Consider the following 125,635-nt stretch of genomic DNA (forward strand, 5'->3'; position numbering starts at 1 on the left):
ATTTTACGCAAGACGTGATTAATATCCTCTACCTGTCCTGGGCAGAAAGGGCAGATATTGTCAGGAATGATGTTTCTGTTGTGAACGAGATGCCTTGTAGCAAGTGTATCTTGTGAAGCTAACCAGAGGAAAAGTTTGGTTTGATGAGGCGTGTGAGTAGTCCAAATCCAAGTGAAAGATTGGTTTTCCCGTCTATTTCGTTTGGCAAGTGAATTTTTTGGATGTTTATTTAAAACTTTACTGTAACTTACTGTAGATGTTTTTTAAATAATTTTTGAATTGTGTTTTTTTTTTTGAAATATTTTGAAGTATATAGTTTAAAAATTTTGAAAAGTTTTTTGAGGTTACTGTAACTAAAATTTTTAAAAAACTTGTAACAGACAAACTTGGTAAAAAACTTGTCTTCCAAACAAGGCCAAATTTGGCTCTCTCCATAGTTGAAAAAAATTCTAGCATAACATCTAATAAATCCTCATGGTACGAGCATACGCGCAACAAGAAGTCTTTTATTTTTTATTTTCCAAAAAAAAAAAAAAAGATCTGGAAAGACAGGAACAGTCCCAATAAATGGGTACGCCAAAGCCAGGCTTGGTGGGATTGGTACGTTATTGGTCCTGGTACGCAGTCGTGTTATGTACATTACGGGTGCTGGACTAAATTACCTACTAGTGGTTTAATCTTCTTCTAGCTAATTTACATTGCAAAATATCTGCAAGTTAAAATTCACTGACTATTCCCAGCTTCCTTTCCTATTCAGCCAGTTAACGTAGAAATAGTTATAATTGTAGCGGGCCGGCGACCAGCAGCGTCGTCGGGAAGCAAATTGATTCATTTGACAAGAATTGATATCTCACAAAAAGTTGTGTATGAGAGTAGCGATCTATAAGAAATCCTGTATATTAATATGACCTAAGGTTTTGAAAGTTTCCCTCAACATATAGTTTCGTGGAAAAAAAAAGACTCATCCCTTTTTTCTATTAGCTTTTCTTCTCCATGCTTCAATTTTCTCAATATCTACCGTTGATAAGAGACGAGACATAAAAATTAGTTAATGAAAACCCATTAAAACAAAAGTCCCAGGCAAACGGCAAAAAATAGAATGAAAAAATAAACAAATTTTTAAGAAAAGGGCTTTTTTTTTAATTTTTAAAAAAAAGGAGAGGAAGAGGAGGGGAATAAATGTAAAAACCGAGGTACCTCACCTCCCATCTCAGCGGACAAAACCCGGTACTTAAAAAGAAGGTGGGGAATTGTTTTATTTGTGGTGTTTTCTGTTATTGCTAGATATGAACGGGGTACATTAAATTATTTATTAAGATAGCCGGAAGCACCTATCATATCAAACTCAAGATTAAGAAAGATTTGTATAGATATTAACGAGGTAAATATGTTCCAAACCTCATAAAAAAGAGCTCTTTGTGACGACCCATTGGGTATAGGACCAAAAGGGCAGCTCTAAAATCTCCCCTAAACCATGATCACTCAAGAGGAACTAAAGTAACTAACGACAATAATACCTAAAGATACAAAAATTTCCTGAACAAAATATCTTCCTCAGTTGATTTCTAGAAATTTAAGAACAACGTGCGACGTAAATCAGCAATAGCATTTACTTCCACGGGAACATTTAGAGGCCAACTATAGACTCACACAACACATGTGGTTGGAAGTAAAAAGGCCGGAGAAAATAGCAAATTCAACTCTTGGGACGTGAACCAAGCGAGGATTCAAGGCCAGTACCTTGGACAAACGAAACAAAGGCAAATTAACAAACATCTAACGTGCACGCACCTGTAGCATCTGATCACAAAAATCGTGTTTGCATATGAAATCTTATGATGAAAATTGAGAGTGGGAAAATTGTACTATAAAAGTGTAATCAACTAACAGAAGAAAGTAGATTTCCCGTGGCCTCTTTTAATTTGATGAAATTGCTAGAAGAAATATTGGTAAGAGTTACGCAGCACTAAAAAGAACAAAAGCACTGCTAATTTAATAGTAGCGGTACACAACCGAAACATGCAACGGCAAAAGCCTGGCGTCAATATCCGAAGACCTACTGTTAAAAATAAATAAATACAACCCATGCGGCGTGCTAATCAAAAGAGTCTTCAGCCATCTCATCCATGCTGAAATCGTACAAGGCGCTAGATTAAAGGATTAAGATTTGGACAAATCTTCCAATCCAGCCAAATTAAAAGCAGTAGTATAAAAACATGGATGAATCTCAGAATTAAACTATGAACAAAGCTCAATCGATATGAAAGTTTTGAACTTTATCAGCATACCAACGTAAGCTAATTTAATGGAGACTGAGAGAGAGAGCATACATTACATTACGCGGTAACTTACAAGTCTGCTGTTGGACCATAAATCCCACCAACTAATGCGACAAACAAAATCGAGAATGTTAATTTATTTATTAGCAAGTGTCTTTTGCGTTTGTCTGATCGATCTGCATGTATGGCCGTCGGTTCTTTGTCCATTATCTGGGCAAAGGGCAGGCTAACTTCTCGAGAATCTACGCATTCTTTATTGCAATTTGCACTGCAGGCGTCATTTGACAGGCACCCTCAGAAAAGAATAACAACGAGATGATTTGTACAGGGAATGATGCCGATGATGATGATGCTGTCTCGTGGGCTAATCTCAATCATAGACACATTCTTTATTTGTTTAATGTCGTAATCCTGTACACAATTATTTTTTGGTCCCTGATTGTGATTGCACAACTAAATAACATGCGTTCTGGGGACTTGAGATTTATCTCTACAAAACATGATTTGCTTCCCTGGAAAAATAGTTAATTTAAAAAATAAAAAATAAAAAACCAGAAGAAGAAAATTAGCGCGGCCAATTGGAGATGAAGTTCAAGTAAGGTTATGAGATGCTCGATCGAAATAACTATTAATCCTCAAAGAATTTTGTGTTGCTTCCGCATGACAAACGATAAATAACAGAAGAAGAAAACCATTACCACCTATAATAAAAGACAGAAAAATACATAAAGAAAAAGATCTTTGGCGACATGGTTAACGCTCAAAGGTACAAGGGATGATTTAATTAGGTCTCTCTACATGACGCGCAGGAAGTGTCTTTCAAGTGCACGAGAGACCTAACCAAACCAAAGCAAAGCAAAGAGTATACAGATTAAACGTCATTCAAGGCAAGCGATCTGGGGGAAGGGAGAAGGTGATAGGAACTGTAGGTCTTGGAAAAGCTGCATCTTGGATGAATCTCATCGCAGTCCATTTCCACCAACACCTTGACGAAATGATCAACATCACAAGGAAGTTCGAGAGGGCCATCATTAGTGTAACCATACTCTGATTCAGCTTCTTCAAGCAACATCTTGAGAAGAGGATGGTTTAAACACTCAGTTTTGATCACGAACCTTTGTTTCTGGGCTCCAACGTACACCGAAAAGCAGCCCTCAGGTGCAACTCGACGGTTTTTAGCACGCTTTGGATCCGCTTCTCGGGTTGAAGCTGCAGCAGAACCTGTCCACGACTTGCTCTTAAGCTTGGCTGCATGTCGACGTCTTGATGACCCAATACCACCGAAAGACCTGCATCGCTCCCAAGTCTTGAGGATGAGGCCCTTCTTTCCCTTCGCCTCAATCAAATCCATTTCTTGAACAACAAGATCAATGATATTTTGCTGCAAACTGGCTTAACTAGTAGTACAAGAACAATATAAGCCTCAGTCCTCAGTCTTATACTACCCTCTGTCGTAAACCAAATTAAACATAACCTTCATCCTTGGCCTCATGGTGTTACTCATGGTCTCATGAAAACTGGGGCAACTTAGGCTGAAACATGCACACCAAGTTGAGTGATCGGCAAAAAGGGAGTTGTAGTTGTACAAGTAAGAATATACACTGGGCCACTGGGATCAACTATCAAAGAAAGTAACTGGGAGAAAATTTTAGATGAAACGAGAATCACAAGAACTCCAGAAGATAATACGATAAAAAGGGGAAGAAAACAGTAAAGAACCTCACGGGGTAAGCTCTTACTTGCGTTGCGTCTGCTATAGGTTAACACACACCACTCAGGATTATACGTGGTCCTTATATAGTATAGAATTCACAACCAGAGATACAAAAATTATGAATGGTTCTTGCAAGTTATCCTACTTGTCAACTCTTGAATGACCTCTTCCATTGAATTATTGCCCCTCTTATTTATCCTTACAATGACGCGAAGAGGCCAGCTTCTCTGAATTAAGAAACTGAGGAAGCGGACAAATTAATAGAAGTATCAGTACCTTTCTAGTTGTAGTTTTCAAATTTTTTTCCACGTTCATTTAACTAATCACATAGTTAATAGTGCAACCAGGAACACTACTAGTGCTTACAATCAATTAAAGTGATGGGAAGATTAAAATTACCAATTTGAGCCACCAGCCTATCCTATCATATCCTAAATGCTGTCTGGCAAATTAAGCTGGAAAATTCCATTAATCCTATGATGCAAGGGTTGACTAATTAACAAGTTTGTGGAAGACTTTTATTCTTTGTATGTGATGATTACCGGAAGGCCAATACTAATTAGCCAGGAAAAAGCAAAAATAACCCTCAACAAAACTAATATATAACTCCACATACTTAACATTAAATTTTTTTTTTCTTAACAGAGAAAGAATGGAATTTTAAAAGCAAGGAAGGGGTAAGGAGATTAGAACCAAAAACATCGAAGTTCTGCATAACTAAAAGAAACAGCGATCGAATTACAATTCTTGACGTCAGAGTTGAAGTTTAACGACCAAATCTTTTTTTTTTTTTCAATCTTTTATTCAGTTGCCTTCATTTTCATCTCTTTGATTTTTCTACTATCAGATTATTCTGTTTCATATATTATCTCGTTATCCGCAACAAGTGTTTCAAATAAGGGTTGTATTGCATGGACTACAGCTTGCGAAAAGTAAACTCTTAAAATTGTCAACTACCTGACTCATACCATTTAATTGACCAAATATTTTCTCTCTTTCTCTATCTATATGTTTGTTTCCTTTACCCTAATGTTTTCTCTTGTTTTAATTTTGGTTGCCAACGGATTGGCATTCACTCGCAAGCATCTTTTCATAATTTGTTACCATGGAAGGATTGTTATTCATCCGTGATCTGTGCATGCCCCAGCTGCTGCCACAGTAAATCTGTAACCAGAGTATTAATTACCAGAAACCAGGCTGGTGTCTCCCAGGGCAGGAGTAAGTGAAAGTCTGTGAATTATTCTGGTCCAGAGCATATTATTTCCAGCAGCCGAATGAAGATATAGCATCTATTTGCGTAATGAAACAAAATGCAGTCTGCTTCCAAATTGACCACATAGTTTTGACATTAGATTCATTCGTATTTCCTCCTTTAGTTCTGTGAAAAGACATTTTATTTTCTCCTTTAGTTTATAAAATATCATCAAGCGCCATCCTATCCTAGTTTGACAAACATTGAAAGTTACACTTTTTTTCTACTAACATCGGTCTCCAAACAGTTCATGTATCTTGATGTTCTAAAGTGCCTTTAGAACTTGCTATATCCCACCTAATCACATGATATTTTACAAACAGGATTAGAAATAATAATCAATTAACTTTTTCTTTCCCATCATTCATGGTTGAATACAAAACCGATATTTTATTTATGGATGAACAATAATACAATAAGGTCGAATTTTTTTATTTTTATTTTTTTAGAAAAAGGCATATCAGACATAACAATAATGTTATGTACTACCGTGAAAGTTAAAGGCAAGGCCTGCCTGCCACTAGTATGATCTACTTGTTTTACGTGATAAAAGTGCATCATAACCCAAAACCTAGTTAATCAAAAAATTTCCCCATCAACTATCGCTGGAGAAAATTAAATCAGAGAATTGACACATATGAATTTGACCTAAATCGAATTAGGTTGAGGAACTCACCAGCTGCAATATGCCACCGATCATTGATGTGTTGACGTTGATACACAGTACTCCCACAAGTAGAGGTGATCAGATCCTGGAACGAAAGACCTGACTTAATTACACCTCCCCCGCTTGTCACCACTGGATCAAATGACCATTCATTGGCCGTTGATAAGATTGCTTGTCACGGTGATCGCAATTAAGAACTGATTCGAGTAATTAATTAGTTACGGTTCATCTGGAACCAATTGTATTGCAAACTATTACTCTAAACTGAATGGCTGGTGATATTGCAGAGCAAAAATTAGGATCCAGACCAAAATTCTGTTCATGAGGCAACTTTGCCCTTACTTAAAGTTTTGCAAATAAATTTCAATTTTTTGGGGGTCTCAAATGAAACTCTCCTAAATTTTTTAATTCCTCCTCCTGGTTTCACCAATTTATCAATCAATCATCCCTTGTCTATTCTCTACCCCACAATGTTTTACCATCTTCATTCTCCTTACCCCCAAACAACTAAGCCACTAACACCCCAACTAGCAACTCAAGCACCTAATCAAAACCCAAAAGAACCTCGTGATTTGATTCTTCCTCTCGCACCTACTGGTGACTCTGTCAACATCCTCCAATACTGTAGATCACTTCTGTTTCTTTTCTCATCTTCTGGAATTAAAATCAATGATCATGAAGAAAGAACAAATAAATGGGTTTTAGAAGACATCTATTTTTTTCCCCCAAGTATTTAATCACCCTTTTATTTGTTGAACTTTTTATATTATTTGGTTGGAAAAAGAGTCAAAGGGGAAGTTTGTCAATTTCAATTAGGGAAGATTAAGCTTTTGTTGAATTTTTTAGGTGAAACTGGGTTGGAGGTTAATGTTTGCGGCAATGATAGCGGCTTTATTGTTGTGGTGATCATGATGATCAAGAATCTACAAAATTTTTTTAGTTGGGAACAAGAAAAGGAAAAAAAGGTTTGTCATGGGTTATGGAGGATTTAGTTGAAGTAATAATTCTTAATATAAAGAAGGGCAAATTGTCTCATAAAGTGAAATTTGCTCTGATCCTATTTTTTGCTCTAGGAGTGCATCTGCCAAACTGAACATATAAATTCGACTCGCAGCTCTTAATTAGAAGATTTTTTTTTTTACTTTTATTTGGGTAAGTTAAATGTCCCAAATCCTATACCTTTTACTTACACTCCTTCCCCAGGATCACCCAACCTATCCTTTCCCCCACTCTTAGAGGATTTTTTTTTTAAGTGTAAATGAAAGGTCTTGAACACAGGCTTCTCATTTACACTTTCTTCCCTCTATACCACTCAATACATCCCTCCCCCACTCTTAGAAGATTTTGATGCACAATTCTTATGAATTATAGATGATTTATTTTTAAAGCTGGATCCTTAAATTATTGAACACCATCTCAAGTTTTCCAGAATTATATGCAGCTTCCCAAACTCTTATTATACGTATCTTTTACCCCTCTCCTTGTTAATATCCCGGCGACTCCCCAAAAAAAGGTTAATATCATGGTGAATATTACTAGTGTTTTAGGCATACTCTATATGCATGCTTAATTTAAAAAATGCATATTTTTGTTTGTGTTGAAAATTATATATATATATATATATAGTATATTACAATAGGTAATTAAATTAAAAATATCTTGGTAGAGGATGAAATGGAAGTCTGCGATTTTAAAACTTAAAAAAAATTCATGGAAAGGATGGAGCGAAGTTTAAAGTTTTAAAATTCAAGTGAAATAATAATAAATATGGGATCATACAAAATAACAACAATTGTTAGCACTGCAAGCATGCTCTCCATTTATATATATGCATGTAGTATAGATTTATAGTCTTATAAATATGATTAATTTTTGTTACACTGACAATATAAAAAAGCTTACTCTAAATAGGACAAAAGAAATTATGTGACATAATCGAAACCTACTAGTATAGAACAAGTTGTATACTGAAAATGTATAAAAGGCTTACTCAAATTGATAAAGATACCCTCATTCATTACCAGGCTAACGATACTACTCTCCTTCCAGTTCCTAACTTCTCGTACTCCTTGGTAGCCATCGACTTTCTCAACCAGTCCCTCTTGTAAAAATCTATACGAAATTTCTAAATCTCTGAACAACCAAAATTTTCCTCACCTTACTTTACTTTCTTTCCTTTTTTATTGATGCCCTTACAACCATAAGGGTTTTGAAGCTCACTTGTCACGTGACAATCTTTTTATCTTTTCCATTCTTTCTATGTTTACAGCCAAAAATCAAATATATGTGAGACTAAATGTATTACAAATGGGTCATTCTATTGCAAAAGTTTAATGCTTAAGGAAGTTTTGCCCGTCGGATTTCTCGATCCTCTTCCGCCTGAAGAACGTCTTGCCATGCAACAACAACAAGAAGCTGCTGCTGCCCCAACTAGTCATCATCATCATCCTCATAATGGGCGCCGTACTGTTTATCCTTTGATGTCTCCTCTTGATCATCCGGCGAAGGAGGAGCCATTGGCTTTGGTGCACGTGGATGATGATCACAACAAGGCTTCCATTGTTGGTCCCGTATTTCGGAATGAAAGGAGGACCAGTAGTTGCGTTAAGCAGTTTTGGAAAGCTGGTGATTGTTATGATGCCAACATTTCTGCTTCAGAAACCTGTACCATACTACTTAATAACTAATAATGGATGGAAGTTTTGGATGTATTTCCTATTGGCTTTTCATTCATTTGATAAGAATTCACATCTTAAGAGTTACAAACAAGATTTACTCACCTCTAATTAAGAGTAGTGAACCAGATTAACTGAAGGACGAATGAGGGCGTTGGACCGGGCTTAGTTTAAATTGTTAAATTTCAGTTTTCTTTTTGTACATTCCCTGTAGCCATTCTGACAAATTTAGTGTCCTCTAATTTAAAACAGCACTAACGACCATATAGTTACCTGTGAAAGGGATTTATTGGAGCAGCTATGGGTAACCTCTAGTACTGCAGACGTCAAGAGCTTTCTTCATTTACTTTTGTCCTTCCGGTTAGACATTTACAGCATTTTTTTCGGTAGGTTAAATTTCAAGTCTCTTTCAGACAGAAATACTTTTACAGCTAAAAAACTTTGATTATAGAACTAAATGAATTCAATGGCTAATACATCTATGGCGAAGTCTATCTGTTTATGTGCTTCTAAGCTGCAAGCTTTGCAGTATGAAAAAGATAGAAACAAGTCACTGGAAAACAAATCAAGTCTTTAATTTGAAATATGATTTTGCTGGATAAGACAGGATGTTTGTAGTTGAGCAAGGGGCATCATGAAGGAATTCTCAAAGAGAATCATCTGTGGGTACTGTGCTTGTTAATATGTTATTAGAAACTTGAGGAAACAATTATGGAAAAGCTTGAAGCTTCCTAGAGACCTGTCTACAACTGTCATTTGAGCATTTTTGTGTGATTGAAACAACTATTGAACTTTTCTATTTAGATTCAGGAGGTGGCGCAAAAGCTTAAAGAAATAAATAGAGAGACTGAAGAAGAAATGGGTAAACGAGATTTAAGAGAAGAGGCTTTGAGGAACAAAGCAATGGTGTGTACAACTATTATTTTCTTCTTGGTACTTTGATGTTTTTGTTCTTTCTCAGCTTCCGTGTTAGGTAGCCTGTAGATTGTGTATGAAACTTTAATTTCTCCGTTGCAGGTTGCTGCTGACGTCATTGAGGAGTTACGCAATAAAATAAATCTTTTAGAAAGAACGAGAGCAGTTTTTTTATTCAATCAGACCGCCAGCTGAATGATGGAGTTTTTTTTTTTTTTTTTCTCATACACTAATTATTAAGTCTGCAGCTTAAGCGTAACAAATACTAGCAAAAAGCCTAGAGATTTATTGTGTGGAAAGAAGCTGAAAAGGCACAGACCGGAGTTCAAAAATTAGGGTCATGGGTAATCTAGGACCAGTTTGTTCCATTCGTTTGAACCTAGTCATAGACCTTTGTCACAAGTTACGAACTCTACTTGTAGAAGTATGAATGAGAGAAGATTGAGAGTTTTCTGGTGTCGTCTCTTTATCTAGAATTAAGCTATAAAGTGTTCTCATTTTAGTCAGAAATTAAGCTATAAATATTTTTACAAGATAAAAGCTCGCGTACTCATCAGTAAATTACAAAAGCTCGTGTAGTCATCATTCAACAGCAATCATGCTGAATGTTGCCCATGGTACAGTACACATTCCTCTCAACTGTGCTGTGCCAGATGTAATTGTTTCAGTGCAGTATGTTGCACACGCATTCGGCTGTATCGTATATGACTACTTGCATAGTAATGGGTGTGGCATGATCTTGAATTATTCAATCAGAGAAGGTTTTCTGTAAGTTTGATTTGGAAAATTCCGAATGACAGTTGTTCCAGTTAGTACATAAACCTTTTTTAAAAAAAAAAACCCATGCAGTCAATTTATTTTATCATTTCGCCAATTTCTTGAACTCATGAAGCAATCTATATTTTACTATGATTACCCGACACAAGTCGACACCTGTTTTCTTTTATAGTAAAGCCGTAGATAAGCGGAGGTGAGGTGAGATTTTATAGCTGGTATCTAGGGGTGCTGTTCTTGTGGGGTTGTGGGAGGAGATGGACGATGGTACGGTATCCAGGTTCTTGGGTCTCCAAGATTAAATTTTGGTGGTACTGGTGGTGGGGGAGGAGGAAATCGAGGATAATTAGGTATCCAAGTTCTAGGATCTCCAGGATAAGATGCAGGTGGAGGAAGCAGGGGAGGTGCTTGAGGGAAGGGAGGAAGAGGAGGGAATGTGAAGGACGGTGGTGATGGAGGAGGTCTAGGATATGGTACTTGAGGGAAAGGCCACGATGGAAACGGAGGTAAATATGGTAATGGCGGCAGGGGAGGAAGAGATGGTAATGGTGGCAGGGGAGGGAAGGGGAATGACGGAAATGGGGGCAATTGAGGCAAAGGTGGAAACTGGGGCAAAGGGGGCCATGGAATGCTCCCATAGTAGGGAGGAAAATAAGGCAAGAAAAACTTGGAGGAATTGAAAGAGTATGGCAATCTCATCTTTTTATTCCCACATAAGGTGACATTCCTTGTAAATGGCCTATAACTGAGAGCACTCAGGCTGTATATACATTGATTGTTCTGTTTTGATTTGATTGTGATCTCATTAGTTGTTCTCCTAAGCCCCGGAGCGCTGCAAGCCGGAGATAAACTCCCTTTCAAGCTTGCTTCACAGAATGATTGAATATCCGGGTGTCCAGTGCAGTCAATTCCCTCCACGGATGGTATGTCCAGGTTGTAAATTCCATGTCTATTCGTAGTTCTGTTGACTGAGAAGGTTATCTGTTCGGTTGTTCCGGGCGAGATTGCTCTGAATTTGCACTGAATATGCACTTGGGCACCTAACAAAATGTAATCGGGGTGTAAAAATTAGAATCACAACTTTCCAGAGGGCAAAGGGCAAGATTAGACTCTCTATATTCGACGAGTTGTTTGTTTAAAACTTTAATTTGAGGAGTAAAATAGCTTACCTGGCAAGAAGTAGCTGCGCCGTGAGAAGGTGTTATCGTAACATGCATCACAGAAAACTGAACCTTGTACGGTGATATGGGAGGTGGGCTGTAGGGGTTGAGCTAGCAGGACAAGGGGAGGCTGGACGCATAAAGTTGCAAGAAGAAGAAGGAGAAGAAAGAGAAACATTTTGTCATCCACGGAAGCAAACATGGTAGCAAATGGCATGTTGGGAACAGAAGCTTCTATTGATCATTTCTCGTAATGGCTGCTTGGTAGTACTTGTAGCCCATCAAAACCATCTGAATCATTTTCAATATACATTATACCAAAAAAAAAGGAAGAAGAAGAAAGAAATTTCTGTATGCATATAATTGAGCCCGTGAATAGTTTGGCGGGAGGACCAACTGTGTATTTTAATTCCAAGTTGGAAACAGTTTAGGGCGTACGTTTATGATTTAACAATGCAAACCAACGCATGTGAACTGATTGAAGTAACCTTCTGGCGGATGGTGGGGATTGTAAGGCTAGAATCATGAGAAGCATAGAAGAGCATGAATAATATTCACGGGCCGTATGGAGGATGGCACGATGGGAGGGAGGGATCTCAGTTGTGGGTCGCAAGGATGAAGCAGAAGAAGGTTAAATTCCCAGCTGTCGATGATCGAAACATGTGTCAAGTCAACATATGCTTTTATGAAGACATATCTCCTGATCAGATCAGTTGCCTGTATTTTGTACTTCACAGTCACGGGTTGCCATCACGAAGCATTTACACTCCTTATAACACTTGCTGAGGGAATGATAAAGGAAAACTCTGAAGACGCGATGAAAAGTAAAAAGTGTTTGTAGTCAAGAATAATAATAATAATATTGTCTTGTTTCGATTGTTTTGTTGTCTCGTAAACCTTGCGAAGCATGCCATGCCATGCCAAAATATGAATCATTATTTTACTGAGAAATTTCTAATTTTGTGATGAAATTTAAAAAAATTCTACAAAAGGGGTGATTTTGGCAATGAATTCCGTCCGGGGGTCTTCGCATTCGTGAAATGCGAGCTCAGTAGAGCTCGCATTCGCGAAATGCGAGCTCTACTTATTGAGCTCGCATTCCGCAAATGCGAGCTCTAATAAGTGCATGCACGTATTTTTTTTTTTTTTTTGGTATTTTACTTCCTTGCCTTAAGTTGCCTGCAGATGTTTGTTTTACAAATATATGGTATACTAAATATATAGTATGCACATTAATTTCTTTGGATTGCTTAAGGGTATATTGTTAATAATAGGGGGTTTAACCATAAATTATAACAATTATGAAGTAATATATATTAGAAAATTAACACAATTATGAATTTTTTTTTTGTAAAATTCAAATTTAATTACTAAGAAATGAAATAGGCAGTAAGCATTTACAAACGGAAAACAAAATCCTACAACAACTCTAGGACTCTACACCTTATTAAAAAAAAAAACCAGTTCTCTATACCTCAGAGAAGCTAAACAATCCTACAAATAAACTGCAAAATAAATCACAATAACGCAAATTATGTTAAGCTAATAAATACTGCTGTGCAACAAAATTTTTGTCTTTGTCCCGCGTGAAACTACAAAGTCAAGAAATCTGCCTAAACATTTTGTTAGCATTTTTCCAAAAGCAGAAGATCATATGCCGCAGGTTATACAAGCTCCAAAAACCGACTCCTTTGTAGAATTCCTTTTTTTCCATCATAAACTAAGAATTCACCCCTGCCTGCTGTCATACCACATATGCCGCGACAAATTTCTAATTTTGTGATGAATTTTAAAAAAATTCTACAAAAGGGGTGATTGTGGCGAGCTAATCACATTCTTATTTTGCTCAACAGAGATGCATCAATTTTTTTGCTAATTTTTTTTCGGAGGCAGAGATTTATATTTTTGTATTAAAACAAAATGTTTAAAGATGTCGCATGCGCGTTCCCATTCCTTAAAAAAAAAAAAAAAATTTCTTCGGAGGTCTGCTATTGAGCTCGCATTCGCGAAATGCGAGCTCAATAAGTTGAGCTCGCATTTAAAGACACTAAGTATAATGTAATTTTTTTTGCTTTTTTTTGGGAGCTAGAGAATTTTTTCAAGAAAATAGTAAGAGCTAAATGCGAGGTCCTAAATGTTTTTTTTTTTAAATTTTTCAAATATCTCGCATTTGATAAATTTGACCTCCAAAAATTGTATTTAATTTTTGTGTTAGATTTCGCATTTATAAGTATGGCTTTCAGAAAAATAAATTCAAACTTGGTAGAAAAAAAATTGAAAATGAAATTTACGAGCTCAAAAAAAATGTACAATTAAATGTAAATGTTGTTTGTTTTGTAGAATTTGCCTTTACTAAAATGCTATCGGTAGTAAAATCTTATTTTAAAATCTCAACTAAAATCTTATATTTTGGAGAAATGTTAGAGAAATTTTATTTAAAAATCTGTAATTAGAAGAGGAATAAAATTTTTTTATTTTAAAACTTGCACGTGCCTAAAGTCATCAAATATGTGCTCTAAAGAAAAATCATATTCACAACAATCTTTTTAATATAATTTACTATACATGCATATTTCTTTTATATTAAAAAAAATTGGTAATTTTACGGTTGAAAATACGTTATTTTATTATAATACATTTAAATGGTGGAAAAAGAACACATGCATCGTTCTTTCTATTTCATAGATCAATGTAAAAATAGAATGAAATTATTAACATGTAAGGTGTTGACTATATTTTATGAATAAAATACTAACTTTTGATCTTTTTTTCTGAAATAAATTTATTTATCAAATTCTAATTTTCCTTTGTTATTAATGAATCGTATTTATTTTGTTGACACCGATGAATATTAGTTATAAGAATCTAATAATTAATAGTCATTAATATCTGTTACAATTTTTTTATTGTAATTTTAGAAATTCCATAACGCAATGCTATTTAAAAAAATTATATAAGTTATTTTTATGAAGTGCATGTTATTTGTTTGGTAGTTGAAAAGGAAAAGAAAAAAATTAAATCAAATATCTAGCGATTAAATCTTGCGTGTTTTACCTTTTACAATTGATGCGAATGTAGATATTTTTAGATGAAGATCACCGGTTACTGAACATTTCACATACTGAAGTTGCTTTTCATACTCTTAATTTAAGTATCGTTTTACGCGAAAGTCGACATTTGTAGATGAAGACTCCCGGTTACTAAGTACAAAAACATTTGGAGTAGAATAACCCTTTTTTGTTTTGGTGTATATATAATAAAATTCCCTCTAAGAATAATCATGAGAAAAGTATGACACTTATTGACCATATTAATTTCTTAACTTATAAAATCAGAGAAAAAGAAGAATTTTCATCAAATGTGCAAAATGTAGTCATAAATTTGTCCACTTTACTAGATATACTTTCCTATAGATGTAAAAATTATAATCACATAAAAATCATTTCCCAAATTCAATGAGAAAAGAAGTTTCAAAACTATATATATTTATTTCAAAAGGATAAGTGAAAAAAATTTATTTATTTATTATGGTTAATAACATATATATGTATAAGGTTTTGGAAAAATTTTGGCAAAGTCTCCCCTTAAAAGTGGACTAAAACTCCCTGCCACCAACCACAAGAAATACAATTTCAGCACAACAATTATATGAAACACAACTAAAACCACAAGTACCACACATATTTCTCCCCCCACACTTAAATTACACATTGTCCTCAATGTGTAGGGAAGAAATGAAACAAAAGAAGAAAAGAAAAGAAAGAAGTTTTCCCCAAGTCAATGGCTGAGATCCTTATCAGCCACTATTCACGAACCACTGTCAAAATACAAGTGCCTACCAAATAAAAAACAGAAAAAATAAAATGAAGTTAAACATCTTAAGTTCCACAAGTTAAGATAATTAGGCAAGCAAATCCACCAACTAAAGATAGCTTCTGTAGTGCGCCATGTCAATCATCCCCCTCGGCATCATCGTCATCCTCTGCATCACGATTGGTTGGTGGATGAATGCCCAAATGATCTTCAATTCGGCTTAGACGATTCCTAACGTCAGCAAACTGGAATGCAAAGTCTTCGATATGGTCAAAGAGTCGCTGCCAATTAGTCTGCGGTGGAGGAGGAGGTGGTGCTGCAGTAGATGGTCCAGCTTCATCCCGACCATGTCTAGCCTTCTGTCTCCGCTCCTGAACAGGGCGTGGAATGCCAATACCAAGGCGGCGAAGAGTAGTGATAGTCATCTCAGCCCGTGGTGGAACAATCTCCCCTATAAATGGGCTAAAACTCCCTGTCCAACAAACCTAATTACTGTCATTTCAAATTGCACAAGACGTATTAAAGTACTTTAAATCCATCAATTCACCTTCAAATAAATCCATTTAATTTCATTAACGCCTTCGTGGTTTTGAAAAGCTTTAACAAACTATACTATTTCATTGTTTGGACGTCCATAAAATGTAGTTGTTAACTAAAACTTAATACCGAATGACAACTATGACCCGCCTACAAATTGCAAAAGAGAGTTGATTGACATGCGAATTGGAAGAATATGTTTCATTTTTTGGGCTCCACATCCATATAGCTATACAAGATTTATGTTCATATACGTGTGCTATTTTCATCATCAACAGAATAAGATTTTTTTGGCTATATCCAAAGGCCACTTGACAGCATTATCCGTTATTTCCCTAACCTCGACATGCATATACTGTAAATATAGACTACAATATTAGATATAACTTTAAATCCATCGATTCGACTTAAAATAAATCCGTTAACGTGTTCTAACGCCCTCTTCTACATCCAGAAGGTTGCCCTCACAAAGAACACTCTACAAAAAATTCGACAGAGTCTCCCCTATAAATGGGCTAAAACTCCATGTCAAACAATCCAAATATCCATGAAATTCAAAAGCTCCAATCTATAAACTACATACTGTCAATAAAATTTCTAAACTCCAATTGCAAAACATACAATGTCCAATGTAGATAGTGATTCGACCAAAAATAACAGCTGCGAAATAGATTTTAAAAACAAAAACTGAAAAGTAGGCACTTGCCACCCAAATTTGGTACATAACCCTTGCCCCCACATTGAGTATTATAGACTTTGTCTACTATGTGCTTAGCATTTTAGACAATTATTTTGTACATTAAAATAGTCAGAGATGATTAATTATTATCATTTTAAATTACACAAGACATATTAAAGTACTAATTATTGTAATTATTATCATTTCAAATTATACAGCGCGTATTAAAGTACTAATTATTGTAAATGGCTTTTATAACTACATTAGTGAAAAATAAGTATTTGTCAAATATATTTATATACACTTGTTAAAGTACGACAATAGTGTCTAAATGTATATAAAAAATAATTAAATGGCATGCTAAGACTGTTAAAGCAATGGAAATGCATCCAACACAACTTCAAAAAACGCGCATCAAATTTTAGGTCACGCTCACATATATTGTAATTTTAGCAAAATTTATTTTTCCATTTTAGTTCAAGGCCCTTATTTTTCTAAAATCTTCTCTACGAACACAACTCTAATGTACGATTTACCCATAGCTGTCCTAGAGAAATTCGTTTCTCATTTGCATCTCATGTTTAATTCCCTTAATTAGAATCCATTTTCTATTTTAAATGGAACTTGCCCCTTTTTTCCTTTTTTTTTGTTTTATCTTCTTCAACACAAAAAAATAGACTTTTTTTAAAACGTTATTTCAAGTTCGTCCAATGTTAGAATATTTAGTCATTTCCTATGCCTTATCGGAAAAAAAAAATGAACAACAACCCGTTCGTAGTACCACTACCTCTCTATCCGCCGTAAACAATAAAATGAGACTAGCACCACTTTTCTTTTTAGAGTTACATGTACAGAAAAGAAATTAATCCTAAATTTCATTCTAATTTTAAAAAAATTTTAAAAAATAGTTGAAACAATTAAATGAACTTTTTCCTTAAAAGGGGTTTTAGCTTTAAACTATTTTGCAATATTTGTCAAAAAACTATTTCCTTCTTTTTCCAGCTCCACTGTCCACACGGGCACAATTACCGTAACTACAACAAATTGGAAACAGAAAAATTGCAACAATTCGAACAATGTAACGTAAATCCTCAAATCCACCACAAAAATTACAAAAATAAGCACAACCTACATCAAATTTAAACCCAAATTTCACAACAAATCTGAACTTCCCTTTGGATTCAAGTATTCAAATATTAATTAAACTTAAAATGTGAAGCATTGCAAATGGAAAGGGCTCACCTTTATGCTGTTTGGCACTTGAAGTGGGACGGCAATGCTGGCAAATGTTGGGTCGGCAATGGGGCGGCAGTGGGTGGGCAAAGTCGCAAATGGGTCGCCAATCAGTGGGTGTAGAAGCCCGTCTATGGCTGCAATCTGGATGGCTTGCTTCAGCGAGGCAGAAACTTCAGATTTGCGTGGCTTCCGGCGGAGCAGAACAACAGAGATGGTGGCGCCGCTCCTCCAATTTCTGCCGTCCGGCGTTAATAGCAGCACAAAACAGGACACATGGTGGCCAGCTCTTTGGATGCTTCGATGTGCAGAACCCAGCTCAGTTTTTTTCAATTGCGAGGCAGCTATGGCAGGAGTTTGCTGGCCGGCTCGGTTTTCTTTGTTTTGCTGTGAAATAATCCAAGAAATGCGTTCTGCAATTGTCTTGACTGAGTCAAAAGTCTTGTGGTCACTGAGCTCGCATTTCCGAAATGCGAGCTCGATGAGCTCGCATTCCGGAAATGCGAACACCCTATTTCAAGAACACTACCCAAAAAACACCCCACTTGTAGAACACTTTTTTTTTTTCGCCATAAAGTAAGAATTCTCCCTTATTTTACTACTACAATACTAAAAAGCCAATAGGAGGATGGATACTCGTACTCTGGGTGGACTACACCTAAAATTTAGCCGATTCGATGCATGAGTTTTAGCCAACATGATTGATGCAATAATTCATGCAAATGATCAACTTTTACTGCATGCAATAGTTTTGGAAGACGATGGGCATCTCCGGATTGTCATTTCATCCGCAAGCACTCTTCACTCTTCAGTACTCTCTGACTCTGGGTTGAGTTTATCTTAACACTGCGTGGCCTCAGCATCTTTTCTTGGCTACGATAAGTCATTTGGTTATCTCAACTGTTTCTAAGTTGCTTCTTCTGTAATCCATAACTGGGGAGGGGAATATCGATCACTCGCTGCTAAGGGTTGGGTGAATTCTTAGTTTGTGATGAAAAAAAAAAAGAATTCTACAACGAGGGCGTTTCCTGGAGGGGTTTCTGTAAATGGGGGGTCTTCGCATTTTGAGAATGCGAGCTCAGTGAGCTCGCATTCTCAAAATGCGAGCTCAATTGGAGCTCGCATTTCGGAAATGCGAGCTCAGTGAGCTCGCATTTTCAGAATGCGAGCTCACTGAGCTCCCACTACCCAGCGCCAAGACCCCATTTCAATTTCAGTATGTCAAATGTTGTGTAACCGGTGATTTTTATCTAAAAATATCTACATTCGCATCAATTGTAAAAGGTAAAACACGCAAGATTTAATCGCTAGATATTTGATTTCTTTTCCTTTTCAACTACCAAACAAATAACATGCACCTCATAAAAATAACTTATATAATTTTTAATTAGCATTGCGTTATGGAATTTCTAAAATTACAATAAAAAAATTGTAACAGATATTAATGACTATTAATTATTAGATTCTTATAACTAATATTCATCGTTGTCAACAAATAAATACGATTCATTAATAACAAAGGAAAATTAGAATTTGATAAATAAACTTATTTCACAAAAAAGGATCAAAAGTTAGTATTTTATTCATAAAATATAGTCAACACCTTACATGTTAATAATTTCATTCTATTTTTACATTGATCTAATTTATTTCCACCATTTAAATGTATTATAATAAAATAACGTATTTCATAAATTTTTTTTAAGGAATGCAAACGCACATGTGACATCTTAAAACATTTTGTTTTAGTACAAAAATATAAATCTCTGCCTCCAAAAAAAAAAAAGAAAAAAAATTTGCATCTCTGTAATGCGAGCAACAGAGCTCGCATTTCAGGAATGCGAGCTCTGTTGAGAGCTCGCATTCGTGAAATGCGAACTCTCCTGAGCTCGCATTTCACGAATGCGAAGACCCCCCGACAGAATTCCTCGCCACAATCACTGAGCTCGCATTTCACGAATGCGAAGACCCCCCGACAGAATTCCTCGCCACAATCACCCCTTTTGTAGAATTTTTTTAAAATCCATCACAAACTTAGAAATTTCTCCGTCATTCTGAGATCAATTTCGAAGGCAAACAAGGCGCGCGGCAAATCTTCTTGATAGATAACAAATCGCTTTGGCTCTTTCCTTTTTTCGACTATATCACGAATTGACCTTCAAACGAGATGTGATTCCTGAGTAAGATCATTGAAACTTTGACGCGCATTCTGTAAGCTAGATCGACGACGGTGAAGGCTACAGCAGCATGGAGCCTGGTTCGACTTCGATCGTCAAATGTCAATACCCCTTTTGATAAGACGACCCCCTTTTAAAAGCCTGACATGTTTCCATATGGAAGGAAGCTGGCTGAGTTTCTCATTTCTCTCTGCAATCACACATCAAGAAGTTTCGCTGGCTTAAAGCTGTGTGCACTACTAATCTTCCATTCAGAAGAAAAAAAAAGAAAAAAAGGGTTGTGTGCACTAACATAACATCATCATACTCGGTGCGATAATAAATGTAGTAGTTTCTAAGATAAATAACATGCAACGATACATTTAAAGTTTGTTACTCGTTGAGAATTACGTTTCACCATCAACTCTATCCATCCAATGAATGCAAAAATTAGAAAGCAGCTAGAGCAAAGGTCCAGGACCAGCATTTACGCTGGATTTTTGGATGTTCCTTTCCATAAGAATAAGAATCATAGCTTGTGTTATTTACGATTTAGTTGGGAATGAATTGTTCTCAATCTAAATGAAAGAAAAAATTTTACGATAAATTGCTTGAAAATTGACAATTCTAAGGCGGAGGAGTATGATGAAATAAAAAATTCAAAGAGGAGATTATTGATAGCTGGGTCATGCATATTAGAGACACCGCCGTTCATATTATAGTTTGATCCTAACTGGAAACTGGAAGACGTGATGCATCATTGTAAGGCTAATCATCAATCAACGTGCAAACATTCTTACAAAAGTCTTGTTCAAAATAATTTTGAGAAGACAACTCAAAATCTGCAACAAAAATAACAAGGAGGAGTGTTGGAATATCAATGCAATTTCGACTGCAAATTTCTAATTTTAGAATAGTTCAATTTGATCTGTAAAGTTTAGTTATTGGCTGATTATTACAGTTGTTCCGTCATTTATAGTCTTCTTACTAGTTCAATTATCTTTGATTTTTTTTCAGTATTTTTGTTAAGCTTGTTCATTAGGAGATGCTTTTGTTAAGATTGTTTATCAGGAGATGCTTGCGTTTAATTTGTGAGGAGGGCAGATGATCAATAAAAATATATATATATATATATATATATATTATAAGAATCTCAGCCCCTCCGGGACGTTCCAGTCTAGCGACAGGCCCAATGGGATGGCAAACAAAAGAGTTTCGGAGAGCGTGTAGCGAGGTACAAAGCCCTTTGGGCTGTATTGAGTGGAGCAAACCCGCATCTCCTGGCTCAGGAATTCTTGACGCGAGATCTTTTCTTGGGCCGTTGCACAACGGTTGATCGAAACTACCTTTCAAATTGTTCAGCCCACAGGTCTCTCTTAACCCATTCCAAATCCAGTGTTGCTTATTAATTATATCATTCTCTTTGAACCCACAACGATGTTCGACCACCCAATTGACCATGAAACTTTGTAAATTTGCACTAGGGATTATCATCGTTCGACTTCTCTCTCAAATAAGAAAATAATTATTCCATTTTCTTATGTTATCTGACGTGGATCAGTAATATCAAGGTCTTAATATTGTTGTGACAGTTAACGTAAGGTTAGTTGAGGTAGGAGCTTTGATGCCCTGTCTTCGACAAGTCATTTATAACATTTATTTTCAAATTAGAGGAAAAGTATAATACATACATAGATATATCCATTGTACGATATTGGGTTGAACGAAAAAAGAGTTCATTTGACCAACCAAAGAGGCAGAAGTCTGCGGCACAGATACTTTACATATTCTACAGTATTTTTGTAAAAAAGTAAAAAAAAAAAAAAGAGGAATGTATTACGCATTACCAAGATTCAAAATGACAAAAATGTAGTGTACCATACGTAACAAAGAAAAGAAAAGGAGATCGATGGTTTCATTGAACTCTTAAACTCTATACAATGGAGGAGTCGAGTACATTTACTTGCTAAAAAACAGGTGAGCATAAACTCGATGGAGAATTAGTCTTGGGGAAAAAAAAAAAGGAAACCCGCTGGGCAGATGGGTTCAAAATGGAGGAATCCAATTGGCCTATAACAAAATAAAAGCGCAAACCAATTTGTAGTCCTCTCCCTGCTCTGCCCCGTTCCTTGTTAAACCGTGCATGTGTATGGGATAGAAATTCATCAATTAATACTTGCTAGTTAGCAGTAGATGAAGATGAGAGACGTAAATACTAGCAGTATTGATTAATTATATATGCATACATATATATATATAAATTTTTTTTTTTAAAGCCAAAGAGCTCCGGCTTCTTTGAGGAGGGGGACCAATGTCCCATTGATATGGGAAGCCATGACCCTGTCCATGGCACCCACGAGCTTCCCTCCGATGAACACCACCGGAACAGGCGGCGAGTTCCCAAGGAGCCTGATGAGAGCCCTCTCGATTTCTTTGCCCCTGGGGTCTTGATCCAGCTCGTAAACAGTCGGGTTCACTCCCATCCCGCAAAACAGCCTCTTGACTGCATGGCACATGCAGCAAGTGCTCATGCTGAATATCACCACCGCACTCCCCGATGCCAGCCTCACCACCCTCTCCAACGGGTCCGCTCCTCCCATGCTGATGCCGTGCCTCACCCCCGCCGCCGGTGGTGCAGCTGCATAGTAGCCCCACGACTCGGCCGCCGCCTCCTGGTAATGCATTCTTCTCGATTTTGATTACGTATCACGCTTCGATCTGAAGGACCTACGTGTTGTACGACAATTAGCAAGTTAACGTGAATACAGTAAGGGTGAGATTTGAGAAAGAGTTCTCTTGTAAGCAGAAGCAGTACGATGAAGTTTTTAAGGCGGGGATCGAATTCTATTGTGGATGCTGCGATATATATATATATGTGTATGTATGTATATAAGGTGTGAGGAAGAGATGGAGAATGGAGGACGGTGGATGGTGTGTTTATATAGGAGTGAGTGAAGTGCCCGTATTTGTAGTACAGAAGAAGAAGTAGAGTATTGAAGTAGTGAATACTGGAATAGTAGCAGTGTAGCATTCGGCTTTAAGGATTCATTTTCATTATTAATATTAGGAGGAGTAATACTGGAACACCGGCATTTTGGTACATGTGCTGGGAGAGGGAGGGCCGGGGGAGGGGGTTTGTCTGATGTTGTCGCAACGCGTGCTCAGGGAAATCGACCTACGTAGTCTTTTGCTCTAAAAGGATAGGGCAAAAAATTTGTACGCACATTTCTTTGACCTTTTGTTGCAGTACATACTCCTTCAGTAGAGTAGACAACACAGAGACAACGGGTCTGAAAATGAACTTTTCTTTTGCCTTCATTTACTAAGCAGAAGCTGGAAAAGCCGAAAAGGTGGCAGCAGCTGAAGGCGGCGACATGGGATACGTCTACTCTCTCTAGAGGATTAAAACTCCCCACCCCACCCCTTCCCAAAAAAAAAGAATGAAGAAGCACTAGGAAGCACTGGTACGTACGTCGGGGTAAGGGCTTTTTTTTTTTTAAAAAAATTATAACGTTAATATTTTTATAATCTAATTTATCTTATCCTACGAGAAGAGGGAGTCTAAAAAGATTATGTAAAGACTAATAAACATATAGATTTAATTAGACCAAAAAAATATTTTATCACTTTTTTTACATTTTTTCAGAGTATATAAGATTTGAATTTCCGATCTACAGTTCAAAAATGGACTTAACCTCTTTTTGATGTTCACTGAACCAAAAATTATGTAAAGACTAATAAATATATACATTTGATCAGATCAAAAAGATATTTTGATACTTCGTTTGTATTTTTTTAATACAAATGAGATTTAAACTTCCGACCTAACCTACAGTTAAAATATGGACTTAACCAACTCCTTGGCTAGGGACTTATTTGGTTCCGGGGACTTTGTACAAGAGTGATTTTTTAGAGGCTAGGGAGACATGAAAGCAGGCTTTTTCAGTGAAACCTACACGGCTGCTGCGAGGTATGTTAGTTCGTTTAAAGAAAGAAAGAAAAAGAGAAAGATAGAGAGAGGTGAAGAACAAAGAGAGGGGAATGGAATGACTCGGATTTTTTTTTTCTTTTTTAAAATAGACGGCTGTCTCTGTCCTTGTTGTCGGGGCTTTGCTCTGCTGTTGTGGGCAGCACTATTAATTAATAAATACTAGTACTCCTAGTATTATTGCTTCCTATCGCATTTTGCTTTATGACGTGACCTTAATAGGACGCTGCCCTTCCCCGAACCCACCCCCTGCCCCCTCCGGCCCTCCCCTACCCCAGTCGTTTCTGTATTAATTAACTTTGATGCTTTAATCTAGATAAACAATTAAGACTATGGTGCAACGTTCTTAAAGATATGGTAGTTACTAACTAGTCTAACTTAATTGCTAGCATGTGCGTGTGTGTGTGTGCATGTGCGTGTTTGTTTTTTTCTATTAATCTTCATTTTGACTGTGATTATGTTAAAATTAGCAAGGCCATGCCAATACTAAAGATTGCTAGCAGATTGGGATTTGGGTTCTGATTTTCTTGGTATGTGGAAATTGACTGAGTCAGTTTTCGCTCTAATTTTCATTTCCACACTTAGTATAGACTATAGAGGCGAGTAGTTTATCATCAGTGAATACAGTGTAGAGATGTTTGCGGAACATCAGACGATAGTTAGTTAAGTCAGTCAGAAACAAGTAACTATATATACATGGTTAGGCACCACCATTTTTCGTAGAGATGCTCAATTCATTGGTACATGCTGAATTTATTAGAACATGTAACGCATCTAAATCGACAGTGACGATCCTTAATATGTTTCTACACACACACATATATATATATATGGGATATCAATAGTTTTCGTCTGTTTACTCTTTAACCTTTTAATTATTGTAAAAATTTATGTGGATAACCTTTTGCTTCTCTCGACGGAGGAGATGTAATGCCACAATGCATCATGTTGGAATAATGAGGACTGGAGAGAAAGACGGTCCATTGTTCTGTTCTTTCGACAAATTCATCAAAGAACACAGTGTAATATTACGATAACACTACTATAACGACATCCCTCTAGCATTATAGTAATATTTTGTCTTAAGTACTAGTAGTATCAGTTTTTTTATTTTTTTTGGGGGGGGGGGGGGGGGCGGGGTTGTGTATGTGTGTGTGGTAAGTGGTAAGGATCAAGGCTTTTAGTGAGTGAGTTGCTAGTCCGAAGTTGTTTTTGGGCAAATAAGGTACTCACACGGCTAAAAGTAGAAAAAAAAGGTGGTGGGCAAAAATTGGCCGTGATTAAGGCTTTGGAGCATATATATGCACGATGTTGTACTCACTTCTACGGGTCACGATGTTGTACTCACTTCTACGGGTGTAAATTAACATAATTCTTTTTTAGACTCGCGAATAGTTCGATTAAAGGTTCGACTCGAGCTCATAGTTGGTCGAGATCAAATTACTTGATAAAGTAATTGAGTTGAGTTCAAATCGAAAAAATCAAAATTCAAGTACTCGTCAAGCTTTTATCAAGTAGCGCATTTATAAGTAGAAAAAAAAATCAAAACTCAAATGCTCGTCGAGTTTTATTAAATAGTATATTTATAAGTTAAAAAAATCAAAATTCAAGTACTCGTTGAATTTTATCAAATAGTGTATTTATAATATACTGGTTTTTAATTATTTATTATAAAATTATGAAATTTAGTGAAAAACTAGTTTGAAAACTTAATTGAGCTAGATTAAGCTCGTTTGAGCTCAATTACACTCGATTGAGTGCGATTTGATTGAGTTCAACTAAGATATAAATATATATATATATATATATATATATATATATATATATATATATATATATATATATGTCCAAATTTGAATTTAAACTCAACGAGTTTGGGCTCGAACACGAACATTCTTATTCAAGTATACGAGTGGTGAACAAATCCAACCGGACTCAACTCGATAACAAATCTACTTGATATATTAATGATGTCATTCCATGAGGACGTAGTGAGCACGCACCCGAGCGCACAGTGGCAGCCGTGACTCCTGATGTCACTAACGAGTTTGGGAATGAGTTTTAACTTAAAAACGAAGTGCAAATTATGAAATTGTTACATACTCGTGGTAGTAATGAACGTTGGAGTAATATCGCGCGAGCGACATGCAGGCAGCAAAAGTGAATCCTTTTACCCTTTTGGCAGAGGCAATAAACGAAGAGTAAACCAGCCCCTCCCCTCATGAGTATCATAACATTTTTTTGCCGCAGCATATATAACAAAAGTGTTGACTGCTGATAGAAAAAGAAAAAAGAGCAAAGAATGGGCAAAACATAAAGAGCAAGAGCAGTAGAAGGAATTAATGGGCATGTCCACCTAAAGAAGCGACAATGGGTGGGCAGTTCCAAGGAGAAAAAAGGGAGTTGCGCGTGCACATGACTGAAGCATTGGCAGTCGGGCGGCGGGCCGGTGGGGGAGCGTAAGTACGGATGCGGCGAAAACCGGCGAAAGCATGGGGACCCATTTCCTTCTTCCTCCGACCGCAAACTAATCTTCCCTCACTTTTTTGTCCCTGGAGCTGGGATCATCATTTCTTATTCCTTTCTTTCTTTTTAATTCTAATCTTCCATCGTGATCATAATCTAATTTGACTGCCACCTGCAGGCATCAGCATGCACGCATCACATCTCTCTCTCTCTCTCTCTCTCTCTCTCCCGAGTGTTGACCGACGAACAGCTTACCCAAAAGAAAGAAAGCAAGAAAGAAAGAAGGACATGAATCCCTTTAAAGCATGTGATCTTGTAAATCTGATGTCATGCTCCCAATCCTCCCATGTTTCTGATTCTCTTGCAGGCAAGGATTTATTTACTCGTACTGTTTTATTTCTTCTTTTCTCTCATCCTCTTTTCTTTTGTCGTACGTTACCATGCGGCCTCTTCTTTATTGTTTGCTTTCACTTTCGTTTTGGGCTTTGTTGTTTCTTTTTGGGGTAGCCATTGTCCCTCGTCAACAAAAGCTAAGGTCTCATCCACCCACATGCCATTGGGCGTCTATCTTAAATAACTACTTTTTCACACAAGCACAGATCGATTGTGGATCCGTAATTGGGCTGGCCAAGTATCGCGCTTCCCTTGCCATTTCATCTTTGCCCCTGGCTCCGCCGGCATTTTGTTCATCTTGACGTCTTACTAACTTAGATATTTTTCTTCTAATTAGGGATTTATCTTTTCTATACTGTTCATGTAAACACTGACAGATTCAAATATATATATATATATATATTACATCATCTTAGTTTAAATTTATATATCAAACTTAATTTACATGTGTGTTATGCGTAGATGAACCCCGTTGGCATAATTTGTGTTCTTCTAATTATCATATATGGTTGATTGTTCTTTTTCTTGGAAGCTTCTAAATCTGATGGTTTTCGGTGCTGAATGCAGGTATGTTTGATGTTTTAGCCCATATTGAAAAAGATGTTACAGGCCTATTTACTTGGATTAATGAGAGTGATGGTAAGCTGATTGCGAATCCGCAGATGGTTAAGTTGCATTCATTTGATCCCGAGGCAGGGACTGCGATGTAGCATCAGTTTGAATAGAACCTTAATTTGTTGAAAGTTCTGCAGATAAGTCTGAGGTTTATTCTCTTCAAATGCAGATACACTTTGGTATCATACAAGAATGATAAATGGGACGAGCCATGAAGTTTTTTTTTTTTTTTTTTTTTTTGACACAGGGGTGTCCGGTCAATTCTTACGGGGCCCGACTACTCCCCTGCGACCCGAGCCCGGCGCCCCAACCCGATCAAGGCACGATAAGTGTACAGGCGTCCCCATAGCACAGTTTTGAACCCGGGACCTGAAGGTCCCAAGGGAATGCTGCTACCATGTGGCTAAACCCGTGGGGGCTGAGCCATGAAGTTCAAGGTTGTGTTGTTTGAGTCCTCGTTTTTATGCAATTGCGAACTAATAGTTGTTGTGATTTGATTCACATTTTGTTAGACAGTGATGCAATTTGCGAAAGAACGCAATGCAAATTGAATTTCACCGTAGTATAAAGAAAATTCTACACATACCATTTATTTATAAGATAAATACAAACCAAAAGATTAGTTCACTTCCTGATGTCTAAAAATTCACATATACGTATCTATCGTTTAGTTACATCATGTTTTTAAAATTATTTTTTGATAGATGGATTCGTCGTCCAGACATAATCTCAGTCGGCACCTCCTAGCATTGCGTTTCATATGGATTTCAGATGAAATCGTGTTTTCCCTACATGAAAATTTTTTCATTTACATCCATTTAAGAATTAAACAACGTGAGACGCTCCAAGTTTACTATCTCTATAATCTCATTCCAAATCTACCCTTGTGTCATCTCATTCTTTAGTACAAAAACATGAGTATATTGACAGCAAAAATAAAAGGCATGAAGGTTTAATTCTAATAAGACAAAATATAACATGTTTTTTAAATATAAAGAGTTAATGAGGTTTTTGCAAGTTATAAAATGTTATTTTCTTTATTATAAAGTGTTTTTAGTTAATTTAAAAAGTATTATAAATAGTTTACTTTTTTTTTTTTTGAATTTCTAATTTTGTCATCCAAGTAAACAACTGAAAAATAGAAATACACAAAATGTTAAAAATTACATATAAACTTTTCCTTTTAAAATAAACTGCAAGATTTTATTGATAGAGAACTGAAGCATTTACATAGTAACAGAGGCTACCTATACATCAATGAAGCTTTACAAATATTTACAGCCCAAAAATGTATACAACTCATCAAAATCTATCAAAGCCCTTATGGGCCAAGCTTTCCTGAGTCCTTTGGCACACTTCCATGAAGCACCAATATATTGGGTAATGGGTGGTATCAATAATCTAACCTACTATAGCCACAGTTTGTACGTGTTCTCAAATTGGTACAAAAAGTTAGATTCTTGTACAATATCTCAAATTATTTTTATTAGTATTTTATAATTTTAAATATTTCCATATTTCTTACCAAACCAATGACACAAGAATTATCAAAAGGTCTTTCGACCACATTTTTAACTTTAAATTTCTATTAAAGAACCACACTGACCAAGTTTACTTAAAAAATAAAATTGGCATGTTACAATAATTAAGAGATCATAAGAAGAGGGTAAATCTGGTATTATCTTTCCAAGATATACACAAAAAAATTACCCTCAGAAGGGGGAGGGAGGGGGGTGCGGCAATGGTGGTTATGGGTGGTAGTATTAATTTTTAAAAAGTACTCTAAAAACATTTTAATTTTAAAAGGTACCCCAAAAAATATTTCAAAAATCCCTCTAAAAATTACAAAAAACATCTACAAGTAAAAATTTTTCATATATACCTGCTGCTGCAATAAAATATTTCAAAATACCCCCAAAAATAGTTAAACCAAACATACCCGAAATTTGTAGTAAAAAAAGATTTGGTATATTTTGTTTCTTATTTATTTGTAACCTATAATGGATTTATTAATTTAATTTTGATTTTTTACTATTGACTGTTATTTTAACGAGAAAAATAACGTTGAAACTTTAACCCAAGCCATGGGAAAGTTATGCATTAAAGCATCAAACCATAGAAAGGTAAGTGTCAATTTACCCTTTTTTTTAAGACTAGTTCCAACAATAACAAAAACAAGGTCATGATCCGAAAAGTGCATCAACCAGGAGGCATTGCATAGACTCTGTGCAAACAATACAACAAAAAATTTCCTAACTATGGGACAAAAACGTGTTAGATCCCTAGCTATATCCGATTACAATAAGAAGAAATGCACACAAAAATAAACTTTTTTTTTTGGGGTGGGGAACCAAAATAGTGAAGAAGAAGGAAGAAGGGAGCAAGAGTCTTGCTTTGGTTTAAGAATTACTATCTCCTCCTGCCCATGGAGGTAGGATTGCCATCAAAAAGTTCTTCAATTAAGGCCTCAATGTCTTCGGGCTGATACTTAATGTACTTCTCAACTTGCTTGGAACTATCTAAATACTGTCTAAACTTGCCTAAGAAAGAGCGGTAAGCGGGTATAACCACCGCGGCCACGGAGAGTCTTAGCTCCGTACGAAGCTGGTCGTCGCTAACCACCCACGTACTCTGTAACTTGTGTATCTCCTCCAACATTGTATTGAAATTCTTGAACCTCTCCTTCAACGTTGGCTTGTTCACTTTCCCGTTAACTATCAACCCCTCGTGGCTCAAGCTGTGCAATAATCTCACCCACGATTCCCTTTGGTAGTTCTTGTGAAACTGCCGCACGACAGTTGATCTTCTCCTACACCAATTGTCGCCCATCACTTGGTGAATCTCAGTGGACCCCTTCGCCTTCTGCAGTATGTACCTCCCATTATTCATCAAGAATATGTAACGCAAAGAAGGGTCCTTGTACAGCAACGACTTGGCTTCCAGATTCGCGTCCAAAAGATCCATAACTGTCACTACCTGCACCGAGAACCGGGTCGTACTCGCCTCGTGTTCCAAATTGTGCGGGCTGCTCTCCCCCTCGCTTTCTTCATGTTTTGTATATTTAGCCGGACGCGAATCACATAAAGAATGATTTTGATCCAATCCTGCTTGCTTTTCAAAGATTTTCTCCAGCGTGCCTTTGTACTCGCATGCATACTTGAGATAATTCAGCACGTAACGAGTAAGCGGGTGCACTGCCCCACCTGGGACCGCAGTCTTGGCGACGTCGTTCTTGATGGAATTCTCCAAATCCAGAAATATGTTGATGGCTGCCTCGCCAAGGCGGCCAGCAGCGGCGGAGACCTCTGACCTCAATTCGTGCTCGCAGCAATCATCGTCGGTGATTATGGAGGGTATGAGATCGAGAAGCGTCTCGTACATGTCGAGGAATTTGAAGAGCTTCTCTGCGGAGCGCTTGGTGAGTGACACCGCCCCGGCGAAATCAAGAAACTGAATCACCACGGCCCGAGCCAAATTGCTGAAGATGCTGGTGGAAAGGGAAGGATGGTGGGCGAAAACGGTCTCTCCCAGCTGTTTTTCCGCGGGGAAGAGTAACTTGGAGCAATGCTTGACGATGGTTAGCCACCTCTTGATCTCTGTTTCGAGAGATTCCCAAGACATCCTCAAAACGTCGTCCATGTTCAACTTGTCGTATTCGAGCTTCTTCAATTGCTGGTTGAAAATGCTCCTTCTGGAGATGGAGTACACCTGACAGCACTCCTTCTCGTATCCTGCTGATATCATCGCCGATGCAATTCGATTCATTTTGGTGACGGTGTCCGGGGAATACCCTGGAAAATCGTCCTCCCCATCATTATGATCACCGTTCATGGAGGAGGACTGACGATGATGATCCGATGAGTCCTTGTCCTTGGAACTGAAAGAAGAGTTTTTGGCGATCCGCTGCTGGTGGTGATGGTGGGTGTTAGGATTGACGGAATCGGGAGGAGGAGGAAGCTTAGAATCTTCCAGCAAAAAACGCATTTCTTCCTCGAGGAAGGCCATTGCCTTCTGCAAAACGAAGCTGGTTCTGTTCAATGTTTCGGAGGGTGGGAACTCGCTGAAGGCGTTGGTTAGCTTGGACAGGCGCATCACGGCTTCGATGAAGAAGGCGTCTTCCTCCGTCATTTTCTTGACCCTCTTTCTAGCAGTTTCGCCTGAATGGGAGTAGTAGTTGTCAATTCTTGATTCTATGATCTTGGAGAATGCCTCCACCGTATGAGGAACCTCCGGGGGATTGGACTTGTCGTCATCGGCAAGAGAGTCGGCGTACCTATTGATATCCTCAGAGACTTGTTCAACGTCCTCCTGGCCGTTACTAATAATACTAGAAGTGCATTCTCCAGAAGCAGCGCCGGAATGCGGGCTAAAACTTGATTTCTGATCGGGGCACGAAACATCGCCCTGTGAGGCAGACTGCTGGGGACGTGTAGGACTAGAAGAAGCAGTAATACTACTACAAGTAGAACCAGTTTCGACAGAGCTGGTGAATTTTTCAGGAGGAGGTTGGTTTCTATTATTCTCCTCTGTTGTTGGCTGCATTTTTTTGTCAAAAAAAAAATATATTAAAAATTTATGGATTGATGAAATTCTGTTAAAATGTTGCTTGAAATGGCGGGATTATCATTATGGGAAATAAAAGCAGTAGCTGGTTATTTAGTTGGAATGGCGGAAAGAGGAGAGGAAGCAAGATTGGAATGGGAGGAGCAGCGGGTGACAGTTTTACGTTTACGGGGCGGAGGCTCTTGTTTTTTGATGACGTCTGATGCTGGAGGGAGCAGTGTGTGTTTTTTTGTGGTCTGAACTCTTGAAAGTCTTTTGGGAAGTTGTTGGAAGTGGTTTGTTTTTATTTTGTTTGTTTTTTTTCGGAAGGTGGAAGGTGGTAGTTGACCGTTGACCCCGCTTGCCAGGCTGCTTGCTTGTGTTGTTTATGCTTCCCACGATCGATCTTTCATGCGTCTCTGAAATATTTTTTTTTTTTTTTTTTACTCTTTTATTTTTTTTTTTTTTTGGATCCGGTCATAGGTATCGGTCTGGTGCACCATTTTCTGCTACCACGATATTTTTAGCACTAAATTTACTCAATTGTCCAGTAGTAGCAGTGCTTCATTCTTTAAAAATTCAACCTTTTTTGTCCATTTGCCTTTCTCCCCTCGGTTCAAGCAACACCGCACGACCATTGGGCAGCCTAGCATGATTCATTTAGCAGGCGGCCATTGGATATTGTGGCTGTTTGAAGGCCTTCGCTGTGGAGTTTGTGCAGTAGCCCTTGGGCCGAAGATAGATTTGGTCCGGTCACAGATGGGCTCCTAGTGGTGAGCTTGGTGGTCTTAGTTGGTTAACGCCGGGGTTGTTTGGAGAATATCTGCAGTAGGGGGTGGGCAAAATTATCCGCTAACCCGAAAACTCGTTATATCCGATCCGATCCAAAAATTAGGATACCTAATTTGTATTATTTGATCGGATCAAAAAGGGTCGAGTACCAGCTAAGATACCGCTCCGCATATATATTTTTTATTTTTATTTTTATTTTTATACACATATTATAAAATAATAATTTAGAGCTAAATAAGTAATTTTATTGAAAAAATTGCATTACAAATATGAGAAACTATAATTTATTTACAAGATTCATTTGTAGAGGTCATGATCTTATGTTTTATAGAAAAGAATTTAATTAATATAGAACATATATTTTAAAAAATGTGCTACTTATTTCAAACTTTTATTGATTTTAAATTCTTTTAATTTTTTTCTTTATCTTATTTTCTCTTCACATGCTTGTTTCATGGTGGGAGACTTTTTTGAGAAATTTTTTTTTTATTGAATTTTAGATGAATGTGTAAAATAAAAAATTAAATTGGTATAAATTATTTTTAAAAAAAATTAAATGATAAATGGGGTGGAACGGATGCCCGTTGATCTGACTCTATTTCAACACGTACCCTATAACCAGGTATCCACTAATATGCGGGGCGGATAAGGGTCAGAAAATGGCTGATCCGCAAGGTACAGATCGAATCAACCAAATGGTGGATGGAACGGGTACCCGATCCACGTTCACCCCTAATCTGCTGGAGCAACCTTCAAAGCGTTGCGCACTACAGTCAAATCATCGAATGTGTAAATGTGGAAGCGGAGGACCCGAGCAATAACTAGTTTGCAGTTGCAGCTAATTTAGCTCCGATTGATTGTTGAGTCTTTATTTTCATCCTTCCAAAAAAAAAATGGTAAGGAAAAGGAAAGTGCAGTATATAAAATTAAGGGAAAATCTTATTAGTATATAAAATTACAACATTTAAGGATTTGTATTTATCATTTAGCCGTATCGTGTTTTCCAAGTCATGAGAATTCAAAATTAGATTTCAGTAACAATCATCATAGGAATAGGAAGCAGGATAGGATGAGCAATACATTTGAATCGGGTGGGCAAAAACAAAAAAGTGGGTGGGTTTGATTCATGATCGTATTACTGAAAAGAGGAGCCACCCGCGGCTTCAGCTAGCGGCTGCGACCATCGATGGACATGCGGAGCTTGGCATGCGGGTCAGTCAAGAATTTTGTTACTCCAGTAATTAAAAAGTCAAACAACCGCCGCGAATGTGATGTAGTTGACATGGAAGAGGCAGTTGCAGTGGCACCCGCGCAAAAATCTATTGTAATGGTCAAAATTAAGTATAAAAGGAAAAAAAGTTTGGTGAGCTCGTTACATAACTTTGACGCCTTCCATTCTTTTTATTTTTTGTTTAAATCTATCCAAAGTCAAATATTAAAGCACTCCACGTCGTTGGATTTGTTTCGCTTGAAAGTTCTACTACTACTAAGTAATCTAGAAGAACACACGTCTTACTTTAGTGACGCGCCACGCACCACCGCAGTGCAATGTTTTTAAGTTTGGACTGAAAAGTGAGCCGGAGACTCTTGTGATTTACGGTTCGACCGATTCAATTTCGTTTTAAAGATTTAACAATTATTTATTTATTTTAATATTTAAAATTTTAAATAAAAGGAAAGTATTTATTTTAGAAGATAAAAATTTAATAATAAACAACAGACTCTTATCAGATTTGACCAAGGATTTTTTTGGATTATTTATTAAATCGGATAAAAAATATGACTAAATCGTGGTTCGATCGTTAAAACCAATCGATTCAGTCTGACTTTCAAGATACTGCCGTTGTGTCGTGATGATGCTTTTTATCACATATTAACCAAAGCAAAGCATGCGGAGATCCAATTGAAGTTCTACGGTTGTCTTAGAAAAAGCTTCAAACGTTACAAAAAGGGTGATATATATACATAGCTATGTAAAGTGAGTTCCGTAACTTTTTGTAGATTGGCGCCCGCTATTTTGGTCGTTGATTACTACCAGCGTTACCTTGTTCCATTATGTGAATCGACCAGTGTTGGCTATGGGAGTTCCAAACTGAAGATTCTTTTCACATATTTGTTTTTTTTTTGTTAGAAATTATTTTCAGATAATTGGGGGGCTGGGAATTTTTGATGAAAAACCACACCCCAGTCTGCGTGCGATTATATTTTTCACTTCTTGGATAAAATTAGATGCACCTAGTGAATGTCATGACCTTGGAGTCTCAATCTTCCAACAGTTCTTTACATAATCATTGTAAAAATTACACGTGTAAGACTGACCATGTGATCACGGACAAGTTTTAATAAAATTGAGGGTGTTTGGATAAGCATTATTTGGCTCCAGATTATTTGTTTGCATCATAAATATAATTTTTAACACACTTTTTATTTTTTTAATTATCTTTTTGTTTACATATATCACATCATAAAAAATACTACAATAATTATTTCAAATAATCTACTATCCACCATGGTTCAAATTTTAGTTGGAAGGTTTGGGAATAGAAGAGTGGGGAAGGTAAAAAAAAAAAGAAAAAAGAACCCAATATTTAAAAAATATTATGTTTCCAATCAAATTTTTATTTGCCTTTCTGGAATGCGTATTAGGGCGCAGATCAATTAAGGTTTGCAGACAAGTTTTTGAATAGATTAGAAAGAGCAATTAATAAACCACATGATCATTATATGCTAGTTCTAATCTAATCATTCGATGTGGAGAAAAGGCACATGGTTGTTGATAGGATCAAGAGTTTTAAATCAATTTTCTCAACCCAATCAATCGACCATATGCATTATATCGTTTCGGTTAGCTTTGTCATTTGAGAGTGAAACAGGTATGACTGTTACTTTTGGCCATTTTTGAATGGAGCATTTGCCATTAGCCGTCAAAGCACACATTTGCACACCAAGAAGAAATACATGTGCATGCAGCGGTGCCAGTACATGTAACATCTCATTATCTGTGTGTTCATCTTGAAGCAGGAATTCAGAAATTTCTTCTTCTTCTTCTTTAAGAATTTGATTATTCGTCATTTTCTTTTCTCCCCAGAAAGAAGGTAGTAGCATCACTTTCTCTTAGCGGAGATGCAAGAAAGATGAGCGTGGATCAATGGATCCCATTAAAGAATATAAAGCAGCACACCTTAATGTCGTTGCGCCTTTTTTTTTTTTTTTTTGTGGGTTTTTTCGTAGATGATTATGATAAAGTTGCGTACACGGTCACCCGGCTTCTTCATGCAATTTGGCACAGTTCGAGCCGTTGGGGATTCCAAAAAACAAAACCCAGGCTAAACAACTTTGCTACCGTCTTTCGGAAGAAAAACAAAAGGAAGAGGGGGAAAAAAATTGATCCCAACTGCTTTTATCTACGCGGGCTAAATCAACATGCATCCAGTTGACGTATACACAAAGAAGATTATCACTGTAAAACAAGAATCTGTACATTGAAATCCTTCCGATCAAATGAAATCATGAATGCTTCTGGATGCTGTGTACTTATTACGAAGAGGAAGAAAAGACACTGAACATCAATGGTAGATCCTGCGTACGGTTTGACATGATGAACAGGGTCAAATACCATGTATCAAAAGTTATACTATTAGATTGTTTGATGATGACACGTTTTCAACAGGATTCCTGGGGTTAATTTCTTTTGAAAAGATTCTATCTTGATCGTGTAATCAATGAGTAGAATACTAGAGAAACAAAGGAAATTGATCAGATTTGCCTTCAAAAAGGCTAGATACACCAGTTGCTAAAAGCATGGGATTATGATTCTTCATCTTAATAATTGGCCAAAAGAATGATAAAATGAATGTGTATGCACGGCAAGAGAGAAGGTATCTAGAACCCTAGATGTCTTTGCATTTACAGTTTAAAACATTAATGGCAAAAAATTATTTGTTTGCATTACCAACACAATTTTTAGCATAACTTTTTATATTTTCAATCACTTTTTTATCTCACATATATCATCATATAATAAAAGGTGTTATAGCAATTATTTCAAATAATCTTCTATCCAAACACTTTAATTATTATTTTGTCCTATTTTATTTACAGCCAAAATTAAAAGGATACGAGAAAAAGGCAGTAGACCCAAAGAAGAATGGAAAGAGGAAGAAAGAAACTTAGCTTGATTATATATATATATATATATATATTTTGCGAATGCCCTATGAATTGGTTTAATTATTTTCTTGGTTTCGTGACTTATGTGGTGGGGTTGGGGTGGTACGTTCAACCTGAGAAGACAAATAGAGAACAGGGGTTCTCAGTTTCACAAAATGTTTTTTAAAACACGCTTTTCAACCTCTTTCCAACTAGAAATCGACCATTTTCCAGTTGTGTTTTTTGTACGTTCCGCCAGTCCACCATTTTGACACGTAACCCTCATTTGTCACATAAAATTTACTCGAAAACATATACTGTTAGCGCGGAGCTAGCATGGAAATTTAGTGGTGGGCAAAGTTAATGTGTGAAATTTTACTAATTACAAACTAATAAATTACAAACCAAAAATTATGTTTATAATTAATCTACAATTTAGAAACAAAATAAATATCTCTCAAATCTCAAATTCCTAATAAGGGATTCTTCCACTTCTCCTCTCACTAACAAATTTTCTCAAGATTTTTGTTAAAATGAAATAAAAAATGAGCAATACTTATGAGTTCCAATGTGTAATGAAAAAGGTTAAAACAAGCTTTTCAAATAAGTTTTGTGTACCATGAATGAGCACATTAGAAATAGACAAATAAGAAACACAAATGCAATTTGAGTCTCTCTTCTTTTTTTTTTTTTTTTTTTTGTGTTTAGACGAGATGGTGTCATTTATTTTAAGTGTTGTTAAATTTGGATACAGAGACATATATAAAATGTATACTAAGATTTTAGATTTTGTTAAAGGTTAGTAAAGGCAATTTCATTTAAGTGTGGGAGGAAACCTACAATTTTGCATGCATATGTGAAGATTTTGGTGGAAGCAATGATTTAATATTTAGATTTTGTTGAAGAGAGTGGGGTGCAATTTTATTGAAGTGTGAGGGTCTACAATTTTAAATGTAGATATGGAAAATTTGGTGGGGTCAATGTCCCCACTTTGTCTCCATCTCACTAAATAAGAATACCAACTTTATCAAACATACCAAAAATAAATAAATAAATAAATCACACACTTGTATACTATGATTTTCAAATCCAATCTAGCAATTTTAAGTACTTACTCCTCCTCAAATCAATAAATGCCTTACCTTTTTTTTTTTTTTTAAAAATGGAAGGTTATGAATCCAAAATCTTCTATTTACAATTTCTCTCATTTTACCACCCAACCTAAACTTCCCCCAATAAATGCCTTACTTATTTTCACTCATCCCAAAAATGTCTTCTACTAAATAAATTATATTACCTATCTTTTTTACCCTCTGTCAAAATGATACTTAAATTCTTTTGTAAGGAAACTAAAAAGTAAAATCCCCAAACCATTATAATTATTTTTTCATATCATGTATAAAAGAATAAAAATGCACAACATTTTTGTTAATGTATGAGACGAATTCGAATCCTCTCACTTATACTCATGATACATGAATGCACCACCCATGATATTTTTCTATTTAACCATTGGACTGCTGTATACAACATAATTCACTCACTGCGGGTCAGCCAATTCATTTATTATTAAATATTTTTGGGCCTCATTGCGTCTTTGCTTCTTCACATGCTTAAACTCGAGAGCATTTCAAGTTTAAACGGCAGTAGCAAAGCCCAAATATTACTGTCTGGGAAATTATTTGCTGACTACAGTAACGGAAAAGGAATTAGCTGCCGATTACCTAGTTACCGAAGTCGGATCACAGGACCAAAGCAGAGTGAAAATCTCAAAACAGTTACTTACTCCATTGCTCTCTTGGTGCAAATGCTAACAATTGTCACTTAGGACAAGGACCCGCACAAGGTACAGATAGAGTATTTGACACGCACTATTCTTCCCGTGGAGTGATTTTCTGATTCTATACCAGATTAATGAATTTGCATTAAATAATACTGTAGTACATTCATTGCGTTTAGACCTTAAAACCCAAACCAAGTACATTTTTCTATTTTGCTAAGTAAGTGGCAGAGGGATAGAATTCTGGTCAAAGAAGTCCCTGCCTTCTGTGTGTGCGTGTTTAATGAATGTGTGACTGTGTGCAAATTGTAGTAATATTACAGTCGGTGAAGGAAGTATATAAACCATTTCTTACGTCTCTTTTGGAGAACGGAGACTAGAGAGAGAGAGAGAGAGGGGTGGCCGAAGAAAGACAGACAGGGAGGCTCAACTGTGAATGTTAGTTCTGGTATTAGTAATTCAAAAGCTGAAGACAAAGCCGGCTACAGCTCTGTCACAACAACTACAACGCTACCAATTATCTTCAGACTTTTTGTTCCCTTCACCCAAAGCAATCCAAAGGGGGGCCTTTCTCATTATACTTTCCTCCTCCTCTTCTTGCTCTTTAATTTTTGTCTAGTACTAGTTTTCTCTCTTCCTGCCTCTTCAGTGGCCTTGTCCTAAATATCTTTCATTAACATATTTGTTTCCACTAGATTGGGATTTGATTTGATATTCTCAATCTTCCTACAAAAGGGGTTGACTGTTTCTGTCTGATACGAGGGGAATGGGCTCATTAATATAAGAAGCTGATTGATTTGGATTACATCAGATAGAATAGAATTAAGGATATAATAGCTCAGAAAGATTTGATCTTTGGGGAGGTTGGATAAATGGGTTGTTTTCCTTGTTTTGATTCAAGAGAGGAGGAAAAGCTGAATCCTCAGAATGACAGAGATGGTCCTAAAGAAGTCCACCCAGCTATCCCCTCTAACTTCTCCAGATTATCTTCTGGTAACACTGACTCTGGTTATTTATATGTGTTCCTACTATGTGCACTGTTCTTTGATCTGATCTAGATGCTATTGTGCTTCCTGTAATTTCTCCATTTCAGCTAATTATCTTACTTTGATTGACTTGTTTCCGACAGATTTATATGTATTACCGTTTGTCTATACATACATATATATATGTGTGTGTGTGTGCGTGTGTATATATATATATATATATATATATATATATATATATATATATATATCCCAAGCTGTGGTTTAAAAAGATGCTTTCTTTCTCTTTTTCCAGTCTAAAGTCGGATCTTAATTGGATTTATAGTTGTTCGATTTGATTGATTTGGGGGAAGACATAATCTTGATTGTTGAAATGATTGATTTGGGTGTCTTCTTCAGTTGGGCTGCCATAGAAGCTCAATCTTGAAAACCTAGCTTTCACTCACGAGTTGTAAAGGTTCTTTTTGGGATAATTTGTTCATGCCAACTTTTATTAGGTCCTCGTGACAAGTGCCTATGGCCTCGCATAATACCAGATTTCGGATATTTTGCTTTCATAAGTTCTTAGAATTACATAATAGTTTGTCATGATGGTGCAGGAGCTGATAGACTCAAAACAAGAAGCAACGTTGGGTCGAGAAAAGAGTCATCAGGGCTAAAGGATATGCCTGATGTGCAGATTGCTGCACAAACATTCACTTTTCGTGAGCTTGCTGCTGCAACAAACAATTTCAGGCAAGAGTCTTTCTTAGGTGAAGGAGGATTTGGACGAGTATATAAAGGGCAGCTTCCGTCGGGTCAGGTGTAATTTGTTGTTCCTTTTAATTGTAATGCATTTCCACACTGATATGGAACTGAAAGTTCTCACAGCCAACCATCGTCTTAGTTAATCTACGATGGAAAATATGGAGCACTTTGTAGGTCCATCACTTCAGTTTATTGGAGTAACTTTCTACTTGTCTTTGCATACTCCCCAAGAAATTTCCAACTAATGATATAGCACACAGGTTGCCCGTAGTATACTAGTTTAACTGGGATCAAGTGCCATCCATTGCTGACCTTTAAATATGAGTTTTCAGACTGTTACACAGCAGTATTTGAGTTCAACATTTGATGCATTGATTGTTGAATCAAATGTCAGGACCTAAAATCCTACTAGTTTTCATATTCTCAGTGATGTTTTTAAAATGGCAATATTGATTTTATTAGAAATGCTGCTACCGAAATGTTTTTGGCTGCTTTTCAAGTTTATTATTGTTAATTAATTGGATTACTGGATTGGACAGGTTGTTGCAGTTAAGCAATTGGATAGAAATGGGCTTCAGGGTAACCGGGAATTTTTGGTTGAGGTTCTTATGCTCAGTCTTTTACATCATTCTAACCTTGTAAATTTAATCGGTTACTGTGCTGATGGGGACCAGAGGCTACTTGTCTATGAGTTCATGCCCTTGGGATCATTGGAAGATCATCTTCATGGTATCATTTGAGGCATTCTTGTTCATTATCTTGTCAATTGTTTGCAGTTTAGTTATTGAATGTTCAGCAAGAAGTCCATTCCATATTTAAATTGAATTTACATGTTTACTGAAACTTACAAACTGGATAAACTTTCTTAAGGGAGGCTTGATGACAGTGTAAGTTTTGTTTAGAAAGTTAATTGGGTTTTTTTTTTTTTTTTAACTTAAACTAACTTTTATGTTGATTTCTTTTTCTTTACAATAATGCCGTTTATAAGGAAAAATAAAATGCAGAACTAATGAAGCCTCAAGGACAGAGCATAGGCTCAAACTTGGTTATTCTAAGTATGGGGGTCAATGTTCGTTTCAGAAATAGGGGAAAGGTGGGGTTGGGGGCATATAAGTGGCATAGTATGGTGAATGGATGGTTTGGTGTTTTGAATGGTGGTGACTGGTATTGTATCATGTTATGGCTTTACTCCACATTCTGTTTGAGTTTCATGAAGAGCTTCCTTGTTCGGATGGTACTGCCTCAAGTATTAATGCATTTGTTCACTTAGTAAGAGTGGGTTCCTCAGCTGATCACAATGTTAAGGGATCTTGTGCTTTGTGCGTTAATTGCATTCCTGAAACTCTGTCTCTCTCTTTTCCTGCATGTGGTTACATTCAGGCTACGAGAGTTTCAGTTAAATGATTTCAAGCCTTATCACTTCACCCAATGCTGTAAGTGAGGATTAACATTGTCAACAACTATCAACAGGCTGAAAATGTTGAGCACAGGCATGAAATTTATTTGTACCACCAAATGAATTCACGCCTTGCATGTGAAAATGACTCACTGTTGTGATTCTCTTAATTGTAGTTTAATAACTTAGACTTCTTTGTGGGAAGCCAAAACGAAAGTCATGCCATTTAGTTGATTTATGTTTGTGTTAAGCGTTCAGTAGAGCATTCCTCTTTCTTAATCTTTGAACGAATTTTGGGTTGTTAGACTCTTATATCAGTTTTACAATGGGGGGAACAAATTTTGCATTTAACAAATCTTAATGTGTGCTTATACTTTGAACAAATTTTGCTCTCAATCTTAATGTGTGTGCCTATGATTTTTCTCCACAAGTACAGCTGTTATTGCCAGTGTATTACGGTTGTCATAATTATAGCTGTGAATAATGTGCTAATTTTCAATGTCATTTAGTACTCCTTTGTTGGGTTTACGTTAGAATACTATTCTGGTAGCTATCACTTAACATCAACTTTGGATAATGTGCTAATTTCAATGTCATTCAGTACTTCTTCGTTGGGTTTATGTTAGAGTACTGTTCTGGTAGCTATCACACAACATAATCTGTTGCATCCTCGTAAACCATTTTAACAATTCTTTTCCAGATCTTCCACCTGATAAAGAACCATTAGATTGGAATACAAGAATGAAGATAGCAGCAGGTGCGGCCAGAGGTTTGGAGTATCTTCATGACAAGGCAAATCCTCCTGTCATTTATAGGGATTTCAAGTCATCTAACATATTACTGGATGAAGGGTTTGTTCCAAAGGTTTCAGACTTTGGGCTGGCAAAACTTGGTCCTACTGGAGACAAGTCGCATGTCTCCACAAGGGTCATGGGAACTTATGGTTATTGTGCTCCTGAGTATGCTATGACTGGGCAATTGACGGTGAAATCTGATGTCTACAGTTTTGGGGTTGTCTTCCTGGAACTTATCACTGGACGTAAAGCAATCGACAGCACCCTACCTCACGGAGAGCAAAATCTCGTCACCTGGGTAATGACACTTGTACATAGTATATGCTTGGGTTAATGTGTCTTAATATAACCTGCGCAATGAATCCAATGTTGGTGTCTTTTAATGCAGGCTCGGCCTTTATTCAATGACCGGAGAAAGTTTGCCAGGTTAGCAGATCCTCGGCTACAGGGTCAGTATCCAATGCGAGGACTTTATCAGGCTCTGGCAGTAGCATCCATGTGTATCCAGGAACAGGCTGCTGCCCGTCCTCTCATAGGGGATGTGGTAACTGCACTCTCTTATCTTGCAAATCAGGCATATGATCCCAGTGCAGCTCCTGGACTGGGTTACAGGTTTACCAATGATAAAGACGAGAAGAGAAACAAAGACGAGAGAGGTGGAAGAATCACAAGAAATGAAGAGGGTGGAGGATCTGGACGCAAGTGGGATTTGGAAGGATCCGAAAAGGAGGACTCTCCTAGAGAAACTGCAAGGATGCTAAATAGGGATTTGGACAGGGAAAGAGCTGTTGCGGAGGCAAAGATGTGGGGTGAAAATTGGCGGGAAAAAAGGCGTCAAAATGCTCAAGGCAGTTTTGATGGAAATAACGGGTAGAGTAGCCTGCTTGTATATTGATGAAAGGCCTCATCTTCCACCTCGGCCTGAATTTCCAGTTTGCAGTGCCAAGGGAGAGAAGAACCCTGGATGCTAAATAACCTCTTCCGACGGGAGTGAGCTTCTGGATACAATGGGGGAAGGACGGGGCGGACGTTTTTATTTATTTACTTTTCCCCCCTCCTTGTATTACCCTCTTTTTGTTTTTTTCTTTTCTTTTTCTTTTCTCTTTTCAGAACAAAAGAAGAAGAGTTGAGTGTACATTTACAGGAAAGTAGAGCAAGCAGAAGAGCAGGACGTATATAAACAAAATTTTGGAGTAAAGCACGTCGTGAGTTGCACTCTTCTGCTGGCTTTTCGTAGGCTCGTGATAAACAAAACATTCTTCTACTGTCTGTAATCAGCTAGCCTTCTTCTGTAGCAATGTTACTACAAAAGTAACCGAACCACTACACTAGGGTCGATTGAGTTACCTATGCATTCGGGAAGGACCCCTTCTTGAAAGACTGCTGCATCTTATTCTTACAGCAGATGAAACTTCTAGCTTTCCAGTCCGCTTTTCATAGATGAAAAGCAAACTTAAAGCTAGAGAATGGAGAAAGATCTTGCTTCTGAGTTATAACATCTTTGGTTGTTGTATGCGTGTCTCGAACGCTAAAAGGTAGGAAGCAAAACTAAATGATTTTTTTTTTTTTTGGGGTGTCGTCTGAAATTGGCAGGGGAAGTTGTTTGCGGGTGTTGTAGCTAGGGATGGCAACGGGGCGGGGTTGGGGCGGGGGACCCCTCCCCCATCCCCCGTCCCGCTGCCTACAAACTCCCCTCGCCCCTGCCCCCGCCCTGTCCCCCGCCTCCCAATCCCCCCGCCCCGCCCCGCCCCGCTTCCTCCGCAGGGCCACCTGCGGGGTTAATAAAATTTTCCTTGCTGGGTTAATAAAATTTTATTATAGTTAAATTAAATTTTAATAAATAATCAAGTACTAAAATATTAACACATCATCAAGTTATTATTCATTTTAAAACTCATAAAAACAATTAAACAAAAGTTATTTGAATACAATCCAACATGATGAAATAAATACAACTAAAATAGTTAAGTTTTCACTTTTGGTACAAATACAATCACTAATTCATTATTGTGTTTGTGCTTTTTTTTTGAGAAAAAAGTGTTATTCTATTAAGTGTAATTAGAAATTTAGTATAAATGTATTAGTAAATTTAGTATAACTAATAATTAATAAATTCTATTAGTAGACATGTCTAATTATTCGTATAATTGATAATATCAATTATATTACATACACTAATATACATTATATAATACATCTAACTAATAATATCATTATCATAAGTTTATAACTAATTAAATTACATATTATATATAATTATATATATATAAATTTTTTTTTTGCGGGTGGCGGGGCGGGGGTATACTCCCCCGTCCCCCGCCCCGTTTCTAAACGCGGGGGGGGGGGGGGGGGGAATTCCCTCCCGCCTCCGCCCCATCCCCGCCCCCATTGCCATCCCTAGTTGTAGCGTACGATTCAATGGTAAACCTTTCTGGTTCAAAATGGTGGCAAATTAAATGGTAGTGGTTTATCGTTTTGCTTTGTAACATTCCACGCCTCCCTGCTGCTGGGGCGTAATCCCTCATGATTTATAAATACATACTTAAAAACACTTTGGGATAATTTTTTTTAAAAAATATTGTAGTACTTTTTTGATGTGATGTATGTGAGATAAAAATATAATTAGAAAATTTGTTGATAATACATGTAAGTAAGTTAGTGCGTGTAAATAAAGTGAAATCCAAACACGAACTGCAATGAGTTTGAAAGGCAGTCAAAACTCTCTGACTGCTGAAATTCTTTAAAAAGTAGATTTATGGAGATTGACGCCACGGAAATTGCGTTGTCGAGATTAATTTTCTTTCAAAAAGTTTTTAGCAAGTCAAGAGTTCTACTTACAAAGTTCAAGCTTCAGATCCAGGACTGATAATATTTGTATTCATACACGATAGTATTTTGCTACTCCAAAATCAATTTCGCTTGCTACGACTGCTGATTAAGGGTAGAACGGTTCCAATTAAGTCCTTCAAAATGGAAATTGTGTTTCAAGTAAACCCTTCTGTCCTTCAAAAAAAAAAAAACTTCCACCACTTCGTATTTGGTCAATAATGTTTGACTAAACTTTAATGATGGTAAATTAGAATTCTTGTCAGAACTTTGAAGCATTTAACTTCTTGCATAAAGTAGCCAAGAAGGATAAATATCAAAAAAGGATTGTACTTTAGTTCTTCTGATTAAAATATCATTATTATTATTATTTTTTTTTTATCAATTTTGTCTCGTCTAGGCAAAGCACTATTTTGTCATTCATTTAGGCAAGAAGTTAATTGCTATAGACTCCTCAAAAAAAAAAAAAAGGTAAGATTTCACTGTACAACTTAAACAAATGTTATTTTGAGGGAAGGCTTATTTGAAATCATGAAATTTCTAGCTAGTTTGGATGGTCTAATTGGATCCTATACATTTTTAGGGGCTGAATCGATATTTTGGCTAATTTTGAATGGCCATATCTAAATTCACCCATAAAGTTTCGTTGAACCCGCCAAAAAAAAAAAAAAAAAAAAACATTTCCAATGATTTGGTTTGGTAGAAGTAATATTCATTTTCTTTTTTTTTTTGGTCAATGGTAGAAGTAGTATTCGGGTTTCATATTTATATGGCAGAACTTACAACAGAGAGAGAGCGAGAGGGACGGGAAAGGAAGAGAAATAAAAGCGGGAGGGATACAAAATGGACAGCTGAATGAATCATCCATCATATCATATCTAAGCTGCAGAACAAACAACCAATGCAGGAGAATCGAGGTGCACTTGGGCTTGGCTGCTGCAGGGTTCATCTGCCACTGCCGAAACAGTTTCTTCATCCTTCTTTTCATCTTCATTTTCATCAGCATCAGCATCAGCAGTAGAGTTGACGTCGCAATTGCTACTTGTTTGAGAATCAAGTGGATGCACGTCAGAGTTGCACAACATTACTATGTTGATTACGTGCTCTGGTACTTTTTTCTCAGCCACAAGGGGCTTGGGCTTTCGATAGATGACGTACAACATCATTTGAAGGACTCCTAGAAAGAACCCCATAATATTTGGAACCTAATTGAACGCCAACAATTTCAGTCATGAAGATCAATTAATTCAGATGCTTGTCTACCTTTTTTTTTTTTTTCTTTGTAAAAATAAAAACTTGACAGAAAGAGAGAGATTGGTCCACTGGCTTTTCTTTTTTCAGTTGTATTACTCACCGTAACACACACATCCGCTTTGAGGAATCCATAGAAAAACCACATGACTGCACTCAATGTAAGGGTTGCAGACAAGGCGACCGGCATAAATTCAGCATTGCGAGTTCGGACTACTTGAGACTGTAGAAGATGAATATATATATATATGAGCATTATCAGATAATGAATGTTTTAAAAAAATAATAATAAAACAGCTTCTGACCGGCCGCCTCCCTTTTACGTGATTACAAATAGATCCGTTCCTTTGCAAAATTTAGTAAAAGTACAACAAACAAATTAAGGGCTATTTGTATTTTTCAACATGCATGTTCCTAATTAGTTACCATTTCTTACTCACCACAATGCTGAGAGGTGCTGCAAAAACAGACACAGAGAAAGCAACACAAATCCATCCAACAACCATGATACGAACTGATACTTCCTTCAGCGCAAAGTTTGTGACCACAAAAATTGCGCAGATTAACCCCACGTTCAGCATACCTACTAGCTTGATCGTATGTTTCTGCAGTTTAAACGACCAAAAAAAAAAAAAAATTTCGTCAGCATACATATCTTTTATTGGTTGGAGCAGTAGAACATCAAAAGGATGATGGTATATATATTGCGCTTAAATGTTTACCCTGGCCTGTTTTGAGGCGTAAAGAATATAAAACAAGATGTAAAGGGTCTCGATAATGCATCCCACTGAGTTGATGGTGATGAGAAGAGTTGCAGGTTTAAGGAGTGCGTAGTACATCCAGAGCATGGCGGAGGAAAGTGCTACCACATACGGTAGCGACTCATATCCCATCGTTGATTTTTCTCTGTAGATCCGATAGAACGTCGGCCTACCCAAATAACAATTCATGAAGCCAACCCATATCATTTATATTCATAAACACCACATAATTAATCAAGGGGTTTAACATCGATATTTAAAACTTACAACGGGCCAAGGTATGCGATGATGGAAACCAAGTTGCCTATACGAGACAAGCAAAGAAAAAAAATTAGAACGCCAGAAGTACGAGAGAGAAAAAGAGTGGAAAAAGGGACGGTAAATATGATCGACCTAAGACCCCGAAGGCAAACACCCAACGGTGGTGGTCAGAGCCAAACGAAGCCATCTTCTTAAAAAGGAAAAAGAAGTTACTAAATAGTCTCCCTCCCTCTTTTGTGAAGTGTGAATGAGCAGGGTTTCTTGAGAAACCCTCTTTTCGAGTGTTTCTGCTCAATCAACTCGAGGCATGCAGATTAAGGTTGAAGGCGAGCGAAATGAGAGTATTTATACAGGGGAGTTTGGAGTGGAAGGAGGAAGAGAGCTTGTGGGAGTTGAACTCATCCTCCTTGCATGACAAGTGGTACCATATTAGGTGGCGTACAACATAATCATTTGACATACGGTTTTGGGGTGGGGGGTGTTTGGGGGGGGGGGGGAGAGGGGTACGGTGCCACTTCACTTCCCTTGATGCCAAAAACACATCCAAAACAAAAAGAAAGAGAAAAGATAATCTGTGCAAATTCAAAATGTAATTAATGACTAATTTATTTTCCTTGATACATTTTCTTTTGTTGCGTAATTTGAGAGTAGATGCGTCAAAATGGGTAACTTGGACGAGTTTGGGTTGGATAAAATGGGTAATAGGTATAAGTGAGTCAATCCATTTATACCCATTTAATTAGATGGGTATAAATGGGTAAATCAAAAATGAATTGGGTTGGTTTGCTACCTATATTTGCTACCCATTTAATTAGATGGATATAAATGGGTAATTCAAGAAATGAATTGGGTTGGTTTGCCACCTATATTTGATAGTATGATAGAATACGTAAACGGTCGGCTTAATGATTAGTCATCACATCATGATATTTATGATGCATGCATGCACAGCATTAGTGCAATATAGGAACATTGTGAGCAAACAGCTAATGACAATTCAATTGAAGGCCCAAGCTACACACACACCTCTCCGGCTTTTGGTTCAAGATTCTGTCTCAGGTGTGAATTAGGTAGCAGCATGCAGACAATGAGAGAAGCCATGTTTTGTGCAATCGAAAACAGAATCAAATTAGTTTGGTTATGGGGCTTTGGGTGCCACGCAACCTGAAGCCGCTGCAGGGCATGGGCATGAACTTTGCCCATTTTGCTTTTACGTTACTCGGAATAATAATATAATATCATCACCCTTTTTAAAAATAAAAAGCCGCCTCAAATCACGTGACCTATTCGACGTTTAATTCTTTCAGCCGTTTCTAAAGCAAACCTCAAACTCATCATCATATGCACCAGAAGACACGCCCTCCACAAATCCTCGATTGTCTGCTTCCTAATTTGTCCTGTAATGCCACCGCTACCTACCTGAGCTCCTGATTTCTTCCTTTCCTCATTATCGGCTCATTTACTGCAGCTGCTGCTGCATTGTTTAGTAATAGAGTTTGTTACGCCATCCGGTGATGTTGTACTGATCAACAAGAATTTCTAAATGCGTCTGCGGTTCTCTTTCCTGAATTTCTTCCTAAGTCTAAGTGAAGCCGAGCCAGGATTGATGATCATCAGCTACTGTTTAATTAGAGCATGCGAACCGGGACAAAAAAAAAATAAAAAATCGAAGAGTCCACAACAACGATTTTGTCATTTCTGTTTGTTACGTGAAATTTGGATGCTAGGTGGCTGTCCCCAGACGATTTTGGTGCACCTACGTGGACTCCGAACTTCTATTTAACTCGTCCGTTTGTTTGTTAGTTCGAAATGTAAGCCACCACCTAGTCCATAATCCATATCCCATATCCCATATCCCATATCCCATATCATGTGTGTTTGGCGGCAATCAATCAATCAATCAATGTTCCAGATATGCATGCATGTATGATAAGATAAGCAGCTGTTGGCACCCTTAGCTAATTAAGACACATTAATTGGCAGATTTTTCACATTTCACGTCTGATTAAATTTGGCTTTTTGGTGAATTTCACATTTTCACATCGTGCACGTACAATTAATTATAGCGAAAGAAACTGCTCCAGCAGTACTCCACTGGAAAAAAAATATATAAATATATTGTTGATCATGATCAATGTCTAATCGAAAGAGTGATTAATTAAAATTTTCGCCCAATGATTAATCATCTGTGGATGTGGATTAAAACGTGAAGCATCAATTCTTTGCTAAAGATGATCGTGAGTTTCGTACCAAGATATTATGCTTCCTTAATTACCGCACTAGGCCAATGTGATTCACTGGTTGGTTACTGTTTGGAGCAGGTAAGCTACAGCTGCCTTTTCAATTGATCATCATAATGGTCGCGGTACAGAAGAAGGGGATAATCATTTAGGAGGATTTCCTAATCGACATTAGTGTTGATGCCAAAGTGGTGGCGATTGCATTTGTCAATGTCATGCCAATAATTGAGCTCATGATTGAGCTGAGTTGCATGATTGGCATCACAATGCCAGCGGCTGATACTTGTTAAACCTGGGCCTTTTCAGTTGAACTTGATTTCTCAGCGGCAAGGACGTGGAGGTGGGGCCCTAAACAATAATGTAACACTGAACAAGTGGCTTCTCCACAAAAAAATCTTAGAGCCAAGAAAATTTTACCTTCCTCGTAAAAAAAAAAAAAAGAATGAATGAATGAACGAACGAACGAACGAACGAACGAACGAACGAACAAGAGGGAGGGAGGAAGGGAGAAGACAGGCAATTAGTCTAGAAGAGGCAATTAGACAGGCAATTTTCCCTTCCTTTGTGTTGTGAGTTGCCGTGATAATATGCATCAAGTGATTGACAGTGTCCGGAAATTGGGGATATGATTCTCCTCTCATATTATTGCCACAGATGGAGACCAGTTGGGATGCGGACAACAATGAGGAATTTTAGGGAATTACGTTTGTGTGATCAAATTATATTGATCAGGGAAAACGCTTTGGATGCCATTACCGCAACTCTTTGCTTGCGTGCAACAAAAATAGCCCCCGATAGTATACAGATAGATACCCCCAACCCTCCGCTCCGCTCCGCTCCTTTAAAAGTAAATTGAATTTCGTCCCGGCCTTTGACGTCCTTAGTATGGAAATACTCTATTCAATGTGCTTCCGTTTCATGATGGGAAGGGATTGGAATACTTAATTATAAGCATTTTTTTTTCCTTCCTCTTCCTGTTTTTGGTGGCTGCAAAGTTTAAACTAAGTCTATTAATATCTTACGGCAATTGTTTTGGTGCAATGCACAGTTGGATCGGAGGAGGCATGCATATATAGATATGTGGTGTGCCCTCACAAGTAATTGATCGATGTTACTCAAAAGGAGTGGAAAAACGCCGCTATCAGGATGATCTTCCACTTTAATGTTCCAGAACAAGTATCGAGAGTTGCTAATCTAATGGAACCGCAAAATGTGGGAAACCAACGTGGACATCCATCCGATCAGCTAGCCGATCATTACCTTCTTCTCCATGGGCAACTGAAAGCATTAGTACTGGAAGAAAATTGAAAATTAAAACAAGGGATCGTGAAAATCCCAAGTTCGAACAATTTAGCCCGCCCTAGCACCACTACTATCCAGCTTAATTACACGTTGTTTACATGAAAAAATCAACCTGTTTTAACTGTAAGTGACGATCGATATCAATCACTGCTCGATCATTTTTCTCCAAATTTATCTTTTGCTGCTACTCCTTTTTGATGCACGCAGCAGGAAATGTAAAAAGTAGTAATGGAATAACCATATATACTTACTAGTAGTAGTAATTTTTATGCGTTAATTAAGCATGGGCATGCGTACAACTGATGAAGATGATAAGTCTCTGCAATCTGCATTTGGGGAGGTGAGCGTCGTGATTGATGATCCTTACAGCCCCACAAATCATAAATCACGACAGCAGAAGAAAAAGGTGTGGTCTGGTCGCTACACCTCCAACCTGAATGAACCGTACGAGGTATTCCAAGTGTGTCTTAGAAAGCCTAATGATTATCGACATTAATTAATTAATTGGTACTTTGTAGTAGTAAAAACTTTCTTTGGCATTGTCAGCAACGGTGGCATATTATTGCTTTATTCGGGTGACCCGTTATATTAAACCCTACTATTCAGGTAGATGCATTAAACCCTTTCATAGAGTTTAGGTTGTTTATAGATATAGGCCCTGATGTTGATTTTGTGCCACCGACTAAAGTCCCTAATCTTCTGTTAGTCAGAGGACATTCCGACTGACAAAGATGCCATACCCCCTGCAACTCACTCATTTCTTATTACCTATTTTTTGTTATTTTTTATTTCCTTCTAGCACCGCAAAGCACCAGCGACGGACCGGAAAAGTCCCACGAGCAGTAAAATAAAATTTTTTTAAAAAAATTCCATAATTAAGATATAAGAAAAATAATGTTGACAAATGAACATTTTACAATGATTTAAGATAGCTCAAGTGATTTTTCGAACAAATGGGTTCTATGGTGTAGTGGTTAGCACTCTGGACTTTGAATCCAGCGACCTGGGTTCGACTCCCGGTAGGACCTTTTCGTTCCCAATTTCCTTCCTATACAATTTACCCATTTTTTGTTTTTTTTGGTGCCATTCGATCCCTTTGAAGAAACCCAAAAAAAAAATGAGGGGAGTCTGTTTCCCAGATACATTTGCTATGTTGTAACCTTTCCCCTTTTATTTTATGCAAGTCTTTCCTACCAAAAAAAAAAAAAGAAGAAACCCAAAAAGATGTCTTGCTTTTGTTTTGTTAATCATTTATGATAACTAACTATATCTAGAGTAGTTGACCATCACATGTCTTTTTGAGGTGGGAGATTAAGAATTTAAACCTTGATTCATATGGATACAATCCATATGTGGTTTCTCTCTTGGGTCACCCCTAGTATAGGTTGGAGTAGGAGAATAAGTAAGTATAGATAGTGACAATAGACAAAAAAAAAATAAATATTTATGAACTAAACAAACCTACTTTTTTGTTTTTTTTTTTTTTTCGTTTAGCGTACTTTACCCTACCAAGTTGGTGTAAATTCGTAAGGACCGTAAAAAGCACGCTTAGTATAAGTTGATTATTCATCCAGTTTCAATGGAGAATGAGTAAGTATAAATGATAACAATAGACAAATATATATATATATATATATATATATATATATATATATTTACGAACTAAACAAGCCTACTCTTTTTTTGTTTTTGTTTTTTTTGTTTAGCCTACTTTACTCTAACAAGTTGGTGTAAATTCGTAAGGACCGGAAAACCACGTTTAGTATGAGTTGACTATTCTTCCAGTTTCAATCTTTTTATATTTTCACAGAGCTAAACTTGGGGCAATTGAATATTGTACACGTAATTGTTAGGCTTAATAAGTTGAACACAAAAGGTTAATTGACATTGAATTTTGTTCCAACTTCGTTGATGCGCAAAAGTTAAACGATCTAATTAGAAATGGCGACAAAGCAGATTTGGGACGGGCATGCCTAAGGCTATAAATAAGCCAAGTTGAGTCAAGGCTCGATTTAGTTTTATCAAACTCGAATTCTCAAACTCGACGAATTATCAATTTAAAGCTCTAGTTCTATTCAAATTTGAGTAAATTGGCAACTTGTCGAACTCGAATTTAAAAAAATAAAAATAATTATTTTTATTTTTTAAAAATAACTAAAATAATACTTTTCGTAACAAATAATAAAACATTACAAAATATATATATAATTTTATTATTAAAAAAAATAATATATATATATATTTGAGCCGACTCCCGAATTGACGAGTTTAATATTTTTGAGTTCGAGTTTAGGTTTGAACTCAATGTTGCCTGAGTTCGAATTGAACTTTGACTCGACTTACTTGCGAGGGGTTCGATTCGTTTGCAGTTCTAGGCATGCCTCATTATATCTCTCCCTCCACTCCTAACTTGCGCCGCACCTTGAGGCACCTTTTTTTTTTACCACCTTTATCTTTTTTATTTTTCTCTTAGCACCTTCATTATTAGAAAAGACAAATATTATCATCACCACTACTACTAATATCATTATTAGGAAAATTTAATATTAACACTACTAATAATAATTTAATTCAACATAACATGAAAAAATAGATATATTAATAATAATATTTATATTTAATTAATTAATAAGAGAGATGCCCCCGCACCATTTACGAGTGGGTGGAGGAAATTCCTATCCCGTCCCATCCTGCTTCCTCCCAGGCACCCACCCCAATTGTCATTGCTGCATCTAATATTGAACTAAAGTTAGAGAAATTATTGAGGGAAAAAAAAAGAACACAAATTGAGTTACTACCATGTCAAACTCCATAAACTTGACATGGTAACATATGGTAAAATATTAAGTTGTACTTACCGTTACCAAAATTTTGGTGTATATTATTATCATCGATTTTGGTAGAAAAGTGGAGTTGACTGGTGTGGTGTTGCAAAAGAATTCCTGAATTTATCCGCCAAACTTCCACTCCTACTCCTACCCCTCGCTTTTTCTTTTATCTGCATTTTTTTTTTCATAACAACCGTGCACTAGTCTGATCAGCAGAACAAGGAGAAGGGGAAGAAATGGAGGAAGACAAGAAAGAAAATGAAAAGTACAAGTTCCTCAAAATTATCCCAACATCCCCTCATTCTTCCGGAGTCTTTAATTTATGCCTCAATCGTCCCTCTCACCTTAACGCTCTCTCACCTCACTTCTTCACCGAATTCCCCCACGCCCTTTCATCCCTCGATCAGAACCCCGACGTCTCCGTCATCATCCTTTCCGGCGCTGGCCGTCACTTCTGCTCCGGAATCGACCTCCAAGCCTTCAATTCCATCTCCTCCGGCCTCCCTTCCGCCGATCGTGGCCGGATCGGCGAAAAGCTCAGGCGAGATATCAAGTTCATGCAAGACGCCATCACCGCCATCGAGCTTTGCCGGAAGCCTGTTATTGCGGCTGTTCATGGTGCCTGTGTAGGTGGGGGGATTGATATCATTACAGCCTGTGACCTAAGGTTTTGCTCGGCCGATGCTTTTTTTGCGGTGAAAGAAGTGGACTTGGCCATCACGGCGGATCTTGGGACCCTTCAGAGGCTTCCGGCTATTGTTGGATTCGGAAATGCTATGGAATTGGCGTTGACTGGTCGGCGGTTTTCAAGTTCGGAGGCCAAGGAAATGGGTTTGGTTTCCAAGGTTTTTGCATCCAAGGAAGCTATGGAGGAGGGAGTCAGAGCTGTAGCTGAGGGTAAGTTCCGTATTCTCGCTTTGCCACTTAGTACTAGTTTCGGATTACTAGGATTCCCTTCCTAATTTTATTTGCCGAGTCCACAGATGGTGTGCTGGAGTGATTTAATTTATATGTTAGTCAACCAACAGAAGAAGCACGCTTTTAGTGTCTCTCTTACCATATGCACAATGCTCATGTTACAAGTGTTCTGAGTGATGGCTGGAAACCAGTTTTAGAGAGAGTAGATGCTAACTACAATATGGTTTTTCAATTTTGGCCAGTATTAGAGAATAAAGTTTCTGGGTTGGAGTTACCTATGATGAAATGTTGATGGTGCAAAGCAAATACTTCCCCCCCTTAAAGTCAGTAGTGTTTTTTTTCCCCCACTTTTCTTCATGCTGCCTGAAAAGGTACTTGATTTTTTTCATTTTTGTTCAAAACGAAATTCAGTATCCACTTGCCCTGAGTTTGTTCACTGCACTTTATAATCGCCTAATAACTTCTAAGAAGGTTTGGTATGCAAGTCAAGTCCTAAGCAAGTGAAATCACTCAATGCTTTGAAATTTAGTTCGATTCCTTGTGCTTGTCAAATTGTTTGGGGGAGAGGGGGAAGGAAGAAAGAGGTGAGGGTCCGGAATGGAAACAGTTACTGAACCTTCCTCTTGGATGAGGAACAAAGACTCTTAACGAGAATATCCAATTCCCAGAAATTAGTTTCTCTTCAAAGTGAATCTACTAGCTGATGTGCTTACCATATGAACTATGAAAGAGGACGCTAGGATCAAGCTTTCTCAATGATAACACACTGCTTCTTCTGGCAGGAATAGCTGCAAAATCTCCTCTTGCTGTGACAGGGACAAAGGCAGTGTTGCTGAGAGGTCGGGATCTTACTTTGCATCAAGCTCTGGATTACGTGGCGACCTGGAATTCTTCTGTTCTGCTATCTGATGATCCGAAAGAGGCAATTTCTGCACAAAGCCAGAAAAGGAAACCTTTATTTGCAAAGCTCTAGAGTTGAATGGATGGTCCATAAGGTTACTGCTAAAGTCCTGTATTTAATTTATGCAATGACATGATGTAATTCGGCAGCAAAACTATGGCTTCTTCCTCAGTGTCTTCATAAGAAGGCTTTGTAAGAATTTAAGGAAGAAGATGCAAGGAGCTGACACTTGTTTGGCCTTGAAATTTCCTATCTGGAGGTAATTGAAGCTGTTCATTTCGGTTGCAAATTTCCAGTTTCTTATTCTATTCAGTTTTCCCTTTTCTTTTTCCTGTTTTATCAAACTTCGCAACTCTTATCCTCAGTTCACCCTCGTGGGAGAATTGTTTACCAAGCGAGTACTTACCTTACCCTTGTTGAAATACACTAGGAAATATGTACGAGATGATTAGCAGTTACTAATATATCCTAACTTTGTCTTGATAGAAATCTTGATATTTTGTTGCATTCAAAAGTAAAATTTATATCAGAATATGTTACATCTGATTCGTTTGTATTCAAAAGTGTGAGTCACAAGGAGGAGTAAAAGGCCAAGTCAAATGATGAAACCGAGTTTGTGAATTTTCAGTTTTGCGCATCAAGCTTTATCTTTTTTTGTCAAACTGCAAGAAACTTGACTCTTGACTTTACAAACCTTAATCCACAGTACACCTCAAAAGCCATGGTAACTAGTGAGGGTACTGAGGAGACTTATAAACCCAACACCCAAACCCCCCCCAATCGATGTGGGATAGAAACCCCACAGGGTGCCCCGCTGCTAAGACCTAAAGTGGAGGATCATTCAAGAAATCTTGAAGTACGTACTATCTTGTGCGGATCTTGATGTGTTTCAGTTCAAAACATCTTAGTGGATTCATTTGTAAAATGCATCAAGGCATTGATTAGTTTCTTTCACTGTTCTGCATGCATTGTCTTCCTCTGTGTTGGACTAAAAAAGTAGACGACGAGGATAAGTAAAATTCTTCTTGTGGGTGAATACGATGGCTGGCAGGTCGTTTACCGTTGCCTTAGCTTCCTCATCTAAGAGCAGGTTAAACAATGGATGTTACGTCTTGAATGTGTCGGTGTGTATATGTTGAAAGGCATCAGACACTGATCCTTTAGGCTTCTAATCGTCGTAGTCCAGGGGGTAATTTGCTGAGAGAAAGGGATGTAGAATTTGGTCTGGATGAGTTTATTCTTGTGGTCCTTGTGGGTGGTCAATTGAGGTAATGATTCTGCACTCTGTTTGAACTTTTACTTCCTCGTATCGTAAGATAAGTCCCGAGTGTATCCTAATTCAGATCGGTTGGAGAACACAAGTGTTTGAGTGGGGATTTGAAGTAGATAATCACCTATGCATGCTTGAAGAAGATTTCGCAGAAGTCAAGAATTCATTTCCAAAGCTTAGTAAGAAAATTTTGATGCCAATGCTTGTAAAGAATACGACCTTCTTTACGTTCTTAAAACACTATTGTCCTCAATCAATGGCAGTAGGTGCTCCCCAGATATGCTAAACATAGACCTATCACGTCTTCTCAAAGTTTTTCGTCCTGCTGCATATTAACTGGGAAACTTTCAAAGTGCCCGTCCTGTGGGAATCCTTACCTTTAGTTTATACAGTGCCCCTGTCCTTGGCCGCCTGGTTACGCAATGATGCATCATCGTTTTCTTTCAGTATTCTTAGTTGCACAACTGAGCGCTTCCAGATGAATCACTGCTCCATGGGGGGAAAAAGATATCGTAGAGTAGAGGCTGTCTGAATATGGACCGGACCACCACCCCATGGGTGAAACTGGCGGAGATTACAGCACGGGTCACACTTCGAAATTGGTTAGGATGTAGAAAAACAGCGAAGGAGGAGATGCAATCCTGCCTCCCTTCGCTGCCTTGCCGTTCTAAGTAACTAAACCATTTCTCTTTGGGCATTGAGCCTTGAGGGCGGCTGAACTAGCCAGGCCGCGGCCAAGTTTTATAGTAGTAAAAATTTTAATTTTCCTTCTACATAAAATTAAAAATTGGGAAAATTTCAAAAACCTCCTTTGAGGTTTGTGACAATTTCATTCAGTACCTCTGAACTTTAAAAAAGATATTACTTGCCTCCCTTATTTTTTACTTTTCATAACATTGCCAACTCATTTCAAAATATATTATTAAAAAACTCATTTGCGGATAGAGAATATATTTTCATTCCAACATTGCCCTTTTCTTGTGAACCATTTTGTTTACATCACAAATCTAGTTAATTTCTTAATTTTTTAAAACTTGACTGATGTGATTTTTTAATTAGGAATTACAAAATGTTAACAAGGTTGAAAGACCTATTAATAATTTTCGTATCATTAGTCTACACAAGAAATATAATAAAAAATTGAAATTCTAAATAATTTGGAAAAGTCATAAAAGTTGCTGAGAATTTCACAATGAAGATAATAGCATTTTGCACCATAAAACCACCTCAAATAAGTTCATAAGTTTATGTTTAAGAATTTTATCTTATTCAAGTTATCAAGTCATTGATCTGGATAAATAATTAGAAAATTTAAAAAATTTTGTACACAATTCATAAATCCTTAATTTCATCCATAAACACTTTTAAATTAAAAAAAAAAAATTTTGGTCTTTGAGAAAACCTCAAACGGGTTCGGGAACATAAACATTTTGTCTTTTTTATGATTTACAAGCCATCAATCTTGATAAGGAATTTTAAAATTTTGAAAAACTCCTCAAATTGGCCAAAACACAATTTACAATAAAGGAATGATCTTTTTTTACTTGAAAACAATTTCAATATATTATTCAAATTAAAGTTTTTGTACATTAAAATATCTATGGTTATATTGTATCCATCAAAATTACACATTTATACAGTTTGTTTTTATTTTTAACCCTTTTATCATGTGCTTTTTATTTTGAAATAAAGTAGGATGATAAAAGGGCGCTTTTGGAATGAAAAAATCTCCTCTATCCAAAAATGAGTTTTTAGATAATATGTTTTGAAGTGGGATTAATAATGTTACAATATGTTAAAAATAAGAGAGGCAAGTGATTATTTTTCAAAATAGGAGTGCTAAGTGAAATTATCAACGACCGCAAAGGAGGTTTATGAAATTATCCCTTAAAAATGGTGAGTTAAATTTTTTTTAAAACATTCATTATAAATTTCAATTGTCACCCCCATAAAAACTTAAAAATATTTTAACTTATATATTTAAATTTGGATAACTTTTTCATAAACTGTTAGTGAATTTTATTTTTTTTTGGCACCAACAAGTATAAATCATGCTATTATGAATTTATGCTTCAAATCATGCATATATAGCATACATTTAAGGCTGCTAGTGAAAAAAAAAATCATTACTATCAGTGCATAAAAAATTAACAGTTTAAATTTAGATCTATTAAAGGTCAACCCTCCACATCTTTTGGTTCTTTCTATGGGCTCATGGGCTATTTCTGTAGAGATGATGCAGCATAAATTCATGGGCTATTGTTGAGCCGAGTGATAATTTATTCATGGGCTATTGTTTTGAAGTGGGTTTTGAAATAGTGTTTGGATTCAGATTATTTCAAATAAAATAATTTACTTCACAAATTTCAATCACTTTTTTATCTTCTCAATCACCATTTTATTTTTCATACATCACATCACAAAAAAATACTACAGTAATTATCTCAAATAAATTATCCAAATAAACTCCTATCAAATTGCTTAAAAGAAGTTGATGCAGCATAAATTGAACCCCAACTTGCGTGAGTATTCGACAAGGCTTTGGATTTCGATCCAACCTTAGTTCTCTCATCCCACGGCCCCATGTGCGCCCTATTCTGGTCTCTCGGGGTTTCGGTTCGAATATTTGGGGTCATTTTCGCCAGCCCATTAGAGGATTTTCAGCCATCTCAAGGTCCAGGTTCTAATAGCTTCCCGTCAAAGCATTCTCCAACAGTTATTGAACACCAAACCAAATACTTCTTTTACAAATTGTGCTGCAAAACAACAAAATTGAGCACTTCCTGCAGAAAAAGTATTATAGTAAAGCATGTGTTTTATAGTAATAGTCTCTCCGAATAATCCCAAACAAGGGCTCAGCATATATTAAGAGTTCTTTCTTATTTAAGGATAAAGCGTTTAATAGTAGATGACCTTTTTGGAATTTAGCACCTTTGCTGATTGTAAAGATGACATATCGAACCTGCAAGCCAGCATTGAAGTTTCCTACACTTGTTTCGAAGCGTTTAAATAGAGAAAGCATAAGCTTTGGACTTTTACCATCTCTACTTCTAAAGGTACAAGAAAAAAAGTTGTGAAAGCAAGAGAGAAATTAAAGGAGCCCAGACAGACATAAGCATGGCTTGCTAAAAATGTACTAGTAAAAAACTTCCCCTTTGCCCAAAGAGGCCTCATCTTTGTTGTTATCCATTCGGCTTGGCGTTGATGCCCTTTTCCATCAGGTTTCTTGAAACTGTGGCTTTCACACACTAAAAAGTACTACAACACACCCCCCCCCCCCACCCACCCATGCTCCTCACCCACAAAAACAGTCCTTTGTGTTATCTCTATTATATCATCCCTCTTCCCACTCAACCAGCCAACAAGTAGACTAGTACGTTTCTTTGTACGAATATTACATTACGTCGCAATTTGATGTGTACAAGCATATACTTTTTGACTCAGTAAACATGCATGCAGTTAGATGAACAAACCACTCCAACGTTTCCACGTCTCTGTCCGAATGAATTAAATCCAGAAATACATATTCACCCTAGCTCGTCTAATTCTTGCCGTATCCTGAAGAGCTAATCAAAGGTTGGTAATGGTTAATTGGCATTATTATTAGATTTCACGATGCCAATAGTATTATGGACTAGCTAATTAGTAATTATTACCATTCTTGGTACACATTCTTAAAAATCGTAGTAATAAATAGCCATAACCATTGGACTACAGTTCAACTGTCACCACGGAGTAGGGTACAATCAAATCGAACCGAATTTGAATAGTGCACCACTCCAATTAGATTCGAGTTAAAAACACTCGAATCGAGTCTAATCGATTTTTTCTTTTATCCTCCCACCATTCCCTACAATTTTTCCACCTCCAACTGCTAAGACATAGGTTTCGAATCTTGAACCTGACTGCAAAGAAAAGTCTAACACCCCTCCTCCAACCATTGGGGCGACCCTAGTGGTTAAGCCTAATTGAATTTAAAAAATATATAAATTTATATTTTATATAATTTTAAACAAGGAACAATATAGACATTTCATACTAAAAAATTAAAAAAAACATATGTATGTGAAGTTTGATTAAGTTCACTTAAGTTTAATGAACATTTGAACTTCACATATTAAACTTGAGCTCGACTCATTAAGCAGCTCAAGCTACTCAAATTCAGTCAATACGAGTTTGATCTCCAACTTTGGTTGAACAACCTCATGAACTATTCGATTGATTTCAACTCATTTGCACCCTGTCAAGAAGGGACATTGGGTGTAAGTGGATGATTCGATAACCTTTGCCTGCATTTCCTAGTGCAGGATTTTTTGGCAACTTCTACCAGCGGGTGCAGTTGTACTTGTCTAGTTGGAAATGGTTTCGTTCTTCTGGATTCTCATGGGTCCGTCCCTTCCTCCACACTGCAGGAATAATTGTAAATTGTTAACGTTTAATAATAATTATTATATATATATATATATATAAAACTAATGCACAGCCACACTTAGCTCAACATTGTCAAAAGTTTTTAGTTGGTCTCCACGTCAGACGTTCGTGGTCGCCGGGCTAATTCAATGTTATGAATAATTTTGACTATTGTATGCAAGCAAGCATTGTAGGCTGAGAAAGCAGCCCCTCAAAAGGAGCAGGACTAGCCGACTTAGCCGTCGCCCTTCGTCATTTTGCCTAATTTGATAACGTTTTGGGATTATAGTAGTGCTTGTGAGAGACAATAATAATCTTTAGCTTTAAAATGAAGAAAAGCAGCTTTAACATTTATTCCCCGAATCGAGACCTGTATTTTTTAAAAGCCCGCTCCTGTCGTGTCGTCAATGGGGACTGTCTTGGTCAACTCCGAAATTCATTATTAATTTGTCACTCTTGTTGAAGTTGAATTTCTTCTATTGTATACTATAATTAATAATTTCTATGCCTCTTCTAGAAAATTTCCTTTAAATAAATGGTTTACTTCTACTTGTTCGTCAATTAGAAAATCAGCTTTGTCTGCCTATACTATCTCAAGATTTGATATATGCATGTAACGTCGTGAATGTAAATTGCACTTTGGTATTTTCGAAGGCTGCTTTTTTTTTTTTTGGCATTTCATCCCTAGCTAAGCTAAGAAGAAGTCAATAGCAGGGTAAATCCTCCGGTCTAAGGGTCCCGTTTGCTTCAATGTAGAATTTTTTTTTCCCAAAGAAAATATTTCCAACGAATGTGTCTTTGTCCTAGAAAGAATAGCTATTTTCCCTTTCATTTTCTGATGTTTGACACGCTTTCCGGAATGTATTCACTGAAAACCCCAAGAAGAAAATTCCCTCGATAATTTCTTCATTTCATTTGTGCCCATTACCACCACTGCACCGCTCTACCACATCGCCGCCATTTCTCCCATAATTAACACCCAAAAGTCAAAATCAAACTTCAGAATGGGTACTTCATCATATCTCTTAAACCAATAATGATATGTAATTAAAGATTGGTAAATCATTGGAAGAAAAAAATGCAATTTTAGTCCCCAATATTTGGTCTATGTATCAGATTAATCCCTAATATTTCGGTGCAAACAAATATGGTCTTCAAAATTTCTGAATTTAGGACAATTTATGAAAAATTATAATAACAAACGGTCAAAATCAAATTGGTGTTAGTCAAAAGTTTTGAATTTATATTTCTAATCCCTAATATCTGAAGTTTCAATCAATATAGTCCTCCAGGTTTAAGTAGTTACAATTAGCGTTTTTAAGATGAAATAATATGTGAGTTGAATTGAATATGTGAAAATATATTTTTAATTTTTATAAACTTTCATGAAAATACTTTATAATGACACAACATCACCATAGCATAAATATCACTTCTCTGTTAAATAAGTTACAATTGAATGGCAATATATTGATAATACATAAAATAAAAATTAGTGGAAGAAAAGAAGAATTCTAGTTTTGAAATATAAGTTTGTTATAGTTGCTACTACACAAATTCTTGCATGTGTTGTGCGTGTAAGCTTCAAATTCTTACTTAATTAGTCGTTATAATTATAAAAAATAGTGAAAGTGAATACTAGCATGAAGTACCTTTACGATTTCTCTTGAAAAAGCTTTCTTTTATTTTTTGCTATATTTCCTACCACTTAAAATCCAACGTTCCAGTACTATGGTTTTCAAATATTTATTATAATACTTGTATACCTTGATTTTACAACTTAATTAGTTGTTTACCTTGATAATTTACAAATGGTTCATATTTTGTATACTTTAAAATGAATTTAATTAGCTGTTTAATTATCACTAAAAACAAAAACAAAAGATGAAACTCAATATCGATTATGTATTAATAGTGCAAAACAATCATACATACATACATATATATATATACACACACTCACACACACACACACATATACATAGATATACATACACACATATATATATATATATATATTATACCAAATTTGAGACTAACTATGCAAAAGAGAATGGGCATATGAAATACTAGTGACATGAATTCATGAAACAAATACCAAAAAAGAATAACAAGAAGTTTAACTAGAATATTACCCATTTAATACAATTTAATTCAAAATTGCATCTCAATTCATCCTAAAACCTTTAATGTCACTATTTAAAACGTAGGGGACTATAATGATTCAAATTCAAAATGTTGAGGATTAAAATCATAAAGTCAAGTTGCCAACTAATAGCAATTTGATGTTGACTGCTAATCATTTTAATTTCCTTTAGTTGTCCAAAATAGGCCAAAAAATTAGAAATTTTAAGTAATAGAAGAAATAGTAGTACTTTAATATTGATGCTTATGAATTATTCTTCTCAAAATCTTCCTCCATTCTCATCTCCTTCACCTATTCCAAGTTCCTCTTCCCCCCAAAAAACTTCTCAAGGCAAAGACTTACTATAGATTTGGATAATCTGTAGTTTCGAAGATACATTTATCCGATGGTGTAAGAGAGAAAGGAGAATACAAAAGAAGATGAGAAAGAGTGGGAGGTGATTGGCGTTTGGGTTTGTCACCGGCACAAGAGGAACGCTGTTAGAGGTGGGGTTGCTGCAGCGGCAACGACAGGTGATTTGTTATAGATGCGATGTTTTATGTCTAGGCGCGGATAAGAATGATGTGTTGTAGGAAATTCACTTCAATGGATGTGTCTTGTAAATCATTTTCCCCCTACTGCTGTAAAACATTTTTCAAGAGAAGATATTATAAAGGAATATTTAATGCTGAACACATCTTCCAACATATTTTGTTGCCAAACACCAGGAATATTTAATGCTGAAAACATCTTCTGGAAAATATATTTGCATTCCAAACAAACAGACACTAAGTTGCAAAAATTAACGCTATTATTTATACCTTTGCAGTGAGGGGAAGACAGAATCAGCATCCGAGGATTGAATCATTTTTCTGTGAGATAGAGAAATAAAAGTTCAACTACCTCTAAACCATATTCAACTAGTAATTTAGTCGCACTCTTTGAATGTCTGTTCTAAACTATTGTAAGGGGTGACATGACTACGATATATGGTTTTCTTCTTTTTTTTTTTATTTTTTATAAAGGAATCTGCAGTCGCTACGGAGAGTGCATATTGGATAAATTTCATCCCATACAATAACCCACCAATCACACGGAGGGGTAAAATGCACCAGAAAAGTCCTATGCGACGAACAGATGTTCCAAGAGAGATTTGAATTTGAATTGGCAAGAAGACATGACACTAACTCTACCATCTCGATCAACTCAAGAGACTGCAATATATGGTATTTAATTGATCAATATTGAGAAAATGGATTGTAGACAATTTTTATTTGTACAATACTCAGATGCCTCAGCACGAGGTCAGCTAGGAACTGAGAGAGAGAACAGGAAGAAGTTCCCTTTAAAAGCAAAAAAATAATAATAAAAAACATATGAATGTAGCCCAGTTGAAAGTCGAAACACATGTAATGAGGCCATGAGGAGAAAAGAGCGGATACATTAATGATGATTGATATAAAAGAGCCAATTTCCACTTGCACATATCAGTTTGAATTTAACGTTCGGTTTGGACACTTTTTTCACTTACAAGAATTGCCGGAAATAGCTGCTTGGTGCCTTTGCTTAAATAAATTGATTCTACTCTACGCTGTCTAAAGCACAAGTAAAATTAAGAGAGGATGTCTGCTGACGCTTATAATTCGAACTAAGCTGAGAACACATGAAACTTTAATACCTACATTTGTAACGTAAATGCTGCTTCGTCATTTGTTTTTTCTTTTTTCTTTTTTTTTTGGGGGTGGGGGGGGGGATTGGGGGGTTGGTTGGAGTTCTATGGAGTTCACCTTCTCTGCGTGTAAAATACATGTAAGAGAGTGACATGATGCATTGGTGACTCATAAGCTGGATTGAGGTTTTGGAAATGGAAAAATATAACTGTAAATGTGATTGAGTGGGAAGGGCCGAACGAGGATTCTAAAGCAAGCCGCATAAGACATGAGAGAGAGGCAGAGAGATGAACAGTCAGTTGAGGGACGATGAATTGATGAAGAGGATTGAGGATTTAGGATCGAGCTGAGTTTAAAGACATGATCCTCTGGTGAACCACCACGTACTATTGTCCACAGTTTATGGAAAAATTGTTCAAAATGTTCCTTATATTTTGTAAAATGATTTTTTTCGCCCCTTTTTTTAAAAGTGTAATTTTACATTCTTTACAAATTTACATTGGTCAAATTTCGTCTCTATCTAAGTTTCCGACTAGTTTTTTTAACGGAATTCATCATGTGCCTTGCATGTGATTATTTTTTAGGGGCAAAATTGTTAAATCAAAATTTACATAATCCGATTTATAATCCCTCACATTTTACAAAATGAATTTTTTTTATCTCTCATTAACCATATGTACAAATAATTTTTTTAATTCATATATATATATCTATTTGATTTTATCCGAATAGTACGAATAGCATGTAATATATCTCTATTTGATTTCACAGAAACAGACTAATTGTAATTGTATACATACTATTCAATAAATATATACATGGGTTTAAATCTAAGAATTTTTGTTTTAAACTCATATATATATTTTTGATTTCACCGTGTGAATCTATTCAATATTTGTAATCTTTTTTTTATAATAATTTATTTATTAAAATGTGTAATAAGATTATCTAATTAATCGGTTCTAATTCGAATTCTATGGTCATACTAACAAATTGCAGTTTAAATTTAAAATTTTTGTTCGTCACCTTTAAGATAAACAGTAGAATTTCTTACGTTGTGATTATTTTAAAATTTGAAAATATCAAACACTTATTTCTTTTTATCATACTTTTCTTTTCTTTTTTTTTTATTTTTTCTATCCAAATTTAATTCGATTTAAACACTTGATAATGTTTAAGATTTATAAGTGAAAACTAACAATTATTTTAAACTCTTGTGTATATCTATTTAATTACACTTGAACAGTACGTTCATGCGAAATCAAATAGAGATATATTACATGCTATTCGTATTGTTCAGACAAAATCAAATAGATATATACATAAGTTTTAAAAATAAGTTATTCGTACATATGATTAATAAGGGATGAAAAAATTTATTTTGTGAAATGTGAAAGATGAAACAATTCATTTTGTGAAATGTGAAAGACAAAAAAATTCATTTTATAAAATGTGAGGGACTATAGATTGGATTATGTAAATTTTAATTTAATAAAATTGTCTTTAAAAAATGATCACGTGCAAGATACGTTATAGATTTCGATAAAAAATTGGTCGGAAACCTAGATAGGAATCGAATTTGACCAATGTGAATATGTAAGTGACATAAAAATACACTTGAGGAATGAAAAAATTATTTTATAAAATGGGAAAAACGTTTTAAACAGTTTTTTCACAGCCTACGGTAGTACTACTGCTATTTTACCCCAAAAAGAAAAGAAGAAACACAATAATGATGGTAGCCTTTGACGTTTCTGTATTTGTCCTTGCTTATTTTTTTACTTATAAACCCCTCCTATCCTATTCCACTCCTTCACGCAAACTCCTTTGACTCGCAACCTCTAATAAATAGCACCACTACTCTACTAGTTTAAAACAAAACAAACAAAAAAAAGGTAGAAGAAGAAGAAGAGAGAAAGCGAAAGTGAAATCACAGCCGCAATTCAGCTCGCCAAAAGACAACTCTCCTTTTCATACTTGTGTTGCTCACCCCAGGCCCAAGTTGGGGTGAAAGCAAAGCATTTGCTTGCTGGAATGAATCTCAGTACCCTTCAATTCTCCATTACTTACGTTACCCTTTATTCCTTAGTAGCAGTAGTGGTAGTATTTATTTATTCTCTATTAAAATCTTCTTCCATCTTTCTTAGGTTCACCAAAACTTTCGTGGCTGTCATGGAGGAGTTTTTCCCTCCTCCATACGGAATCGGGATTTCTGTAGTCCCACATATATTATTGTCAAATGGGTTGAAGCTCCAGTTTAACTACCAATAAGCAGAGTATCTGTCGACTCAGCCATACCTCCCACGTAACTTCGGATTTTACTAGCTATTCGATCTCGCGTATTTCCCTGCAACGAAGGAATCTCTGATGATTGGTCCTATAATTAATTTCCCCGTCACATAATAAATAGCACAACAGAAACGGGGAGACAAGCAAATATAAGGAAATCTTTGAAATGGGATAGGAATTGAAGAAGTTAGCCTATTTGTCCCTTGCTCTTGAATCCAACGTGGGTGCCCGTCGTTTTGGAAGCATGTAGGACCCCAGAACTTTATTCCCCCCGCCCCAACCGGGCCCAAAAATTAATTAATTAAATTTTTTTTTAATAAAAAAATTCCTATCCATACAAAATGTTTCAAATTATCTACTATCTTGCGCTTAATATATCTGGCAATCGCTAGTGTACATTCTCCAGCCAGCGCATGCAAATGCATTTTGTGGAATCCAAGCCCAAAGTCCAAAGGAAGGATCCATTCCTCCCCTCGTTTACCCTTCCACCCTTAATTGTGCTTGGCAGTTAATTAGTACTACAAACCCGGAATGGCATCTTTTAATTAATTGGTTCTACCAAAGCTCTTCATTTGTGTACTAATTTAAACTACGTGCGTACGTACTAGTAGGCAGTAGCAATGCTGCTGCTGATATTTGGAGAGTTTTAATTGGTATACGAGGCTAAAGAATACGTAGAAGTGTTTGGATAGTAAATTATTTCAAATAATATTTTATCTGCATCATAAATACATTTTTTTTTATATTTTCAATCATCTTTTAATCTCACATATATTACGTCACGAAAAATATTACAATAACTATTCCAAACAATAACTTTCAACGGTTGAAAACATAAGAGGTGTACTATCGTGTCATGAGATATTTATAAGAGGTAGTGCTATTTATAATTCTAATAATAATAAGATCTATCTAGAGAGAGCATCTCAATTGTTGGCGAATGAATGAATCCCCCCGTCTTTATAACACTAACAGAACAGACGATATGATTACGCCAGTTGCTTACCAGCTCCATTGGTGCATGCATGCTAGTACTTGCGACTTGGCACTCGCTGACTAACTAATTTTCTTGCTGGGGAAAAAAAAAAAAAAAAAGTACTGACGCAATAGTTTTGACTTTTGCGTGCAAATTTAGAGCATAGGCATATCGGGGTGTACCGTACGCGTGACTCCTTCTGGACTTGGAAGATTAGTGCAACAATACAATACTACAGGGTCGGTGAGGTAAATACCAATTAGCCTTAGCCGGGTATGGCCCAAACCGTCACTTATAATTTGCTTTGGGTTACTTTATACAACCTTTCCTTCCCCGTTCTTCATTGCGTCTTCTATCACAACGTATGACAATTAATGGTTCTTTCTTTTCTTTTGGGGCTCCTCCTTTAGTGTGCGTGCGTGTAGCAAAATGAACCATCCTGTCCTGTCTTGATGGCAATTTGATTCAGAAAACCCCGAAGCAATGGGCTTCTTGTTGCTCATCTTATAGTATATGCTTTTCCTACCGGTACTCTCTAAATCTTTTTTTTTTTAATCCTGGCAAAAAATTATGTGAGTAAAACTTTAAAACTTTTTCGATAACTAATTACTCTAGAAATAGTTGGTTTCATACGAGGGTCATGCATACTGGTAAATGTTTAGTAACAATTCAGAATTCAGTTGCATCGCGGAGTATATATATATATATATTGAAAAATTTTGCATTATTAATCAAATGAGGGTCCCTGACCTTTGGGAAAGCACCCCAACACCAACCCACCCCACCGCGTAAGCCGTAATTATCTTTGGCCCTTAAAACTTAGGTGTTAAAAATCCGTCAAAGCAAACGGAGGATTGAGTCTTCGGCACGCCAGATATGAGTTCCTTGTCATTTTAATAACGAAACAAAAAAAAAAAAAAAAATCTGCATATTTTAGTCTTTTCCATCAAAGTCCAACATGACATCCCATTACTATAAAAAAAACAAAAAAGAAGCCAAACTTTCCTTCCCATTCAGTGTACCCTCCAACTTTTCTCCTCATCAATCATCATCATCATCTCTCTCTCTCTCTCTTTGTGCATTTTCCCTCCTATTTATTTCCTCTTTCTTCTGAATAATCAATCATGTTATACGTGCTGTCTCTTTCTTAAGTCTATAATGGGTTGCAACTGGTAAAGAGAAGAGTTACATGTGTTTGAAAGTTGCAACCGCAAATTAGAAGGGTTCGTAAATACTGGTGCCTAATTCAACTGCTCTGAGTTTCTAACTTTAAATGAATAGTTCCTCTGTTCCCTATGGAGAAACTCAACTTTGTTAAGAATGGCGTGCTGAGATTGCCACCTGGCTTTCGGTTTCATCCGACCGATGAAGAGCTGGTTGTTCAGTACTTGAAGCGCAAGGCCCTGTCCTGCCCTCTCCCTGCATCCATAATCCCAGAGGTTGATGTCTGCAAGTCTGACCCTTGGGATTTGCCAGGTTGGTCCAACAATAATATATATACACACATATTTCTAACATTTTCAAAGGAAAAAAAAACATGTTATACTAACTAGTACTACTATTTTTGTAAGCCTAATACGTAATAATTTGCCTGGCTAGGCTAGTCGTCGTATCGTATGTCATCATTGTCCAAGAACGTCGACTAGCCATTGATAATAGCAGAAGGAAATGCATTGATCCACATTGGATAGATTAAACAAACTTGTAATGTCAACACTAATTTAATTTAATTTAATTAATTAATTTTTTTTTTCTTGGATGTCTTTGATTTTAGGTGATTTGGAGAGAGAGAGGTACTTCTTTAGCAAAAGGGAAGTGAAGTATCGAAATGGAAACCGATCCAACAGAGCAACTGGTTCAGGATATTGGAAGGCAACTGGGGTAGACAAACAAATAGTGGCATGTAGAAGCCGCCTAGGAGTAGGAGGAGTTGGTGGTGTGAAGAAGACACTGGTGTTTTACAGAGGAAAGCCACCGAATGGGATCAGAACTGACTGGGTCATGCATGAGTATCGCCTCGTTAATGTCGTCGAAGCCGCCGCCCCAATATCTCCGCTGCAAAACAAATCGGCCCAGGTCAGACACCATTTCTATTCTACTACTCCTAGTACTATTGTTACTGGTATTAGCAATTGATTCCCTCCTCCTTCCTTCCTACCTACCCACTAGTAAGTACCAGCAGCTTAACACTCTATGCATAATATATTCTAATTTGGTTGCGGGGTTCTTTTAGGAAAATTGGGTTCTCTGCCGCATATTCTTGAAGAGGAGAAGTGGGAAATCTTCCGAGGATGAGGTAACAGAGTCATCCCTCCTGAATTGCACAGCTGCTGCTCCTCCTCCTCTGGGGGGGAAAATGAATGGGGTGGTTGTTTTCTATGACTTCTTGGGCAAGGATACAAGGGAATTGAATCCGGGGGCAACAATCTCCTCGTCTTCGGGGCGCAGTGGAATCACTGAGATTTCCTGTAATGAAGCGGAGGATATGGAAGAAAGTAGCAGTTGCACTAGTCTTGGCCCTTTTAAAAGGAATCAATAATATGTTACTAGCAGCAAGTAGCATGCTAGAAAAGAAAAAGCCCAGAGAAAGAATTCATCAGCCTCGAAAATTCCGCAGGTCAGTTTAGATAACCGATTTGATTCAGAGCCTGTAATTTCGGCTAAATCAGCTTCGCCTCTCTTTCCCTGCGGACTAGTTGTAGAAGAAAGAAGAAGCACTGCGCAGTAGTTAAAGTAGAAAAGAAGAGGCAGGGACAGGGAGTGGAAACTTCCTTGCTCGTAGGCCGTAGCCCCTTACTCGTTACTTAGTATTACACTAGATTAGAAGATGAAAAATTTCGAAGTGGAATTTCCCCATCCAGGACGGCTGACGTTTGACCTTTTTGAGTTAAAAATCCAGTGGAGTAGCAGTAAATTCGTAACCCCACTTCAATGTAACTGTTCAAGAAAACTTTCTGCTTTTTTAAATTTAATTTTCAATTTAGGTGCTTTTTTTTTTTTTTTTGGTGTTTTGGGTTTTGTTTGTGGTTGTGGGGGGGGAAGAGGGGATATAGAAATCATAATAATGGTTCACCATGCAATGCAAGGTTTAACGTCCTTGGAATGGATAGCCAAATTGCTTCTATGTGACACCAACAACTAGAGCATGGGAAGAAGGATTTTTTTTTTTTTAAAAAAAAAAACAAAAAGAAAGGGAAAAAGAGAAGCATATGTGCACCCAGCCACGGAATCCAAGATCCATCACATTTACGCTAACTGCGCACCGAACGTTGGTACGTAAAAGTTAAATCCATTTTTTCAGAAGCGCAAAAGAATAAGGCACGACGATGCTCGACTTTGCAATTGGCATTTAATTTTGAGTTCCCAAATTCCACTCTTTGATTTTTCTGGGAATCTGTCAAAAGCTAAACTGGTGTTTTGTTAAAAATGAATCCGGAATCCGGATCCGTTCCGTGATACTCCTCCTCCTCTTATACTCCTCCCCAAGTAATCGGCGAAGGGAAATGTACAACTTCACACCACCTAATTGACCTTGAAAAGGATAAATCTATCATTTCAAGAGAAACAGCCAAGATCAACACTTTTTTTTTTTTCTTCTCTGCTCTAGCAGGGAAATGGCAGAATTTAAGCAACGACGAAGGAAGGAAGGAAGGAAGGACGGAGAATGAGGGATTGAAACCCAGACCGACTTGTTATCGTTAATTGGACAAATTTTGTTGGAAGGCTGCGGTCACGTAGCAATTATGACTTGTAAACAATAGTTGTAAGTGGTAAGCACTAGCAGCCCCCAGGGAGGGGTCAGGGGAGGGAGTAAAATAAGGATTGCAGGTGAGGTGACTATGGTCATGGTTAATAACAATAATACTGCCTTCGTTCCATTTATTTAATCATTATATTTAGAAAATTTAACTTTTTAAAAATAGTGATTTGATTATAATATTTATATTTTTTATTTCAATTTTATTCTTACAGATTCAAAATTTAAATTTGAATAGTCGCATGTATGTGATTAAAAAGAATAATTATATTAGAAAGAGTGACTAAAAAACATTTTAACTTCTTTAATATAATAATTATTTTGAAACATTCAAAATGAAAAGTACGGTACTCACAACGAGAACGAGACGGAGGGAGAGTAATCATCTAAGCTAAATAGTTGCGGACCCATTTTCCGCAATTGGTAAGGTAAAGAAAAAAGGTAGAAGTAGGGCTAGGAAGAGGAAGAAACTCCAAGTGGCCGCATATACATTATGCATATATTACTACTGGCACTAGTATTGGTAGCAGTCTGTATTATGTTTGGATGAAACGTTTGGTCCAAAGATAAAAAAAAATATTATTGAGAGCTACTGCCAATGCCAATATATGTGTTATACTTGAAAGAGAGACAGACCAGCAGTGTGTCATTTTCCTGGCGAGAGTTTAAGATTATTAAAAAAAAAAGAATTTGCCGACCAGAGTTCCTTGTGACAGTGGCCTAGATTAGAAATCATCACCCGTGGCGCCTGCTGGTGTTGGACTTGGAGGAGTCTGTTTACGTCACCACCGCTTTCTTGTTCTCTTGTGTGTGTGTGTTTTGCCTCAATTTTCATGGCCCCAAAAAAAAAGAGGATAAAATATAAAAAAACTCTCGTAGTTGTAAAATATACAACACGACACCCTAGACTTTGAATTAAATTATAAAGGTGACGGAATCCGTTAAACTTAACAGAAATGACTTATTAGAACTTAAAAAAAAAAATTTATACCTAATTTTTAACAAATATACCTGTTCTACCCCTTAACCCTCAATTCTCTCTATCTAGAGAATAAAATAAATGATTTTTTTGAACTGTCTTTTGCTTAATTATATCAGGGCATTTTGATCATTTAGTCCATTTCCGTTAAATTTAACGAATTCCGTCACCTTTATAATTTAGTTCAAAGTACGAGATATCGTGTTGTATATTTTAAAATCACGAAGAACTTTTCTGTATATTAAATTTATCACAGAGAACTTTTTTGTTTTTAACCAAAAATAAAACCTAGGAGAGGCTCGGAGCGACGAGAAGCAAGAAGAACACCGTGGAGAAGGAAAGATTAGAACGGGGGAGGTGGACTGGAGGCCAGGGGGGAATTATTGCCAACTTGAGACGCTAATTGATAGAGCATTTGTCAATCCCGCGGACTTTGCTGTCGCGGTAGCGCGCAACGCCTGAGTATTTGATTCGGCCATTCTGATATTGTGAGTGATTATTATCAAAATTCTCCTAATTTGCTCTGTCCTTATTCTTTCCTCACATTTCATAATAATAATAATAATAATAATACTAAATAATGATGGGCTCCTCCCAGAAGCAAACGTAAAATGACGTGGACCCGCCCCCACAGAAACTTCCTCTTTCTTTCACGCCTCATTTCTCATCCTGCAGCCTGCAGGTCCAGCCCCAAACATTCAAGTGAGTTCGTCAATGTACTTGCTCTACATACATACACGATCTTATTCTCCTCTCTCTCCGAACAAATTGCAACAACATACCTCTACCAATCCAGCGAGTAGTTTTCAGCTCACAGCCCACTGCTGCTGTAGATGGAGGACTGAGAAATGGAGTGACTCCACACACAAACGAAAACCAAAGCTGTACGTTACGTTAGGCAGGGGGGCACTTCACATGTAAAAAAGTTTGCTTGGAAGTTGAGGTTAGAGTGGTCAAACAAGTTCCGACGGAATTTCAGGAGGTTACCCTACCCCATGAATGAATTCTAAGTACCAGTAGTAGTACCACATCAATTTCGCTCAGCCTCTCACGCATGCACGGATTGGTGGCACCTACAGCCTGCTTCTTGCATCATCATTTTTGTGCTCTGGAATTAAATATATCAATACATATCACATGGTGCTGTGCTATCTACAATCTATGTTTTGGTTTCCAGTCGAATATTCTAATTCTAGGCTCATCTTTCACGGTCATCCGAGAAACCGTTTTACTGCCAACACCCACAAATATGTTAAAAAAAGATGCAAAGCTAATCTAGCAAGTCATCGACCCATTTCACAAACCCGTAGGAATTACGCTATATCCAAAATACGAAATACAAAAGAATTCTCCTACACCAGCTTCAGATTAGCAAATCACCCCCCCCCCTCTCTGTAATAGTCCGTCCCTATCAAATTATATCGGCAGCATCATAATGACAATGAAATTCGACAAAAACACCCCAATTTGTGCAGCCTTTCCTGCGTCAAAAAATAGATGCTTCTGAATTTCCGTTGTTATCAAACGAAAATTTGTGCATTAGATGGACGCCTAAATCCACTAATCTAGCCTACGATTACCGTACCACACACGATGGACCACATAGTCCCGTCCCGTCAAAAGATTCATCATCCAATCGTATGGCTGCAATTTCACATGTTCCTCCTAAAGCATCTAAATTTCCGTCACTGTCATGAGGCTTTTCAGCAACATGAGTAAGTTCTCCTACATCCTGTGTTACTTAACAAGAAGAAAGATGCCAGATTCAAAAGGGTAGTTGTTGACAAACTATTAGACTGCTACCTCCTAAAATGATTTTATTGCTCCAAACGAACCATAAGAGCTTTGTGCGTGCGTGCGCGCGCGCTTTTTGGCAACTCCTAATTCTTGCTTCTATAAACAGTCAGTGCGGGGTTAAAAGCATCATGGCTTGACAACTGTGTATAGTTACGCACCATAATTACCAATAACAGCTACTAAGTAATGCCCCAACAACCAAGGGCAAAGAAGTGCAAGCAGTCGAGGCCTATCATTAACTGCTTGTGGACGACTTACAGATTGAAAGGCAAAAATGGTCAATAGGATAATACATCAAACAATAGGCTTTACCAAGTTTAATCTTCACTCAGCTAGTGCTCTCCTTCGTACCAGTGTCTTCACCATCAGCCGTTGAATTACCTGAGGAAGGCAGTTCGGAACATGCCCTCAGCACAGCTTCATTCTACAAGACAATACATAACATCCTTAAGGTAACTGAAAATTGTGAAATCCATTGAAAGTTGAAACAAGAATGGTTCAATTGGAGATATTTGGAATCAACTAGAAATTCCCAACACGCCGAAGTGGAAGTAGAGTGGAGATGAGAAGAGACATGCAGAAAGCCACTAGCTAGAAATTCTGAGTAAAAATGTAACGAGAGGCTATCCACCCTTCCTGAAGTGAAACCATTCCAAAGTTGTGAGGCCGGACAAGCCCGACTCTCAAAAACAATAACACTCTTCCACTCCATAATAACGAGTAACTGTACCACATCATGGCATATTATATGCACCTTAAATTTGGGGTATGTTATAGGAAAAAATATTATAACTTTCGCCTGAAGAACTTAGAAACTCATTTACCAATGTTAGGTGGCAGTTACTTGCTCTACAACATTATTCACATTAGATGAAATCAAACCACAACAGAAAACCCCATGATTTACAGACATTAAAGAACCAGAGTGAACAATTTCAAATATTCTAGGTAGAAGTCTATGTAACTTTAGAATCGGTCTCCCATATTAATCAGATAAGAGCAAACTGAATAGCAACAGCTTGTGCTAGGTTACCCAGCTCTACTGGGCCAAACAATTGGGGGAAATTAGCCATTTTGATCACAAAACTTTTACACTTAAACCAATTTTGTTCTTGATGATTTTTTAAACTAATCTAGTCCTCGAATTATTTTTCCTTCTCCAACTTAGGACTTGTGCGCCAGCGCCACCAATTTTTACATCTATAACGTGACCAATTAGAGGTATATTTGTCTCATCCTGTCTTGCCTACTCATGTCCCCCTCTAGCCTCCTCACTATCAACATAGACCTGTGCGGCATTGAGGTTTCTGTGCAACAATGGTAGGGCCTCCATGGGGACGTGTGGGTTGATGCTATCGCCGGAGCTAATGGGCAAAAGGTGGAGTGGCCAAGTTGGAATGATGGGCTTCTTCTTTTTCATGCTGGGTTTCTGTCGTTACTGCTGATGGGTATTTCAAAGACTTGCGGCAGTTATGGCTATTGGTTTGGGAGCGGCATGGTGTATTCTCTTGCATATCCTCATCAGCCCAACTACAAGGTAATTCAACTCCCTTTGGAGTCACCCCAGAAAAGATATATCAACAGTAATGATGACAAAAACAATAATTAACAACATGGGCTGCCCTTGTACCTCCATCAAAATCTTATATATTCTGCTAGGTATTCTTAAATGAAAATAAACAGACTCAGCTTTCAGCATGAGAAACATCACATGCCATCACAGCTTTAGGCACTTCCATCCCACCAAATCAGTGTCAAATGATCAACATGTCCACCAATACTTTGCAAGACCAACAGATATATGATTGCAAAAATAATGACATCATTGCATATATCCTCAGAAAAAAGGTCCAAACCAAACAACGTTTGTTTCAAAGTAGCTTTCCTTACCCAGTAGTTGACTACTAAACTCCACCAACTCACTAAAATTATTCAAACATTAGAGAGAATCCACCCTAATATTCTTCAAATGGAGAGTCAAAATATAATTAATATATTAATATATCCCCAATTCACTTGATCAAATTCAAATGCCACCAACTAATTTGATCAATATATCCCCACTTCACTTTACAATAACAATTACAGACATACACTAATAGAATGAATTTCATGAGCCGCGAATGTTATTTATGTACCATTTATATAGTAATTCCATGAATGAAAAAAATTAAGATGTCAACTATAAGACAAATTAAGAACATTCTGCAATCTTTACTATCATGATAATTAATATGGAATAGGGATCAATAATGACAAAGTGTGAACACTTACAACTTAACCTTACAGCCACCAGCAAATGAAATCCCAACTGGCTAGCTCTCATCTACATAATTCATAGAATTACTTGGAAACTTATCGAAAGAGAAATATCTTATTTGGGTTTTAGCTGTTTGGACTTCTGGATTGATTGTTGTGGATCATCTATATTTTCACTATAATGGGTTTGTACTACAGATGCTTTGTAGAATCGGGCTGACTTTTTGGGAGGGATTGTTCAAGGGGTTTGGGAGATTGGTAGTGATGGGGAGTGTGGTTGTGGCTGTTTTTGGTGTAGTTATCATCCATTTTGTGTACAATCAGTAAAAATGTGACTTGCTGTGACAAATTTACCCTTGTCCGGTGGTGTGAAATATGTAAAATGTGGCGGCGCCGCCCCAGAAGTCCCACATTAGAACTGAAACAATAGTTCGATGACTAAATTGGTTTAAAAAATCATGAAGGACAAAATTGGTTAAGTGTAAAAGTTTAGGGACCAACATTGCGAAATTCCCAACAATTGGAGGGAGAGGAATTATGAACTCAATAATCAAGAATCGTATGACCTTGGAGTGTAGACTTTTCCCCTAGAGAAGATAAAGCAGAAATATAAAGAAGATGAGTTAAAAATAGCCAAACTTGGAAGACTTTAATCTTTCCTCTATCAAGCATCAGACTTAAGAAATATATTGACATCCTTGTAGTCAAAAAGAAGGATTTTCCTTCGGTAGCTAAGTAGACTCCAAAAGCAATCAACTTTTCAAGTCGAGTAAAATTAGACAACTACAATACCCATAACGCATATACGACTCCATGAGTGTGAGAAAATAGTGTAATTAACAAAACTATCAGCAAAATGAACTGAAATTCACATGATAATAGTGTAATCGGAGCAGCCTTCACCTAAATCTTATGCAAGCAGCCACCTACCATATTGTAAACGACCCACTTTATAAAATACTAGTCCTACTTGAAAGGAAAAAAATAAAGAAGAAGAAATTGAATGAAAACCCTAAAGAAATGAGATCACGGAAAGAAGAAAAAAGAGAGAGAAATCAGAGGGCAGGGGCGAGCGGCTACCTGCCAAACGCGGCGGAGGCGCTTCTTGGCGTTGGCTTTGCGAGTGGTGGTGAGCTTGATTCTCTTCCAAACCAGTCCCCCGGAATCGTGCTTCTTCACTATCTCCAGCACTCGCGTCCCCCAAAATGCACCCAACCCTGCCATTGCCATGAAACTCAGATGCTTTCCGGGAAATTTTGGTACAAGCGCCCTCTTTCAAAATCCCACCAGGCAATGTCCGCCCGGATTGGACAATAGACTGGACCGCATCCAATAAGCCTTTTCTCCTTTCACGGCTTTTCAGAAGAAGACCCATTTGACAGAGCGGACCGAGACAATGGGCCGTCCACTTTGAGATTCTAAAGCAAATTTGGACCTTCTAAAGCAAAGACCCAAAAAAACCAATGACCTTCTAAAGCAAATTTGTATTGCCTATTGAGCGACCCAAATTGGACCCACTCCACATAGTCCAAATTGGAGGGCGTTCATAACAAATCTGTACTACAATTTTTGCATAATCTGTGTTCGTTTTTTGGGGCAAATCTCTAATAGGTATCCACGTGCATTCATTAAAATATATTTTAATTGTCATATTTTTAAAAAATATAATATTAATTAGAAAAGATCATAAAATACAATTAAGAATAGTTAAGATTAAATAAAAAAAGCATATAAATGCAAGGAAAGATAATAATTATTAATATATATATATATACATGATAAATTACATAAATAATAAGTGTGTTAACAAGTATCCTATAAGCACCGTTTAAAAAACTGTTTTTTTTTTTTAGCTTAATTATGTAGCAACGCCTTATATTAGCGCTACTCTGCTAAAATCGCGTTATGTTTAACTGCGACCGTTAAGGGTGGGGTTTCGAACATTCAATCCACAAAGTATTCCAAGAAAATGGTTAATGCTAGCTGGCTACTATTATACTTCTTAAAAAGAAAGAACTCATCAGTTGCAGTATACAAGGAGTTAAAAAGAAACAAAAGCTTCATCTATCTCGGCTTGGGCATGCAAGGTTTCGAACATTCAATAATTTTGTCAACTGGCTCTTCAAGAATTTTGTCAACCGACCCAGGACAAGAAGTTTGTCAACTGGCTCTTCAAAGTGCTACTATGTCAAAGAGTAGACGAGTGGCCGGCCGATATAGGCTGCACTCCAAACGGGTGGAAAGTTAAAATTCTCAATGCAATGCACCTGCGAGCGCTTCAACGTATCATATTGCTGGCCAGCATTTTTTATACATGTGGGGGGTTTAGTTTTGTAATTTTTCCGGGGTATTGGGGAAATAGCTAGGCCCGGCCGCAACAGCTAAGATATTACTCCTCGTTGAACTGGAAGTGAGGGACCGGCGGGGTGATGAGAAGGCATTTTGACAAGTTTAATCTGTGAAGGGTGGGAGAAAAGGTTGCCGGGAATGCTGTAATGGACACTTGGCATTGGATGTCGAAGAGAGGCTAAAATTATGCTTTAACGTGTCAGCTTTGGAAGAAACTCACCGCCTAGCTACCTTCTTTGTCTCTGCATGCGCATACACAGACATCAATGGTGGTGGCAACTTTAACTACGAAACGCCGCTCTCTATCTCTCTCTCTCTCTCTCTCTCTCTCTGCTCCATTAATATCCCGCATACGCAGTTTCCACCCTTGGCATGAATCTTCACGTGCCATTCCCTGGATGTATTAGGAATTATTATTACTGCGTGCGTTCCCAAATTTTTCTGTCAACCTTTTTCTTCCTCCTCTTCTTCTTCTTTTTCTAACTTTCCTTTTTCGCACAAACATGTGGATAGATTCTTTTTCCTTCCAGCATTCCAATGGCCACATTTGACTTTGGGCCTTATCGTTTTGTTTCGTTTCCCACATGTTTATTCCATCATCATCACTATCAGTACTATATATATACAGTACGTTTGCTTAGCTACTGGATCTCATAATAATACTTACAAGAGCATGTTTATTTATTCTACATAACACATCCACTTTTGAGTAGAGAAATTAAGGGTGGTTGCACACACATGTAATCATGCATATAAATATATGCATAGCATAGGATGTGACCTGCGGGGGAAGCTGATGGATCGATGCATATATACATACGATACATGGAATGTGGACTTAGCTGTATGGAGGGAAATTGAAAGAGGGAGGGGGAACTGGGAACTGGGAAGGGGTGTTTTAGGCGCATAGCAGCATGGCTCCCTCATCAGTGGATTTGATGGTGCCACGCTGTGTGCGACTCAAAACACTCTTCTTTCCGATTTCTCTCATCATTCTTTCTTTGTGCAGAAGATATGATCATCAACCCATTTACATTTCTTGATAAACTACTCCCAAGTCCTCTATCTCTCTCGAACATATCAAATTTACATTTCTCACCTTGAATGTGATATGTATAGGAGAATATGCAGGCGTACGTGATGCCCCTCAAATGTTTCTATTTTCTTTCTTTCTTTCTTTCTCCTGGTAATGTTTCCTTTCCCTCAAGCTTATTTATAAGCAGATCTCACGTTATAAGATGGAGTTCGTCAATCCTTGTGTTGCTTTCAAGATTTTATGGCAGTACCTTATTGTGTACGGGAGTTTCATGTTAATTGGTTCGTCATCCCTGTTGTTTCTTTTCTTTTTCTTCTTCCCGCAAGTTCGTCACCCACCCAAATCCAAATCCTTCAAAGAAATTCGTGTATATTATATATATATATATATATATATATGGGATTTAATATACATATTCATTTATATGTATATAAAGAAATTCGTGTGTATATATATGTGTATGTATGTATATGGTGGCTATGGGATTTAATCGGTTTGATTTAACTTACTTTTTATCATTACCGTACTACTAATTCCACCTCCATTTTTTTATTATAAAAATTTTTACCCCCTCGAATCAGAATCTCTCAAGGGTCGCAGCTAGCTACCATTGAAGTCATGCAATCAAAACTCAGCAGACGACTTCTCTTCCGTGTTTTTATATATTTTTTTTCCCGGTAAGACGAATCTAATCTAACAAAAAGATAACTGTAAAAGTCTCAAGCGCAAGCCCCACGTGAATAGGCTGGTGGTTGGCGCCTCCTCCTCGGGACCGTCAGGTTCTGGGATCGAACCTCCGCAGCAACATCAGTTCCGCCGTGCATTTAACGTGCTAGGTCTGATTGGGGCGTCAGGCCGGGTCGGAGTGGGATTAGTCGGGCCGCCTTTACGAAATTGACCCGGACACCCACTTCGTCGACAAAAAAAAAAAAAAAAGTCTCAAGCGCAACTACTGCTTCAATTGGTTTCGACCGGTTATATGGTAATATTGGTCAATTTGAGGGGGGTTTCGGTGGTTGAGTGGACGGGTTATGCTGCAATTTGAATGAAGTTGTTGGCGGGGGTATTGACTCTGATCAAAGTTAGTGGATGCTGAGTTGTTGCTTTTTTGGTGTTGAATTTTTAGGCGGATTTATGGATAGAGCTTGCTTATCAGATTAGCTAGGCGAAAGAATTTACTTGTTGGTAGCATAGCAGAGCTGACTACCCATGTTGATTTGTTATAAGCATTTTGTTTATTTACTACTTTTTAGCATTTGGGTTCTTTGAATATGATCTGCCCATCCGAAAAGAATGTAATGGGGCTTGTTTGGAAGTGAAGTTTTTGACCAAGTTTTTTAGCTATTAGTTTTTTAACAACTTTTGCTACAAGGACCCCAAAAAACTTATCAAAGTTTTTTACTTACACACTTCAAAATAATACACAAAAAACTTTCCCTTCAACTTTTCTTCTTTTTCCTCCCCCACCCAACCGGCCACCACCGCTTCCGGCGCCGGTAACTATTCCGGCAAACTTTTGCCGGCCTTCCTCTTCTTTTTTTTTCTCTCCCTCCCCTCCCCCTTTAACCGATATGTTGGTTTCCAAAATCTCTTTTTTCTTTTTTTTTTTCTTTCTCCCTCCCCCATCCCCTCTTTCCCTCTGCCTTTCCCCGCCACCTTCCCCCTCCCACAACTTGGGGAGAAGGAAAATTGCAAAAAAAAAAATTACACTCGGCTGTTGCTGCTTATTCTGCCGGCAAGATAAGGAGAGGAGAGGGAGATGGAACATTGGAAAAAAAAATCATTTCTATTGCTGCAAAACTCATGTGCAAAACTCAGGTGGCGGGGGAGCTTTTGCAAGAGTGGGGGAGAGGGAGGGGTGGCGAGGGAGCTTTTGCAGGGGCGAGGGAAGGGGGTTGCGGGCAGAGGGAGAGGAAGGGGGTGACGGGGCAGAGGGGGAAGGCGGGGCAGAGGGGAGGAGAAGGGTGGCGGGAGGTGGCATTGGTGGAGTTGCTGTTGAAGGTGGCGGAGGTAACGAGGATGGGGGAGGGGGAAGGAAGAAGAAGAGAGGAAAGAAAAGAAAAAGGAAAGAAAGAAAGAGAAAAAGAAAGAGAAAGAAAAAAAGAAAAAAAAAAGTTTTTCACCCTACAAAAACTTCTACAAAATTTTTTCAAAAACTTATACAATGCACTACAGTAAAGTTTTAGACAAACTCCCAAAAAACTTAGGTTCCAAACAGGCCCCTTGTAATTCAATAGTTCTCGAATGCCTTAATATGATCAAAGGGACGGATTTGAAATATTGTGGTTGAAATCTATTATTAGTTCACTAAATCTTAATCCAAGAGTCATGGTTTAGACAGCACATCCACCAACCAGATTATGAGTTAATTAAGTTAATATAAACCCATTGGACCTCAATGAACTAAATAAACTCTCACTTTTTTTTTTCCGGGTAAAGGCCTAAAAAGGCCGAAATCTTTTGAGTTCACCTGGCCCATTAACATAGACCAGCAAAAGCAACGAAGGAGAGATGTTCCACTTGTTGGATCAACAGAAAGTTACTTGGCGAAAAGAAGGCAGAACACCTCACCCCCTTTCTTCTTATTTATTTATATATAATATAATATATATAATATAATACAAGGTAGAGGTGGCTGTTTGTCATGTCGGACAAGCTAGAGATGGAGATTTGAGAAGGGACCGTGTGTAGAAGAATGTTATACAAACCGAGAGAGAGCATCACAACGAACTAACTAAAGCAGAAGCAGAGGGGTTGGAGGTGATCGGGTGATGGTGCCGCTGCCTCAAACTGCAGAGTGCAAATGCCTTCCTTCACCCTGTACCCTGTACCTGTAGTGGTGCTGCTGCTGCTGCTACTACTGCTCTGTTGATTTTTTCCCACCCTTTTTCAAGCCCCAAAATTCACTCGCTCGGGGCTCTCTCCTGCATCACCAGCTTGATTGAATTCTACTGGTATCTGTTTGTAAGTGACTGTATCATATGCACGTCTGCCAAATCCCCTCTGTTACCGTACCGTATCACTGCCGGACTATTCTTTGCAGCGTGCCTTCGTCTTCTTGTTAACTGCTACTATTGGTTAAGTACAAGTACTACTTAATTCTTCTCTCAGACTGTTTTTCTTGTCGTCTTTGGCTCTGCATCGTTTCTACTATTTATATTTTTAACATAAGAGTGAGCGGTTGTGTAGTAGTACTACTTACAACATCGAGGCTGTTGGGGAGTTCTTTTGAGCTGGAAGAAGAGGAAATATGTTTGGGATAATCAGCCACAAGTTGGTTGCCAGTACTGCTGGAGGATCTCCAGGACAGCCGGTTAGTTTGATTCGTATAACGTGGGCCGTCCCTCTCTCTCTCTCTCTCTCTTCTCTGTTGGCTCTTCACCATTTTTTTTCCCTTTTCTTTTCAAGATTCTCAGAGCTGCGGTTTTAGCTATGATGAGCAACTACTCCACCGCGACTAAACAGGTACCTTGGGACTTTCTCTGTCATCTATGATCAACTCGTTGTACAGTATAGCTGCTACTCCTTTGCATTTCTTCTTCCATGGATACACTGCGTAAGATACTCTTTATTTGATTCCTATAGCAATTCTCACTTGCGAACATATTATTCCCTTTTTCTACTTTTTGGCTGCAAATTCCCCCTCCCCCCCCCCCCCCCCCTTTCTTCCCCTTTTCTCTTTCCTCTTTTTAAATCCTTGTACTTTGAATGAGGACTACAAACTTGTAAGTGCATCAAAGGTCCCGCTTTTTGTTCCTGTTTCTTCGTCGTTCTAATTTCTTCAGTTGCTTGGGTATAAATATTGTCCATTCTCCTTGAGTTACTATTTGGCTACTTGTGCGGTGCAGGAAAGAGTTAGTACTTTATTAGTGTCTTGTGCATCACAATTGTGATAATTACCGTTAGTGCAGATAATGGTTAGAGAAGCTCTAAATTCTGCCCTAGATGAGGAAATGGCGGCTGATCCCACTGTATTTCTGATGGGGGAAGAGGTATATATATGTATCAGAAGTGGTAATGTGTTAACTTAATGATAGTTGATCTTTTCAAGTCTCTGTTCTTATTCTCTTCCTATGTGCTTCAGGTTGGGGAGTATGAAGGTGCCTACAAGGTTCGATTTGTTAACTCTCCACTTACTCCGGTTCTCTATCTCTCACAATATTTTATCCCACTGGATCTCAATCTCTGTCTGTTGTTTTAAAATAGCCAAGTCATCGAATCACTTGTAGCTTCCTGCTTGTTGCAGGTTTCGAAAGGACTCCTTCGCAAATATGGACCTCAAAGAGTTGTTGATACTCCAATTACCGAGGTTCCTTTTTCCATACTTGGCTTCTGAATCAAAGTAAACAGCAATTTGACCCACAATTCTACACACTGCTGCAAGAGAATATGCTAACATATCAATCTATTCTTTTTGTGATGATTCTGCATGCTAACATGTCTGTCTATTCTTCTTGTGATGATTCTCAATATCGGAAGGTTATTTTTTTCGGACATATGTTGTCAATTAGTAGTATTTCTACAACTGAGGCCCCAAGGAAAACCAGCAAACGGAAGATTAAAAGGGCCTTAACTTTATTATGAAGCATTCAAGATCTTCATTATCCAATTTGCAGGCTGGTTTTACTGGTATCGGAGTCGGTGCTTCATGTCACGGGCTTAGGCCTATTGTCGAGTTTATGACATTCAATTTTGCAATGCAGGTGCGGTTATGAAGTGGCGAAATTATTTACATTGAATATTTGATTAATATGCTACTTTTACAGGCACTCCGGTATCAAATACTTGCATTAACGAATTGAGTTTGATGCTTTAATTGCAAATGGGTTGGACATTAGGTTACCATGGAACTTTTTGATCAACACCTCAGTGCAAGCTTATTTTTGGATTGCAGGCAATTGATCATATTATTAATTCTGCTGCAAAAACGAACTACATGTCTGCTGGCAATATAAACGTCCCTATTGTTTTTAGAGGACCAAATGGCCCTGCTGCAGGGGTGGGTGCCCAGCATTCGCAGGTATTTTTGCTACCAAGTTGCTATCACCTATCAAAATCTTTTACAGTATGTTTGATCGACTAAAACATTTTGGAAAAAGTAGCGTTACTCGTAGGTGGAGCCATTGGGGCTAAGTTTAACATGTTAAGTCATGTGCTAAGTTGAAAGCTTTTACACGGATAGAGCTAATGAAGCTCTATTTTTTGATGGTTGTCCTTGAAAACATGAAGTGCTACCACTGCGTGGTTTTTTGATTTCGCTAATATCTCATAAAGCATGACGTAACGTGCATCTTAAAATCACTGTGTGAGAATGTATGACTGTCATTTAATTAAAATCTGTTTTGTAGATTTCTTCCCATTGGTACAGCTCGTGCCCTGGATTGAAAGTGTTAGCTCCATACTCATCTGAAGATGCTCGTGGGCTTCTGAAGACTGCAATCAGAGATCCTGATCCTGTTGTTTTTCTTGAAAATGAGTTGTTGTGAGTTAGACATTCACTACTACTACTACTGCCAGGATTATCATAGACTGGATATCATGTTTTGACATTCTTGTGCTGCTACATTTGAGCATATCAGGTATGGTGAATCTTTCCCTGTTTCAGACGAAGTTCTGGATTCCAGCTTCTGTCTCCCCATTGGCAAAGCTAAGGTCTGTTTCTAAATGGCCTATCATTGCGGTAGATGGTTGATATTTTCCTTATTTTCTAATTCATTAGTCGGAAATATTCTGTGTCAAACTAAATAGATTGAGAAAGAAGGAAAGGATGTCACAATTACAGCCTTCTCTAGAATGGTGGGCTACGCTCTGAAGGTCTGTGCTCTGACTTGCCTTATACATATAATGCATATTTGCTCCTTCAGCTCTGGTGTTAGGAACTAATAGAACGTGTTGATTGTTTAGGCTGCTGAAATTCTTGAGAAGGAAGACCTCGAGGCAGAGGTACGTGAGATGATTAAAATCCAACTGAGATGCAAAAACTGGTTTAAGCATATAGATATTTATGCCTGCTTTTGCTGTCTGGTATTGATAAAAAGGTGATAAATCTCCGCTCAATTCGGCCGCTGGATAGGTCCTTAATTAACAATTCAGTCAGGAAAACAAACAGACTTGTGACGGTTGAGGAAGGGTTCCCTCAACACGGTGTAGGCGCTGAGATTTGGTTGGGTCCTCTCTCCTTGTCTGGTCTTGGGCGCAACTTAAGTTGTGATGCATCATATTTCTTCTTGGAGTGTAGTTGATGCATTTTCTCTTCTCTTCAACAGTGCCTCGGTTGTGGAGGAGAATTTCAATTATCTGGACGCTCCAGTTGAGAGGATAAGTGGTGCTGACGCTCCCATGCCTTATGCGGCCAATCTTGAGAGGCTTGCTCTTCCACAGGTTCTCATCGCATAAATGTCACCTGTCCAGTTCCCTTCCAACTTCGGGATGATGTGTTTTTTTTCGTTTTAAGCTTTATTTATGCAATCTTTTTTTGACGCACAGGTTGAAGACGTGGTTCGAGCAGCCAGGAGAGCGTGCTATAGATCTGTACCCACCGCTACGACAGCTTAGTAAGCTGTTGTTTGGAGGTGTGGGATCCATCATCCATCCCAAATAGAGAATAAAGAGACATTCGGCTTCTCCTTTTGGTGTTTACGTCGTCGGAATTGGCTTTCTTCATGGATTTGGCTGTTAGTTTTGGTTTTGTATGTTGTGTGGCATAGCATTTTATTAAAAAAATAATAATAATAAACTAAACTAATTCTGAGTTCTTCTGATCCGGAAGGTGGGTTCTGAGGCGGGCCTATTTTAAACTGTCAGCATGGCTAAATAGGTGGGCTTTGAGACGGGCCCGATCTGCTGTTGGTTGTAAAGCGAGTTGAAATGTATAAAGCCTTTATGAAAAAAAAAGCCTTACAACAGAAGGCCCAGCCTATTAGCCTGCTAGATTTTTTTATTTTTTATTTTTTTTGTGTAGAATGAAGTCAGAATGGAATGAACCTAGGTAGGTATGTCTTTTAGAGTAATAGGCTGCTCACCGGAGCGGTTACAGATTACCTGGCTTGATCGTCTGAGTCAGTTTGGTCCCTCCTTTAGATAGGTAAGAGGAGAAGTAAGAATGGTGTACACCCCTTTGTTGATCTAGAAAATCATTACGTACAGATTTTCACGCTCACCTCTGCCCTTGAAAAAATTTAACACCCTTTCTTTGTATTCTCGTCTATGATTGAATTTTTCAAGGTTCACATTCAATCAGTAGTAGTATTTAAAAAGGAGAAGAACGCGTCAGTGATTGTGCGGCAAATTGACGAAAATGCTACTGTAGCGAAGGAATGAGATTTGAGGAGACATATCTTGCGCAATGGAGAGGTCACAGTATGTCGTTGATGAATTTCTTTGAATTCTTGATTGTCTGCTAATTTGCTTGAAACGAGCATGAATGAAGTTGTAATAAAAGAGGCAAACAAATTAAAATAGAATAAAAAGGCCACAGTCTCATCGAATTTGCAGCTGTGGGACAAGAATAGCTGTTAAGTGTCACGATCGAAGATGCTGACGGGAAGATAGAAACAAAGAGGGTAAACAGAAAAAAAAAAAAAAGAAAAAAAGGGACGATGGCAGATTCCCTGCTCCGAACCATTCGAACGGAAAGAGAATAAAGAGATCAAAATGGTGGGAAGCTCAACTGCTAAATACAAATGAGGCAGCAGCATGCAGTTAGTCTATCCTGGACGGGTTTCATTTCATAATTCACATAATGGTATCCTGTCTGTCCCCGTATTAGAAATATATTTTATCCGCGAGAGAAATTATTTTAGTACTAATAAAGAAACATAAAAAGAAACAAGCAGGAAACACAGATGAGAAGGACTTCACTCACTGTATTTTCCTTGGTACCACAACGCTATGGATCGACGACACCTCTCTGTATTTTTCTGAGAGTCTCTCTCGTTCTTTCTGGCTCCATCTATCCCTTTCTATGGTGCTCAGTTCAACAGTTCTACTCTTAGGTCCTTTCTGCTTAGATTCCTTTTGATCATCTGCCGTGCGAACTGAAAGAAAGCTGAGCTTCCTTTAAAATTTGTTTTGTCCTCCCCATTGTCAAATCTCTCTCACGCTCTCCTCCTCCTGCTGCTCCTGCTGCTTATTATTATTAACCTAGCTTGCTTTCGTCCAATGAATTCCCTCTTTCCGTTCTCCAACAATTAAACAGCTCATGCATGTGTTGGAGCGGTGGACCACCAATTCTCTCTTCTCTTTTGAGCTTCAAATTTATATTCTCTGTACGGGATTCTAATTTCTACCCTTTTCACTGGGCAAACAAAGAAGATCCCACATTCACAAATAAACTACTACTATTACTATATGGATTCTTCCTAATCCCTAATGAATGAATGCCCCTTGCCTTTTTATTGGAGTAAACGGCATTTGCTTTTTTTTTTTTTTTTTTTTTGGGCTTGCTGCACCAAAACAGCTTCCTTGTGTTTTTGTTTTACCTCTTTCTCTCTAATAAGGTATGTTAAGTGTTTGGTTGCAAGGAAAGGATTAATCCAAATATGCCTATTGAGCGTGTTTTGTTTCTTACGTAGGCAGAAGGGATTAATCCAAATGAAGAACAATAACGGATATCCAAATGAACAAATCACAGATAAAATCAGAAACACTGCTAAACGCAAGGTGATTGCATGCACTCTTGTAAACTTTAAGGGCGAACATAGAAAAGTCAAGCTTTATAGGTGGTACTACACGATTATATTAGTGTGTTTGGATCGTAAATTATTTGAGATATTTTTACCGTAGTACTTTTTGTGATGTGATGTATGTAAGATAAAAAGATATATTAAAAATCGTAATGGTAATATAAGCAAATATATTTAAACAAATAATCTTCTGTCCAAACACACTCTATTATAGTTATTCGCTGCGAGATTGGCAGTAAAAAATTACTAGTGCTACTAGACAAACAAGATGGGAAAATTAGAAAGAGGGGTCATACATTTCACAAGTTGGTCATATTATTTATTTTTTAGAAAAAAAAATGAAAAAAAGGTTCAAGTTCATATTTTCTTTCTTTCATTTTCAAGAAGCCACCTCACTCACCATATGACATGAGCAAACCTGAAATACAGTAGTACTACTAACTAAACACCTCTACCAAGATCAAATAAGCAGCAGCCAGCCACTTGTTTCCAAAACTTGGTTTAATAATATCAATGACGAGCTTTATGCTACTACGTTAATAGTAGTATTATCGTGCGAAAACGTTTGAGCCTATAGATCCAATCGAAGTTAGCAATTTGGTACCACCGCATGGGTCAACGGAAATATAAGTAGTAAGTAATAAAGGAGGAGGAAACAGACAGCACCAAAGCATTCTCATTTGATCCTGAAATACCAATTAAATTGTTGGGACAAATGGGAAGAAATGGAAATGAAAACAACAATTACGTCTCACTCACTACTGCAGATCATAATCAGCACTATAACAGTAAGCAGTTGACCCGATGGCCAGTGAGACTGATGTGGGATCCAGAATTACAATAAAGATAAAAGGGGAAAAGAAAAAAAAGGACGACCATTTATTAGTAAAAGAACATGAGAAAAGTTGAGTTCTGCTGCTTTTTTTTTTTTTAAAAAAAAAAATAATAATAAATTTCTGCTTAGCGCTACTACTCCAACCCAAAAAAAAAAAAAAAAAAAAAAGAGAGGAGGAGGGTCCAAATTCCAGAAAATTCACATTTGAGAACGACGTTGATAAATAGCATTTGAGAACAAAAACAAAATATATAAAAAGAAAAAAGAGACGAAAAAGGCCCCCGGCGGGGGGAGGGGTGGTGGTGTGTGGGCTCATGGAGATGCATTTTCGGATCGATCAAAATGGAGAAGTTGACCAAAACACTTGGGGCAATCTTGAACCTGTTTTGGGAGCATGAAGTACATGAAACAGCTCTTGCAACCAGCTACCACCAGTACTTGGGGTTTGTCGTGGTGGATGTTGGTCTCAGCAGTGAGATGACGATGACGATGACGGGGAGTAGCACCAGAAGGAGAAGAATTGGAATTGGAATTGGAGTAGCGGCGGCGGCATTGCTGCTGTCTAGAAGAAGTTGAAGGAGACGACTCCTCCGTGGACGACCCTTCGCTCTCGTACCAGCTACCATCCTCATCCTCCTCCTCTGACCATGATAAACCTAAACCCCCATTCCTCACATGCTGCATTTCTGGATTTGTCCTTGGATCCTCTTGTGATTTCATCCCTGTCCTCCAGTTAATATAGTACACCTCCCCACTCTACATTACAAACCCCATCCAAAATTCAACAAAAAATTAATTAAACAAATGACCACATAATGCATGATAGAATTAATCAACAGCAGACAACCCGAAAAGCAAGGAAAATGCAACACACACTTACTTACATTTTGTTATCCTGTCCTATATATCAAAACAAAATCCCCCCTTCAAAGTAAACAGTACAACAACAAAAATGCTGAGTACCTACTAGAGTAATTTTTATCTGTTGTTTATAAGATGTAAGGAGAAAGAAAAGTTCTATGCCCTTTTCCAAAGTTTTGGCCTTTGCATCCCAGTTTGCCAAGTCAAAAGGGAGAGAGAGAGGAAAAACAAAAAAAAAAAAAAAAAAGGCCCTGGGCCGATGAATGAATGAACAATGAGACAATAAATATAAGACCATTTAAGAGGGAGGGTAACAAGAGTAGTTGGAGGTACCATGTAACAGACTTATAGCATACTCATTAGTGAGTGCAAGATCTGTCAAAAGAATTTTATGCAATTAATGTGGAACCAACTATTAAGGAAGAAAAGGACGACGACATGGTACGTGAACAATGATAGGACTGATGATGAATCATGAATGGTTGTTGGTGTTACCTTTAAATCGAGGCATTGCTCCCAATAGTAAGGCAGCCGGATATCAGAATGGAGCTCTAACGCGTTGTCCGGGAAATCAAGATTTATGGTGGAATCTGACGTCGAGGACCGGCCAGCAGCCACAAACCCTGCTGGGCCTCCTATGATGCCTGCACTAGCAGTGTCGCTGCTGTTGCTGCTGCTGCTGCTGCTGCTGCTTTGGTGATGGTTTAAAGAACAATTTCGAAGGGATCTCTCAATGGATGCAGTGATCGTTCCCTTGTTTGGAGCTGTCATGTTTGCCCAATTGCCCTTCACTATATATACACTATTGCTGCTACCCCCTAATTAAACCAATTGACCATACGTACTATTGGCGATCAAGAGTGGCAATTGACTGACAAGGGAGGTTTGATTTAGCAAAGAATGGACCCAGACCGAGCCCTGAGGTTATATAACTAAGCGGAAGAAGGTGGAGAAGAAGAAACAGAACAGAGTCTCTTTCTTTCTTTCTTTCTTTCTTTCTTTTTCAAATAACAATAATAACAGTCCAGGTTAGAAATAGCAGTAAGTAGTAAGCAGTAAAGAGAGAGAGAGAGAGAGAGGTAGAGATGGGATAGGAGTATGTATGAAAGAGGACCTCCTTTTCCGGAGCACCGGAACGAAGGAATCGGAGAGTCACTCTTATTGGGCTGGGAATGGAGGACTCAAAATGCGAATGCGCGTGGGGGAATCTTTCAAAAGCGAATCAGGTACTCCTCCCTCAACAGGGCTGTCCCACCCCACGTCTCCTCTGTAAGTGTGAACCCCCTCGACCCAGTCCCAAAACCACAGCCCACTTTCCCCTCCTTTTTTAGTTTATTTTTTTTGGGTCCTGCACCACACATTTTATCCATTTTACGCGCTGCGCTGTGCCGCGGCACGCGACCACACCTCCTCACCATCATTTCTTTTTTTCTTTTTTTTTTGGGAAAAATTACTAATTATTGATGCTTTCTTCCCCCGATCAAAACACATTCTACTGCCCCAGAAACTAGATGGGACCTATTTAATTAAGCCGATTAGGAAGATAAAATTAGTATAAGCGTTTATGATACCGATTATTTTATTTTATTTTTTGGGGGGCAAATACAAAATGAGTTATCCAAACAAGAAGAATTGGTTGGGGCTGGACGCAGATGATTAGATAAAGGAGGAGGAGGAGGAGGAGGTAAGACCTGCATGTACTACTGTAGGCAGATAAGGTCCACTGATTTTTTTCAATTAAACATTTTCATGTAGGAAAAAGAAATATGTGTTGGTTGAAAACCTTCTCCTATTTTTATTTATTTATTGACGTTAAAAGTAAACGAAATATGATATTGATTATTATATCTATACAGACATAAGATTCCTTGTAAGTGAGTAAGACAGAGAATGAGTCGTCAAAGCCAATAATAGCTTTTGATATGCTTAACTGTGTGTCATACATACCTGTAGCACAACTCACTTAGTCGCGGCGCAAATGACACTGGTGCTACTCTCCTCTTTTTTCTTTTTCTTTTTCTTTTTCTTTTTGAGATTTTGATACATACTTGTCTTCTTTTCTTTTCTTTTTTTAATGTTGTATTTGCAGTTCGAGTTTGCAACGTGAGAAAGGATGAGTAGTGCGCAGCCTGTGGTATTTCATATTTGGCGTCGTGAGAGATATATATATATATATATATATATATACACATACATACACACAAACACATACAGAAGATGAAAGAAGGGCAGAGGAACGAATGTTTGAGAACCGATGAAAATGCGATTACCGAAAAGAATGCCGGGTCTTTCTTTCGAGTTTCAAGGAAGAGATAATTTACTACGACCGCACTTGATCTGCCTTCGTTTTTTTTTAAATATATATATATATATATATATATTATTTTTCTGGGGCGGGGCAAGGGTAAGGGTGGAAATCGCAAAGGGTGGAGTGGCCTTCCATCTTTTTCGACGGGGACTTTGGTTGGAGTTGGCCCATACATACGTGTCACCCCCGCTGCTAATATTCTGTCATTACTGTTCCAAAAAAAACAACACAAAACCTAAAGATATGCTGCAGATGTTGGCTGGGAAATCTTAGAGGAAATTGGACGATGCCTTTCGGATGAGAAGGGAAGAGGGAGGCAGATTCTTATGCCTTTCGGCCTGGATACTTGTACAAGATTTTTTTTTTTTTTTTTTTATCACCTTATTTCAGGTCTGTAAAGGTTGATACTACTAATATTAATTATTCTCTTTTCTGTTTATAAGATGATAAAACAATTCAATAAACTTTCATATTCGAAGTCAGACTCGCACGTACAATTCTTTCATTTCTTCATTTCATGCCTGGATTTGAACACTACTAGTACTAGTGTATTCTTTTGGCGTCAATTACTACATGGCGGTGGTGGTATGCCAGCTTTAAATGGTCTCCGTCGGTCACGCGAAATTTAGAGAATACGCACGCCAGCGTGAATGATTTTGCTTTTTATCTTTCCATTCGCTAAGGGTTTGTTCTTGGTTAATTATTTTAACTGATTTTACATTTTGATCTTGAATAATCAATTTTTGTGATGTTCTCGGTTGTTTTTGTATTCTGATTATAAAACTTTTTTTAATAACAAAAAAAAATGTTGAAATCTATAACCATCCCAGGAGTAGGTTTTGCTGGTCTTGATTATTCTCTATAATCAATTTCCAAGGTCAGATTTTAGGAGCATTACTATGTTCTCTGATTTCATCGCTTTTATATTTATTTGTTTGCTTATTTTTCCTCTCATACTTGGTTCCTTTATGTTTCGTAGTACTATAAAATATACTCCATAAGACAAAGCGACTGGAGATTTTGCTCTTAAAAGTTAAAAGGTCTAGTCTAGGTCTGACATTTTCAATGAGAGACCATAAATAGCTTGAGTTGTCCAGGGACTGGGAGATGTGTTACGAGCTCGATCCGTGTGGAAATGCACCGTGTGTGTTTGGATAGCACAAATATCTCAAATAATATTTCGCTTGCATCATAAATACATTTTTCAATCCACCTTTTTATATTCCTAATTATCTTTTTATCTCACATACATCACATCACATCACATCACAAAAAAGTGCTACAGTAATTATTCCAAATAATATTTCAAATAATACTCTATCCAAACAAATATAGGTTCCGGTGAATAAAAAAAAAACACGAGCATTTTCTTTCCATATGGTTGAGACGTCGAATTTAAAAAAAAAAAAAAAACAAGAATAAATCAGTTGAAGGAGGAAATAGCAAGTCAAGTTGGTTCTTCCATAAATATTTTTTGTGCTTCTCTCCCATGAAACTTTGGGCAATGCTGGAAATTACAAAACCTTGGGCTGCATAAGTTTTTTGCTGGCACAGGCCTAAAATTGGCCCAAGAGAAAAGGTGGCGGTATTAAGCAAGTAGTGCTACTAATAAAGCTCAACAGGCAGAATGCATTGGACAATTCATATGTTTGTGAGATGTGGACCGGGTCTGTGACAAAGGGCTGTAGCTTTCAAGAATAGTAAAAAACGGCTACTAAATGCAGAGAAAGAACAAAGAAGCGCAACCGAGGAGGGTATGGCAGGACGCTTTAGCACTTGACTCCCTCTTTCTCCCTCCTTCAACTGTTGCTGCATGCATGCTTCCGAGTCCGACTCACTACTCAGTCCTGAATCTGATTCTGATTCTGATCCTGATTCTGATTCTTCCTTCTCCTCCTCCTCCTCATTGATAATTACATTTTCATTTTACAGCATCCTACTATTGTTTTCTTCTCTCTCTGACTGCACTCCTTCTGCCTATTACCCCTTTTTATTTTAATTGTTTCTCTTTTTTCTATTAATGTAATTGCAATTGAAAAGCCAAGCTCCCACTCTAGAATCCTCAAACGTTTAGGTTGTGCCCGGGATCTGTCTATTGTAGGCACCGTCCATCGTACCTACCGTAGGTAAAGCGCGGCCTGGCGACACGTAATGCTCTGCATCATTGCAAGTGAGTCAGTCAGTGGTCTGAAACATACTGGTAGTACAAGAGAACCAAGAGCAGTCAAAGGCCACGCGCATGATGACGAGGGAAGGGAACTACTGGATTACAAAGCGTAAAAAACTAGTACTCCGCTACCAAGAAAGGAATGCATTTACCAATAAAAAAAGAACAAAGAAATGCTTCGTCGTAAAATTTGTTGGGAATGTCTCTGCAATTTGCAGGAGGGACCGACGTTGAAATAACACCTACAATTGTTGAAACCATTTTCTACTCCTCCCTCAAAACTACTCATGAACTCTAAATGATTTCAATGACTATAATCAAAAAATTTTACAAATATTTTTCCTATTAACTACACATACATACATTAGTATGTGCCTTGCACACTAGTTATATATAATAGGACAACAAGCTTTGGTGTAAATAATTCGTACCAATTATTCTTAGTAAAGTGAAATGTACCGTAAAAATGAAATTTTGTACCGGAAAACAAATAAATCATGCTATTAATTGAAAAGGAGTATGTCGACGCTGGAAAAAAGTGATTTATCACTAATAAAGTAGTAATTAACCAACAACCTTTTGGCTTTGGATCGTTAGCCGCCACCAAAGACTTTAAATTTTTGTGTGATAGGAAATCAAGGGTTCAAAAATTGCCTTCGATCAATATTCCACTAAATGTGATTTCTTTTAAATTCATACGAATGTGTAGTGCATCCGTCTGATTCGATAGTAGTTCAGTCGTCGTTAGTTTCTTTAGGTCCCATTGAACCTCTCCCCCTAGTGTAGGTTAGAGTAGGAGTAGGTTAGATTAACTGATAAATAATAATAATAATAATAATAAAGTATTAGTTGTAAATATTTTTAATAGTAAAAGTAGTGAAGGTTTCATTACTTCAAAACATTTTATCTAACCAATCATACTTAAATGCGCCATGCAAAATTTCTTACAAAAATATTACGCATCACATGGGAAACATACTTGATGTTTAGTTATTTGTGCGCCTGGTGCGTGAATGCACGCCACAAAACAATCGGCGATTGGGCACCATCCACCGTGTCAATTGGTCGTTTGTACACGTGACGCCAATCCGGGATGCCCAAAACTATGCTAGTGCTAAGTGGTAAACAGGGATGGTTCTGACCCAAAAAAAAAGAAAAAAGTGGTGAACAGGGATGGTGTCCGCATACGATCAAACTGCTGCAAAATCCAAACCCATGTTTTTAAATTCAGACCATACCGATCGATTCGACTGATTAAATCGAAAATCAGCTAGACTTTCGGTCTGAGTTCATTCAAAAAATATCCAAAATAAAAATCGGTCAAAAGCGGGTTTGATCGGAAATTGAAAAAAACCGTAAGAACCGGGTTTGTGTCATTTGTTTGATTTTCTGCTTTTTATTCTTCACTTTTTTGACTGTTCCTATCCCTAAAGAGATAATCACTAATTTTTAACTACCCTGTGTTCTCTCACGAATGCTTCCATGGTGGTAATCTAGCAAGAGCCTTTCATAGTTGCCACCATAATTGCTAGATTTGGAACTTTAAAAAAAAGGATTGCTAGATCTAAATTTTTTTTTTAAAAAAAGAAAAAGACGAATTAGTAAGAACATAAAAAGAAAACAGGGATTGGATTGGAATGAAAACATTTCCATGTGTGTTTGTAAATGTTTGCGAGAGTCAATAAAGAGCCAAAAAAAAAGGGGAAGAGAGAGAGAGAGAGAGCATTAGATAGGAGAAGATTGGTGATGACTTGAAAAATGAAGCAAAACAAAATATTAGAAAATTTTTTTAAAAACATTAAAGGAAGACGTACGCAACTGGAACCGGAAGTGTGGAATACCTTGGATGCCAAAGAATGCACAGCAAAGCTATTGACGGCGGGGAAGAAGAAATGATAGGGATTTCCATTTTAAAACAGAACTTTTTACATATTACATTTTGACCCCAAAATGTTTTGAATAATTGGAACTACACATAAATTTCTTTTATTGTTTTCATTTGCAGCTTTAGGTTTTGCATTGTTTTCATTTACGCATAAGTTCTTAATATCATTCTAGATTAATTATCTTATGAACTCCACCCCAAGGACTTAGAACCATTTACATATACATTCTTAATTTCATTATAAAAAAATGAATGGGAATATATAAATATATAACATATTTATGACGTCATCCGATTCAACCCCGATCGAATTTGATCATCCCTAACTCTTGAGATGGACCGAGTTAATATCCGGTTCGAATCTAAAAACATAGATCTAAACATATCTAGAAATTGAGAAAGTGAGTTTTACTTTACGCCATGCAGGGACAAGCTGCTGATCAGAGACATGCTTCACGGTTTCCACACAAATCTGGACAATTTTTGGTGCTCAGAATTCAGAAACTAGCTTAGCTGCGACAGCTAACTAGGCCATGCTTGGATTGCTTGTTTCCATCGGAAAATATTGTCAGTTTTCCGTGATCACATTTTTCTATCACCTTTTTCCCTCACATATATCAAATCGCTACAGTATTTTTTCCATGAAAAATGACGAAAAATGCAATCCAAACTGTAGTATGAACTATGAATTAGGCAAGTCACGTAACCGCCGGAGTTAGCCATTAGAGTTGAGCGCAAATGATCATAAACCAACCACCCCGCCAGACCCTTTTGGATATGTTCCAGCAAAATCATCTTCCCCAATTCTCTTTCCTGATATTTATATCCATCTGGTAACATGGTCAATCCGCCACCAGCAACGCTGTCGCTCAGATTCTTGAGCAACCCTCCCATCTACAAGAAGAGAAAAAGTCAACGAACGTGGAGTGAAATCTTCATCTACACATGGATGCATGGAACTGCGTATAATGAAACGTTGACATTCCACATTTCTCGCTCTGTTATTCTCTCGAAGGGTCTTCTTAATCTACAATAATCTATACTATATATATATATATATATATATATATATGAAGGAAGAGGTGGGGATTTGGGGTCACTTTAAAAACTTTCAACCTTATCCTCGTTAAAATCACTTATTACTATACAATCTAAATACAAATTGCTAAAATAACTTCTATAACTACTTTTTAACAATAATTAATCTAAACATATTTTGACAAAATGATTGCCCCAAACTCTCTAAGTATTGTAACTACTAAAACCCTCATTATTTGATGGGAGAAAAGGTTAAAAGCACCAGAGTCTTTTTCAGTGATGAAAATTTTATACACTTGATTCGCAAAAAAGCATCTGAATCGCACAGACACCATAAGTGCCTTCAGAACTAGTATATGTAATACATGAACAATGGGTTTGGTGTTAAAAAAAATTGTTATTTTAAATTTACCCTTGCATGATGGAGTACTGTACCATACCATGTTCCACGCTCCCACGTTTACGTAACTACTACTATACTGTACTATTGTTGTATTTATCCCAAGTCTTCCTACTAATTATAATAAAAAAAATACAAACTCCCAATACTCTGTAATTAATTCTTTCACTGCAACAAATTTGTTATTCTATATTTTTTCATTATTTATTTATTTCCTAAAGTATGCACACACATAGACTGCGTCCTTAGTTCTTACTCAGTCCTAGTAATGGGACTTGGGATCCAAAGATTGGTTGGGAGTTTTTGAGTGAGTCGCAAGGGAAAGGCCCACCTAAAAGAAGACTAGTTTCCGAATCAACACTCCTCATCCCCCTCCTGGTCCGGCCGACGCCCCCCAGTTTAGATTTTTCACCAACAAATTACGCGTCACGAGTCAACAATAGAATGCAACAGAAGTCCGCACAAACAAAAGAGAAGGAAAAGGAAATCAAAATCAATCTTCAGTTTTATTAGAAAGAAATTGCAGAAGACGAACGGAATTCCAGGAATAATTTCATTTCTTTTGCGCGTCGGATCGGCAGAGTCCCGATAGCAAGAAAGAGGGCCATATCATATGGGTAGCAAGAATGAGGAGCCGGCGATCGGTATACCCTACAACGCTGCCTACCAATACCCCCACCAGGCCCCTATGCCGCCGCCCCACCAAAACCAGTCCTACTACCATGGCCAAAACCCTTATCAATCCGGCGCCATCCCACCCAGCGCCCTCGTCGGCGACCCAAAAGGCATACCCATTCAGCAGACTATTTTCAGAGACACCCCTGCCCCCTTTAACTGCCCTCACTGTGCTTCTTCTGGTCTCACAACCCTCAGGTAACTTCGCCATCTTTAATTATTTATCTCCTTCCTTTTTTTCTCCCTTACCCCTTTACCTTTGTTCTAGGGAAGGATTGCTTCTTTTTTTTTTTTTTTTTTAATTCATTGTTCATGTAATTGATTGTTACCGATGTTATACAACTCGACAATTTATTACTTTGACTCCAAAAAAAAAAAAAGAATTTTGAATGAAGTTAGTGGATTAAACTAGTAAACAAAGTGAGCCGCTGGGAGTAGAACTCTGTAACTTCTAACGGCGATTTTTTTTGGTGAACAATCATATGACATTAGGAGCTCCAAAGCTGCTTCTGTCGACTCAGTATTGAATATTCGATGGTTGTGATTTAGATTCTTTCTGGTAGCCAAGGTGATTGGTCCTTAAGGGATCGGCTCCCTCGCAAGATCCTTTGACCTGTTTCCTTAGCTAACGCTGTCCGTAAGTGGGTGTAGGTGCCCCTGGGGTTTAGTTCTGCTTGCTTTCCTTGCAAACATAATTGGGGATTTGCTTGTAAATGCTGCTAGATACTAGTCCTGTTTCTATACGGGCATTTCTGAATTTTCTCAAGACCTTTCCTGTATACTAGTCAAATATTTGTCATCATTCTTACATTGGATTCTCGTCCTGGCTATCGACTGTGGATTGTGCATGATACATAGCAATATAAAATGTATTTTTATTTATTTATTTATTTTGCTCTTGATGTTCAATGCAGATCAAAACCCAGTTTGGCAGCCGTTGTCGGTTGTATGATGCCTATGATGCTTGGAGTTTGCTTTCTTTGTCCTTCCATGGATTGTCTCTGGCACAAGTATCACTATTGCCCGAGTTGCGGAGAGAAGGTAAATTGCTTATACTTCCTAGTTGCTACTCATGTATCGAAACAGTTGGCGAGAATTTGCCTGTTAGTCTGGTTTTGATTCTAGTGTCTTCTTCTGTAGGTTGCTGACTTTGAGAAGCCGGATCCCTGTTTGGTGATGGATCCTCCTCAGTGGACACAAGAGAGCTTTGCACTGCCTGCATAACTTGCATGGTGCCTGTAATTTCTTTTTCTTTTAATGTAGTAATTTCTTACTCATAAAAGCTGATTGAAGTAAGACTGTATTTACTTCAATGATGAAAAAACTGTTGTGAAGTTTATTGGTGATACATGGGTAAAGCTATGTACAAAATACTTCATTTTGTTAATATATGGTAGGCAGGGTTATACTTGATTGCACAATTGAAGCTTGTCAAGATGGAATTGCTATACCATGATAATTCTTGCACAAATATAACTCCTAATACGTGGAGGAACAGGACATCTGGTTTATTTCTTGGTCTTTGAATTCGATCTTAAGCTATTGTGACTAACTGGGTTCCTGCATACTTGATCTTGTATGTGCACATTTAGATATATGCCTTTGAATAAAAGAGATCTCTAAGCACTGCGCATGTGCATGGGAAGTTTGCATAGTTGATCTGATACAAGAAAAGCAGATGTTTGTGTGTTCATTTGACAAGTGCAAGTGAATGTACTATCATACCTCTATGTTTCTTACATTGGGAGGCCGGTCAAATTGAAAGAATTGGGTGAAAAGTTTCTTGCAATGAGAGTAGGCGATAGCCTATCAGGTTAGCCAGAAGACTTGCTTGATCTTGCAACTAACAAGTAATTCTTGAGAATGCTTAAACAGATGCAAGCAAGTCAACATTGGCTACCAAGTTAAGACTCTTTCTTGCAAGGAAGCTTCTCTTCTTCTCGAGCTATTATTGTTGTAGCTTGTGCTTTCTAATGCCTAGCTCATATTTTGGGCATTTACATATATGGGCTACTGGTCCCTGCAATATATTCGAACGTTTTTGCAAATAGCAAAAGTTCAAGACTGTATTACGAAGCCAGTTGCCTGGTAGGGATATATATGTCTATATATACCTATTTATTTCTTGAATCTTCTAATTTTGGGTATTTGGAAGTATGGAAAAACGGGATAAGTTCGTTCATGGTGATATGAAGAGGATGGATAAGTTAATTCATATGGGCCTTAAAGGCTTTAGTTCCCCCTTGGACCAAAAATAAAAAGGAAAAAGGATGTGGATGGATATCAAAGGAGCATTAGAATACCAACGAATTGTTGGTGCACGTGGAAAGGGCTTGTATCCCTTAACTATTTGGTCTCAAGTATGAAACTTGTGGGAATGGAAAAGGACATTTTTGGGAGGGCTTCTCTCACAAGGGAGCTCGAAACCTATGGGAATGGAAAGAACAATATTGGAAGGGCTTCTCTCGCAAGGAGCCCTATTCGGATCAAAATAAAATTAGTCACAAACCGTTTATCTAAGAGGTTTTATTGGAAGATAGAACGAAAAAAATTAATGTTGATTGTAGGTGGTGTATTTGTGTTTATTTATAATTATTGTAAAACTCTAATGAATACAATTGTGGGATTTTTTTTGATACATATAATTATGGGATATTAAACATAGGAAAATTTCATATACGTATACATATACATATACATGCATACATATATACATTTATATATATGCAAATTTGATATACATATATGTGTGTGTGTATCGATGATGAGAATGTTATTCACTTTTACAAAAAAAATAAATAAATAAAAGAGGTTTTGGTATGTATTAAGAAACAAAAAAAAAGTAAATACTAATGTGGATGTAAAGCTTACCTTCCTTCAAAAAAAAAAAAAAAAAGCTTACCTTAGTGGTTGTATTGGAAGATAGAACGAAAAAATTAATGTTGATTTTTAGGTGGTGTATTTGTGTTTATTTATAATTAGTTGAATGAACTTACATAAATATAAATATACTTAAAATGATTTATTGTGAGTTGGAGCTGCTACTTATACAAGTATAGATACAATACAAGAATTAAGCATACTTCTTTAGCTAAGCAAACTTACAAATGGAATTAAGTTTCCATCACATCACAAAAAGTGTTACAGTAATTATTCCAAATAATATTTTAAATAATACCGTATCCAAACAAATCCAATAAGTCTATTAGGATGGCATGGTATGCATATACATTTTTCTGTGCATAGAAAAGACTACAAAAATATATGAAGCATCATCGTGTAGTACTTTCTTTATGAGATTAATAATTAATACACAATGTCATACTCATTGTTCATGCGTTTGAATTGAAAATTTTCTTACCATATTTGGAATTCAAATGGACTGTGCACCGATTGTATTATCAAATCGATTTACTAAATTCGATTGATAATTCGGCGCCTACCGAACCGATTATGCTCCAACAGACAACTGCAAAATGGCCAAGTCCCATTATTGTGTTTAGTGTTTACCGACCAAAAATATGACGAGAACTTGAATGAATGAAAGAAAAGAGAAGGAAAGAAAGTGTGGAGGGCGGTGGGAAAAAGGCCCAAAAAGGGTGTAGATAATTATGTCATCGATGACGAATTAGGGCCTAGGGAGCCGCAATAATGCCTTAAAAAGGCCAGAAAGAGATGGATTTGCTCTATTCTCGATGCCTTCTTCGCACGTGATTTTATTATTTTTTGCTTCTTTAAAATAATCGGGGCCCATAGGTCATGATTTTATCTTCAGGTTTGAATTTTCTTTTTTTTTTTTTTTTTTTTTTGGCAGAAACCACTGATCTCTTCGGGTTTGATTTGACCCCACCTTTTCTGTCATTGTTGCAAGCTTTCTCGGTCGCTTTTGACAATAAAAGTCTCCATTCCCCAAGCAAAAAATGTGCCGCATTTGCGGACCAATTTGGATGCTTTGTCGCCGTGTTTTTTCATAAAATTTCACTACTACTATAATAAAAGTTTATTATAAAATTTAATTAAAAAAATTTTTGGTGCATTTGAGCGTTCAGAAAAAATGAAAAAATTTCATTTTTTTTTTCAGTTTTTCTTTTTCTTTATTAAATTATTTTCTCATTTAAATAAAATTCTGAACCTTACAAGAGGAAAGAGATAATGAAAAAAAAAAGGAGCATTTGAGACACAAATCAATAACCTCACAGTAGACTAATCAATGCTGAGGAGGCATCGATTTAGTGGTTCAAGTTAAGATTTTAAAACTTAAAAATTGTGAATTTTAATTCCTCTCATTCTTCTTTTTCGCCTCTTAAATTTCATCCCTTTTTGCAATAATATTATATATATATATTTTTATTTTTTTTTTTAAAGAAAATGCTTTTCAATTGAACTGGATCGTATTACTAGGGGTGGATAAAGTGTAATTTCTGAAAATTGACGGGAGGAGGCCACAATTGTCTAAAAAGCTCAGTGGATGTTTTTGAAATTATCCCTTTCTAAGAACCTCAAAAAAGATGGAGCAGGAGTGATGGACTGCTCTCATATGATACGGCTTCGATGATGATAGCAGCATAATCCAAACGAACAATTTGTTGTGGCACACGGATAGTTAGGCGACTTAATTATATATAATTAGCGAGCGAGCTGTTTCTCTCATGGAATTAGAGTAGTATTTCATGCTTAGGCGATGGTTGACGGCAGCACATTATTTATGTACTCTTTATTCCAGCATCAAATTAAAGTATTTGGTGCATGAAGACCCGGCAAAATCACCCCTTAAGGACAAATTAATAAATAATAATATGATGTCAAGAAAATTATTGGAAACAACAAATTGAAACAAGATTGGTAGTTTCCCTCAAGAACTGGAGGATAAAGTTGCTAACAAGAGAGCGTAAATGTGACAAAAAACGAAAGATGATGATGATGCCTTAACTTGACCATATAGGAAGTCGACAAAATTGGACTTTGAGATGCATATCCTATATGGATAGAGCGTAACACTCTACTCTCTCGCGTCAAGTCACTGTTTGGTCGCTGTTCCAAAATCAAATCCAGGAAGAAGGCGTTATTTTTTTATTAATACCATCCCAACGCGTTGTAATTGAGACGACGATTTGCGCTGCTCTATCGTAATTCGCATGCATGCATATATACATATATATATATATATATAATCTATTTCTCGTTTTTGCTTTTGTTTTCGTTCTAATTTTTTTCATTACATCTTGCATTGGGCGACCATTCAGTATTGATTAATAATGACCGTGCTTATGGAATGCGAAAGGCGCGTATGATCTTGAATGCTTCCCTGTTACCTTCGGAGAATCAAGAAACCGAGCACGCAATGCATAACTCGACTACACCTTTAGTTACAATAATGATTTACCGTCTGCAATTAATTTTTCCAAGTTCATGTGTTGAAATCGTCGTGGGACTTCTCTGGTTTAGATTGGATTTCATGTAACGGAGACTGTAAATTTGCATCATATGTTGTGTTTTGTTGAGTACAGGTAGAAAAATGGTTTGAACTTATCAAGTAGTGGCACTAGTAGTCGTATTTGATGATCAATCCTTCCCGACCAACCTGCTTTATGTATAAATTAAATTAATGTGACCGATTTAATTGCTTACTAGGAGACAATGGCTCTGTTTGGATCGTAAATTATTTGAAATATTTTTACTGTAACACTTTTTGTGATGTGATGTATATGAGATAAAAAGATAATTAAAAAGATAAAAAGGTGTGTTGAAAATTATAAGAGTGATGTAAGCAAATAAATTTTAACAAATAATCCTCTGTACTTGCCTGCGTTGTCACTGCTACAACTGATTCCCGCGAATATCATCGAGTTGTTGTACTTGTGCAGCGATAATAATTATTAGTAGCATATATATATATATATACTAATACTGCTACAACTAATTATAAATGCAATGCTGACTGGGGCAGAGCTGTTGATATGAATTTTCGGGGGGCGGGTAGCTAGCCTACTAGGAGCAGGATCGCAAACGAGACAAATTCCCCATTTTCTGAGAGTAAAATGTAAATACTACTAGCTCCGTTTGATTTGCCTTTTAACCCGGTCCATCTGCGTAACTGTAATCAAATCACTAGCTATATCTTTTTCAAAAAAAAAAAAAAAAAATGTCACTAGCTATATCCGTAATTTTAGTGAGTAGTAGTTGAGTGTGTTTGGAGAAGCGATTTATTATTTTTGATAAATTTTTTTATTTATAATACTTTTTATTATGATGTGATATATTTTTGTTCTTCAAAAAAAAAAAAAAAAAATTTGGTAAATAAAAAATATATCCAAACAAACTAGACTCCAATTAAAAGGTATTATTTAGATATATAATTGTTAGAGTACTTTTTTTAAGCAGAAATTGTTTGGGTGCTGTTGTTGGCAAGCAGAAAAGAAGATGATGATGATGATGCCAACTCAGCCAAAAGGTAAAGATATTTTTTACTACAAAAAATCAGTAGTAGTACTAGTATCATTTGATAGAAAGAGATGGCCAGCAAGAATACAGTAGCAGTACCACAGTTCATTGATATGTACATACATGGTCTTCTTACCTCTGCGCCTCAGCCCCTCCCTCTTGGAACTCTTAAAATAAGTATAGCCCAGAATTGAGCCTGTGGCTGCTCTCTCCCTCTTTCTTCAGCCGGAGACTCCTCCTCCTCCACCCTACAGACTCGCGGAATAAAAATGGTTGCTTTGCTACTGCATCAACCATCTGCAAAATAACCCCCCTCAACTCAACAACTGCAGGGACAAAGAAAGAAAGAAAAAAAGGAGAGCAAGCACTAGCAGACGGACTAGTTTTTAGTGTAGCGCACTTCACTTATTTGAGTTACTACTACCACTACTTCTTCCCTAGTTGTTACAGATAAAATTGGTGTGGAGTCGAGACACCAGAGATTGATTGATTGAAAGAAAGAAGAAATGGTGAGCCCAAAAAGGTGCAGTCTTGCAGAAAGCAGCGTCCCCTGCGATTTTTGCAATGAGCAGACCGCCATTCTCTACTGCCGAGCTGACTCCGCCAAGCTCTGCTTGCTCTGCGACCACCACGTCCACTCCGCCAACGCCCTCTCCCGCAAGCACCTCCGCTCCCAGATCTGCGACAACTGTGCCTCCGAGCCCGTCTCCGTCCGCTGCGCCACCGACAACCTCGTCCTCTGCCAGGACTGCGACTGGGATGCCCACGCCACCTCTGCCGTCTCCGCCGCCCACGATCGCATCCCTCTTGACCCCTTTTCTGGCTGCCCTTCTGCCCTTGAGCTTGCCTCCGCTTGGGGTCTCGAACTTCAGGATAAAAAGCCCTCCCAACCCCCCAATTGGTTTGACGTGGCTCCTGCTGCCCCTACTGCAGGTGGGTTTCTGGACTCGTCCTGGACGCTGCCCAAGGAAGTTTCTGTTTCCCCTTCGGTTCTGTTGCAGGACTTGATGGTCCCCACTGATAATAACAATCCTTCTTCTGCTGTTATCTTTTCCAATTGCGGCCCCGATTTGATGAAGAAGCATACTTCCCCTAGCTGTGGGAAGCAGAGGCTGGTGATTATGAAGCAGTTGATGGGGTTGCTTGAGAGGGATATGGCCGACGGCGGCGGCGGCGAGGAATTGGGACCTGGTACGCCTAATGCCAGTGGTGGCGGTTGTTGTGGGGTTTGGCAGGGAAATGAGGAGGTCCGCGGATTGGGAAATGGTGGTGATGGGGTTGTGGGCATTGTGAATCAGCAGTTTCAGCCTCAGCAGCATCAGCGGCAACAAGAACAACAGAATGCTCCATTCATGTCCTTGCTTATGATGCAGACGCCGGCCATTCCCAAGGAGCGTGATCGGACGGTGGCAAGGAACATGTGGACCACCACTGCTTGTGAACCATCCACTCAGGTTTTATTTCTCACAACCTGTGTCTTACTCTTAATAAGTTAGTATGATACTTTCTTTACTTCTTCCGCTTTAAATGAATTGTGTAATGTCTCTGTCTTTCTTCCTATTTGTTGCTACTATCTTATTTGCCTTTGTAAATCAATACACTCTAACTAAATTGTAACCCAATTCAAATTCCGAATAGTAAAATTTAGTTTTGTTCTGGTGATGTATATGTGTAGACGGGAGAGGTCCGGATGTTCAATTTTGGTGTTCATGGCACGTCAAATTTCTGGTAGTTAACAGCCTTCTTTAACAGCTATAATGTAGTAACTGATTATTCATCTCTAGGAAGCAAACTGTTAGTACCATTGTAGCTTTTGAAGATCTTTCTTTCTTTCTTTTTCTTTTTATTTCTTTTGGCTTGTTGAGAGGGTTTGAGAATTTAGATTTTTTTTTCTTGGTGCTTTATCATCTAATTTAGTTCCTCAATTTAATGAAAAATAGGTAGGCTTTGTATTGAAAGTGATGCTGAATTAGATTCAGATGTTAAAGGTTACTTTTTGCCCTTGTGTGGTTATGGCATGTGTATAATATTGCAAAGAAATTTATGGGATAGGCAAACATGTCTTGTCCAGAGACTCTCTCTCTCTCTCTCTCCCCCCCCCCCCAAAACCACACAAATGTCTTTTTTGTGGTTATAGGCATCATGTCTTTTTTTTTTTTCCCCATTTTATTTGCTCTTCTCTTTATTCTAATCTGATGAAGTTAGTCACTCAAATCAGAAGTGATGGATGCCAGTAACTTTCTTCACACCATTTTATCAACCTGCTCCCTTAAAATCATACATTTTGGATGTTTCACGCGCCTGCTTGTGAGTCAACATAGTCTTCTATATCAGCGTTATTGGAAGCCAAATGGTAATATAAGCTGCTGAATTACCAGAAAAGTCCTGGGATTAGCAATATATTTTTCAACTTAGGGTGGGATTCTCCTTTTCTTTTTTTTCTTTTCTCAGCAAGAGTTATTTGTATTCTTGAGAATAAACATGTTTTATTCCAGAAAAGTGAATTAGTATGTAATGATAATGCTCTTGTTCTTGAGTCGTGGAGCTTAGTTTAATATGATGAACAAATAACCTATTGTTGCATAAGTGCCTGTTGTTTTCTTCCTTCTTAATTGTTTGGTTTCCTTTGCATTTCCTTCAAGTATGCTTTTCTGTTACTATTTTGTCCAACCTAGAATGAAGTTTTTTAGCACATGACTTGTAACTGTAAAATTTTGCTGCAAGCAGATATGGGATTTTAATTTAGGACAGCTGAGGGGCAATGATGAATCTAATACACTGGAAGTAGGCTACAGTGCTAATGAAGTGGGATTTATGATGAAAAGTTATAGTGAACTTCTAAAAGAACCGTCCTCAGCAACTACAAGAGGATTAGAACTGTCTGGATTGAACTGCTCGATTGTAAACGAGGATATGGCAGCATTCAACGTAAGTCAAATTGCTTGGGGAAATATGTGAATTTTTTACTTTAGTTGTTGTGTTCAGCGAGTCTTGCCTGGCAACTGGATTTTTAAAAATTCAAAGGCTTTGATTTGCTTCTGACTTGATCTCATTTGTAGTTGCTTGGCTTTCTCTATGCAAGGCAAATCACCCAGATCCAAAAACTTGTACTGCTAGATGCATTACATGACTTGTGTGCTACGTGATTTATCAGTCTGCTAAATCATGTAGCACTTAAGATATATACTGCATCCACCAACCAAAGATTTTGGATCTGGCTGATCTTGACGAAGAAACATATGCCCTTTTTTTTGGGGGGGAATTAAGTTAGTCAAACTCTTGGGCACGGAAGCTTTTCAGACTGAAGATGTCTTAATGACTGGGATTTGTGAGGATATGCACTAAAAGCTTTTGGATTTTTTACTTGGAGGAGAGCACAATGGCTCAGTGGAATTTTTGTGCTTGTAATATCCTCTGTTGGTCAATATGTCCTTAGTTTGCACATCTAATCTGATATTAGTTACATTTCCCCTTCTTAATTGACTAACTTTTTATCCCTTACAACACAGAACTCTAATAATCCTATCGCAAGCCAGGGGCCAGCGACGTCAGAGAGCAACAATTTACCAATAGGAAGGGCAACATCAGGTTCAGGTTTGGGTAAACGTAAATGCTATGGTGGTCTGAAAGATGTCGATCTCATGGAACAAACTGTTCTGGTGAAAAGTGAAAGCACGACAGCTGCAGCAGCCAAGGTTGATATGGAGCTATTGGCAAAGAATAGAGGTAATGCAATGCAACGCTACAAGGAGAAAAAGAAAATGAGAAGGTGCTTTCATCCCCCTTGTTTTCTCTTTTTAACTTGTTTCTTCAGTGGCAGCTCTATTTGCCAAGAAAACAGAAATTCATTTGCATTTTCTCGTGTCTATGTCTTACTAGATATGATAAGCACATCCGGTATGAATCAAGGAAAGCAAGAGCTGATACTAGAAAGCGAGTTAAAGGTCGGTTTGTTAAGGCTAGTGATGCTCCAGATGGATAACTTTATTTTGAATGACTTGTTGAGGCTTAGCACGTCTTTTGGAGTATGTATAAAACCTTGTTCTCCTATAAAATGATAATTTTGTGTAGCTGTCTGCCTTTCTACTGGACCCAATGATTTCTTTGATTTCTCAAGCTCTCTCTCTCTCTCTCTCACTCACTCTCTCTCATGCATCCATTGATGTAAGAGGAATGGAGAGTCTCATGGATTGCACTCAAGCAGTTACGCATCACATATATGTGGTAATCTCTGTATTTCATTTCAAGTGAATTGTCTTTTGGGCTGGTAAAACATTGACCACTATGCAGGTTAAGAGGCTTTGTCAGAAGCCTGCACCACATAACCTTTCTTGATTATGACTTCTCCACATCTGATTGTTAATTGTTAATAATGTTAGAACTATAGGTGCACACGAAGACAAATGGGAGGGAGGCTTGACTGGGGTTCCTTATCGGTGACTCTGGTTGAATTTTCTTTGATGCTTTGTCTCACTCCTAGAGACACTGTCCATTTACATTTCAAACAGGGGTGTAGATCAGTCCGTCATCGTGTTCAGTTACTTATTGAGCATTTTCAAGCCTTTGACGAATCTTGAACTTAAAATCAACCTGCAAAGCACAGCCAGGCGCGCGCGCGCGCACCCTGGGGGAAATTCGGATGAAAGACGTTACTTTTATGGACCATGTACCGCTCACGGGGTCCCAGCTGAGACGTTAAGATAAATGAGTAATATCAGTGTGTAAATTTTCCCAGGATACTTCGTTGAATTATTTGGTTAAATGGTTTCCACATTTTGGTGCATAGTTGAAAAGAGTGTATTTCTGGTTGGCTTACCGGTGATGTATTAAGTGTGATGCTTTTGAGTTTGGTCATCAATGGTAAAGCACTCAACAAACAGATGTAATGAGACTTTAAAGCTCGGGATGGAAAACTCGTGAGACCCCCCGCTCCTTTATCATGTGAAAGCTTTTATGGCCATCCTGAGTGGAAAAAAGGTCACAGTCACCGCTTTCTATTGATTCAAATCACGACGCTGTTTTCCATGACTCTCCTCCAACTTAACTTCAGCTGTGATGTTGCATGACAACATTTTAAGCCCATGAAATCTCTCAATGGTTCTTTGTAGCCGCGGCTGGAAGGCATGAAGGATTTGTCCTTCTTTCTCCTCAAGAATGCTTTGGGTGCTAAGATGAGAAAAGGCTTTAAACACTTTTGCAGCGGTGACGGATCAACTTCCACCCTTAATCAGCAAAAAATGGGGCAGGGTTCGGCATATATTGATTCCCCGTATTTGGATGCTGTCACTTCCGGTTCCAGGGAAAGGCAACCAACCTTGGAGGAGATGATACTGCAGTTAGAGCTGGAAGAGGCAGCGTCAAGAAGAGCAAAAGTTGATGAATATGGGGAGTACCGGCATCACCGCATGTCTTGTGTCAACAGTTCCGACATTCTGCGGAGTGCAAGAAACGCATTAAATCAGTACCCTCGGTTTTCTCTGGATGGAAAAGATGCCATGTACAGATCTTCATTTCGGAACATGGTGCCCCTCAGCACGGGTGCAAGAAACTCGCTCGGCTGCCATCAGGGATCAAGGAAAGGTTTGTGTGGCGACGGTTTCGACTCAGAAGTGCGGAAATTACGAGAGCTGCCGGCTACAATAGGTGGAGAGAGCGTGGTGTGGTGTAGGCCTGGAGTGGTGGCTAAATTGATGGGTCTGGAGGCCATGCCAATCCCAGTTCAGAGACATCAAAGAACGGATAACGGGCTGAATGGTAATGGTGCAAAGATGAGGCAAAATCTGAGGAAGAGAGCTGGAAAACTTCATGAGATTGAAAGGAGAAGGGTGGTAGTAGATGATACCAACGGTTGCAGCGCGATGAGGAGCGGGGTAACTGGTTGTTGCTCAAGCTCAAGCAAGGGATACTGTGTGATGAAGCCATTAGGCGTGGAGCTTCCAAATGAACAATTTGGCTGGCCAATGCGGCGCTTGCGGCAGAACGCCACCTCTCCTTGTTAGTGTCTCTACGTCTGCACCTTGGATTGGAGGGAGACCATTCACTTTCCTCATACCTCCCAAAACCAATACAGAGATTTTTTAGCAAATTGGTTGTTAATCACTTCTTTTCTGCTCTCTCATTCTTTATTTAAATCAAATGTATACGTGCGTGTGTGAGGTAGTAGGGGCACCAAAGAGACGTATGGATCGTCTGTCGTAGTGGTGAGGAGTCCACAAACATTATCCAAACCAAATAGGCTGGATTGGATGAAGGAAACCCGAGAGAGGCAGAGGCACGCATGTTTTGTAGGAGCTTTGCTGGATTTCTGCTGTGGTGTAATACTACTCTAGTTGCATGTGAAGTCGTTCCCGTTTCCACAGAGTGCTTTTTTTTCCTACTTCTTCTTTTACATTTTTTTTTTCGGCCCGGGGGGAGGGAATCAATTAATGGAAATCAATATTCATGTTTAAGTGGATGTGGGCAACGGGTTGGCCGGGGAGATATTTATTCATTTTGATGACTGACCGACCGACCGCTGCGCAGAGGATAAAGGCCGGCTGAACAATGAAACGCGGCCGGATATTTAATAGAGAGTTTAAAACCCACCCGTTGATCGCCTCACACCTCTGTTGTTTGATACTACAGTAAATAAAAATCAGACTTGCACCGCACGCAGCAGGCTCCACCCTCCAGCAATGCTCCCGTTGAAAATTGCAAAAAAAAAAAAAAAAAAAAACAGTCGGAAGATGGACCTCTACTCTTACCTACCACCATAATATAATGGATTAGGATTCCCAGCAGCAGTTACTTTGGCTTTTTGTGAGCAAGCATAACAACGCTACAACAACATTCGTAGCAGCACTTTTGTGAAGAGAGTAAAATGTTTGTTTAATTCCAACAGCACCACTCGTGACTTCTTGGGTTTAATGAATCATCAATTAATTGTTAGTCTTCCCCGTAATAATGGTGGCATTATACATTACATTACATGTTGTGCAGGAGGAGGTTGGACGGTCATCAGCCATCCGGGCCCCCTTGCAAATTGTACGAGTCCAAAGAGCCATTTATATGTCCCTGCACCTCTAATCTTCATTTCATATTAACTTTCACACTATTAATTAAGAGGGAAAGATAAAAATGCAGATTAGACGGTATCGCACTATACTAAGTAGCAGTAGAGTAGTAACAATGCCTCATTGGAGCCTAACAGTAGCTATAAGTACTTTGGGTTTCTTCTTGGCAAATGCATTCCCTAATCCCTCCGTCTGTGAATGCGTATCACGTTTCCACTTGCATATGAATGATTACTATTACTAGTCTCTTAGCAGTGTTTTTAAACTCGAACCGGAGGGTGAACCGGAAACCTTTCGATTCTCAATTCGATCGGTGGTTCAATCTCGGTTCAAAGTTTTAATATTTATTTAAGTATTAAAAATTTTGAATAAAATTAAAATATTTATTTTAGCAAATAAAAATTTAACAAAAATCAGTTGAACCTCTCAATTTTTATCTTTTTTTTTTTTACCGGTTCTTGACAGGGCTTAAGTGATTCAATTGATTCTTTGGGTTAATCATTAAACCGGATCAAAGGCATGACCATTTGGCGATTCGATCGATCGATCAATCTTCTGTGGTTTTTTTGACCCTCGTGTCCGCGCGCCGGGGGTATAATGGAGCTGTTGAGGAAGTTGCTAGAGTTGACATATAAAAGGATATTCGCGAGTTTTGACCGGCCTAGCTGCCTTCAATTTAATTAAGTAGTTGGAGGCTGGGCTGAAGAATTGCACGCTTCGATGGGCCTTCTGTCCATTTTCCCAACGTCAGTCAAATCCATGGGCCATGGACACCAGCAACAATTGGCTTGTCTAGTTGAACTTTGGTCTACTCTTCCTTCAAACCACAAAAAAAAAAAAGAAAATTAGTTGACCTACTCTAAGCAAAATGTTTACTCCTGACTACAGGCAGTCACGAGGGTAAGAAATTAGTTGACAAAGGAAACAACGGACTCAGAAAAATTGTTTTGACAAATTCAATCTTATCCTTACCGTCCACATCTTACACCTCCATCAATGATCAAACCCAGCGAGCAAATTATCAATATGTCGAATTTACAATGGAAGTGATGACAATTAGCAATAAACACTCCATCCTAATCTCCCTTTCCCCAAACAAAATTAAGTTATCATTTTTATATACTCTAATGCTCTTTTTTTTTTGGTTTGCTTTGTTTAGGGTTTAGAGTATTATTTCAAATGATTATTATAGTACTTTTTATGATGTGATGCATACAAGATAAAAAGATAGTTAGGAATATAAAAATATGGATTGAAAAATGTGTTTATAATACAAGTAAAAAATATTTGTAAAAAAATTTACTATCCAAACATAATCATTTTTAAATTTGCCCAGGAAATTATCTAACCACTAGAAACAAACAACAAATCCAATTGGTGTGCAATGATTACGAATTTGACAAAGATAAGAGCGGGAACTTGTTCCCTTTTGTGAAAACACGGAGGCCTGAACTAATAATTGAAACCAAAAGATCCACCTTCTTATTTTTTATTTTTCAACGAGACGCATCATTGGTCAAATATCGTCAAATGTGGCTTTGGAATACGAGAGCGTTTGGAAGGTTCATTTTTATTAAATAAATATTTTATTTATAATATAAATATATTTTTTTATTTTATATATATCATGTTACAAAAAAATATTAGAGTAATTATTTTAAATAATACCCCGTCTAATACAAAACAAAATGACTTGCCTTCTTAACTTCCAAAGTGAAATACCATACCATTCGTAATCCGTAATGTAATAAAGAGTGCACTGTTTCATTTTTTATTTTTTTTCTTTTTCCCCTTTCTCACTCAAGACTTCCTAATATACTTCACGCATATTTCCTTCCCCTAACCCCTCTTTATGTTTCAGTAGTCTTAGTCCGAAGTGGTGAGCTTGGTCCAAGCATTCGTAGAGGAATGCACATAATCAGTTTCAACACCACTTTGTATTGGACTCCTACTGTTGAATCCTTTGGATCTGGCACGTAGTAGCATTCATAGAGGAAGAAGAAGAAGTTATGCGTCTTCTCCAATTCAAAATTTCCCAGTGCTGCAATTCATGCATGCATGCAGTCGCGCATGGTGGGCCTTAAAACAGCCATTGATTAGATCTGTTACGAACTTGATTGAGAGGTCAACGGTCAATGATGCTTTAATCTGCTAATGTGATCCATTCCTGGCCTGTCCTCCCTAGGAAGTGACCTGATGGTACTTGACTGATGGCATGGCCCCCATTACACATGGGAAGCCATTTATTACTCGTTAATAAAGCAGAGCAAGAAGGCTTTTTCAATGGTTCACCTTTTTCAAAATCTTCTTCTACCATATCAACGTAGTTTTGTCCAAAAGCTGAATACTAGAAGAAGCTCTTCCTAGCGCTCAGATTAGTCAATTGTCGCTTCTTTTAAGAGAAAGGTAGCGAGATTTTTAGCTCTTCCCAGTTGTTAGATTTCTTAATGGACTGCAAGTTCTTCGGGCAGCCTGCCCCCACCTCTCTCATGTCTTCAGTCTCCATCCCGTCCATCTTGGTGGCTTTTGATCATAACCATGGTGGTTGACAGAACTGAGAACCTTATGCGCACAGGGTATTTTAAAAGGACGGGTGGGGTTGGGACTTGGGAGTGCTCCACTACACACTACACACTACACACGACGCATCATCGTCTTGAGCATCCCCACTAAGTATGTGTCTATTTAATTAACCACAAATTTAGCAAATTTTCCTGTACTTTTCCTCACTAAGAAATTTAGCAAATTTCTTCTCTCCCAGGAGATAGAATCTCCTCTCCTAGTGTGAGTTTTAGGCAGTTTTTTCATTTTTTCCCCACCATTAGACCCGAGTTTTTAGATTTTAATTGTCAAATTTGAAATTTTTTTAACCTATTCAACAGATCTCACCGTAATATTTGGATTCGAAGGAGTTATTAATCAGTAGATCCGACGATGGAAAATATACACATATATTCTTGGATTTACAATTATTTTATCCTAATTACACAAAAATAGCACCACTCCTACAAAAATATAAATAACAAGTAGTTATATAGTTTCAAGGATGAATACAAATTCAACTAAAAACTTTTTCCTTAGAAAAGTTGATACCGTCCAATCCAGGTTTATATTAAAAGAGGAAACTTTCTAGCAAGCCCCTAATTTGTTCACTTTGCACGGTTTTGTCCCCTCAACTAGAAATTGTCGCAAATGAGCCCTTAAAAAAACTTAATTTAAGGACTTCATTCAATTTGGGTGTTAAATGCCATAGAATTAGGGGCAAAATTGACCAAATAGAAAAATTAACCCGTGTTTTGATTAAAAACCGACTTTACTAAGTCAAAAAATAACAGAAAATTTTGTGTTTCTTCATCTTCTTTCATTTTCCATATTTTCTAGCCATAATTTGATGGAATAATTAGTCAACAAGGGCCTTTAGGTTGTTTTAGTGGGTTGATTTTTTTGTTTGATCAGTTTTACCCCTAATTCCGTCATCTCTAACGGCCAAAATTGATAAAAGTCCTTAAAGTAAGTTTTTTTTTTTTTTGTTTATTGACTTATTTGTAACAATTTATAGTTGAGGGGGGGCAAAATCGTGCAAAGACGATAGTTTAGGTGTTTTCTGGAAAACTATCTCATATTAGAAATAACTAAACCTAGTGCTTTCATTTTAAAAATACAAAAGTAAGTATGAACATGTTAAGGAAGAGGCACCAACGTCCATTACTAACATGAGAAACCAGAAATTTTTTTATTTTTTATTTTAAAGGAAGAGAAATCAGAACTGAACAAAAGAACCTCTATGGCGAAATAGGCCCACGACAAAAGAACAAAAGCCAGGTGAAAGATCAATAGAGTATCTCATGCTAATAAATTTTGAAATACGTACGTATGGCGACTAAACCGATCAATATTCTTTGTTCCAGGTTTGCATTTGGATTTTGGACCATGCCATAGCAGCGAACCCTGCTGGATTACATCATCTATCATATCCCACGATGGCCGTGTGGCCGTGGTTTATTATGCGAAGAGTCAGTAGTACTTCTTGCATGAATGTAGTAATGTAATGCGCACGTTATTATTTGCTTTTGATTTTCCAGGAGGAGAATCAGAATCAAAAAGCACTTACTTTGTTCTTTTTCTTCCGTCCCAAAAATAAAAAATAAAATTTAATAACTGTAATTTTAGAAGCAATTGTTAAAAGAAAATAAGTGAGCTTGTAACAGTTAAAAGTTGAGATCAAGAGAGTGACATCATCGTTTGAGAACAGGTCCTATATCTAGGGAATAGCGGCAGCCACAATATTAAAATTACAAATTGTTACAATTGTGTAAAATTATTGTATTTTTTAAAATTTGAATATATTTAAATACACTTGAGTGCTATACGATTATATGCACGCACCTGTAAGTATGTAGAGAATATAACATCCATATCAATCCCGACAAGGCGTAATTGGATACGTACATCGCCACTATCCTCCATCCCTCCCTCAGACTCGGAGCATTTGGCAAATTGATCAACAATTTGAGGCTTTGTCGGGTAGCGGTAGTAGCAGCACTATCAAGTTCAAGTACGTACGCCACCAAGAAAAAAAAAAAAGAGTACGTTAAATAATTGCCCTTGCCGACCAGGGAAAAAAAAAAAACAAAAAAAGGAAGTACACCATCAAACACAAGTACGAAAACATCGTCCTTCTTCCCTTCCCAACATAGGCCTAAATCTGTGACGAAATGTCAATCCACAAAAAGAACACCACACCACGTAGATTTTAGATATTCAATTACTATTATTTTTGCAAAGAGAAATAAAAAAAAAAGGAAATTGTTTTGAGATATTCATTAGTAGTAATTTTTTTTCCCAAAGGGAAAAAGAAAAACTAATGGAATTCAGTGTCAGATTCCCATCGAAGATGATGCTTCAATGTGCTGGAATAAGAGAATCACTTTTTATCGAGTGGTGTAGCGTACGTAGTCACTCGAATAAAGAATTCGAACCTGCATTTAAGGGCGACAAAAAAAAAATTGCACGCCGGACCCGTCCTCCACTCTAATTTCTAAGCAGCGACTTCAATGTTGTGTTCGATTTCCCGTCTCATCTCTGGACTCTTGTCTCTGTAGCTCCACAGGTCCAGCGGGGGCCATTGGAAATTCAACCCGGAGAGTTTCGAACATTCCCCCGTCCCCCCCAAGGGGCCAGGAAAGCGAAAAACAGAAGGGCAGTTTGACCGGGAAACAGAAACTCTTTTTATTTATTTATGCAGTCATTTTGATATTTGTAACAAGAGGGTGGTGGTAGCATTTTCCGTCATGAATTAATGTTTGTTCCGCCAAAATAAAGGGAAAAAAATTACGTACGCACATTTCAATTTCGTGCCAAATAATATAAATAAATAAATGCCCGGTGAAAAGCAATTTGTGATGGGGATAGATAGGACCTGCCCGTATAACGCAACACGGCAAAACCTCTGGAAGGCGATTAAAAAAAAAAAAAAGAAAAGGCAAAAGTAGTAGTGATTGTATGCTTGGACTTTGGTTGGATGGATGGATGGTCAATTTTTCTGGTGGGCTCCATAAATAATTTAAATATTCACCATCGGGAATTAGATTCTTTGCCTCCTCTTCCCTTTCCCTATCGAATCAAAGACTAAAGGGGGAATTGATTGACCGAGCCCATACGAATAAAGAAAGGAAGAAGGTGGACTAAACTAGTCACAAGGGCAAGGCACGTTCTCATAAAAAGTCATGTTTAAATCTTCTTGTGGATGTGGGAGATATATTGACGGATAAATACGTAAAAAATCTCTGTGAATCGATATATAGTTCGAGAGACATGTCATGACTCGTGATGGTAATTAGAATTGAACTACATGATAAATAGTGCTAGTGCCTACTTAGTTAAAAACATAAGAGAAACAAATTCCCTCGTACTCTTTGCTAATTCTATCTACATTAATAAATAGAGTTAAATGCATAAAATATTAAAATCCCCACGAATTAGTAGGTTAGTTGCATTTTGCAACCTAAACTATTTTAATAAATACCTTACACCTTAGTCAATCGGAAAATAATAAGAAATTAACTCCGTCCAAATAATTATTGAAATGATCAATTTATCCTCCATTAAAAGCTTGTAAGTGATTAAAAAAACCTTTTTGGTAGAAAAAATTGTCACTTTAAATGGATTAATTTTCACTTGATAATAAAATTCTAACTAAAAAATATAAAAATAAAATATATAGTCACTTTCAATGACAATGAAAACAAAAGAAGCACAACAAAAAAAAAAAAAAGAAAGGGAATAAATTCAATTCAATAATCTCAACAACCCTATTTTACTACATATTTCAAGTTAGCCTAAGTAAGAAAAAAGTTGTTATCAAGGAAAAGTAAATAATTTAGTTGTTTTATTGAAATTTTTAAGTCTAATATTTTGTTTACTGATATGTGGGTTTTAATTTCAGTTTGGTATTCAAACTTTATTGCAATTTATTGTATTGGATTCATATCAAAATTTTTGAGTTCTACTCCAATTTTATTCTTGTGAATATTTCAAGTGAAATTTTGCTAATTATATGAAATTATGGCATTATGATGTATTGAAGAAAATTATGCGAGTTTTTAAAAATTGCAACAGTAATCACTCAATATTTCCATATTTTGCCTCTATTTTGATCCCAATAGTCTTAATTCTCAATTAAAGCGATTTTTTATGTGTTAAAAATTAGACTTTTTGATATAATGTGAAAATTAGTTAATTTAAAGTAGTGATCTTTTTCCACCAAAATGATATTTTTATCACTTAAGTTTTTAATGGAAGATAAATTGGTTATTTCATCAATTACGTGTACAAAATTAATTTTTGTATTATTCTTTAGTTGATCAAGGGTATAAAATGCCTATTAAAATATTTCATAATCTAAAATGCAACTATTGCAATAGTTCGCGGGGGTTTTATATGTTTAACCTTACTAATATTAATATACCTCACCTACACCACAAACCTCCTCCTGTCCTCCTCTTCACATTTCCTTGGATTACGAAAATAATGATTTTATATACATTAATATCGTATAAATTGTCAACTTTAAATGAAAGACAATTATATGAAATTTAATTTTAAAATTTAGCTTTTACATCTTTGTAACGGATTTTTTTTTTTTTTTTGTCGACACAGGGTGTCCGGGTCAATCGTTACGGGGCCCGACTAATCTCCTGTGGCCCGGATCCGGCGCCCCAACCCGGCCCGAACGCGTTAAGTGCGCGGAGGAATCCAGCGGAGCGGAGACTCAAACTTGTGACCTCAACGCAGGGCATCTTTGTAACGGATTCAATCACGACAATATGCACACTGATTTACTTTGTATACATCTATATATATATAGGGGATTGCACCCGCGTCACCTTGCTGCTGGACTCAGAGTGCTTGATTGGACAGACAAAAAATGGCATTCCGGATTCTCTTCCATCTCTCCCTCCTCCTCCTTCATCTGTTATTAGCTCCCCGCGGCATTAATGCAAATTTTGAAGGTATGCAGTGCTCAAGATCTGTCCAAATGATATACATATGCGGTCGTAGTTTTAATTGATTGTTTGGAAGTTTAGTGGGAAAAAATTGAAGTAGTTCTCACATTAAGACGTACTGCTAGTAAGCATGACGATCGATGCCTCATTGGTTACTAATTACTAGTAGTAATTTTTTTTTTGGGGTGTCTCATGCATGTATAATTTTACTGCCATATTAATATATGCTTGGCATATGAAATTGTGGATCAGGGGATGCTCTTTATGCACTGAGGAGAGCAGTGAAAGACCCAGATAATGTTTTGCAGAGCTGGGATCCAACCTTAGTAGATCCTTGTACTTGGTTTCACGTCACCTGCGACGGGGATAACCGAGTCACCCGACTGTAAGTCTCTGAATTTTACATGATGCTACCTACTGTCCTCTCTGTTTCCTTCTCTCCCTCCCTCTGTGTGTGTCTTCTTTTCTTTTATTTTCCTTTCTTTCTTCCTAATAAGAGAATCAGATTAGTAAGGACAAATTAATTAGGAAGTTTGCTGGTTAACTTGTATAGAACCTGCCGAGAGCACGATCCGAACTAAGCGCCGAATAGGCACGGTCTAACAGCAACCTAGTTCATTGCAGGTCTAACAGCTGACCTGCAATGAGCCGAACAGCGGGACTAACTTCCCGTAGTGATTCCGACGCTCAAGTCAGTTTGAGAATAATAGAATAGAAGAGAACGAATGTATTGTATTTTTTCGTGTACCTTTGCTTGGTCCCTTGGTCTACTATTTATAAAGTCTCTTCTGGATGGTGACGAAGGAGTCCAGAGTTAGTAATCATCCCATTCGAAGTATAAGTCCTACTAGGTTGCTAGGGTTGGAGTTCTTTTCGAACTCAAATTCTAATCTTATCCGAAGATCTAGCCGTTCCCAACTATGACAGCTAATTCCGCTTAGTTCGGACTCATGGTGGGATCCGAACAGGGTCTCTTGGCCCTGACACGTATCCGGATTTCTCCCGCTACAACTGGCAAATTAATTAGTAGATTGAAATGTGCTGTTTCTGTACACGTTAATTGTTGCATATACATACGTAGATACGTATGCTCAACTGAATGAACAATTGGTAGATGAATCAAGTACGTTGTTATTTAATTTTTCAGTGATCTTGGAAATGCAAAGCTGTCGGGCAATCTTGTTCCAGAGTTGGGAAGGCTTGCGCGGCTTCAATACCTGTGAGTTGTGCAACAATTAATACTTGCAAAATCATGTTGGGTTCTTTACACTCTTACTAATTCTTTCTGTAACAATTACTATTAACAGAAAACATGAGGAGTATTAGTGTCTGATCCGCTTTGATCAGCTGTCTGTATTTATCTGGGTTAAAAATTAGATACTACTACCTGCTACTACTATTACTACTCTACTTAATTTGATCAAGTTTGCTATTCTTCTTGCTTTCTGCACGTCACCATCCCCGTTAGTGTCTGGCTGGTAATTGCTTCCAACTTCAAACCACCAGCTAGCTAGTCTATTTACCCGTTGGGAATCAATTGTGGACGAGTCTTCATTCTTGAGGGTGTTGTTAGATAATTACTAGCTAGTACAGTATATCTTTTCAACTTCGGCTGCATCTGCATCATGCATTGAATAAGAAATAACATTTTATTAGTTAGTGATGGTTGCATACGGTTTATGTAACAGGGAACTATACATGAACAACTTGGGGGGAGCAATCCCTGCTGAACTTGGAGGGCTCAAGAGCCTCATAAGCCTCGACCTTTATCACAACAATCTCACTGGCCCTATTCCTGCATCCCTCTCCGATCTCTCCGCTCTCAGATTCCTGTAAGGTCCTAGAATATATATATATGTGTGTGTGTCCTCTTCTACGATTATTTTAGTGTCTGATATATACTTCTTCGTACAAATGACTGCTCGTTAAACGAATCTATGCTCGTTTTGCCTTTTTGGTTCGGTACTCTTAGATCAGATGTTCAATTCAGATGCCATTCTTATGTATGCCATATATTATTGCATACTCAGGAAAAAAATTTTCACGTTAATGCTAAAATTGGGACAAGAAAAAAATGTCATTGGGATAACTTCAGTTTAAAAAAAAAGAGAGAGAGAGAGAGAGAACAAGAACCAAAGGAGACGTATAGGATAAGTATTTTTGGTGTGGATATTCTTGCTGACAGCAAGTGTCAAATCACAAATGGGGATATAAGAGCTCTTAGTGGCAGCGCAGAAGAGAACAAACAAACATATTTTTTCTGGAGGATCAAGGGAAATTCTAGAGATGTGACAAAAGAAACAACACACGGAAACAGTACAAAATGATGCAATGAACATGAAGATCAATATACAACATGTTTTCTTGTTATCCATGGTAAAATTGATCGATTGTATGGTGTAAATCGACATTTAACTGGTGTCTGACTCACTGAAGCAATGTCAAAATTTGTTAATCAGGCGACTCAACGGCAACAGACTGACAGGAAGAATACCCAGACAACTGACCAAGCTTGGAAATCTCAAGATTCTGTAAGTAATACAGTAGTTGAAGAACGTCAATTAGACGTGCTAATGCCGAATACTGGTAAAGCTTATGGTGTATGATCTTACTTTTAAGTTTTATAGCTCATGCATGCTACTTTTTCTGCACTCATCAGAGATGTATCAAACAACGATTTGTGCGGTACAATTCCATCCACGGGCCCCTTCTCTAAATTCGGAGAGGAAAGGTGAATATTATTATTTTGATTCATCATGCCCATTTCACAGACGCACCATTTACCCAAAAAAAAAAAAAAAGAAGAAGAAATCTCTCTCTAATGGGTCTTAAAATTCTCAACCTTTTCTTTGCAGTTTCGCAAATAACCCCAGGTTAGAAGGTCCCGAGCTTGTGGGATTTGTGAGATACGATGTCGGAAGCTGCAATTAAAGCTGTGCAGTGGGAGGAGGAGTGGGGGAAGCTTCAAGCTTCATTCGGAGAATCATGATTTTGAAAGATGATTATACTGCTATTAGACGTAAAAAGAAGCAGGGATATGCCAAATTTGGAGACTATCTCATTCTCGCTCTACTTTTGCCTCTCTTTTTTTTTTTTTTGTGACTTTGTCAATATATAATAATATTTCTCCATGAAAATAGAGTATACATTCAGTACTTGCTAAAAGAAAAGAAAGGGAACGTTCACTACTCACTAGTAGGGCGGTCATGGTTTAGACTTGATTCAGAATCGGGCTAACAGTTTGTTAAACCATAACCATGATTAAAGACTTAGATTTAGGTTCAGATTCATATTTATCAGAAACTTGAACTGAAAATGGAACTAGAGGTTTATAATCGGTTCAAACTATCTAAAATAACACTTGTTATTTAAATATATTAACCGTCAATATTAGAGTTTAATATTAATATTCAGTACTCAATATCAGCAAACCAAATCTCCATCCTAACAACCTACTATTGTCCCATTTCATTACTAAGTTTAGAACTCGTAACTATTCTAAATCTAAGATCAATCCAATCCAACCACCAATGAGATATGTTTTTTTTTTTCATAAAATTTGTATCATTTTTTCTGCACATGATAAAGTTCTTTTTTATTCTCTTCATTTATTTTCTTAGAATCAATTTTATAACAATAAGTGTGGAAATATAACTAGAGGAGTTAGAACCGTAAGTGAAAGAAACTGAAATAAAATCAAAAGCAAATTAAAATTGAAGATTCAAAAATTGTAATCGTAACTATCCTTATAAGAGTCGGTTCATGCTCCATCTTTTAAAAGAACTGGAACTGTCAATTTTTTAAGTAGAATTGACGGTTCTAGGATTATGGCTATATCTGCTCGCTAGTTTCATCATATCGAAAAGGTTACCCAGAATATTGATGACACTGAATTGAAGTGCCTGTTCTGTTCAAAATTGCCTTTCTTGGACCTACTACTCTCTTTAAGTTTTGAGAATTTGGAAAATTTTCTACTGCCTTGCGTAATGAAGTGTATTCGAAACATTCCTTCTCCCTGTGGCTGCAGGTAGACAGTGAAGCAGCTGCTCCCCCCTTATGGAATTTTCTTGTAGTAATCTCATATTGCCGTTTGGAGGGGGCCAAAAAAAAAAGGGTGTTTGTGTGCAGCTCGTTCGTCGCGGAGCAAGATAGCTGGCCCATCATTCAGACACTACAAGTTCCTGAACATCCATTCTCTGACGCCATATCCATCCTCTTCAATTATCAGTAAAATTAGCAGAAGTTCCAGCCCCGATCTTAAGCCCACTTCCCATCCTTCCAGTTGATCATGCCCTGAGTTATTAAAAATCTGCCGTTGTTTGTAAGTGAGCCCAAGAGTAACAGAATACACAAATTTATCTAAGGCGAGAAACAGGAAATGGTGCAGAAATCATCCAGCAATACCAAAAAATCAAGCACTATCAACATTATTCATTAAGAAATCCTTCATGATCTATGATACAAAATTGCACAGATGCCAATTTCATCCACATCCACATTGGCTATCGATCTAATAGCTTGTAACTAAACATTAATGTCGAAATACTAAAGGGGTGGAGAATAGACAAAAAGGCATATTTACAGTTTTTGCACTCGGTTACCCGCTAAGTACTCCTTACTCTTCCTTCCAAGCTTGAACGAAAGATTAATTCCAACCAGCATCATCTTTATATCTCCTCCTGTAAAAGCACACATATCAGGAGTCACAAATTGAGGATAAAAATAAATTTTTGCAGATTTTTGCATTGGCAATGTGCATGAAGGCAAGTCGCACAACAATGCAACAGCCAGTTAGACAGCTTAGCATCTTAAACAGACGGTGGACGCTGGAAGGATGGCAAGACCATCCAACTTCATGCCAAGCACAAGTATCTTCCAGTGTTTTAGTTTTAAATCATTCATACAAGCCAAAATCAGAATTGCTTGACTGGCTAAAGGTTCACATTCAGTTTGAATGCTGAAGAATGGAAGGCAGAAATAAAAGAAGCTAAAAGCAGAAGCAAACAAGGAAAAAAGCAGAAAGGAGCAAACTTTCTAGTATCATATTTGTCATGTCTATTGAAGCACTCAAAATTAG

General features: G+C 37.4%; 16 protein-coding genes and 1 non-coding gene across 23 annotated transcripts in view; 9 read left to right on the plus strand and 8 right to left on the minus strand.

The window, feature by feature from the left end:
* Nucleotides 1-3,150: 3,150 nt before the first annotated feature.
* On the minus strand, nucleotides 3,151-3,630 carry LOC113718660 (uncharacterized). The gene has a single exon (XM_027243551.1). The coding sequence runs from the start codon at nucleotides 3,628-3,630 to the stop codon at nucleotides 3,151-3,153; it is 480 nt and encodes a 159-aa protein (XP_027099352.1).
* A 6,721-nt stretch (nucleotides 3,631-10,351) lies between these two features.
* On the minus strand, nucleotides 10,352-11,718 carry LOC113717665 (uncharacterized). The gene is made up of 2 exons (XM_027242440.2): nucleotides 11,446-11,718; nucleotides 10,352-11,316 (listed from the first exon to the last, which is right to left on the minus strand). Exons 1-2 carry the CDS (start codon nucleotides 11,651-11,653, stop codon nucleotides 10,499-10,501), a joined length of 1,026 nt encoding a protein of 341 aa, XP_027098241.1. The 5' UTR covers nucleotides 11,654-11,718; the 3' UTR covers nucleotides 10,352-10,498.
* Nucleotides 11,719-21,750: 10,032 nt separating this feature from the next.
* Nucleotides 21,751-22,794, minus strand: LOC113717733 (glutaredoxin-C1-like). Its single transcript, XM_027242531.2, has one exon. It carries the CDS (start codon nucleotides 22,536-22,538, stop codon nucleotides 22,125-22,127), a length of 414 nt encoding a protein of 137 aa, XP_027098332.1. The 5' UTR covers nucleotides 22,539-22,794; the 3' UTR covers nucleotides 21,751-22,124.
* A 6,770-nt stretch (nucleotides 22,795-29,564) lies between these two features.
* On the minus strand, nucleotides 29,565-31,858 carry LOC113718661 (exocyst complex component EXO70C1-like). The gene has a single exon (XM_027243552.2). It carries the CDS (start codon nucleotides 31,856-31,858, stop codon nucleotides 29,726-29,728), a length of 2,133 nt encoding a protein of 710 aa, XP_027099353.1. The 3' UTR covers nucleotides 29,565-29,725.
* A 7,062-nt stretch (nucleotides 31,859-38,920) lies between these two features.
* Nucleotides 38,921-43,880, plus strand: LOC113719010 (serine/threonine-protein kinase PBS1-like). Its single transcript, XM_027243986.2, has 5 exons — nucleotides 38,921-39,572; nucleotides 40,165-40,367; nucleotides 40,852-41,041; nucleotides 42,409-42,800; nucleotides 42,891-43,880. Exons 1-5 carry the CDS (start codon nucleotides 39,452-39,454, stop codon nucleotides 43,374-43,376), a joined length of 1,392 nt encoding a protein of 463 aa, XP_027099787.1. The 5' UTR covers nucleotides 38,921-39,451; the 3' UTR covers nucleotides 43,377-43,880.
* A 2,188-nt stretch (nucleotides 43,881-46,068) lies between these two features.
* LOC113719658 (bidirectional sugar transporter N3) lies at nucleotides 46,069-47,918 on the minus strand. The gene is made up of 6 exons (XM_027244913.2): nucleotides 47,734-47,918; nucleotides 47,608-47,644; nucleotides 47,302-47,509; nucleotides 47,020-47,184; nucleotides 46,683-46,802; nucleotides 46,069-46,533 (listed from the first exon to the last, which is right to left on the minus strand). Exons 1-6 carry the CDS (start codon nucleotides 47,786-47,788, stop codon nucleotides 46,207-46,209), a joined length of 912 nt encoding a protein of 303 aa, XP_027100714.1. The 5' UTR covers nucleotides 47,789-47,918; the 3' UTR covers nucleotides 46,069-46,206.
* A 4,181-nt stretch (nucleotides 47,919-52,099) lies between these two features.
* TRNAQ-UUG (transfer RNA glutamine (anticodon UUG)) lies at nucleotides 52,100-52,171 on the plus strand. The gene has a single exon. It is a non-coding gene; the product is annotated as a tRNA-Gln (tRNA).
* Nucleotides 52,172-54,052: 1,881 nt separating this feature from the next.
* Nucleotides 54,053-56,079, plus strand: LOC113719223 (delta(3,5)-Delta(2,4)-dienoyl-CoA isomerase, peroxisomal). Its single transcript, XM_027244372.2, has 2 exons — nucleotides 54,053-54,868; nucleotides 55,672-56,079. Exons 1-2 carry the CDS (start codon nucleotides 54,208-54,210, stop codon nucleotides 55,860-55,862), a joined length of 852 nt encoding a protein of 283 aa, XP_027100173.1. The 5' UTR covers nucleotides 54,053-54,207; the 3' UTR covers nucleotides 55,863-56,079.
* A 13,571-nt stretch (nucleotides 56,080-69,650) lies between these two features.
* Nucleotides 69,651-71,519, plus strand: LOC113719263 (NAC domain-containing protein 83). The gene is made up of 3 exons (XM_027244435.2): nucleotides 69,651-70,006; nucleotides 70,305-70,606; nucleotides 70,764-71,519. Exons 1-3 carry the CDS (start codon nucleotides 69,826-69,828, stop codon nucleotides 71,067-71,069), a joined length of 789 nt encoding a protein of 262 aa, XP_027100236.1. The 5' UTR covers nucleotides 69,651-69,825; the 3' UTR covers nucleotides 71,070-71,519.
* Nucleotides 71,520-75,173: 3,654 nt separating this feature from the next.
* On the minus strand, nucleotides 75,174-78,637 carry LOC113718024 (uncharacterized). Its single transcript, XM_027242926.2, has 2 exons — nucleotides 78,403-78,637; nucleotides 75,174-75,487 (listed from the first exon to the last, which is right to left on the minus strand). The coding sequence occupies exons 1-2, from the start codon at nucleotides 78,550-78,552 to the stop codon at nucleotides 75,392-75,394; spliced, it is 246 nt and encodes an 81-aa protein (XP_027098727.1). The 5' UTR covers nucleotides 78,553-78,637; the 3' UTR covers nucleotides 75,174-75,391.
* A 4,678-nt stretch (nucleotides 78,638-83,315) lies between these two features.
* On the plus strand, nucleotides 83,316-87,866 carry LOC113719556 (pyruvate dehydrogenase E1 component subunit beta-1, mitochondrial-like). 6 transcript variants are annotated; one of them, XM_072072393.1, is made up of 15 exons: nucleotides 83,317-83,795; nucleotides 83,897-84,020; nucleotides 84,116-84,172; nucleotides 84,619-84,699; nucleotides 84,792-84,848; nucleotides 84,954-85,016; nucleotides 85,324-85,410; nucleotides 85,602-85,727; nucleotides 86,056-86,189; nucleotides 86,287-86,359; nucleotides 86,456-86,521; nucleotides 86,612-86,650; nucleotides 86,746-86,870; nucleotides 86,974-87,088; nucleotides 87,194-87,866. In XM_072072393.1, the coding sequence occupies exons 2-15, from the start codon at nucleotides 83,958-83,960 to the stop codon at nucleotides 87,260-87,262; spliced, it is 1,155 nt and encodes a 384-aa protein (XP_071928494.1). In that variant the 5' UTR covers nucleotides 83,317-83,795; nucleotides 83,897-83,957; the 3' UTR covers nucleotides 87,263-87,866. The 6 variants fall into 6 exon arrangements, with proteins under 6 accessions (XP_071928497.1, XP_071928494.1, XP_071928495.1 ...); XM_072072394.1 differs by having other exon boundaries at nucleotides 83,317-83,784; XM_072072391.1 differs by having other exon boundaries at nucleotides 83,317-84,020.
* A 2,547-nt stretch (nucleotides 87,867-90,413) lies between these two features.
* LOC113718818 (protein CURLY FLAG LEAF 1) lies at nucleotides 90,414-92,292 on the minus strand. The gene is made up of 2 exons (XM_027243733.2): nucleotides 91,583-92,292; nucleotides 90,414-90,982 (listed from the first exon to the last, which is right to left on the minus strand). Exons 1-2 carry the CDS (start codon nucleotides 91,856-91,858, stop codon nucleotides 90,539-90,541), a joined length of 720 nt encoding a protein of 239 aa, XP_027099534.1. The 5' UTR covers nucleotides 91,859-92,292; the 3' UTR covers nucleotides 90,414-90,538.
* Nucleotides 92,293-99,147: 6,855 nt separating this feature from the next.
* On the plus strand, nucleotides 99,148-100,981 carry LOC113717908 (GSH-induced LITAF domain protein). The gene is made up of 3 exons (XM_027242753.2): nucleotides 99,148-99,758; nucleotides 100,475-100,601; nucleotides 100,701-100,981. Exons 1-3 carry the CDS (start codon nucleotides 99,499-99,501, stop codon nucleotides 100,782-100,784), a joined length of 471 nt encoding a protein of 156 aa, XP_027098554.1. The 5' UTR covers nucleotides 99,148-99,498; the 3' UTR covers nucleotides 100,785-100,981.
* A 5,221-nt stretch (nucleotides 100,982-106,202) lies between these two features.
* LOC113719017 (zinc finger protein CONSTANS-LIKE 14) lies at nucleotides 106,203-110,071 on the plus strand. The gene is made up of 4 exons (XM_027243991.2): nucleotides 106,203-107,455; nucleotides 108,729-108,929; nucleotides 109,511-109,770; nucleotides 109,881-110,071. Exons 1-4 carry the CDS (start codon nucleotides 106,508-106,510, stop codon nucleotides 109,981-109,983), a joined length of 1,512 nt encoding a protein of 503 aa, XP_027099792.1. The 5' UTR covers nucleotides 106,203-106,507; the 3' UTR covers nucleotides 109,984-110,071.
* A 918-nt stretch (nucleotides 110,072-110,989) lies between these two features.
* On the plus strand, nucleotides 110,990-112,143 carry LOC113719018 (uncharacterized). The gene has a single exon (XM_027243992.2). The coding sequence runs from the start codon at nucleotides 111,125-111,127 to the stop codon at nucleotides 111,998-112,000; it is 876 nt and encodes a 291-aa protein (XP_027099793.1). The 5' UTR covers nucleotides 110,990-111,124; the 3' UTR covers nucleotides 112,001-112,143.
* An 8,285-nt stretch (nucleotides 112,144-120,428) lies between these two features.
* LOC113717879 (leucine-rich repeat protein 1) lies at nucleotides 120,429-123,695 on the plus strand. Its single transcript, XM_027242718.2, has 7 exons — nucleotides 120,429-120,564; nucleotides 120,811-120,943; nucleotides 121,706-121,777; nucleotides 122,247-122,390; nucleotides 123,018-123,089; nucleotides 123,218-123,289; nucleotides 123,414-123,695. Exons 1-7 carry the CDS (start codon nucleotides 120,480-120,482, stop codon nucleotides 123,487-123,489), a joined length of 654 nt encoding a protein of 217 aa, XP_027098519.1. The 5' UTR covers nucleotides 120,429-120,479; the 3' UTR covers nucleotides 123,490-123,695.
* A 554-nt stretch (nucleotides 123,696-124,249) lies between these two features.
* Nucleotides 124,250-125,635, minus strand: part of LOC113719458 (uncharacterized protein At2g33490) — a 9,058-nt gene continuing 7,672 nt past the window's right edge. Inside the window, exons 11-12 of one of the 2 annotated variants that reach the window (XR_011825260.1) lie at nucleotides 125,141-125,237; nucleotides 124,250-124,851 (exon numbers count right to left, since the gene is read on the minus strand). The gene's annotated coding sequence lies outside the window, so the exon portion shown is untranslated. Of the gene's footprint in view, nucleotides 124,852-124,959; nucleotides 125,238-125,635 lie in introns of those variants that run through there. The other variant, XM_027244657.2, reaches the window with a different exon arrangement.

The sequence above is a fragment of the Coffea arabica genome, chromosome 11e (genome assembly GCF_036785885.1).
Source record: "Coffea arabica cultivar ET-39 chromosome 11e, Coffea Arabica ET-39 HiFi, whole genome shotgun sequence".
Taxonomy (NCBI): Eukaryota; Viridiplantae; Streptophyta; class Magnoliopsida; order Gentianales; family Rubiaceae; genus Coffea; species Coffea arabica.

Excerpts from the sequence above, each read along its gene's own strand:
- LOC113717733 (XM_027242531.2), bottom strand. The coding sequence starts at position 22,538 with ATGCATTACCAGGAGGCGGCGGCCGAGTCGTGGGGCTACTATGCAGCT.
- LOC113719223 (XM_027244372.2), top strand. The coding sequence starts at position 54,208 with ATGGAGGAAGACAAGAAAGAAAATGAAAAGTACAAGTTCCTCAAAATT. Across the intron at positions 54,869-55,671 it reads AGTCAGAGCTGTAGCTGAGG|GAATAGCTGCAAAATCTCCT; the intron begins GTAAGTTCCGTA and ends TTCTTCTGGCAG.
- LOC113719658 (XM_027244913.2), bottom strand. The coding sequence starts at position 47,788 with ATGGCTTCGTTTGGCTCTGACCACCACCGTTGGGTGTTTGCCTTCGGG. Across the intron at positions 46,803-47,019 it reads CAGCACCTCTCAGCATTGTG|TCTCAAGTAGTCCGAACTCG; the intron begins GTGAGTAAGAAA and ends CATCTTCTACAG. Across the intron at positions 46,534-46,682 it reads AAGCGGATGTGTGTGTTACG|GTTCCAAATATTATGGGGTT; the intron begins GTGAGTAATACA and ends GCGTTCAATTAG.
- LOC113718818 (XM_027243733.2), bottom strand. The coding sequence starts at position 91,858 with ATGACAGCTCCAAACAAGGGAACGATCACTGCATCCATTGAGAGATCC. Across the intron at positions 90,983-91,582 it reads AGCAATGCCTCGATTTAAAG|AGTGGGGAGGTGTACTATAT; the intron begins GTAACACCAACA and ends TTTGTAATGTAG.
- LOC113718024 (XM_027242926.2), bottom strand. The coding sequence starts at position 78,552 with ATGGCAATGGCAGGGTTGGGTGCATTTTGGGGGACGCGAGTGCTGGAG. Across the intron at positions 75,488-78,402 it reads GCCTCCGCCGCGTTTGGCAG|AATGAAGCTGTGCTGAGGGC; the intron begins GTAGCCGCTCGC and ends ATTGTCTTGTAG.
- LOC113717879 (XM_027242718.2), top strand. The coding sequence starts at position 120,480 with ATGGCATTCCGGATTCTCTTCCATCTCTCCCTCCTCCTCCTTCATCTG. Across the intron at positions 120,565-120,810 it reads CATTAATGCAAATTTTGAAG|GGGATGCTCTTTATGCACTG; the intron begins GTATGCAGTGCT and ends ATTGTGGATCAG. Across the intron at positions 122,391-123,017 it reads CTCTCCGCTCTCAGATTCCT|GCGACTCAACGGCAACAGAC; the intron begins GTAAGGTCCTAG and ends TTTGTTAATCAG.
- LOC113719263 (XM_027244435.2), top strand. The coding sequence starts at position 69,826 with ATGGAGAAACTCAACTTTGTTAAGAATGGCGTGCTGAGATTGCCACCT. Across the intron at positions 70,007-70,304 it reads TGACCCTTGGGATTTGCCAG|GTGATTTGGAGAGAGAGAGG; the intron begins GTTGGTCCAACA and ends CTTTGATTTTAG. Across the intron at positions 70,607-70,763 it reads TGCAAAACAAATCGGCCCAG|GAAAATTGGGTTCTCTGCCG; the intron begins GTCAGACACCAT and ends GGGTTCTTTTAG.
- LOC113719010 (XM_027243986.2), top strand. The coding sequence starts at position 39,452 with ATGGGTTGTTTTCCTTGTTTTGATTCAAGAGAGGAGGAAAAGCTGAAT. Across the intron at positions 39,573-40,164 it reads CTTCTCCAGATTATCTTCTG|GAGCTGATAGACTCAAAACA; the intron begins GTAACACTGACT and ends ATGATGGTGCAG. Across the intron at positions 41,042-42,408 it reads ATTGGAAGATCATCTTCATG|ATCTTCCACCTGATAAAGAA; the intron begins GTATCATTTGAG and ends ATTCTTTTCCAG.
- LOC113719018 (XM_027243992.2), top strand. The coding sequence starts at position 111,125 with ATGAAGGATTTGTCCTTCTTTCTCCTCAAGAATGCTTTGGGTGCTAAG.
- LOC113719017 (XM_027243991.2), top strand. The coding sequence starts at position 106,508 with ATGGTGAGCCCAAAAAGGTGCAGTCTTGCAGAAAGCAGCGTCCCCTGC. Across the intron at positions 108,930-109,510 it reads AGGATATGGCAGCATTCAAC|AACTCTAATAATCCTATCGC; the intron begins GTAAGTCAAATT and ends CTTACAACACAG. Across the intron at positions 109,771-109,880 it reads GAGAAAAAGAAAATGAGAAG|ATATGATAAGCACATCCGGT; the intron begins GTGCTTTCATCC and ends ATGTCTTACTAG.
- LOC113717665 (XM_027242440.2), bottom strand. The coding sequence starts at position 11,653 with ATGCCATTTGCTACCATGTTTGCTTCCGTGGATGACAAAATGTTTCTC. Across the intron at positions 11,317-11,445 it reads GCGCAGCTACTTCTTGCCAG|GTGCCCAAGTGCATATTCAG; the intron begins GTAAGCTATTTT and ends ACATTTTGTTAG.
- LOC113718661 (XM_027243552.2), bottom strand. The coding sequence starts at position 31,858 with ATGCAGCCAACAACAGAGGAGAATAATAGAAACCAACCTCCTCCTGAA.
- LOC113719556 (XM_072072391.1), top strand. The coding sequence starts at position 83,958 with ATGTTTGGGATAATCAGCCACAAGTTGGTTGCCAGTACTGCTGGAGGA. Across the intron at positions 85,411-85,601 it reads CATTCAATTTTGCAATGCAG|GCAATTGATCATATTATTAA; the intron begins GTGCGGTTATGA and ends TTTGGATTGCAG. Across the intron at positions 86,360-86,455 it reads TCCCCATTGGCAAAGCTAAG|ATTGAGAAAGAAGGAAAGGA; the intron begins GTCTGTTTCTAA and ends CAAACTAAATAG.
- LOC113717908 (XM_027242753.2), top strand. The coding sequence starts at position 99,499 with ATGGGTAGCAAGAATGAGGAGCCGGCGATCGGTATACCCTACAACGCT. Across the intron at positions 99,759-100,474 it reads TCTGGTCTCACAACCCTCAG|ATCAAAACCCAGTTTGGCAG; the intron begins GTAACTTCGCCA and ends TGTTCAATGCAG. Across the intron at positions 100,602-100,700 it reads GCCCGAGTTGCGGAGAGAAG|GTTGCTGACTTTGAGAAGCC; the intron begins GTAAATTGCTTA and ends CTTCTTCTGTAG.
- LOC113718660 (XM_027243551.1), bottom strand. The coding sequence starts at position 3,630 with ATGGATTTGATTGAGGCGAAGGGAAAGAAGGGCCTCATCCTCAAGACT.